This window comes from Coregonus lavaretus (genome assembly GCF_964263955.1).
Source record: "Coregonus lavaretus genome assembly, chromosome: 20".
NCBI lineage: Eukaryota > Metazoa > Chordata > Actinopteri > Salmoniformes > Salmonidae > Coregonus > Coregonus lavaretus.
This window is the reverse complement of record NC_140007.1, coordinates 11,025,113-11,140,066: the sequence shown is the minus strand read 5'-3', so window position 1 is coordinate 11,140,066 and position 114,954 is coordinate 11,025,113. Positions and strand designations below refer to the sequence as shown.

The window sequence follows — 114,954 nt, the reverse complement described above, 5'->3', positions numbered from 1 at the left end:
TAGCCTATCAGAAGCTTCTAAAGCCATGACATCATTTTCTGATATTTTCCAAGCTGTTTAAAGGCACAGTCAACTTAGTGTATGTAAACTTCTGATCCACTGGAATTGTGATACAGTGAATTAAGTGAAATAATCTGTCTGTAAACAATTGTTGGAAAAATTACTTGTGTCATGCACAAAGTAGATGTCCTAACCAACTTGCCTAAACTATAGTTTGTTAACAAGAAATTTGTGGAGTGGTTGAAAAACGAGTTTTAATGACTCCAACCTAAGTGTATTTAAACGTCCAACTTCAACTGTATGTGCAGGCGTGTGGCTGTGCATGCATGCCTACGTGTGTGTGCATATGTGCATGTGTTAGCAACTCTCAGATATCTTACCCGCTTAACACTCCCAGAACCAGGTTGAGAACAAAGAAGGAGCCGAAGATGACCAGACTGACGAAGTAGACCCAGGGCAGCTCAGAACCCATGGCATCATTCATCTGAAACAACAACAACATTGACAGTCACAGTTTAGAGGACAATCCATAAGTCCCTGTATATCAATCATCATTTAGCCCCTATTAGAAGTACAGATTACAGTCTGCCATAGAAAACGAACGTATCTATTAGGTTTGTCGATGGAAACGATTCTACCGGTAACTACAGTTGAACCCTGGCATCTCTCTTTGAAGTGACTCTCTCTCTCCAAGACTAGTGAGGGTGCAGGCTTTTGATGCAGAACACACATATTATATTATGGCATAAACATGATAAAATACTGTGGTGTTTTATCAGGGCGGATTGAAGAGAGAAATTAAATCAAACAATGGAAGGAGATTTCCGTGAATTAACAACTTTCAAAGCAGATTGTGTCATTTTACCCCATCACACATCTATGGCATCTAGCTCCTGAGAATGTCCAGATATTTCTGGCATAGCTGCAGTCTGCCCTGAGAAAACTAATCTACCAAAGAAGGCAGCGTATGTCCAAAGTAGAACATTCAGAGTCATTCTACTTGCTGCTGTGTGAATTTGTTGTCAAACGGTATGTCAAGTATTATCTGTTCTGATGGGGTCCACATGACAAACTGGTTTTGGTGCAGTACATCCACAACTAAACTTGTAAGTAGTACCACCTTGGCCCATTGGACTGCATCTCAAATCGCCCCCTCCTATCTCACAACGACATCTTCTCTTCTCTCCTGTAGGGATTGGACAAGTGAGTTGGTCACTGGACACTTTATTTCCAGCAGCTCTGTCGTCTACAATGCCGTCTGAACTGGCTGCCAGCCATGGCTCCTCTGGGCACACCACCAGACCTTTGTGAACCACCTCAAACCCCTGAGCCTGCACAAACCCGGTGCCATGGATCTCATTCTCCTTTCCATGTTTGGTGGCCATGTTTCCCAGGAAGGAGGGATACAAGTGTTCGTGGATGAATTTTGCGGAATTGGTGGTGATGCGCACAGCATTGTTGTGCTCGAGACCACCTAAAGCGAGACCGATTCAAGACCAAGACCGGAGGGGGGTGAGACCGAGTCAAGACCGAGACCAGGAGAGGGACAAGGGTTCCGAGACAGAGTCAAGACCGAGACCAGAAAAATGCAATTCAATACCATGATTGTAATTTTGTCAAATCACCACCATAATAAGATTTCAAAATGTCCAGTATTTCTGTGTTCATATTTCAGAATATATGGATTCTTTAGACATTCAGAATAGTGAAAATGCTGAGGAAAAATAGAGCCACTCTCCAAATTATTACTAACCCAAACACAGTGTGGAACAATGGGCCTTCTACACCTTCAGAGAATATTATAATAATATTATTATTATTATAATTATAATTATAATTATATTATTATTTTCAATGATGTTCTGATTTAATCTCTTCAGTTTTTGTTAGAAGGGAAAGGGTTAACACTGAAGAGATTTTTAAAAAATCCTATCAGAATTCTTCATTGCTGGTCTCTGGGGAGATAAATCTAGCTAGCTAAGTCAGCCATTGGCTAGGCCATCAGAAGCTAGATAAAGGCATCTGCCATTCAACTGTATTAGGGAACATTTTGGAGTGACAGTGGAATTAACCAATCACATTTTGACTTAATGAGTGGGACCGTTTTTACAAAAACGTCTGGAAACTTATGCCTTCTTGAAGGCCAACAGGTCATTGTGCAATAGCGAGCAGTAGTTTTCCCACAGTCTAGCTAGCTAGCTTTTGTTGTCGGCTAGTTTGCAGCGGCTTCAGCAGGTGTTATCAAAGAGGATGTTGTTGCTAATTTGTTAGCTTCTCCCTTTTCAAGAATAACTTTCAACAAGAATGTAAGTTTCAAATTATCATCATCTGGTGAGTGGAACTGTGTTTTTTTATTGCAGCGCGCTTGCTGTTGTTAGCCATCTCTTTGAAAATAGCTAGTGTGTGAAACATTGTTGCATTTAAAGTGGAACTGACAGCATTTAAGCAACATGAACTCTTATAAAAAAATATGTTCATATACACCCCCAGGATGAATTCAACACTTACAAAAAAAAATCTGACAAGCGACCACTTAGATATATTTATTTTCACGTTTTCATAAATTCTTAGGATGTTTGCGAATTACATATACTAAGGCAGTTTTGAAAATTCTAAAGCAATTTAGAGTAGAGCGGCCGTGCATTTGGACAATTAATAGACACTGCAGTAAATAAAACCGAATAAAAACATCTGTCTTGTCCAGGACCGGAGTCTACACATACTGGTGAGTTATAGCCAATCAGAGCAACACGGGCCTGCCATCATTCACTTTGAACTGGATTGTGTGTTTACAGGCAGGTGCAACAGCACGACTTTAGATCATTAGAACGCATTCGCCAAAAGCCACAAAATACACCTGAATGGATTTCTGCAGATATGTAAACACCACGGGAGTCCTCTTACATTTGGGAACTTTACAGTCCTATTGATAAAACAACCATGAAAAGGTAGGCTCTCTCTCCCTCAGTTATGCACATGAACAACAACAAGATCAACAACTAATGTTAGCCAGAGCGAGATGAGCTAAAATCGAACACAGGAACATTAGATAAACCCTCTCCAACTCTCCCTATCCCAGTCTGCTGTCCCCACTTGTTTCAAGCTGTCCACCATCGTTCCTATACCCAAGAAAGCAAAGGTAACTGAACTAAATTACTATCACCCCGTAGCACTCACTTCTGTCCTCATGAAGTGCTTTGAGAGGCTAGTTAAGGATCATATCACCTCTACCTTACCTGACACCCTAGACCCACTCCAATTTGCATAATGCCCCAATAGATCCACAGACAATGCAATCGCCATCGCACTGCACACTGCCCTATCCCATCTGGACAAGAGGAATACCTATGTAAGAATGCTGTTCATTGACTATAGCGCAGCCTTCAACACCATGGTACCCTCCAAGTTCATCATTAAGCTCGGAGCCCTGGGTCTGAACCCCGCCCTGTGCAACTGGGTCCTGGACTTCCTGACAGGCCGCCCCCAGGTGGTGAAGGTAGGAAACAACACCTCACTTAGCTGATCCTCAACACAGGGACCCCACAAGGGTGCGTGCTCAGCCCCCTCCTGTACTCCCTGTTCACCCATGACTACGTGGCCAAGCACACCTCCAACTCAAATCATCAAGTTTGCAGACGACACAACAGTAGTAGGCCTGATTTCCAACAATGACGAGACAGCCAACCGGGAGGAGGTGAGGGCCCTGGCGGAGTGGTGCCAGGAAAATAACCTCTCCCTCAATGTCAACAAAATGAAGGAGCTGATCATGGACTTCAGGAAACAGCAGAGGGAGCACGGCCCTATCCACATCGACGGGACCGCAGTGGAGAAGGTGAAAAGCTTCAAGTTCCTCGGAGTACACATCACTGACAATCTGAAATGGTCCACCCACACAGACATTGTGGTGAAGAAGGCGCAACAGCACCTCTTCAACCTCAGGAGGCTGAAGACATTTGCGGATGGTCCCACAAGACTTCCCGTAGGTGTAGTTCAGATGCATTTGGGAAGTAAACAAGTGAAAAGTGTGTCCTGCATCCCAATTTACAGGAACAAGGGGGAAATAGATAGTGGTAGCTAACTAGCTAGTGTCGTATTAATCTCACCTTCCACATATCGCGGTGGCGTGGCTACAGGATTTCCCCTAAACCGCGATGCAGGTGAAACCAGCAGTCAGTACTTCTCCCTCCATGCTAGATACCACCCATGCTTGGTGGGGTTGGCTCCTCAGTCTGGCTCGGCTCGACATTGGCTTTGAGTAAGATCCACTTATCTTCGTCTCCGACGGACTTCGCCAGAACGGTCCCAACTTTATCGGCCTTTACATACTGGTAGGCTTCTGAGCTTTTAAGATTTTCCATAGCCTGACCATCAACCGCAAGAGAATCAATGATATATGTGCATATTTTGGCTCACTTTATGGACGGCCACAGAGGGTTTCATATCAGTATCCCAGCCAGTGGTGAGACCCGCTGGGTCGGGTACTGTTTTTCCGTCTCCTCTCATAAATAGATTTTGGGAATACTCCCACCTTATACTTTGGGGATCCATCCCAGTCTTAGCTTGCAAACTTGTATTAGTAGTATTATTGCAGTTGTTGATTTCGTTAACAAAATGAATGCAGAAATATGCTATTGACTGGGTTTCTAGTGGCGCACATATGAATTATGATAAAGCATGAGTGCGGGGGAAGTTGTATCCATAGTTTCCGTATTTCGCTTGCTTCCGTGATTTAAAAACCTTTGAAAAGGAGGTGGATAACTGCCAATCTCATCTCCCCATTCCTCCTCTGTGTTCAGTTCTCACTCAATCCCTTTCATGTCTGTCGAGTGGCTGCATCTCTCCTCCACTCCCAATGTCACCTTCACCCCATTCATGGCTTCATTAGCATGACATCGCCATGGTAACTGATACATGAACGAGAAGAAGAGAGGACAGTACCGATAGAGAGGGAGGGAGAGTCATTCGGCAGAGAGAGAAAAGGAGGGAGTGATGGAGTAGAGACGCAGGGGTGAGGGACAAGTTAAGAAGAGAGGGAGAAAAGCAGAGAAAGAGAAAGGGAGGGAGAGATTGGACAGAGAGGTAGGGTTCAGACACAGGTTAAGGAGAGAGGGAGAGATAGGTGGGAGTTCGTAGAGGGGAGGGGGAGTATGTTTGTGTACATTATTTCTGACATTTTATAAAGGTTCTACAAATGAGATTTTAGTGGAGCTCATCCAGTGTTAGCGATGAAGCTAAGCTAACCCTGTTGAAACCTCTGTGTTACTGTGAGTAGAGATAGCTTGCTAGTTGCTAGCTGGGTGTCGTTCATAAAGCAGCCTCACCCAGTACAGAACATCAGTCCAGCCCTCCATGGTGATACACTGGAAAACAGTGAGCATGGCAAACAGGAAGTTGTCAAAGTTGGTGATGCCACCATTGGGGCCGTGCCATCCCTCTCTACACACAGTCCCATTCATCATGCACTGGTGCCCATGGCCTGACACCGCACACGGAACAGGCTCCTCCTCTGCCAGAATACCTTCAGTGCATATAGAGAGATGGAGAGAAAGGGAGGAAAGTAGTTAGAAACACGAACAATGTAAGTTACTAAACATGTACAACAGTAATGCACAGCATGTAATGCCGGACAATAACTTAGTAAACAATGATGCATGGCATCAGATGCATGATATCAGAGTGCGTTTGTCATATGAGAATATCAAATACATCCAGTGAAAAGGGCACTCGGACGTCCAGAAAAGTGTGGCTTTATGCAGTTTTGCTTACATAATCTTGTTTCCAGATACACATTCTGTATGTATAGTGTACATGTTTACACATAATGATCATAGCACACTAGCTCATCCGAGTCTCTCTATCGCTCACACACACACACACACACACTCACACACACACACACACACACACACACACACACACACACACACACACGCACCTCCGCCATCACACACCACAGTCCCTAACTCCCTGCTGATGTTGCATGTAAATTCCATTCATAATCACACATACATTCACCGCCTGCAGTTCCACTCATCCAACTCAACTGACATGGCTTACATCTCCCTACATCAATAATCTCTTCCTATAGCATGATAATGAGATGTGGCCTGAGCCCTAGCTAAGTGCTTTTCTTGAGGGCAAACATCAGCATAGAGGACCGGATTACAGCAAGCAGAGATCTGGGTCTACTCTGCGCTGACCTGGCTGCCATGCATTGCACTGCTGCTTCTCAAGGACCACAGGGATGCAAACAAACAAGCCAACAAAGAGAGAGAGCTCCCCACTGTAAGACCACCTTATTGTAGATGAAAAATACAGGAGTAATGGTACAACGTCATCTAGCTTTCATGTTTCATACAGATCGCTCTGATTGACTGTAAGTGATATTTATTGTATATTCATTGATATTCAGGGGTAAGTACTAGAATAAGTACTAGTCAGCAGAGATCGTTTAAATATTGAAACAAAGCTGATTCCAATTTGTGAGTGACTGGAGTCTTAGGGTTTGTACAGACAGATAATTCACATCCGTCAAAAACGGATTGAGCCTAGTGTTTTTTAATGGGGGTCATACATGGACGTACTACAGAGACACACAGCAGCAGGCGATCTAAGCCTGTCTTTTTATGCGGAACTGACATTTTACATTTTAGTCATTTAGCAGATGCTCTTATCCAGAGCGATTTACAGTTAGTGAGTGCATACATTTTCATACTTTTTTCATACTGGCCCCCCGTGGGGATCGAACCCACAACCCTGGCGTTGCAAACGCCATGCTCTACCAACTGAGCTACAGAGGGCCATGCATCAAAAGCTGGAAAAAGTTTAACTTCAAGTAACGGACCGAGACGCAGACGCAGGCCCTTACCGGTGCCCACCAGGTAGCAGGTGGCGTGCATCTTGCCGATGAAGAGTTCGAGGCCGATGATGGCGTAGATGATGATGACGAAGAGGACGAGCAGAGCGATGTGGAGCAGAGGAACCATGGCTTTAATGATGGAGTTCAACACTACCTGTAAACCTAGAGAAATGGAGAGAGAATGGTCAGACAGACACACACACACAGGATGGAAGCAGGGACAGTGTAAAGCTATGAGGACATCCATTTAATATATCCATTGAGTATATTATGAGGAATCCATTCAGTATTTGTATATGTTATGTCCATACCTAGATTTCAGCCTGTATAGACTTCTATATGGGTATCAATAAAACTTGAGCTTGAACTAGAACCAGAAACATTATGAGAGATTACTACATACTGATGAATCTCTAGAGTCTATATTTATTGAATGTTCTGGTGCCATGGCGACTCACTGGGTACTCCTGAGACAAGGCGGAGGGGGCGGAGCACCCGGAACGCTCGGAGGGCCTTGACGTCGAAGCCTCCTGGTTTACCCCCCTGGCCCCCGACATCGCCCTCTTTGGTTATCACCTCCAGAACTACACTGAACAACCTGTGGAGTGAGGGAGAGAGGGAGGAAGAGGGAGAGAGAGGGAGGAAAGAGGGAGGGGGAGAGAGAGATCACTGAGATCACACACAGAGATACAGATGACATCATTTAAAAATACAGCCCTGAGTCATAAGGCTTTCTGAGGTCTCTGGTGACAGAGCTCTGATTTATCTTAGTGGTCTTTTCTGGGCCATACTGTAGCGCGCGTGTGTGTGTGTGTGTGTGTGTGTGTGTAAATTTTGTTTGAATTGAATAAAAACACATGTAAAAACAACATGGCGCCTACCGCTATGAAATGTCTGTTTTGGGTTTCCCCTGATTAACACACTGCACTGTATGAGTGTCTGTCTGTCGCCCAGTTTGTGTGGCAAACAAACTCCTCAATATAAATATTTATTTCTGTCAATATTGAGTATATCAAAATATCGCTCCCAAGTGGCGCAGCGGTCTAAGGCACTGCATCTCAGTGCTTGAGGCGTCACTACAGACCCCCTGGTTCGATTCCAGGCTGTATCACAACCGGCCGTGATTGGGAGTCCCATAGGGCGGCGCACAATTGGCCCAGCGTCGTCCAGGTTTGGCCGGTGTAGGCCGTCATTGTAAATAAGAATTTGTTCTTAACTGACTTGCCTAGTTAAATAAAGGTATAATAATATCATAAAAATTCTATGAGCTAGCATTACAGAAAGGCACCAAAATGAGAAGAATACCCCCCCAGTCCAGAGGTGACATAGGACACAGCATTATGGCTAAGAGTAGTAGACTACACTAAGTGTTTTTTATTTATTTCCTTTACAGATACTGTATCTTAATTTGAGCCAGTTTCACATAGCAGGAAAATAATCCTGCAGCAACAGGAAATGCGAATTGTTATGTGGATTATAATAAATTGACATTTTTCTTTAGGGCAAATCAAGTCTGACATTTTAAAGTGGAAATTACTCACTTTAGAAGCCTTTTTAAACCTTCAATACACAAAGAATGATCAGATTAAGACACGGCATCTGTAAGTCTTTTTTATAAGAAGTGGGTTCAATAACCTTATTGTGGCCTTTTTGCAACCCTTAAGGATTTTCTTTTTCTCTTGAGGGCACATTCAGCAGTCCAGACTGGGCTGTAATGATGTACCTTGGGCATCAGGAGGAACTGACATACTTATCCATATGTGTGCCGTGTGTGTGTGTGTGTATGACTCTGTCTTGGGAGAGCCATTCATTAAACAGTAGTGGTACTCACCCTACTATGACAATGACAAAATCCAGCATATTCCATCCGTTCCTTACGTAGGAGTTCTGGTGCATGACTAAACCATACGCTATGATCTTCAGAAAGGTCTCTATTGTAAAGATGATCAGGAAGGCATATTCTACTGTTTCCTGTGGGGAGGGAGGGAGGGAGGGAGGGAAAGAGAGGGGGAGGAGAAAGAGAGACACAGTGAGAGAGGGAGGGCCATTAAACATCAAGGATGTGAATAATAAATACAACAACAAACACTCTTCAAGAAGAAGAAGTCTGATTGGTTCATTGTGCAGTACGCAGGCAGTAATGGTTGAGCCAACAGGTTTTAACTGTACTGGGGCGATCATCACTCATCATTCACCTGGCCCAGAGCAGGGATTTGAGAAATGATGAGGATTCAGTTACAGTGGCAGAGGTTAGAATATGCCAGAAACAACAGACAGAGATGTGGGGAAAAGAAAGAAAGAAAGAAAACAGGTTGCTAATCCAGTTAGACAGATAAAAGGTATGTGAAAACAACATTAATGTAATTCATTGGATGATTGATGATCATGATCTCTATTTTCCCATCATGCCTGGCGGTGCAGAGCCACACAGACAGATGATTAGAGGGTGACAGGACGTGAGGTCTGGATTAGTGCGACGGGAGGAATAGCCAGAACAAAGCAGTCTGATTTGTGTAATCCTGAGGAGAGGAGAGCCTCTGAACTATTCCATTCCTCTACTTGGTCTTTCATGCTGGTCACACCTGAGAAAACTTGTTTTGGGTTGACTAATTGGCATCCACTTTTTAAAAACCAATCTGCCGTGGTCTGGGAAAGCATTCAATCTCACTTCTAGACAAGCCTGTGGTCAGAATACACCTCTGTATACAAAGAATTGTGGGCACAAAACACACATATCTCAAATCCAAAAGACATCACAAGACACCAGATCCCTACGATGCTGTGACTTGTCAACACTATCAGCACAGCCTACAAGCAAAGCAACACTTTTCCCCACCACCAACACATATCTCAGTGAATTCATCTAAGGAGCACAAAGTCAACATCAGAAAACTGTCATCTCCTGTTCGTTGCGTAATGCAAATGTTACCAGGGTAACAGCATGAGTTTTACTTTTAATACCGGTCAGAGAGCATATCCCTGTATCTGGCAGAGATTCCCACATCATTCAAGGCCTCTGCTTTGTGATTCAGCAGCAGGCTTTAAAGAGCCATTAAGCCAACCAGTCAGGCTTCATTATAAAGCAGCCTTTTCACACAGGGATTAGCTAATATAGAGTAATACAGAGATAGAACAACTTGACCTGTGAGGATGATAGGGGGACAACGATGTGGGAACTTTCTAAAGAACCTTGGCGTGACCCTGAACAACACTATGTCATTCTCTGCAATGCAGTGACTCACTCCTGCAGGTTCATGCTCTACAACATCTGTAGAGTAAGACCCTTACTCACACAGGAAGCGGCGCAGGTCCTAATCCAGGCTCTTGTCATCTCCCGTCTAGACTACTGCAACTCTCTGTTGGCTGGGCTCCCTGCTTGTGCCATCAAACCCCTCCAATTCATCCAGAACGTCGCAGCCCGCCTGGTGTTCTACCTTCCCAAGTTCTCCCATGTCACCCCGCTCCTCCGCACACTCCACTGGCTTCCAGTCAAAGTTTGCATCCACTACAAGACCCTGGTGCTTGCCTATGGAGCAGCAAGGGGAACTGCCCCTCCTTACCTTCAGGTTATGCTCAAACCCTACACCCCAACACAAGCGCTTCATTCTGCCACCTCTGGTCTCTTGGCCCATCCAACCCCTACAGGGGGTCAGCTCTCGCTCATCCCAGTCCAAGCTCTTCTCTGTCCAGGCACCCCTATGGTGGAACCAGCTTCCCCCTGAAGCTAGGACAGCAGAGTCCCTGCCCATCTTTCGAAAATGTCTAAAACCCTACCTCTTCAAAGAGTACCTAAAATGAATCCACCCCCACCCCACACACACACACACACAACGGTTTGGACACACCTACTCCTTCCAGGGTTTTTCTTCATTTTTACTATTTTCTACATTGTAGAATAATAGTGAAGACATCAACACTTTGAAATAACACATATGGAATCATGTAGTAACCAAAAAAGTGTTAAAGAATGTCACGGATCCCCCCGGTACTGCTGCTCATTCCATTCACCAGCTCCGGAGGTCTACGTCACCGGTCTTCTAGGCGTCACTGATCTGGTTCATTACCACCAAACCCGGACTGTCTTGTCTCATTACGCACACCTGGTTCCCATTCTCCCTGATTAGTATGTGTATATATGTGCCCTCTGTTCCCCATTGTCCCATGTCCGTTGGTCTCGTGAGTACCATGTATTGTGCTCTTGTTATTACGGGTCTCGTCATGTGTATTGTTTAGAGGTTTACACTTCGCTCTTTTGTTTGGGTTACATCCCTGTGGTATATATAGACGTGTTTGTTTTAGGCTTCGTCCCCGTCGTTTTCCATGACATACCTAATGTTGGGTAGAGTAATAAAAAAATATATTACGTATTCCTGCGCCTGTCTTCTATCAGTATACAACGTGACAAACAAATCAAAATATATTTTATATTCTTAAAAGTAGCCACCCTTTGCCTTGATGACAGCTTTGCACACTCTTGGCATTCTCTCAACCAGCTTTATGAGGAATGCTTTTCCAACAGTCTTGAAGGAGTTCCCACATATGCTGAGCACTTGTTGGCTGCTTTTCCTTCACTCTGCGGTCCAACTCATCCCAAACCATCTCAATTGGGTTGAGGTTGGGTGATTGTGGAGGCCAGGTCATCTGATGCAGCACTCCATCACTCTCCTTCTTGGTCAAATAGCACTTACAAAGCCTGGAGGTGTGTTGGGTCATTGTCCTGTTGAAAAACAAATGATGGTCCCACTAAGCGCAAACCAGATGGGATGGCATATCGCTGCAGAATGCTGTTGTAGCCATTCTGATTAAGTGTGCCTTGAATTCTAAATAAATCACTGACAGTGTCACCAGCAACTCACCCCCCACCATCACACCTCCTCCTCCAGGCTTAACGGTGGGAACCACACATGCGGAGATCATCCGTTCACCTACTCTGCGTCTCACAAAGACACAGCGGTTGGAACCAAAAATCTCAAATTTGGACTCATCAGACCAAAGGACAGATTTCCACCGCTCGTGTTTCTTGGCCCAAGCAAGTCTCTTCTTCTTATTGGTGTCCTTTAGTAGTGGTTTCTTTGCAGCAATTCGACCATAAAGGCATGATTCACACAGTCTACCGTGAACAGTTGATGTTGAAATGTGTCTGTGACTTGAACTCTGTGAAGCATTTATTTGGGCTGAAATTTCTGAGCAGAGGTAACTCTGGGTCTTCCTTTCCTGTGGCGGTCCTCATGAGAGCCAGTTTCATCATAACGCTTGATGGTTTTTGCGACTGCACTTGAAGAAACTTTCAAAGTTCTTGAAATGTTCCGTATTGACTGACATTCATGTCTTAAAGTAATGATGGACTGTCGTTTCTGTTTGCTTATTTGAGCTGTTCTTGCCATAATATGGACTTGGTCTTTTACCAAATAGGGCTATCTTTTGTATACCACCCCTACCTTGTCACAACACAACTGATTGGCTCAAACGCATTAAGAAGGAAAGAAATTCCACAAATTAACTTTTAAGAAGGCACACCTGTTAATTGAAATGCATTCCAGGTGACTACCTCATGAAGCTGGTTGAGAGAATGCCAAGAGTGTTTAAAGCTGTCATCAAGGCAAAGGGTGGCTACTTTTGAAGAATCTCAAATATAAAATATATTTTGATTTGTTTAACAATGTTTTTGTTACTACATGATTCCATATGTGTTATTTCATAGTTTTGATGTCTTCGCTATTATTCTACAATGTAAACATTAAAAAAAAAATAAAGAACAACCCTTGAATGAGTAGGTGTGTCCAAACTTTTGTGTATATATTTGTTTTATCCTACTGGCACTGACTTTGCTGATAACTACTTTACTGAGGGGAAATGTACTTGCTACGATTGTGATAATGTGGTTGACTCACCCAGTTATGAATGCACAAATTGTAAGTCACTCTGGATAAGAGCGTCTGCTACATTACTAAAATGTAAAATGTTTTCTTCAGATAGAGGAATTACAAAAGAGATGCAGAAAATAGGAGAATACACAAACAGCTAGATGGGTGGACTGTTGAAGAGGCGAGAAAATGAAGTAGTGCTTAAAAATAAACCTCAGCCGCCACACATCCAGCACAACCATCACAACAGACACAGTCTCCAGTAGCCTGCCGATGGCCCAGCATCTCCAAGTGATGACGCTAGCTGCTTCATACTGATAAGAGCCATGAACACACATTTTAACTGCTTGAATGTGTGTCTCCTTCCTCACTCCTCTCCCCTTTGTTTGCTTTGGTCTGAAATGGCCCCTTTTTCTGTTCTGTCAACAGCTGACAAAGCAGACCTGCCCAATCCCTCTTTACGGTAATAATCATGTCTGAATGGAAGCACTTAGCAGAGCTCTGACGCTGTGGCAGCCACGGAGGCCACGTCCGCCCTGCTGCTACCTTTGTGACCTTAAGTCACTGTGTGTGTGTGTGTGTGTGTGTGTGTGTGTGTGTGTGTGTGTGTGTGTGTGTGTGTGTGTGTGTGTGTGTGTGTGTGTGTGTGTGTGTGTGTGTGTGTGTGTGTGTGTGTGTGTGTGTGTGTGTGTGTGTGTGTGTGTGCAGAAGCTGGGCCTGAAGAGGAGAGATTGCAGCCAAGTGACAATAGAGACAGAAGGTGTGTGAAAAATGTATGCACTCACTAACGGTAAGTCGCTCTGGATAAGAGCGTCTGCTAAATGACTCAAATGTACAAATGTGTGTAATCAGTGGAGGAAGGAGGGGAGCAGCATCTCGCCATTGTGAACATCAGCTAATAGAACGGCAGGGAGGGAGTGGAACAGCTAAGAATATGGAACATCCACTATTAGTGACTAATGGAACAGCTGAAGATGGGAACACAAACACAACAACCAGAATTGGACCTGAAGGTGATAGAGCTGAATCAAACAGAACAGCTCCAGTGTGATGATGAGGGGGTGCCAAGAGGTTGAACTCCTCTTCCATTGGTGGTGGATAAGGTGTTTCCCCTATACAATGTAAAGCACTTTGAGCACTTGGAAAAGTGCTAGCTATGTATTTACTGTAAATCCAATCCATCATCATCACGATCATCAATGGGTAGAGTGGAACAGTATCCTAAAATAGGTCAGAAACAGGACGCTAGCAGCCACTGTGACTTGCCAGATCACGGGATGAGAGAGAGGCATGAACCAAACCACTGCCAAAGGAACGCTTCAATGACTTTTGACTTACGGACTGGTAGACCATAAGTATTAAATCACCATATTTGGGTCCAACCCCAAACTGAAGTTGTTTATTCAGCCCAGTAATCAAAGTCTCTCTGGTGCTTTTGAATAGTCTGAGACTGGCCCTCATCAGTCTTAATACTCAGTGGGCTACGTCTTACTCATTAAAGAATACATTACACTCATTGTGGGTTGGTATTATAGGTTCTCATAGGGAAGAATCTACACTGTGTACACAACATTATGAACACCATTACATAGATTGACCAGGTGAATGCAGGTGAAAGTTATGATACCTGTTAAATCAACTTCAATGAGTGTAGGTGAAGGGGAGGAGACAGGTTAAAGAAGGATTTCTAAGCCTTGAGACAATTAAGACATGGATTGCGTATGTGTGCCATTCAGAGGGTGAATGGGCAAGACAAAATATTTAAGTGCCTTTGAACGGGGTATGGTAGTAGGTGCTAGGCGCAGCGGTTTGTAGCAATAACTGCAGCACTGCTGGGTTTTTCACGCTCAACAGCTTCCTGTGTGTATCAAGAATGGTCCACCACCCAAAGGACATCCAGCCAACTTGACTGTGGGAAGCATTGGAGTCAACATGGGCCAGCATCCCTGAGGAATGCTTTCGACACCTTGTAGAGTCCATGCCTCGACAAATTGAGGCTGTTCTGAGGGCAGAATTGTGGGGGTGCAACTCAATATTAATGTTTTGTACACTCAGTGTTCATTTTGTCTCAATGTAAACATAATTTTATTAAGTACATACAGTAGGTGTGAGCGAACATGTAAACATGCAGCACACAAATAATTATTTATTTTGTTAATGAAACCTGTAGTTTGAGTTAAATTGAGTTAGATTGAGTTAGACTAAATAGTGCCTGTAGTCTTTATCTGACAGGTGGCGTCCTGAGTGTTGTACCCATGGGACATGGAGGAACACAGAGCTGAGTCTCTCAGTGAACTCTCTCTGAACCCAAACTGCTCTGCTGCATCCAAATAAACCAGTCTAAATTAAACTGAGCACTCAAATAAAACATCCAGTCCTTGTTATACAACATTTGAATGATTGATGCTGGAACCAATTTATTTTCTAAAAGAATACCGCGCAACAAACGAATGAAAAGGGACTGTTAATATACTTTCAATGGAGGATAACGGAGCCATTGGATAAGTGTGTGTGTGTGTCTCTGTACACGCATCCACCAGGTCAGTGTTCTTTATCTCTTTAGTCTTGTTGGCTATCAGTGTAGAGTGTTTTTTGATATGGTAGGAGAGGGAGCTCTCCTAGCATACAGTCCATAGTCCAGTGACCAATACAGGACAATGCCGCTCTCCATCAATAAATGGCTTCCATAAGTGTCATTTTTCAAGGGCAAGTGAGAGACTGAGGGAGAGTAAGAAAGTATGTGTGTAAGTGTGAGAAAGAGACATAGAAAGAGAGAAGACAGACCGATAGTGAGAGAAAACGAGAGTGAATACGAGACAGAGGAGAGAGAGAGAAAGACTGGAGGAGGGAAAGAGAAAGACTGGAGGAGGGAGAGAGAAAGACTGGAGGAGGGGGGGCATCAGTGTGAGACAGTGTGCTCCTCTTTTCACTGTAATCCTGTCTGTCACCCACCCACCCCCAGGCCTGAGCTGCTCAGATCACTCATCATGGTCCAGCCATGTACTCAGAATAATCTACCATCCCATCAAATAAATCAATCACTCAACATGGCAAAATGGTGTTGACAGATTTAAGCACCCAGACTGACGCCTGTCTGTCTCTGCAGATGGAAAGAGGTGGAGCCTCCTACTGGGTGATCCTGGAAAGATATTGGGGTTGGGCTCAGTTGAGTTTTCAATTAAATCAATCCAGGAAGTGAATTGTTTGAAAATAAAACTGAATTGACCCCAATTCGGACAGGTAGTCAAAGTATCTGAGGTATCGTCTGTTGAACTTTGGGTGTATGGGCTGGAGGCAGGCAGGGAGAGAGAGAGAGCGAGAGAGCGAGAGCGAGAGAGCGAGAGAGAGAGAGCGAGAGAGATAGACAGAGAGCGAGAGAGAGAGAGAGAGAGAGAGAGAGAGAGAGAGAGAGAGAGAGAGAGAGAGAGAGAGAGAGAGAGAGAGAGAGAGAGAGAGAGAGAGAGAGAGAGAGAGAGAGAGAGAGAGAGAGAATGGGAAAGATCACACTCACACTGTATATGAATATGGGACACCAACTACATAGGTGGGCCAATCAAATTGATTCATGTTAACTGGACATAGAGAGATACTGTGTTCAGTATAATCAGCAGTGTGGGTTGTGCAGCCTACAGGGTACCTATCACTGGGGGGGACAGGTCACTGTGTTTTATACTCAGTCTGACTCTCTCTCTCTCTCTCTCTCTCTCTCTCTCTCTCTCTCTCTCTCTCTCTCTCTCTCTCTCTCTCTCTCTCTCTCTCTCTCTCTCTCTCTGTTTCTGTGTGTTTGGGATCGATCATTTTGCAGGGTTGGGTGGACAGCGTCACGCATTACCTGCTAGATGGATCAGCTGGGAGCAGTGGTAGGCATACCAGAGAGGGTTCGTGCCATGCCATCTGAGCATCTGACGCTGATCAGAGTGGACAGACCCAATGCCATTTGGATGAGCACAAACCACAACAACCTCTACCTTGGATCACATGGTACCTCCCGAATTGTCAGTGTCACATAACGTGACGTTAACAGCGGAGACACTAACTATTAGATCAAGTAGCCAATAGGCTTATGGTGATGGCATCTCATTTATGAGTCATTGTGGACGTTTGCTTTGAGGATGATGAATGATGAGATAAAGAGAGAGAGACTGTGTGTGTGTGTGTGTGTGTGTGTGTGTGTGTGTGTGTGTGTGTGTGTGTGTGTGTGTGTGTGTGTGTGTGTGTGTGTGTGTGTGTGTGTGTGTGTGTATGCTACTGTAAGTAACCCTGAGGCCCTGATGTAGTCCAGTAGCAGGCTGTGGGGGTAATCAGGCCTTATTAGCTCTGCACTGATTGATCTGATGAGATTAATAAGAGCCAGAATGGGGGACAGTGTGCTGCAGACTACAGCAGAACACAGTAGGAAGAGAGCGACTGCTGAACAGAGGAGCCCCACATCTCCACCATTAGCAACACTCCAATAGCCATTTACCTCCTACTTGCTATAAAAACAGCAATCCAAATCTCAATACAGGCAGATATGACAGTAAACAACAGTTACAAACTCCCTAATGGAATGTTCTATGTAAGCTCAGACAATAAGCAAAGGACCTCTTCTGAAAATAAGTTTCAGGCTTTCCGTCACCTCACCTCCCACGCAGACCTATTGTTATTTGTCAACAAAGACAACAGGCGTTAGATACAAATCTGACTCTGCTCTCCTCCCCCTCATTGGCTAAGCACTCTGCACAGTAAAAATCTTAACCTATTCTCTGCCAGCTACAAAACTGTTCTGCCCTATGGAGAGACAGTGTGAGAGAGAGAGAGAGAGAGAGAGAGAGAGAGAGAGAGAGAGAGAGAGAGAGAGAGAGAGAGAGAGAGAGAGAGAGAGAGAGAGAGAGAGAGAGAGAGAGAGAGAGAGAGAGAGAGAGCACATGTCAGCACCCACAGCTAGTGAAATCACTGCAACCCTAAAAAAAGAGTTGCAGTCAGTTTAAGAATGGGTGGCTAGGAATAAACTTGTCCTGAACATACAGTACCTAAAACCAAAAGCATTGTATTTGGTACAAATCACTCCCTAGGTACTGGACTTCAGCTGAATCTGGAAATGAATAATGTGGCTGTTGAGCAAATAGAAGAGACTACCCTTACAAAACAACACATGTAAAATAGCTGAGCTTAAATTTCACGTGAAACCATATTATTACATTTAGAGTTTGCATGTTAACACCTCCTTTTCAGGTGAGGAGAATTGTGTCATTTCACATGTAAAAAACCTCAACATGTAAAAATCTCACTTTCACATGTGGATTTGCAAGGTCACATGAAAATCAATCAAATGTGAAAAAAATTATAATTTGCAGGTTCACATGTAAGAAAACTCCACATTTCCTCCAATGTTTGTAAACAAAGTAAATGTATAGCCTAAAAACATGGTTACAACTATTATTTTGATATTATAGTCTATGGATTTGAGAGTGCTTGCATTTCTCCAGCCCCATCCCTCAGCTTTTACCGAAGCTTTGGCAGGGGGAACACTTTGTTCATGTTTCAATTAAGGATTGCCCCTTTAAACACCTTTAATAGAGTCCCTGGATGGGAGACCAGATGTAGCTGGAAGTGATGAAAACTATAATGTGAAAAAAAAAATGCTATTTTTTCATGAGGGAAAAACACGTGAAAAATGAACATGTGAAACTTCACACCTGTGTCCGAAAACCATGTGTCTGACTCGTGAACATTTCACTTGATATATATATTTTTTTGTAAGGGTAAACTTCTTGGTGTTCTATTTGATTGAAAACTGTCAGGGTCAAAGCATATTGATTATATTATTGTGAAGATGGGGAGAGGTTTGCCTGTGATAAAGAGATGCTCTGCTTTATTAACATCACATGCAACCAAACAAGTCCTGCAAGCTCTGGTTTTGTCGCATCTTGACTATTGTCCAGTTGTATGGTCAGGTCTTTCAAAAAATGACCTAGAAAAGCTACACCTGGCCCAGAACAGAATAGCACGTATGGCCCTCAAATGTACACGGAGGGCCAATGTCAATACCATATATGTCAGTCTCTCCTGGTCCAGAGTGGAGGAGAGATTGACTGCATCACTGCTGGTCTTTGTAAGAAGTACTGACGTTCTGAAGGTACCGAATTGTCTGTTCAGCCAGTTAACGAACAGCCCAAAAACTCAGGGGTCTCGGGGGTCTCTTCACAGTCCCCAAGTCCAGAACAGAGGCTGGGAGACGCACAGTACTGTATAGAGCAATGTTTAGTACTGTGCGTCTCCCAGCCTCTGTTCTGGACTTGGGGACTGTGAAGAGACCCCCGAGACCCCTGAGTTTTTGGGCTGTTCGTTAACTGGCTGAACAGACAATTCGGTACCTTCAGAACGTCAGTACTTCTTACAAAGACCAGCAGTGATGCAGTCAATCTCTCCTCCTCTTCTACCTCAGGTAACTCAGGCAAGCAATAAAATCAGTTTGAAAAAAACCGGATAAAACAAAACCCCAAGGAACAACGCGGACTTTGAAGAGACACATACACACACACGCCCACACATTATTCTTAGTATTATTCATTTATTTATTTTTATTTATTTTCTCTTTCTTCTTCTTCTTATAGTTTAAATAGTCGTAGTGGCCTTTGTTTATATTTATGTTGCTGTTCCTGGCCATTAGTATTCTGTATTTTGTCATGTTCTATGTTTTGTGTGGACCCCAGGAAAAATAGCTGCTGCTTCTTCAACAGCTAATAAAAAATAAAAAAATAATAATGTAATATATACTATATATATATATATATATATATATATATATATATATATATATATATATATATATATATATAGACAGTGTATTCTGAAAGTATTCAGACCCCAATACTTTTTCCACATTTTGTTACATTACAGCTTTACTCTAAAATTTAAAAAATTAATTTTGTGAAAACAAGTTTAGAAATTTTAGGAAATGTAGTAAAAATAAAAAACTGAAATACCTTATTTACATAAGTATTTAGACCCTTTGCTATGAGACTCGAAATTGAGCTCAGCTCATCCTGTTTCCATTGATCATCCTTGAGGTGGGCTCCAATCAAGTTGTAGAAACATCTGTGGTAAATTAAAATGATTGGACATGATTTGGAAAGGCACACACCTGTCAGTATAAAAATAAAAAAATGTATGCACTCACTAACTGTAAGTCGCTCTGGATAAGAGCTTCTGCTAAAATGACCAAAAAAATATATAAGGTCCCACAGTTGATAGTGCATGTCAGACCAAAAACCAAACCATGAGGACGAAGGAATTGTCCATAGAGCTCCGAGACAGGATTGTGTCGAGGCACAGATCTGGGGAAGGGTACCAAAAAATGTCTGCAGCATTGAAGGTCCCCAAGAATACAGTGGCCTCCATTCTTAAATGGAAGAAGTTTGGAACCACCAAGACTCTTCCTAGAGCTGGCCGCCTGGTCAAACTGAGCAATCGGGGGAGAAGGGCCTTGGTCAGGGAGGTGACCAAGAACCCGATGGTCACTCTGACAGAGCTCCAGAGTTCCTTTGTGGAGATGGGAGAACCTTCCAGAAGGACAATCATCTCTGCAGCACTCCACCAATCAGGCCTTTATGGTAGAGTGGCCAGACGGAAGCCACTCCTTAGTAAAAGGCACATGACAGCCCACTTGGAGTTTGCCAAAAGGCACCTAAAGACTCTCAGACCAACAAGATTCTCTGGTCTGATGAAACCAAGATTGAACTATTTGGCCTGAATGCAAAGCATCACATCAGGAGGAAACCTGGCACCATCCCTACGGTGAAGCATGGTGGTGGCAGTATCATGCTGTGGGGATGTTTTTCAGCAGCAGGCACTGGGAGACTAGTCAGGTTTGAGGGAAAGATGAACGGAGCAAAGTACAGAGAGATGCTTGATGAAAACCTGCTCCAGAGCGTTCAGGACCTGAGACTGGGGCGAAGGTTCCCCTTCCAACAGGACAACTACCCTAAGCACATAGCCAAGACAATGCAGGATTGGCTTCGGGACAAGTCTCTGAATGTTCTTGAGTGGCCCAGCCAGAGCCCGGACTTGAACCCGATCTAACATCTCTGGAGAGACCTGAAAATAGCTGTGCAGCGACGCTCCCCATCCAACCTGACAGCTTGAGAGGATCTACAGAGAAGAATGGGAGAAACTCCCCAAATACAGGTATGTGAAGCTTGTAGCGTCATACCCAAGAAGACTCAAGGCTGTAATTGCTGCCAAAGGTGCTTCAACAAAGTACTGAGTAAAGGGTCTGAAAACATATGTAAATGTACTGTTTCAGTTTTCTATTCTTAATACATTTGCAAAAAGTTCTAAAAACCTGTTTTACTTTGTCATTATGGGGTATTGTGTGTAGATTGATGAGGGGGGAAAAAAAACGATTTAATCCATTTTAGAATAAGGCTGTAACGTAACAAAATGTGGAAAAAGTCAAGGGGTCTGAATACTTTCCGAATGCACTGTATATATATCTGGGTGATTGGGGTTGTATTAATTAACAAGGCTATTCGATCTAGTCATCCAAATGGATCAAGACTAATGCAATCATTTGTTCACTTTGATTCATTTCATTTATTAAAGTGCATAGGATGGTAGCTAACTATATAGCCACTCCTATCTGTCATATATTTTTATCTGAGCCTAGAGGAAAGTCTTTGTCCTCAGGCCTGGATGGAAGCCAAAGTAATTCCGCTACCCAAGAGTGGTAAAGCGGCCTTTACTGGTTCTAACAGCAAACCTATAAGCTTGCCGCCAGCTCTTAGCAAACTGTTGGAAAAAATGGTGTTTGACCAAATACAATGCTATTTCTCTGTAAACAAATTAACAACAGACCTTCAGCATGCTTATAAAGAAGGGCAGTCAACATCTACTGCACTGACACAAATGACTGATGATTGGTTGAAAGAAATTGATAATAAGAAGATTGTGGGAGCTGTACTGTTAGATTTCAGTGCAGCCTTAGATATTATTGACCATAACCTGTTGAAAAAACGTATGTGTTATGGCTTTTCAACCTCTGCCATATTGTGGATTCAGAGCTATCTATCTAATAGAACTCAAGGGTTTTCTATAATGGAAGCTTCTATAATGTCAAACATGTAAAGTGTGGTGTACCGCAGGGCAGCTCTCTATGCCCTCTACTCTTTTCTATTTTTACCAATGACCTGCCACTGGCATTAAACAAAGCATGTGTGTCCATGTATGCTGATGATTCAACATCTCTAAAACTAAGAGCATTGTATTTGGTACAAATCATTCCCTAAGTTCTAGACCTCAGCTGAATCTGGTAATGAATGGTGTGGCTGTTGAACAAGTTGAGGAGACTAAATTACTAGATTCAATGGTTGTAAAGATGGGGAGAGGTCTGTCCGTAATAAAGAGATGTTCTGCTTTTTTGACACCACGCTCCAAAAACCAAGTTTTGCAGGCTCTAGTTTTGTCTTATCTTGATTATTGTCCAGTCAAGTGCTGCAAGGAAAGATCTAGTTAAGCTGCAGCTGGCCCAGAACAGAGCGGCACGTCTTGCTCTTCATTGTAATCAGAGGGCTAATATACAGTACCAGTCAAAAGTTTGGACACACCTACTCATTCAAGGGTTTTTCTTTATTTTTACTATTTTCTACATTGTATTGAATCCCAAGAGTGTGCAAAGCTGTCATCAAGGCAAAGGGTGGCTACTTTGAAGAATCTCAAATATAAAATATATTTTGATTTGTTTAACACTTTTTTGGTTACTATGTGATTCCATATGTGTTATTTCATAGTTTTGATGTCTTCACTATTATTATACAATGTAGAAAATAGTACAAATAAAGAAAAACCCTTGAGTAGGTGTGTCCAAACTTTTGACTGGTACTGTAAATACTATGCATGCCAACCTCTCTTGGCTAAGAGTTGAGGAGAGACTGACTGCGTCACTTCCTCTTTTTATAAGAAACATTAATGTGTTGAAAATCCCAAATTGTTTGCATAGTCAACTTACACACAGCTCTGACACACTCACTTACCCCACCAGACATGCCACCATGGGTCTTTTCACAATCCCCAAATCCAGAACAAATTCAAGAAAGCGTACAGTATTATATAGTGCCATTATTGCATGGAACTCCGTTCCATCTCATATTGCTCAAATAAACAGCTAACCTGGTTTCAAAAAACAGATAAAGCAACACCTTACGGCACAATGCCTCTCCCCTATTTAACCTAGATAGTTTATGTGTATGTATTGATATGTAGGCTACGTGTGGCATTTTTTTTTAAGTACGTAGTTCTGTCCTTGAGCTGTTCTTGTCTATTAATGTTCTGTTTTATGTAATGTTTCATGTTTTGTGTGGACCCCAGGAAGAGTAGCTGCTGCTTTTGCAACAGCTAACAGGGATCCTAATAATATACCAAATAAAATACCAAAATACCAAATAGTGAAAGGAGAAATCAGATATACACTAGACATTTAATAAACTAAATATAAAATATGAAACTTACAGTTATTGTGAACACTGTGGTCCTTCATAGTGAGTAACATGCTTGGTTATATCATCATGAGTACTAATAATAGATTATATCATATAATGAAAGAGATGGTGGTAATGTCACATGTCTAATAATACATGGCTCGGTTATGTCATATCTAATTGGCTTAGCATAATGAGGAAGACTTGCTGTGTCACACCCTGGCTCTGGGGACTCTATATGTTGAGCCAGGGTGTGTAGATTCTATGTGTTTATGTTCTGTGTGGGAGTTCTAGTTGTGGTATTTCTATGTTGGCCAGAGTGGCTCCCAATCAGAGGCAACGAGTGTCAGCTGTTGCTGGTTGTCTCTGATTGGGAGCCATATTTAAACAGTCTGTTTCCCTTAGTGTTTGTGGGATCTTGTTTCCGTTTGGTTTGTTTCTGTGTTAACTGTAGGACTGCACGTTTCGTTTATTGTTTTGTTGTTATATTATCACTTAAGATAATAAAGTTAAGTATGTTCGCAACCAACGCTGCACATTGGTCTACTCTCTACGACGATCGTGACAGAAGATCCCACCATACCAGGACCAAGCAGCGTGTCCAGGAGCAGGCAGCCTGGACGTGGGAGCAAATATTGGACGGGCAGGGGTCCTGGACCTGGGAGGAAATCCAGGCCGGGATGGATCGCCGTCCATGGAGTGAGACGGTAGAGGCGCGACGGAGAGAGGAGCAACGGCGTCAACAGTGTCGTCGTCGGATGGACGAGAGGCAACCCCAAAAAAAAATTAGGGGGGGGCATACGGCATGGGCGACGGGGCAGCAGGAGGCAGCTACAGGGCGTAGTAGGAGGTTAGGTGAGGAGGCCACCAGGTTAAGGGGGCTATTGGCGCAGAGGGAGCAGGAGTTAGTGGTGCAGAGGGTGGAGCTATTGGAGGCGATAAGGGAGAAGGTGAGAATTGAGGCACGGCGAGAGGAACTCGGTAGGCAGCTGAGGGAGCGGAGGGTTATGACGAAACCCAGTCCCGCTCCTCACACCAAGCAAGTGGTGTGCGTCACCAGTCCGGTCCGGCCCGTTCCTGCTCCCCGCACTAAGTGGATGGTGCGCGTCGCCAGCCCGGCCCGGCCTGTTCCTGCCACTCGCACCAAGCCTACGGTGCGCGTCGCCAGCCCGGTAAGGCCCGTTCCTGCTCCACGCACCAAGCCAGGGGTGCGCATCGTCAGTCCGGTCCGGCCCGTTCCTGCTCCACGCATCAAGCCAGGGGTGTGCGTCGTCAGTCCGGTCCGGCCCGTTCCTGCTCCACGCACCAAGCCAGGGGTGCGCATCGTCAGCCCGGTCCGGCCCGTTGCTGCTCCACGCACCAAGCCAAGGGTGCGCATCGTCAGTCCGGTCCGGCCCGTTCCTGCTCCACGCACCAAGCCAGGGGTGTGTGTCGTCAGTCCGGTCCGGCCCGTTCCTGCTCCACGCACCAAGCCAGGGGTGTGCGTCGTCAGTCCGGCACAACCCGTGCCTGGGTCACCGGTGCCTGGTCAGGTACCGGTCAGCTGCTCCACAACGGAGCTTAAGCAATCCGCTCCTTCGATGTCCGGTCCAGCTCCAGCCAGCGGGGCCAGACCGGACCAGGGGCGCTACGGGGGGATTATTGGAGGGTGGTGGTCTAGCCCGGAGCCGGAACCGCCTCCGAGGAGGAATGCCCACCCAGCCCTCCCCTGGTTTGTTTATGTTCAGGCGCGGTCGCAGTCCGCGCCTTTGGGGGGGGGGTACTGTCACACCCTGGCTCTGGGGACTCTATATGTTGAGCCAGGGTGTGTAAATTCTATGTGTTTATGTTCTGTGTGGGAGTTCTAGTTGTGGTATTTCTATGTTGGCCAGAGTGGCTCCCAATCAGAGGCAACGAGTGTCAGCTGTTGCTGGTTGTCTCTGATTGGGAGCCATATTTAATCAGTCTGTTTCCCTTAGTGTTTGTGGGATCTTGTTTCCGTTTGGTTTGTTTCTGTGTTAACCGTAGGACTGCACGTTTCGTTTATTGTTTTGTTGTTATATTATCACTTAAGATAATAAAGTTAAGTATGTTCGCAACCAACGCTGCGCATTGGTCTACTCTCTACGACGATCGTGACATGCTGATTGGTCAGTCAGGGAGGTTAGAGAACAGGAAGAGACAGGAGTGGGTCAGAGTTATGGTGATGTGAAGTACAGTCACTGAGGGTTAACCAAGGCAGAGGCTCTGGCACCTGTGTGTGTGCAGTCACGTGTGAGTGAGTGCGTAAGTGAGTGAGAGAGAGAGAGTGAGAGAGAGAGAGAGATCCATAAGAATTTGCTGGTCCTTTATCAATATAAAAGCACTTGTGTTTGATAGTGCACAAGCTTTACTCCACAAACTCTTCCCACCCATCATCATCATACCCTCACAGGTTTTACAATTAAGCCCATATGATTCCCTCTTGTTTCTATTTTAAGTGCTGAATTTATAATCCTGCACAATGTCAACAGAGTACATGGATAAAATTAACTATAAACATATTTGATGTTGGCCTATCACCAGCAGCCACTTATAGCCACAGTTTTAGAGTGTATGTGTACTCTAACATGTTCACACATCCAGTATGCATTGAGAAACAGATTAACATATATTGGTATACAAACATGCATTCACACACACACAACACATATTTGCATCAATGCAGCCAGGTTATGTTGTGGAGTGGACAGAGTGGGCAGGCAGGCAGGCAGGCAGGCAGGCAGGCAGGCGGGCAGGCAGGCGGGCAGCAAATAGAGCAGCTGTAGCTCATCTATATTCCTGGTTGAAGAGAGTCTCAGAGGCAAACACTTCCTCCCAGACACCCTCAAGTCTCCATGGACACAGTTGTCACGGTAGCGGAGAGCTTTATGTAAAATGGGTGAAGGAAGGAGCCACAGATGAATATACACACAGTACACACTCGCTTACAATAACACACACACTCACACATATTACACACACAGACACAGAACCACTCACATGTATAAGAGGAATAAGCACAGAGGACACAAGACAAGACTAAACATTTGCCTGACCTCCAGGTCCAGTATATACCCCTATGATATTGAGCATTTCATTATAGGGGTAGCAGATATCAAACCCTCTACACAACGCCATTGATTTTGATCCTTTAACCACAGTATCAAAACACTGTATTAACTTCACACTGGCGTAAATACTGACGTTACGGGGATGACAGGTTAGAAAACCCATGTGAGAGGGGTGCCAGCCAGGTCCCCAAAAATGCCCTCTGTCTTGCTGTTGCAGTTTATGGCCCCACTAACACTAACGCTCTGTTGGTTGGGCATCTGTGTACCAACAGGGCGTGCCAACAGGACAGGCTGGGTAACCGGGTCATGGTATCTGCCTCCTAGTGGGCCTCCCAGGACGGGGGGTAAAGCCCCACTCTATTCAAGGTCACATTCTTTTGTTCTACTCCTAGACTTAAGGGCACCTAATGTCACAACATTAAATCAGTTTGGCTGGTCACTGGGTGCGGCTGGCGATGGGATCAGTAACACAGTGGATTGAGGAGCTGGTTTTGGACCGATGGAGAGGAGCATGTGACTGTGACTCTGTGTGTGGCCTTATGTGTCCCTCTGAGGGCCGTCCTCCTCCTCATAGAAAAAAAAAAGAGACGTAAATCTCATTGTGACTTCTCTGGTTTAATAAAGTAGTGCCTTGCTCACCACCACTGTGAGATTTGTAAAAACACCAAAGAAAAACAAAACGCTCCCACCACTTGACTCTCGACGTCAAAAACGTAATCAAGACTGAGTTTCTTTGGATGCTTAGCCATGTGTAACAACTGCCACCACAGTCTTCTGTTTCCTCAGTCTAACAACTGGTCTAGCATAATGAGGGGGGACATCTTCACCCTCCCAATCCCCATGTCAATCCAATTACAACCTAATCAATGCTCCCACATTCCCTCCATCCCTCCATCTCTCTTTAAATCCCCCTAACCTATCATAATGGGTCGAGAGCAGTGACTTAGTGATTGAGTGAGGGAATAGCTGAGAGAGGAAACAAGAGGATGACTCTCTGACAACAGTGAGGGATTGACGACAGAGACAGATGAATGAGATAGGAGTGGGGATGGACCATGGTGAAAGGCATCAATCAGGCTGCAGGCACTTTCCAGCTGCACAGGCCTGGCTGCAGTAATCCGCCCTCACTGGGCCTTATAAGGCAGGATTAAAACAGACAAGCTTCCTCACAGCCAGCAGCATACTGTTTACAATCCTTCCTCTTTATTCTCATCCATATCATCATCATCATGTTCATCATCCAACATCTCTGTTGTCGTCATCATTATCATCAGAGCTATATACTGTATTTGGAGAGTTAGGCCGACTTTTAGAATTTTTAATATTGTTCTAATTCTAGACATTCAGTTACATAGCATGTAATGTTAATGGAGAGCTAACATGGCTGCCATAGTTGTAGTGTCATGTAAATGCATCATAATGCTCATTCTAGGCATTCAGTTTTATAGTATTTGTAAAAGATATTCTCCATGTAATGTTAATGGGGAGCTAACATGGCTCTAAATACATGGCTCTGATCATCATCATTCCTATCATTATCCAATCTCCATCTCACAGAGAGATGACTGAAGCAGGGCCACTACATTCACATCCACCAGAGCATGACTAATCTCAGATGGACAACGCCATGGGGGCAGCTTGACCACATCTGATGGATCTGACAAGTATAGCTAAAAAACCCTCAGGATAGAATACGCACACGTGCACACACAGACACAAATGCACATACATACACACGCACGCACACACACACACACACACACACACACCACTTCAGGGCCTGGACATACAGTGACTGCAACAGATCTTCTGTTGACATTTCAAAACACCAAATAAGTTACATGAGGATAACACGCGTGAAGCCAACCGCTGTTGACATTTCACAAGACCTAAAAGCACTCGTGGCGAAAAGCTTTTGACACCTCACCCAGACCAAAGACACACTCTGTACCAAGGCGAGGCAAAATACTGTTGACATTTCATGAAACCTCCACACACACACACACACACACGCACACGCTGCATGCGTGATTACAGTTTGAGGGTAATGATTACAGTATGAGGTTAATGATTACAGTATAAGGGTAATGACTACAGTACGAGTGTAATGAATACCGTGTGAGGGTAATGATTACAGTATGAGGGTTATGATTACAGTATGAGGGTTATGATTACAGTATGAGGGTAATGATTACAGTATGAGGGTAACGATTACAGTATGAGGGTAATGATTACATTATGAGGGTTATGATTACAGTATGATGGTTATGATTACATTATGGGGGGAAATGATTACATTTTGAGGGACATGATTACAGTATTACATTTACATTTACCTCATTTAGCAGACGCTCAGTATGAGGGTTATGATTACAGTATGAGGGTAATGATTGCAGTATGAGGGTTATGATTACAGTTTGAGGGTAATGATTACAGTATGAGGGTAATGCTGTGGAAAACAGGAGGAGAGTGGAGCAGTAAGTGCTAGGCATTAAGTTAGTTTTTCACACATATGTTCCTCCTCTCTCCTCTCCATCTCTTCCAGATATACACAATGATGTTTGTTGGCCATGTAAATACTTAGAGCATCAAAAGCCACACTGGAAAAAGGAGAACATTTTCACACCATTAAGTTTAAATGAATGATTTGCAAACAAGTTGTGCATGCAAACATTTGCTTCTGTCCTCTATAGCCCTGGGGGAGAGAGAGGCTGTCTATGGGTTGTATTGTGCAGTAATGTACTGTGCTGTGTTGTGTTGAGTTGTGCTGTACTGTCCTACTGTGTTGTGCTGTGCTGTACAGTGTGTTTAATTCATTTTGTTGTTGCCAGCCATATCTCTGGCTGATGGCTCTGACTGACAATGAGCTCTGATCTAGCTGCTGTAAGACATCTACCCACTCACCATGCCCACACACTCTGCTCTGTGGTAGACATTTAGGTTATCTTGTGGAGTGGACAGTGGTTTCCTCTGGAGTGAGGGTAAATTCATAGCATTCTGAAAAAATTATTAATACAGAGTCCAAAAATGTCAAGACAAATTGTGTGCGAGTGTGTGCATGCTTGCATGTGTAACAGAGTTAAGAACGTAGCGTAAGCTCACTCCACAGCTTGCTTGAAGCTATCGAATTAGATCTTTTCTGATAGTTTAAACGGTTGGTACGTTATCATGGAGGGTGGTCACTTGTGTTTGCGAGCAGAGGATCACTGGTTCGAGCCCAGTTTGGGGACATGGACAGTGGAGGAAGCTATACTGATAGCAGCAAACTGACGTCCGTTTCACGTGTCTGCAGACATGTGTGTGTCTGCAAGGTGCACGTGTACTACGCGTGTCTGTCTAATTTGACAGCCCAGTATCCAGACTCACTATGTTGGTCTTGGAGTGGCCGGCTCCCCCCGAGGACAACAGAGCACTTCCTGGTTGTAATGAGGCGAGAGCTGAAATGGGGCTGTAATAATGCTGCCGGGCCTCGGCTAGCCCGTCTGGGGTCATACCCTGTTACACCGCTCTGGGAGCCCGATTCGATCAATGGACATCTGCTCTCAGCCCCGGTTGAGACATACTGTGCTGTTATAGTGAACAACCATGAACATCAAGTTACATCAAGTATATGTGGTCTCAAATGGGGATAAGGCCTTCCATACTAACACCCTGTGTGCTTAAACCTACAGAGTTTCATTATAACCATACACTCTGTATGTACTTTTTTTGTAACTGTTGCACTGTTGAGAGGATTGTACTGTGTAAACTACGCTTTACCTTATGCAAATGACCAATACAATTTGATTTGAATAACACAACCCAACAGTGGAAAGTGGGAACCCTAACAAAATAATTTATTTTATAGATTAAAATCTATAGATAGATAGATTTGAATAGATTAATAAAAGTACAGTTTGTACACAAGCTGGACACTGTATCTTAGCCAAAATAAAAACAATTCAAATTAGATAGATTTTACAACACAGTACTAAATTGTTTAGTAGGTAGTCAATTTATCAGACTTATGAGACTGGGAGAGAGGGAGAGTCTTACAGCGGCTGAAATAAAGAAATGCTCTTAACACATTTACCAAAGGTCTGCCTCTATTTCTCTCTCTCACAAACACATATGCGCACGCCCACGCACACACACACGCACACACACACACAAACATACACACGTGACCAGTGTGCTGCTTAGCCTGACTAATTTCCCCTCCTCTTTGATGCAACATTCCATCCCTAACAGAAAGAATAACACAAACACACACACACACACACACACACACACACACACACACACACAAAATGCTGTTTGGTAAGAATGTCATGTACAATGCCTTCAGAAAGTATTCAGACCCCTTGACTTTTTCCACATTTTGTTACGTTACAGTCTTTTTCTAAAATTGATTAAATAGTTTTTTCCCCCTCATCAATCTACACACAATACCCCATAATGACAAAGCAAAAACAGTGTTTTTGAAATTTTAGCTAATTTATATAAAGGAAGAAAAAATACGGAAATATCACATTTACATAAGTATTCAGACCCTTTACCCAGTACTTTGTTGAAGCACCTTTGGCAGCGGTTACAGAATCGATTCGTCTTGGGTATGACGCTACAAGCTTGGCACACATGTATTTGGGGAGTTTCTCCCATTCTTCTCTGCAGATCCTCTCAAGCTCTGTCAAGTTGGATGGGGAGCGTTGCTGCACAGCTATTTTCAGGTCTCTCCAGAGATGTTCGATCGTGTTCAAGTCCAGGCTCTGGCTGGGCCACTCAAGGACATTCAGAGACTTGTCCCGAAGTCCCTCCTGCGTTGTCTTGGATGTGTGCTTAGGGTCGTTGTCCTGTTGGAAGGTGAACCTTTGCCCCAGTCTGAGGATCTAAGTGCTCTGGAGCAGTTTTCCATCAAGGAGCTCTCTGTACTTTGCTCCGTTCATCTTTCCCTCTATCCTGACTAGTCTCCCAGTCCCTGCCGCTGAAAAACATCCCCACAGCATGATGCTGCCAACACCATGCTTCACCGTAGGGATGGTGCCAAGTATTTTTTTATTTTTTCCCGTTTTTCTCCACAATTTCAATCTTGTCTCATCTCTGCAACTCCCCAACGGGCTCGGTTGAGTCATGCGTCTTAACACCCGCCCGCTTAACCTGGAAGCTAGCCGCACCAATGTGTCGGAGGAAAACACTGTTCACCTGACGACCGAGGTCAGCCTGCAGGCGCCATGCCCGCCACAAGGAGTCGCTAGAGCGCGATGAGCCAGGTAAAGCCCCCCAGCCAAACCCTCCCCTAACCCGGACGACGCTGGGCCAATTGTGCGCCGCCCTATGGGACAATTCCTTCAACCTCATGGCTTGGTTTTTGCTCTGACATGCACTGTCAACTGTGGGACCTTATATAGACAGGTGTGTGCCTTTCCAAATCATGTCCAATCAATTAAATGTACCACAGGTGGACTCCAATCAAGTTGTAGAAACATCTCAAAGATGATCAATGGAAACAGGATGCACCTGAGCTCAATTTCGAGTCTCATAGCAAAGGGGCTGAATACCTATGTAAATAAGTTATTTCTGTTTCTTATTTGTAATACATTTGCAAAAATGTCTAAAAACCTGTTTTTGCTTTGTCATTATTGTCACGGAATCAGCCGAGGCTGCTCCTCCTCCTTGCTCGGGCAGGCTTCGGCGTTTGTCGTCCCCGGAGTACTAGCTGCCACCGATCTATGTTTCTGTGTTTGCCTTGTTTTGTCTTGATTGTGTACACCTGTTTCCTATTATGTTGTATTGTATTCCCTATATAACCCTCTGTCGTTCATTGTGTGTTGTGTGTGATTGTTCTCGTCATTTTCGGCAGTTGCTATTGTGCGGGTATTCTCCTCCCTGTTTGGAGGTTGTTTTGTACTCTGGTTACTTTGTTAGTAAAGTACGTTTCCAGTAGCTCGGTGTCCTGCGTTTGACTTCGCCTACCGCATTCACGTCGCACTTTGACAATTATGGGGTATTGTGTGTAGATTGCTGATAAAATGTTTGTATTTAATCCATTTTACAATAAGGCTGTAATGTAACAAAATGTGGAAAAAGTAAGGGGTCTGAATACTTTCCAAAGGCACTGTATAACACACACATATTATACAGTGGGATCTGAAATGATTGACACCCTTGATAAAGATGAACAATAATGACTGTATAAAATAAATAATTCAAATATTGAGCTACATTGTATGCTCAAGAAAATGGGGAAATTATATTATTTTATACTAATACAATTGCTCAGAAAAATAGATTTTGTTTAACAAAATAAGGTGGTCAAATGTTTAGTATTTGGTCCCATATTCCTGGCACGCAATGACTACATCAAGCTTGTACCCCCAAGAGATGTTCACCTCTCACCATTACCAATAACAGGGGAGGTTAGCATGTCTTAGGGGTATGATCTTTGACCCTCTGTAACTTTCTCACACACGTGGTCAAAGGTCATAAGTATAAGTACCCACCAGATCATAGCCAAGCTCAATATGATCCTTATCGTCATCCCAGCCACAGCAGGGGTCAGTCAGACAGAGTCACATGATCCACTGTTAAACCCTCCTTCTTTTCATAGTCCCACCTCCCACTCATGGCCTAGACCCTGACCACTCACCCTCTCCGTCTCTGTCTGCACAACCTCCACTCATCTACTGGGCACTAATCCACAGCACAGCTTAATCCTCCAAACCTGGCCACATACACACTCATAGGGACACAGAGAGATGTGCGCACACACCCACAAACTCACACACACACACACACACACACACTCTTTCTCTCTCTCAATATAGGATATTCCTACAGATACTGACATGCACACCAGATAAAGAGCCACACTGGCGTGAGTAGCCATGCTCAATGACACATGAGGGTCTCAAGCCGCTAAGTGGCCATCACACAGTACAACACGCAATCAATCAATCAAATGTATTTATAAAGCCCTTTTTACATCAGCAGTTGTCACTAAGTGCTTTACAGAAACTGAGCCCAAAACCCCAGAGAGCAAGCAATGCAGATGTAGAAGCACGTGGCTAGGAAAAACTCCCTAGAAAGTCTGGAATCTAGGAAGAAACCTAGAGAGGAACAAGGCTCTGAGGGGTGTCCAGTCCTCTTCTGGCTGTGCCGAGTGGAGATTATAATAGTACATGGCCTTATACTCTTAAGACACACATGTAATCATCCTTAAGACACACGCACTCATTCATGCTCAAGATCTGCACTTATACTGGTCCACCCTTACAGTGTTCAAATTAGGATTACACCCTAAGAGAGAGTGCATTCAAGGTTTTGATAGATTAGGAATTTTTGGTTTCATTCATGCTAGCTAGCATATTAAGCACACACCAGGCTTGAGGTCAATTCCATTTACATTCCAGATAATTCAGGAAGTACACTGAAATTCCAATTGCAATTCTCTTCAATGCTTTTCAATTGGGAAAATGTGGAATTGGAATTTGGTTTATTTTCTGTGTGTGTGTGTGTGTGCCTGTTTGTTGTTAGTGCACAGACACTGGAAAGTATTTAACTCATGCCAACTCACCCAACAGATGTTGAAATCTAAAACCACATTTCCCAGAAAGCCAACTATCTGCTTTAACAAAGACAGGAAGTTCACATGACCCAATCACCTGAATCTCTACAGTTTCACAGTAGAAATCCTCAGATGTTGATAGGTCAAATCCCTCAAATAATACAAACTACTGTCCTAAAGGAAAATTCTTTAGTGACTCAGTTCACTCTAGCGTTCACTTCAACAATAACCATGATGGAGGAATCTGCATCCTTGGCCTGTTGGCAACAAAAGCAGGAAACAGCATTATAGGAAACAGCGGCGTTCTATAATGTCTTCCACTGTTGCCACAATACTGCCTACTGCTCCTATACAAGTTATATACATAAAATAAGAAGGGTGGGAGAAGCTAAAATATGCTATAAATTACTCTCTCAAAATGTGTTCACAACAGCGTTATACCTCCAGCAATTTACAACAAATAAATTATATGATCTCCTTCCTGCTATTTTAAAATGTATTTATTCTGACGAGGGCTTTGAGAATAGAGAAAACCTCCATAAAATAAAGCTTGGACATGAGATGATGCTGACCAGAGATCTGTTTTTTAATACTTATTTCTCTAAGAAGATCTCAGGGCAATTTCAGTCACAGCACGACAAGTTCACAGGCATGCGTCTTCCAGTACAATCTAAAGAGGACTAACATCTTTTCACTTTTTTAACAGTTAGCAGCCTGACGATCAAATGGATTTGTAGTTTATTTCTAGAGACTGGCATGCCATTGGATCTGCATGCACAGAGATGGAATAGAACTGAGATAGATGGTCAATCTAACACACAAAGATGAAGCGAAACTCATCGGAAACTCTGAATATCTATAGCCACCTCTCATGTCATCCTTCCCTGTGCCACTCTCTGTAAATCGTGAGATGCAAGGTATACAGCTCTGTGTGTCAAAATGGAATTAAATATCTTTGCCAACCACCTGTTACATATTGTAGCGAATTCGGGTGGTAGCCTCGACCAGGACTCAAACCATTACGCCAAGAAGTCCAAACCTCTTGATGAGGTCGTCAAGAGGCTACCACCTTTCTTCGGGAGAGCGTGTCCCCACTTGGTATAGACCAAGTCCCTCATGTGTACACGCCCCACGGCCCCCAATCCCACTTTTGACACCAGTGTAGCAAATTTGGGGGGTAGCCCCGACCGGGACTCAAACCCGGGTCCAGCGACTATCAAGCCAACACCTTAACCGTTATGTCAAGAGGTCAAAACCTCTTGATGAGGCAGCTACAATATAATTCACAATCATCTGTTTGCTGATCACCGTTACTGATTGCAAATTGACATATATCTGGTCCTAGAACTATACTTGCTGATTGACATATAACTGGTCATAGAACTATAATTGTAACTATAACTATAACTGCTCATTGTGAATGATTATATTTCATCATTTTCATTGCCTTATTGATGTTATGCTGCAGCTGCACTGCACATATAGTCTGTGTATGATTATATCAGCACCATAAAGAAACTAACATGGTATAACAAATGATCAGGGCATTCTCCTCTCCAAGCCTTCACTACTGTGTGTGGAACAGACTGGGCATGACACACAGGACAGATGACCTCCAGAACAGACTAGCGTAGCATACTGTTTGCGTCAACAAACGAAACATGATACATCACCAAATAATGACGGGAAACCCCTGAGGCCATGCAGGGAACAACCAATCCCAAGCCAGGCCCAGCAGACAGGTTAAAGACCAATATGTGTAGCCATAGTGATGTCAACATGAACAGTGTGTGTTCCCCAGTGTGTGTGTGTTCTTCAGACTACCTATGGTGAGCCACATCCACCAGCGGCAACACACAAAGCACAGTAAATTGCAGTCTACAACTGCAACAGTGTAGTGCCAATCCTGAATGTACCCTGATTCCCCAGAAGTACCCTGATGAAGGTGTAACATCGTCCATCCATGCCATGGTCAACTCAGTATTCAATAGCAGAAAAGATTCTCCTAGATAAACTATAGACAACTTTCACTTCCTGAAGCCCAACTATACTGTAGAATAGAATGCTCACCAGGTCGTGGTTGGTGGAGTTGGAGTCGTCCTCTGGGAAGGGGATGTAAACAGCTAAGGCCACACAGTTGGCAAAAATAGAGAGCAGTATAAAGATATCAAAGGGTCTGAGGCACACAGTTAAGGGACAATGATCAAAGCACACAGTCAATACATGAGCGTCAACAGAGAGAGCACATTGCAGTCATGTAAAGGTAGATGCTTAAGTAAAAAGAACAATGCTTAAAGCAAACATTTTCAAATACAGCGACATCATCAGTTTGATAGATGACGGAGAGCTTACTCCTTATCATAGGATTGTCTTAATGTGCCATCTTTAGAAACACACTGTCTGTGATGTCTGCATTCAGCACTACACTCAAATGAACTCTCTAGACTGTCTCCAACCGAGGTCTGGTCTGGGAGTGTTTTCAGCTTAGAAGAGAAAAGACTCAGACAAAGGCAAGGCTACATGATCACTATAGAGACTGCAGAATAAATGATTTTGTTGCTGCTTGTTTGTTTAGTGCTTGGGAGGGATGCTAACTATCAGAGAATGACACTTGCCATCATGGCTACCATGGACTGCTTTCGCCTGTAAACGAATAGACCAAAAGCCACAGGTGTTTTCCATGGTCCCATGTGGAGAGACAGAGAGTCCCTGTATATCTCCATTGAGAGCCCCAGAAAGGATACTTCCACTCCACCAGGCTGATGCAGGCTCTGCGGATGGGGTTGTTGAGGGTGAGGCAGAACAGGGCCCTGGGCGGCCTGCTGTTGGTGGAGCCGCCCTGCTTCTTGCTCTTGGCATACTGCTGCCTCTTCCTCTGTGACAGTGAGCCCACCGGGGCAGGCGTGGCCCCAGGGACAGAGGGGCAGGTGCTCATGCTCTGGGGGGCGTTGCCCTGGGCGTTACGAGCAGCATGGATCGCGCCCTGCCAGGAGATTGTGCCAGTTCGGGGGCAGGATTCGGGCTGCGGGTGGGAGGGGTTTTCTGACCTGAGGGCCGGCGTGTCACCAGAGGGATGGGCTCTGGTGCTGCTGGCATACTGTGCCCCTGAGGAAAGACAGAAAGGGGGGGGGGGGGGGGATAGAGAGGGGAAGTGAGAGAGAAAGGCATGAAATACAAACTGTATTTGAAACTCAGTGAAGGTGCCCTCACCAGTCTCTGTGACTGTGCAGTGACTTTCAGAGCCCCAAACCTGCAGAACATTCCTCTAGCCATGTATTCAACCAACAAGTCGCCATGCGACACTTCAATATTGAAATAAACCTTTTAACGCTGCATGTATTTCATGCAGATCACAGGGAGACACTACAAGTGAAGCCAATTGGCTTTATTTAGTATGTATGCCTAGTTAGTGGTGCATCTTTTCTTTTCATATTCTAAAATATGTTTTTTTTTGTCTCAGAAAACCACTACATTTCATTTATATTGGCAAACATGAATGTTGCAGTGAGCTGATTAGAATGGCAAGCTGTAATCAAAGCAATGACATCCTTGGACAGGATAGTGATGTTGTTAGTGTTTGATGAGGGGGCTAAGCTTACCAGGGAGCATTCCCTTGACAACTAATGAAAACACAGAGGACACAAGGGAAGGCTGCTCATTGTAAGAGCCTAGTCAACCATATGGATGCTACATAAAAGGGAAAAGGGAAATGTTTTATAATTAAAATAATTATTTATTTCTGGTGATGACCTAATGTAATACTGTGAAATGGATTACATAATCCACTGTTACAACAAATTAAGTAATTAATCCAACATCTGTTGCAGGCACAACTGTTGATGCAAAACTGAGTCAGACAAATACAATTTAATTATTTGAATCTAAATAATTTCACTGCTTCCTCTCACCTAGACTAGACTTAATATGATCATAGTCCAAACTTCCATCAAATCAATCCACAAATAAACCTACCTTTTCTCCAGGACTACCTTTCAGCTGATTATTCTAATCTAGTACCGAGACATCAGTGATATCCACTGCTTATTAAAAAAAATGAAAATAAAATAATAATAATAATAATAATAATAATAATAATAATAATAATAATAATAAAAGATGCTCGCAGCACAAAACAAATAGAAAGCATTGGGCTCCGGGTCACAAGAGTGACAAATACGATAAGACTCACACAATACTATATATACAAGAGCGCACGAGCGTCCTCCCGACAGCACAGCGCTCTAGTGACAACTGAGTCAAAGCATCGGATTTACCTTCGGGCTGTTCCTCTGCTTCTTGCATCCTCCTATCCACATTGAAACTCCGTTTTAATTCCAACACAGTCAAAAAATATCGAAAAGTGTAACAATAAACGATAAAGCAAAGTATTCAACTACATTTAATAAAGTCTACAGAACCCCAGAGAGTAGCCTATACCACAAACAGCTTTGCATTGCAACATCCGGGTGTTGTGCATGATGGATCGTAGATGGGTAAAATACAGACGCCTACATTATATCCTGGATCAGTGGTCCATAGGCAAAAAGTCCCTTCGAAGTTTTTGGTTAGATTACTGAAGCAACAGGAAAACAGCTGTGACCATCCTCTCAAGAAGGACGCGAAGATATGATTTTGGACCCTGTGTCCAAGGTGCGCAACGTGTCAATGTTCACTCTCTTACTGGCATCCCATGCTAATCCGTTTAGAGATAGCAATATAATGTAGTAGTCTACCAGAAATGGTTGTTGTAAATAAATCAGCTTCTGAGTTGGGCCAATGCCAGTCAATTCAATGACATAGTCATCATTGACCGACCCGCCTTTCCTTTCCAACTAGGGCGACTGTCTCGAGACGCGCAAAACAATAAGGCAATGGATGGCCATATAGCCTAATAACCATCTTCAATTAACCATAATAAATCAAACGAATAAGTAAAACGAATAAATCATGGGCCTAATATTACTATGACATTGATGAAATAACTATGATAAACATGTGTAGGTTTAAGGTTAATCAATGTGTTGCTCAATAACTTTCCAGGGCAATCACAGAGACAAATATGCCTGTGGCATCGTAAATTAAGTACCCCCGCGGACGGACGCATGGACGCACCAAACTGACACGATAATAAAATATGCACGATTTTGTATTAATAAGAGTCACTAACTGAGGTTGGGACGATAGATAAAATAAAATAAAATAAAATGTTATTTGTCACATACACGTGTTTAGCAGATGTTATTGCGGGTTTACGAAATGCTTGTGCTTCTAGCTCCGACAGTGCAGTAATATCTAACAAGTAATATCTAACAATTTCACAAGATGTGTTTATGAGCTTGGTAGGGTACAAATATCTTATTATAACCCAAAAACGAATGACCTATTGCTCCTGTTTTGGCTATAATTGGCAACTCTTAAGTTGTAAATTATTCGTTTTTTATCTCACATAATTGAAATCCCTGCATGGATATTTCAGATATGAAGTACTGTATGCACACCTTGCAGATTTCACATTTAATAGGTTATTATTCATCATTCTGTCACTCTCATTATATCACTTGGTTTTTAAAAGGCTATACTTTTTATTCTAAAAAGCCAAACAATTATTAGCCAATTATTAGCCAAACATAGGCCAACATCTGGCACATAGGCTATCATGTAATGCACGCTCATGGTGAAGACATTATGCATATAAATTGTAGACCTATAAATTAAATCAACAGCAGTAGCGTGTATACATGGATGCCAAGGGAAGCCAGGCTTCCCCAAAAAATTGACCAAGAAAAAAACATAAAATAATATATATTTCGTCTCTCTGTGTTTCATAATTGTCCTTCAATTCGCTGAATGTATCTCGCCGGAGAAAGCATCCGAGCGAGCGAAACAGCGCCCCTCTGTCTTTGTATGTGTAGGCCATCTATCTGATGCTGTCTGGTCCAAAAGAGTATGACATTGTGGCCGCCCGTAACATTGAATGCAAAGGAAGGCAGGAGCATTTGGCTTCCCTTGATAAAAAAAGTATAAAATAATAGTCAATCAGCGTTGAGCTAAACTGAGCGAGCTCAACTGTGAATGGTCCTGGTGCACCAAAAAAAAGTGTCAAGGGAAGCCAGTTTGGATTTGGCTTCACTCCTATCAACTTGCATCCAGAGCATCATTGACAGAAACAACTTGAATTGTTGCATCTCGTGGTATTGTTGTCCTCCGGTGGCTAGCTAGCTAACTAAAATGAGCCCTTTCCTAAATTAGCCATGGATGGAGATAGGAATTTGGAGTTGTGGTTTTACTTAATTCTCCATACTGGCCAATGATTATAACTGCGATTCTGATCCAACCATTAATTCATACATTGTGCCCCTGGCCTGAGAGGATGGAAGTTTAATATGTAGCTAGATGTAGAAGTCTAATGTTAACTAGCTAATGTTGCCCATGAAAGGAAGTTAGGCTAGCGAGCAAGCATTTTAGCCAGGTAGCATAGGACAACAAAAAATAAATGAGTGTACTGTGTGACAGAGTGATATACCGTTTTGTCAACATGAAAGAGAGGAGAATGGTATTGGCATTTCTCTACAAGTAGGGTAAGTCAACATGTTTTTTCTACTTGCACAAACAAAGTCACATTGTATTTAGCTTATGTTGATTGGACTAAATTGTTTTTGGTATCTTTTAGTTGTCACTGTATTAGACTAAGCATAGGTGATTTGATGATGAAATGGTTCTGGAATAGTGGAGGCAGCTCCTGTTTTCTTTGCGACTTGCGGTAAACTCTCCATGGTTCTAAATCAATAGTATTTTAGTGGTCCGAAAATGTCGGAAACATTAATTTGCTTGACCATTCTGTAGGTCATGTAACTGTTAGTTACATGCAATATGCTTTGTGGACTTCACCAGACAGAAGTTGCTCTCCGGTTTTGTGATGAAACAAAGGTGTGGTTGAATTTATTCTGCCACTGTTTCTTACTGTCTCGGCTTTAGGCCTATATATCATGGCCGCAAGGCATATGAACTAACAGGATTTATAGAGCAAACAACGCAATTATCACAACACATGGGTTGTAATATGGCTTTTTTTTCTGGCTTCCCCAGTGATTTTACCCACGCACCGCTACTGGTCTACAGAATAAAACGTATAGCCTATAAAATAATGTAGCTCATGTGTTATTATACCAACATTAAACATATATTGTCCATCAGTTGTTTTTTCAAATGTTGCCATTGATTAGGCTATTAGCATGAGGTCGTTAGGCAACATCAATTGTGTAACACTATCCCCATGATTTACCCATGAACACCATATCATCTCCCTCTTCTTTGGGGCTACATGACGCAGTTTAGTGCCCACATTCTGTAACGAATCGAAAGGAAATGAACCCTCTGTGTGTTGGAAGGTTACCGGTTATTGGATTAGCCTAGGTCTACCTGTCTGCAGCAAGAAAACGGTTTCACAGCGATAACCCTGAATAATAATCCCTTGTCCCTCAGTGAACTGAAGCAAAGGATGTTGTTGGCCTAACTGGCCTAAGGCTACTTCAGCAAATAACTAATGAATTTCAATCTCCATTTTTATATTTCGGCCTATAGCATAGGCCTACGGGTTTAAGACTGAGTTGGAGGCCCGTCACTCACTTATCACTAATAACGGTAGGTTTATTTACAGAACAGGTATGCCTATCTCTTTTACTATGCCAAACCTCGCATTGAGGTGCTTATAAAACATATGTATTCCTCTATGCTAAAAGATGCTTTAAATTTGAGGGTCACCTGTAGCTCCAAATTGTCTATTATAAAGGTGTTGCCACACGGATTATGGGTGTCATCGAAATATATTGCAGCAGTGCCTCCTTGTGGAAAAAATATTATATTTTGCCCAGTCCGAAATAAATTATTAGTCTCACACTTTTCCTGAGTCTGAAAGAAATGGATGAATTGGTGGGTGTGGTCATTATTTTCCTCTGACAGCAGGCTATGTTTATTTTTATTTTAGTTTATTTTATGTGCTTTTAGAGATCTAGGCTATCATAATCCAGGGCTATGGGTTTTACGTTTTTTCATCATCAAGTGATATAGCCTACATGGATAGACAGGCCCGTAGCAAAATAGTCACCTTTCAAATTCATGATAGCCTACATGTGAGAGAGAAATCATTTTTGGGCGCATTCGAAATGCGAGTCAATACTGACTGGACTGATCTACAAATCACCTTGCGTCATTAATAAATACTCAATATTATTTGTAGATCAATCAGTCAGTCACAATTTACACATGATACGTTACGGTTTTTACTTCTGATGCTCTCGAACACGGCCAATGACTACAACTCATTGCCGAACAAAAAGTGGGGCGGAACTATAAGGCATTGTGACCATGTCTTCCGAGGACAGTGGAAATGGAGTGTTCATAGACATTCTTCCGTGTGGTAAACATTGTATTCAAGATGGAGACCGCCAGTAAAATGAGCCTAGCAGCTCTACAACAACAAGATCCGTATATCAACAAACTTCTCGATGTTACCGGACAGGTAGCACTGTACACATTTAATTCCAAAGCAAATGAATGGGTAAGTTCGCCAAAGGAGTCGCTAGTTTATTCTGTTAACTAAAGGTAGCTAGCTAGCTAACTATCTACTTTGTCCAAGATGTACTCTTAAGGAGCCTACCGTTACTCCTAAGGTTCAAGGACCGTATGTTATTTTCAGAGGTAGACTGGCTCTGGCAGCCAAAATAGCCAAATACTCTATCTAAACGTGAATCGAATCGCAATTGCGATACGGTTGTAGAAACATAAAGCCTTTTGCTTTCATATCACATCAAAATACAGTCACAAATGCTAAATATACATTTACTGTACACAGTTTTTTGCCGGCTTTATCACAATTGCAGCTGACAGTATTTTTCAGTGACCACCTTTCTGGCGGCCTTCTTCCATTACACATAGGTATTTGGAGCATGTTAGACAGCTAATTAGTACTCTATTATGTCTGTAAACACGCGCTGTAACATGGAGATATGGCCGTGTGGGAACCCTAAGCCTATAAATGTGTGTATCAATTTAACCTTTTGTTTTTTTACAATTATTTATCGCAGATATGAAAGATAAGGTCCCCATGCTTCCAAAATCGTACCGCTAGCGATGCGTGTTAATCTTCAGACTGACTGTCATAGCTATTAACAATCCCCCCCCTACAGAACAAGACACTTTCGTCCAATGAAAAAAATAGTTATAAATTGCTGAGGTGTACTCACTTTTGAGGACACAAGCTCAAGTACATAGTACAAATATTAGGAAAAATCATAGCTATGATTTTTTTCTCCCTGTTCAAAAGTGTGGCAATAGGGCTTGGAATGACTGAAATGCTTTCTAGATATAGTAACAATCACATTATAAATGACTTACTATAAGAGCTCTCATAACTGTCAAATACATATCACACTTAATGACAGTACAATATTGGCACTATTTCTTATAACTGTCAACAGAGAATTTTCTCCTAAACGTCCACTGAGCGGCACAGAGACGCCATTCAAATGTGCGCAGACTCGTTACAACTTCAGCTTTAAGCACATAGTGATTTTGTCCTGTCTATGACCAAGAGAAAGTGCTGTTCTTTAAATTCTATGAAATTATTCTGTATTTGTTCATGCTGAGAGCTCTAAATCCGGCTCAGAATATCAGTGAGATGAAACCACAATGGCTGGACTTACTAGACTGTCACCGTTCATTTGCGGTCTCCCAAGCTGGGCTCACTCGCTAAGAGGAAGAGATAATCGATTCTTTGTCTGGATAGGCCAGAAAATGACACATCACTCCCTATTCAAATGTGGGGTCTGAAACCTGACACTTCAAGTCAGCTCTGCTTGGAGAGTGGAAACTGAGAGCAGACAGATGGGTCTGTTTGGCATTCACAGAGTGCCTTGTACACAAATGTCAGTCGGAGCCAGTTCAGAACTGCTCAAAGTTCTCCATATGGTTATTTAGAGAGTTTTGCCAGGTTTTAGAACGGCCGCCATGTTAGCGGCTGTTCTAAGTTAGCCAACAGGTTTTAAGTTGCTAACTAGCTAGTTTGCTAGATAACTATTGTCTAGTTCGCTAACATTAGCTACGTTTGCTTGCTAACTACAGTGGGGAGAACAAGTATTTGATACACTGCCGATTTTGCAGGTTTTCCTACTTACAAAGCATGTAGAGGTCTGTAATTTTTATCATAGGTACACTTCAACTGTGAGAGACGGAATCTAAAGTCCAGAAAATCACATTGTATGATTTTTAAGTAATTAATTTGCATTTTATTGCATGACATAAGTATTTGATACATCAGAAAAGCAGAACTTAATATTTGGGACAGAAACCTTTGTTTGCAATTACAGAGATCATACGTTTCCTGTCTTGACCAGGTTTGCACACACTGCAGCAGGGATTTTGGCCCACTCCTCCATACAGACCTTCTCCAGATCCTTCAGGTTTCGGGGCTGTCGCTGGGCAATACGGACTTTCAGCTCCCTCCAAAGATTTTCTATTGGGTTCAGGTCTGGAGACTGGCTAGGCCACTCCAGGACCTTGAGATGCTTCTTACGGAGCCACTCCTTAGTTGCCCTGGCTGTGTGTTTCGGGTCGTTGTCATGCTGGAAGACCCAGCCACGACCCATCTTCAATGCTCTTACTGAGGGAAGGAGGTTGTTGGCCAAGATCTCGCAATACATGGCCCCTTCCATCCTCCCCTCAATATGGTGCAGTCGTCCTGTCCCCTTTGCAGAAAAGCATCCCCAAAGAATGATGTTTCCACCTCCATGCTTCACGATTGGGATGGTGTTCTTGTGGTTGTACTCATCCTTCTTCTTCGTCCAAACACGGCGAGTGGAGTTTAGACCAAAAAGCTCTATTTTTGTCTCATCAGACCACATGACCTTCTCCCATTCCTCCTCTGGATCATCCAGATGGTCATTGGCAAACTTCAGACGGGCCTGGACATGCGCTGGCTTGAGCAGGGGGACCTTGCGTGCGCTGCAAGATTTTAATCCATGACGGCGTAGTGTGTTACTAATGGTTTTCTTTGAGACTGTGGTCCCAGCTCTCTTCAGGTCATTGACCAGGTCCTGCCGTGTAGTTCTGGGCTGATCCCTCACCTTCCTCATGATCATTGATGCCCCACGAGGTGAGATCTTGCATGGAGCCCCAGACCGAGGGTGATTGACCGTCATCTTGAACTTCTTCCATTTTCTAATAATTGCGCCAACAGTTGTTGCCTTCTCACCAAGCTGCTTGCCTATTGTCCTGTAGCTCATCCCAGCCTTGTGCAGGTCTACAATTTTATCCCTGATGTCCTTACACAGCTCTCTGGTCTTGGCCATTGTGGAGAGGTTGGAGTCTGTTTGATTGAGTGTGTGGACAGGTGTCTTTTATACAGGTAATGAGTTCAAACAGGTGCAGTTAATACAGGTAATGAGTGGAGAACAGGAGGGCTTCTTAAAGGAAAACTAACAGGTCTGTGAGAGCCGGAATTCTTACTGGTTGGTAGGTGATCAAATACTTATGTCATGCAATAAAATGCAAATTAATTACTTAAAAATCATACAATGTGATTTTCTGGATTTTTGTTTTAGATTCCGGCTCTCACAGTTGAAGTGTACCTATGATAAAAATTACAGACCTCTACATGCTTTGTAAGTAGGAAAACCTGCAAAGTCGGCAGTGTATCAAATACTTGTTCTCCCCACTGTATGTTGTGCAAAGTACCAACGCTGTAAGCTAGCTGCTAGCTAGCCATCAGGGCCCCATTCAGCAGGACACAGCGGTGTACAATGTTTGATTTAATGGAAACTGTGCTGTTCTGAATGATCAGTTCGCGCAGCTGCAGTTTTTTGTGTGGTTTCACACAAAACATTTCACAGCCATATTGATCAGGCCACACCCACCTAACGGGATCAAAGCATACCTTATGCTGCGTTCACGTCATGTCAGAAACTCAGAAATGTTTGACTTGCTTACTTGTTGTAGAAAGATGACACCTGAGTTTCCCACTTGGGAAGTATCAGAATCAACCAATGGGAAGCTCTACGCAAGTAACTTACATTAATTTTAACTCAGAGTTTCCAACAAGACGTGAACGCAGCATTAATCTCAGTTAACCCAGAACTAAAGTATTACGTAATTGGTCAGTATGGGTCCATACTTGTTAAGAGAAGAGACAGAATGAGGATCGGAACCGGAACTAATAGACCCTCTCTCTTTGCAAGTCTATCGGCCAAATGTCCAATCCCCTTCCGAAATTTGAAAGATGCTAACACCTGGGAAATCATGATTTGTCGAAAGCACTGGAACAAATGCTGCTTGTTATCTCACGCATCCCGTTGTATCATGACAGATCTACGGTACCATTTGTGTTTAAGTAGTCTGTCCACGAGAGATTAACCATACCTTAAAGACGGTTGAAGAACCGTTTGGGGGAACTTGTCATTCAGTACAACCGTAACGCAACGTAGTAAAACATTTAATGAACGCACCCCAGACCAAATATCAGACTTTTTGCATGCAGTGGTTATTCTTCTTGTACTTGATGATTGATTAATGTTCAGCAAGTTCAAGTTGTAATTTTTCTGCGCAATTTCCATTTCAGGAAAAGACCGAAATCGAGGGCACCTTATTTGTTTATGCCAGGTAATTTATTTGTATCAGTTATGTGGTGACCCTTTTTGAAGGGGGCACTGTTGTTGCAAAGATGCTTAACTAACCCCTTTTTTTTATCTGTGGATGTTGTCTCACCACATGTCCTCTCTCCTTAATACATGTGCCTTTATATTGTCCATATGTCTATGCCTCCCTAAGTGATCTCTTCCCCTCTCTCCTCAACTCCACCCCTCCCTGTTACTCTCTATAACTGAATCACTCTTTGCTTTTCTCTTTCTTTTTTTGAGACATGAAAACATGTAGCCTAATAGTCTGTCTCCACTGTGCTCAATAACCTGTCCACAGGTCTGCTTCCCCTCATCATGGCTTCACAATCATGAATCGGCTAAGCACAGAGAATCTTGTGGAGCCCATCAACAAAGACCTTGAGTTTCAGCTCCAAGACCCCTTCTTGCTGTACAGAAACGCTAACTGTGAGTAGGATATTCCATAATAGTCCACTTGACAGTCTGAGATGTCACCCCCATTGTCTGCTTTGCAATGACCTACAGATACAGCTATTGTTTGTCATTGTTACTGTCCATACCATGTAGCCTGCACATCTAGAAGATTCAATTATATAGCCTTTAGTCTACATCAGGGGTGTCAAACTCAAGCAGCGCACGGCCATATTGAAAAAACCCAACGAATTTGCGGGCCAGACATAGCCTATTATGTTTGTATTTACAAAAAAACGTCCATACAACTGTGACCCAAACTGGCTATTGTTTTATTAGAAAACATATTATCCTTTATACTGTCCCCTTATAAAGGGTATAGGGTGCTGTATATAGCATTTTAACATATTAAAACAAAAGAACAGATGAATAATTGTTTCCAGCCTTTGCTGCTATGCTCGCAGATGTTCATTATATGCTGCGACCCTAATCAAAAAGTAATTCATAACTCCAAATAACAAAAACGCAGCTAGGTTGTTGTAATGTTTAAATTTTAAAAATGTTTTTCACTGCATGGATCACCAGTGTGGTTGAATGCAGCATTGCTGTATGGTGCTATCAAAATGTCTTGTGGTTGAGTAGCCAGCCTAGACTACTGCTCAAATGTTGCTGTAATAGGCCTACATGTTTCTCCTTTGCACTGTGTTTTGTTGCATGTTTTGTTTTTGGGTTATTAATTGGCAAGCTTTAAAAACCGAAGCCAGACTGCAACATCTTAGTATCCTAGCTAGGACTGTGGCATGTGTCTGTACACTTTCCCTCCGTTGCGCGCTGTAAACGGGACACACGAAAGCAGCGCAATTGACATTGAATTCACTGATGCGAGCGCACCAGGCTGTAAGTAGATGACTCAACTGTTGACATTTATACTTGCTTGTGTGTCCAATTGTCCTTTAGTAGTAATTTATACCCGTGTGTGAATCCTTTATCTTCTAACCTTTTGACAACCAAGATGACATTTTTTGTAGTCTATAGCAATGACCCGTTGGAACTGAAACTTGGCATGGACATTTGGCCTACAACACGTTTAAACTTTCATTCCGGTAGAAGATTTGGCCATTGCCATTAGTGGTGATATGATACAGTACACTGGCTGGCATGTGTGTGGGTTTGGGAGGAGGTGTGTGTGGCAATGCACTGCCGTTTGGCATGCTACACGTTGGCAGTACTTGCTGTGAGTTGGAGTGCAGCGCATCGCGGTCGGTATGGAAGCGGGCCAAAATGAATAGACAACCCAAATCATTGCACGGGCCGGATAGAAATGTGTTACGGGCCTTGTTTGACACGTGGTCTACATGAAAGATTAGAAGAAAGTGTGGGGAGGAAAGGGTCATGTTAACATGTTGTTTAGGTAAACCTAACTTTAGGGCGATTCCACGCCAGTGGGAACAGATTGTTCTGGCAATTCTCACATGGGAACTTCATTGGTAGGAAGGATGTTTAATATGCTTTTTACATTTGTATCACAAACCATTTTCTTGAAAATCATGATGAAATTGGCAATTTTAGGCCCCTTTTAGACCTATACAGTGGGGAGAACAAGTATTTGATACACTGCTGATTTTGCAGGTTTTCCTACTTACTTATCATAGGTACACTTCAACTGTGAGAGACGGAATCTAAAACAAAAATCCAGAAAATCACATTGTATGATTTTTAAGTAATTAATTTGCATTTTATTGCATGACATAAGTATTTGATCACCTACCAACCAGTAAGAATTCCGGCTCTCACAGACCTGTTAGTTTTTCTTTAAGAAGCCCTCCTGTTCTCCACTCATTACCTGTATTAACTGCACCTGTTTGAACTCGTTACCTGTATAAAAGACACCTGTCCACACACTCAATCAAACAGACTCCAACCTCTCCACAATGGCCAAGACCAGAGAGCTGTGTAAGGACATCAGGGATAAAATTGTAGACCTGCACAAGGCTGGGATGGGCTACAGGACAATAGGCAAGCAGCTTGGTGAGAAGGCAACAACTGTTGGCGCAATTATTAGAAAATGGAAGAAGTTCAAGATGACGGTCAATCACCCTCGGTCTGGGGCTCCATGCAAGATCTCACCTCGTGGGGCATCAATGATCATGAGGAAGGTGAGGGATCAGCCCAGAACTACACGGCAGGACCTGGTCAATGACCTGAAGAGAGCTGGGACCACAGTCTCAAAGAAAACCATTAGTAACACACTACGCCGTCATGGATTAAAATCCTGCAGCGCACGCAAGGTTCCCCTGCTCAAGCCAGCGCATGTCCAGGCCCGTCTGTGGTCATGTGGTCTGATGAGACAAAAATAGAGCTTTTTGGTCTAAACTCCACTCGCCGTGTTTGGACGAAGAAGAAGGATGAGTACAACCCCAAGAACACCATCCCAACCGTGAAGCATGGAGGTGGAAACATCATTCTTTGGGGATGCTTTTCTGCAAAGGGGACAGGATGACTGCACCGTATTGAGGGGAGGATGGATGGGGCCATGTATCGCGAGATCTTGGCCAACAACCTCCTTCCCTCAGTAAGAGCATTGAAGATGGGTCGTGGCTGGGTCTTCCAGCATGACAACGACGCGAAACACACAGCCAGGGCAACTAAGGAGTGGCTCCGTAAGAAGCATCTCAAGGTCCTGGAGTGGCCTAGCCTGTCTCCAGACCTGAACACAATAGAAAATCTTTGGAGGGAGCTGGAAGTCTGTATTGCCCAGCGACAGCTCCGAAACCTGAAGGATCTGGAGGAGGTCTGTATGGAGGAGTGGGCCAAAATCCCTGCTGCAGTGTGTGCAAACCTGGTCAAGACCTACAGGAAACGTATGATCTCTGTAATTGCAAACAAAGGTTTCTGTACCAAATATTAAGTTCTGCTTTTCTGATGTATCAAATACTTATGTCATGCAAATGAATTACTTAAAAATCATACAATGTGATTTTCTGAGATTTTTGTTTTAGATTCCGTCTCTCACAGTTGAAGTGTACCTATGATAAAAATTACAGACCTCTACATGCTTTGTAAGTAGGAAAACCTGCAAAATCGGCAGTGTATCAAATACTTGTTCTCCCCACTGTACATGCCACCTGTAAGACCCTATGATCTTTGAACCGTACCGGGTACAAACAACATCTTGGTGTCATTATACTCCTTATAGTGTTCTCTCAAAATTGATGGAGTATGTCTAGATTCTGAAATACACAATTTTCACATTCATTTATTAATCTCAAAACGACCCTTTCTGATTTTGCTTATTTCTAGAGTGGGCTCTCTGGTACTTCTAATGATATCACCCATTTTATACATAGAAATTGACGTTATAGGTCATTAACCAATCACAGCCCTCTTTTAGGATGGCACATTCAGCATGTCACCAGCAGAAGGAGTTCCCTTTGAATCTATTTCTCTCATTCACTTTGTTGGTGGTGCTCATAAAATGTATCATGCCTTCAGAATTAGCAGAGAGCCCACTCTGGAAATGTGATGTACTGTAGAGTATACTGTTCCAAACAAAATCAAAAAGGTTAGTTTTGAGATATGAATCTTAATATTTTCAATGTTGAATAAATGAATGTGAAACATTGTATTTCAGAATCAAGACATACTCCAAATTTTAGAGCACACTACAGTGAGGGAAAAAAGTATTTGAACCCCTGCTTATTTTGTACGTTTTCCCACTGACAAAGAAATTATCAGTTTTAATGGTAGGTTTATTTGAACAGTGAGAGACAGAATAACAAAAAAATCCAGAAAAACACATGTCAAAAATGTTATAAATTGATTTTCATTTTAATGAGGGAAATAAGTATTTGACCCTTCTGCAAAACATGACTTAGTACTTGGTGGCAAAACCCTTGTTGGCAATCACAGAGGTCAGACGTTTCTTGTAGTTGGCCACCAGGTTTGCACACATCTCAGGAGGGATTTTGTCCCACTCCTCTTTGCAGATTTTCTCCAAGTCATTAAGGTTTCGAGGCTGACGTTTGGCAACTCGAACCTTCAGCTCCCTCCACAGATTTTCTATGGGATTAAAGATTATAGACTGATAATTTCTTTGTCAGTGGGCAAACGTACAAAATCAGCAGGGGATCAAATACTTTTTTCCCTCACTGTATAAGAATTATAATGACACCAAGATGGTGTCTGTATCATGTACGGTTCACAGATCATAGGGTCTTACAGGAGACAGTGGGGGGAAAAAAGTATTTAGTCAGCCACCAATTGTGCAAGTTCTCCCACTTAAAAAGATGAGAGAGGCCTGTAATTTTCATCATAGGTACACGTCAACTATGACAGACAAATTGAGAAAGAAAAATCCAGAAAATCACATTGTAGGATTTTTAATGAATTTATTTGCAAATTATGGTGGAAAATAAGTATTTGGTCACCTACAAACAAGCAAGATTTCTGGCTCTCACAGACCTGTAACTTCTTCTTTAAGAGGCTCCTCTGTCCTCCACTCGTTACCTGTATTATTGGCACCTGTTTGAACTTGTTATCAGTATAAAAGACACCTGTCCACAACCTCAAACAGTCACACTCCAAACCCCACTATGGCCAAGACCAAAGAGCTGTCAAAGGACACCAGAAACAAAATTGTAGACCTGCACCAGGCTGGGAAGACTGAATCTGCAATAGGTAAGCAGCTTGGTTTGAAGAAATCAACTGTGGGAGCAATTATTAGGAAATGGAAGACATACAAGACCACTGATAATCTCCCTCGATCTCACCCCGTGGGGTCAAAATGATCACAAGAACGGTGAGCAAAAATCCCAGAACCACACGGGGGGACCTAGTGAATGACCTGCAGAGAGCTAGGACCAAAGTAACAAAGCCTACCATCAGTAACACACTACGCCGCCAGGGACTCAAATCCTGAAGTGCCAGACATGTCCCCCCTGCTTAAGCCAGTACATGTCCAGGCCCGTCTGAAGTTTGCTAGAGTGCATTTGGATAATCCAGAAGAGGATTGGGAGAATGTCATATGGTCAGATGAAACCAAAATAGAACTTTTTGGTAAAAACTCAACTCGTCGTGTTTGGAGGACAAAGAATGCTGAGTTGCATCCAAAGAACACCATAACTACTGTGAATCATGGGGGTGGAAACATCATGCTTTGGGGCTGTTTTTCTGCAAAGGGACCAGGACGACTGATCCGTGTAAAGGAAAGAATGAATGGGGCCATGTATCGTGAGATTTTGAGTGAAAACCTCCTTCCATCAGCAAGGGCATTGAAGATGAAACGTGGCTGGGTCTTTCAGCATGACAATGATCCCAAACACACCGCCCGGGCAACGAAGGAGTGGCTTCGTAAGAAGCATTTCAAGGTCCTGGAGTGGCTTAGCCAGTCTCCAGATCTCAATCCCATAGAAAATCTTTGGAGGGAGTTGAAAGTCCGTTTTGCCCAGCGACAGCCCCAAAACATCACTGCTCTAGAGGAGATCTGCATGGAGGAATGGGCCAAAATACCAGCAACAGTGTGTGAAAACCTTGTGAAGACTTACAGAAAATGTTTGACCTGTGTCATTGCCAACAAAGGGTATATAACAAAGTATTGAGAAACTTTTGTTATTGACCAAATACTTATTTTCCACCATAATCTGCAAATAAATTCATAAAAAATCCTACAATGTATTTTTGGGATTTTTTTCTTTCTCATTTTGTATGTCATAGTTGATGTGTACCTATGATGAAGATTACAGGCCTCTCTCATCTTTTTAAGTGGGAGAACTTGCACAATTGGTGGCTGACTAAATACTTTTTTTCCCCCACTGTAGGTCTAAAAATGGCCACTTTCATCATGATTTTCAAAAAAAACTGTTTGTGATACAAATGTATAAAGCATTTCAAACATTATTTTCAATGAAGTTTCTATGTGAGAATTGCCAGAACAATCTGAGATACCAAAAATATTTTGTCCTATATTTCTATTGAAAGAGCTGCTGGTGTACATCTTTTGTATTACTAGGCTAAATTTAGCATTGAATGTGCTATTTATGTCATGCGCCCCAGATAAATAAGGAAGACCATCAATGTTTTATAAACACATTTGTTTGGAATGAAGTTGCAGAGCTCTGCTTGCACACGGTCATTAAAGATCTGTCAAACTGTGTGGAATTCAAAGGAGAACTTGAAATCTTCCAGACTCTTTGATGACGAAGGTATGACGTCTTCTACTGCAATCCCATCATAAAATCTACTTTTTCGCCTTCCTGTTTAGTCCTATGGAAAATAAAATGACCCTGTCCGTGCATCAGACACACCCATACATACAGGAAAATAACTTTCATTTACACATGCCCCCTCTGACATAATGCCACCACTTCAATCCCCTTCCATGCTGACTCCTGCATAGATATACAGTTGGGAGAACAAGTATTTGATACACTGCCGATTTTGCAGGTTTTCCTACTTACAAAGCATGTAGAGGTCTGTCATTTTTATCATAGGTACACTTCAACTGTGAGAGACGGAATCTAAAACAAAAATCCAGAAAATCACATTGTATGATTTTTAAGTAATTAATTTGCATTTTATTGCATGACATAAGTATTTGATCACCTACCAACCAGTAAGAATTCCGGCTCTCACAGACCTGTTAGTTTTTCTTTAAGAAGCCCTCCTGTTCTCCACTCATTACCTGTATTAACTGCACCTGTTTGAACTCGTTACCTGTATAAAAGACACCTGTCCACACACTCAATCAAACAGACTCCAACCTCTCCACAATGGCCAAGACAAGAGAGCTGTGTAAGGACATCAGGGATAACATTGTAGACCTGCACAAGGCTGGGATGGGCTACAGGACAATAGGCAAGCAGCTTGGTGAGAAGGCAACAACTGTTGGTGCAATTATTAGAAAATGGAAGAAGTTCAAGATGACGGTCAATCACCCTCGGTCTGGGGCTCCATGCAAGATCTCACCTCGTGGGGCATCAATGATCATGAGGAAGGTGAGGGATCAGCCCAGAACTACACGGCAGGACCTGGTCAATGACCTGGAGAGAGCTGGGACCACAGTCTCAAAGAAAACCATTAGTAACACACTACGCCGCCATGGATTAAAATCCTGCAGCGCTCGCAAGGTCCCCCTGCTCAAGCCAGCACATGTCCAGGCCCGTCTGAAGTTTGCCGATGATCCAGAGGAGGAATGGGAGAAGGTCATGTTGTCTGATGAGACAGAAATAGAGCTTTTTGGTCTAAACTCCACTCGCCGTGTTTGGAGGAAGAAGAAGGATGAGTACAACCCCAAGAACACCATCCCAACCGTGAAGCATGGAGGTGGAAACATCATTCTTTGGGGATGCTTTTCTGCAAAGGGGACAGGACGACTGCACCGTATTGAGGGGAGGATGGATGGGGCCATGTATCGCGAGATCTTGGCCAACAACCCCCTTCCCTCAGTAAGAGCATTGAAGATGGGTCGTGGCTGGGTCTTCCAGCATGACAACGACCCGAAACACACAGCCAGGGCAACTAAGGAGTGGCTCCGTAAGAAGCATCTCAAGGTCCTGGAGTGGCCTAGCCAGTCTCCAGACCTGAACACAATAGAAAATCTTTGGAGGGAGCTGAAAGTCCGTATTGCCCAGCGACAGCCCCGAAACCTGAAGGATCTGGAGAAGGTCTGTATGGAGGAGTGGGCCAAAATCCCTGCTGCAGTGTGTGCAAACCTGGTCAAGACCTACAGAAAACGTATTATCTCTGTAATTGCAAAAAAAGGTTTCTGTACCAAATATTAAGTTCTGCTTTTCTGATGTATCAAATACTTATGTCATGCAATAAAATGCAAATTAATTACTTAAAAATCATACAATGTGATTTTCTGGATTTTTGTTTTAGATTCTGTCTCTCACAGTTGAAGTGTACCTATGATAAAAATTACAGACCTCTACATGCTTTGTAAGTAGGAAAACCTGCAAAATCGGCAGTGTATCAAATACTTGTTCTCCCCACTGTACATGCACACAAACTTATCAGATGGACGTTGGCCACATGCTAAACACACTAGCCTTCCAGTTAGACTTGCCTCTGAATACACTCAGCGGTCCACCTCCCAGGGTCCTCTGGAAGATGACCTTCCCCTTGTGCCGGAGGTCACGCTGAGGATGATGGGGCGCATTGAGCAGGAGCATCTCCTCTGAGAGGTCTCCTCCACCTCTATGGTCCGGAGCTGCCTGGAACCACCTCATGGATGGGATGGATACAGTACGTCTGCTCTCATTGGGAGTTCTGTAGTCGTCTGATCCAGTCATCCAGAGGGGCAGCAGTTTTATCTGTCTGGAACCCTGTGACTCCTCCCTAGTAGTCTATTGCCTGCAGGCCCCAAAGTGTTTTTGGGAGGGAGGGAGGGAGGGGTTCTTGGCTATCCTTGTAACTTGTGAAGGGATCGTGACTTATTATTTTGTTTAGCATGATTTCAACAGTTCAGGTTTGTGTCCTACCTTCTCTCTCGTTGCACACATCTGTTAGTGGAGGAGTTGTGTCAGTGCTTCAACAGGTTAGAAAGTGTGGCCTGTTTAGACACACACCTGTTTACACGTCCCAGGGTTCCCCAGGTAGATGGAGAAACACTACCATTGCTACGTTACCAGCCTCTGAGGGGAAACCTGGCAAGAATTTCTTATCACACACACGAGTATGCAACGTGACACTCCTGTCACAAAAGCTTGCCTCATAAAGTTGCAGAACCCTCTATTTCCTACAACCTCCCTCTGCCTAAGAGATGCATCCTAGCTCCAGTGAACCTTCTCCCTGTCTTTTCTCGGTGTTCCTCCTACAGTGGGTATATACAGCATCTGGTTCTACGATAAGAGGGACTGCCAGCGCATCACTCAGCTCATGGTTAAGTGAGTATGGCCCGGTGAAACACACCACCACTAACCCACACATATAAAAAGCATCATCACCCACACACCACTGGGGGGAGCTATTTTGCACTTTACAGATATGAGATTGGATTGTGTATTTGAGTTTTCCACTGTTTGTATCTTTATTGTGTGTGTCTCTGTCCTCCAGGATCGTGAAGCAGGAAGCCATGCAGGCCCACCGGGGCTCCCCAGAGAGGGCCAACGTCCCTGGGAGGACCAATGGCTGCGCAGAACCTCGCCCCATCGACATCCTGGAGCTCCTCAGCAAGGCCAAGGATGAATACCACAGGGTGAGAGACAGGTCAAGTCATCGCCCAGGACTCTGTGGCGACACACCAGTGTTGGAGGTAATGCGTTCCAAAAGTATTGCGTTACATAATCCGATTTACTTTTATGAGTAATGGAGTAAAGTAACGTGTTACTTTTTCAAATTGGGTAGGATTATTACAGTTAATCTGTCAAACAACGCGTGACCAGAACTGGCGGCTCGAGAGCGATTTTTGAATGAAAAGATAGGAAATCTGTACAGATGTTTGGCTTACAGTATATACGGCTAATTAAGCAGCCCATATGATAGCGCATCACTTGTAGACTAGTGCAGGAAAGCAGCGCCACCAATGAAAGGAGAAAGTGATCAAACCTGAGTTAGAAAGTAGCCTATCTTTGGTAGAGCGCGAGGCTCACCTTGCTCCCTCTGACAGTCAAGCAAACAGGGAGATTGAGATTTTTTTCATAAAAGTAACACAAAGTAATTTAACTTCTTACTTTCCACACAAAGTAATATTGTAAAGTAACGCGTTACTTTTGTTAAATGTAACAAGTAATATAGAACTTTTTCAAGTAACTAATCCCAACACTTCCACAAACACACGTGACCACAGTCCAGAAAATAGTATAGTTTGACGGACTTTACCCCTCTCTCTTCTCACACACATCAGGAATTAGAGTGCGATTAAAATTCCTGATTATTGTGTGCACCCAGCTGTAGATGGCGTACCAATGTCCCCCTTCTGTTTCGCTATCTCTCGAAGTCAGTTAAGAACTCACTCACTGGCTGTCTGTTTATTTACTCTTTATTGGTATCACTGTCTTTCCTTAGATCTTAGTCCTGCTGCCCCAAGTGTTTTTCATTGTTTTAAATGCTGAGATTGCTCACAGCCCTCCCAATTTACATTAGTCCAGCGTTTCCCAAACTCGGTCCTCTGGACCCCAAGGGGTGCACGTTTTGGTTTTTGCCCTAGCACTACACAACTGATTCAAATAATCAAAGTTTGATGATTAGTTGATTATTTGAATCAGTTATGTAGTGCTAGGGCAAAAAACAAAACGTGCACCCTTGGGGTCCCGAGGACTGCGTTTGGGAAATCCTGCATTAGACTGAAAGCACTAGTTGGAATGTCAAAATGATACATGTGTCTGTGTGTTAACTAGACTCAGACGGGTGAAACGGAGATGTCCGTTACTGCTGAGCAGGGGGTGAACACAGAGACGCTGAAAACAGCTGGCGGTGCTACAGAGCATGCTCCCAGCGCCCCACAGCCAGAAAGGGTACAGTACCACATTCTGCCTGAAATGACTGCACTTTGTCGGACAACATGCTACCTGTAACAAGTGTTCTCTCGCATGACTGAAATGACTTTTACTTTTCACTCATAATTGAATGGTTCCCTGTATAAGTATGTTTCATATTGACTGTTATAACTGTATTTGCAGAACTCCCACTCTGGCCAGAGGCAGATCACTGTGGAGGAGCTGTTTGGCAGTTCTCTACCCAAGGAGACCGGCCTGCTGCCAGCCATGCCTACCCAGAGTTCCACAGACCCTGCTGCCCCGTGCCCCGCCAACTTTCTCCAGGCCCAGCACTACGCCCCCTCCATACCCTTCCAGCCCTTACTGGCCCCCCGCCTCACAGCAGCCCCAGGGGGCAACAACCGGCACCTGGCCCCTGGTCTGATCCCCCTGATGGAGGCCAGAGGTGGCGCCGGCCCAAGCTACACCCTCCACCCCAGCCCTGTGTTTCCCGGTGGACCTCCAGGGGAACCCCAGCACTCTGTGTCCCCGCTGTTGGTGGCTCCATCTGGGGCTGAGGCTCGCGGTCCCCCCCCTGTCCCTCCATTGGCCTACCTGGGGCAGGATCTCCTGGGCTCACTGAAACCCAGCCCCTCTGACCTCCACAAACCTGCCCTCGCACCCAACTTCCTGCCTAGCCCGCTGGCCACGCCCCAGAGCTTCAGAGAGCAAATCCCCAATCCTGCTGCCATCTGTAGCATTCCCACAGGCCCTGTGCAGGTAGCCAACTGCCTTTGCCCCTGTTTGTGAGATGCAGACTTTGTGTAATCTCTCATTTCTTAAGGGCTCCCTTTCTTGTCTTTCTCAGCCACAGAGTAAAGAAATGGATGTGTTCGCTCAGTCTCAGAAACTGTTGAAAACCATGCCAGTAAGTATAATTTTGCTATCGTGATGTAGATGGCTTTGATTGTACAGGCATTTCTTTACATAGTTGAAATGAAATCTTACCATGTCCTCTTCTTTCCCTCTCTCTTTCTCTCGCCCATCCAAGGCTGTTCCTATGAAGGCAGGGCTTGTGATACCGAGGGCGGGTACTTCACTTACAGGGGCGGAGCACTCCGTGCTGCTCTCACCGAGCGCCTTTCAGCATTCTGTTGCCAAGACAACGGAACTGCAGAGGCAAGCTGCCCCTCCCTCCCCTCCATCTGCAGCCACAGGGGCTGTGGAGCCCCCCCAACCCTCCTGCAATAGGACCCAGCTGCAGGACACACTCATCCACCTCATCAAGGTACAGAGAGAGCTGAAGCCTTTTTCTTGTGTGTGAAGCCTTGTGTTTGATGCCTTTCGTCAGGTTCAGGGTTTTTCTACTGAAGATTTCAACTTGCGGTTGTTGACATTTATGAAATTCTCCTGAACAGCTTATGAATGTGTTATGCATGGGTTATGAATTGTGTTATGAAGTCCTTCTGTACCCAAATCTAATACTTGAGAGAGAGAGATCTGCAATGAACTGAAGCAGTTGAAGTCTGGGAACTTGTTTGCTACTGTTATACAAAATGTCTGGAAGATAAGTCCTCTCTCTCTCCTGTGTTTGTGCCCTGTGCAGAATGACCCAGCGTTTCTCAGTGCCATCCACGAGGCTTACCTCCAGATTCTCTCCAAGGACCTGAGCAACGTCAAGCTATAGCCTCAGTCCAGACCTGGGGCTGGGCCTGGACATGTCAGGACAGGGGCACCAGCCAACCTAAACTACAGGTACTGAACCACTGGGTGGGAGCTGGGACTGCTTCTGCTGCCACATGCTATGTACAGACACTGGCTCTGTTCCTCTGGAGCAGCTATGGGACTGCAGGAGGAGGACTGGAACCCAGGAGGCTCACTCATATGGCTCTGCTACCCTGTGTAGAGGAGAAGATTAAAGGGAGGTGTTACGCTTGACAGTACTGTCAAATCATGGACGCACTCTAGAAGGAAATATTGTTCCTCTCTTCTGTGGATGAGAACTAGACCAAACCCCTAGGGAGGGTAAACCCTAAACCCTCATCTCTGTTGGGGTCAGGGGTTAGGGCTTGCTGTGCAAGCCAAGCTTCATTCAACTCCACTTCCTTGTTCTGCCTCGGTATAGCTGGGATTCTCCACACACATGCCCTCTGTTCTCCCCCCTCTCTCCTCTTTCTTAACCTCTCATGTTCCTTCTTTTTCTCTCTCTTTTTTCTGTCCTTCGCTCACCCCATTCACCACCGCCAGCCTCTGTCACTATGCCTGTTAAGGGACGTGTGCAATAGAATGCAATGCCTTCTGGGAGATTACTTTTTTTTTTTATAGAACCTGGCTTCTCCTGTGGAAGTGATTCTTAAGTGTTTTTTTCCAAGGGTTAAAACAGAGAATTGTTGTATTAATTTAGGCCCTATTCTGTGGGTTTTGCAGTAAAGGCTACTGCAGCACTCAACATGAGCTAACTGCATTCAACAGGGTCATCTTGTTTAACACGCAGTTTGTTTTCACTCCGCAGCCAACAGCTCAAAGGGACTAGCATGTCATGACAGCTCAGTGTGGATGTATTTGATCTTGTAGGTCAGGCAGTTTGAATGTGATTGATCATGTCTCCCCTGTACACATATCTGACCTTGTGCCATACTGCCAATCTGTGTTCACATTCTTTTATTATTTGATCACGCACAGTATGTATTTCAGTTTGGCTGCAATCAATCACACATTTGATTCCGATTGACAGAATTAACGAATGGTGGCGTTAAGCTATAGACATGGGAAGCAATTGAGAACATACTCTAAACAAATAACTGATCAACACATTATGTTGTCTAAGGAATATTTGTTTTTGACCTTGTCTCTTGATTTATTTCAGCCAGTAAGTATATGTAAGTTTCTTTGGGAGGTAAGAAGAGAACCTCTTACTTGATGCACTTTGTTTTCACGTCAACAAATGTCAGTAAAAAGCATTTCATGAGCAATTTGTGACTCCTTTGGTTCCTCAATATGTTTTTTTATATAACATAGTAATACATGTTGATTGATAGGTGTGTTTTCAGACAGGATATCAAAGTGTACTTCCCTGTGTACATATTATTTAGTCACAGGCTCAATACTGGTGGAGAAAAGAGGTGAGGCCCAGAGATAAAAATACTTTTTAAAAACAGTATGATTTTTAAGATTATTACACTGCGTTAAAGTATGCTTCTTATTGATCAGTGCCAGTTTAATGATGAGTTAACTTGTTGTTTGGAGTGTTAAGAGCATCATTCATTTTTAATTAGTTGTATTCTATGTCACTGTGTACTTTTGTTTATTATTACTATTTTGTGATATTAAAGTGAAGTTTTCTCTCAAGCTATTTACATTTCTTGCTGAAAGGAATTACTTTTCTTGGTCGACAAAATATAAATTATTCTCTGTTTTGACCATTGCAGTCATTACATCCAGCAATGTCAAAAACTGTGAGGCAAATGCTGACACCAGTGGTGCATCTCAGTAGTCCAATGTAGTTTCCTCTCCTAGTTTCCTGTCCTTCGTCTGCTCTAATCTGACCAGAGTTTTTCACATCAGTGCAGATGAAGGAAAGGAGACAAAGAAAGTAGTCTGTTTTGGATGCTTGAGATGCAGCACAAGAAATATCATAGATGATTCATATCTGGATAAAGCCACTAGAGGGCAACCGGGTTACGGTTTTTGACAGAAAATTCCATTTCCAATGCAATGACCTGTCCCAGTCGCCAGTGTTCTTTACTGCACTACACACAGTATGCCCCATTAATCCATAGCCTTTGTTTTATACTCTATAGTAGTGGCAATCTTTTATTTTGTATTTTACCCCCCTTTATCTCCCCAATTTCGATATTTTCTCATCGCTGCAACTCCCCATCGGACTCTAGAGGCAAAGGTCGAGTCATGCGTACTCTGAAACATGGCCCACCAAACCGCGCTTCTTAACACCCGCCCGTTTAACCCGGAAGCCAGCCGCACCAATGTGTCGGAGGAAACACCGCTCAACTGACGGCCGAAGTCACCCTGCAGGCGCCCGGCCCGCCACAAGGAGTCGCTAGAGCGCGATGAGCCAAGTAAAGCACCCCCGGCCAAACCCTCTGCTAACCCGGACAGTGCTGGGCCATAGACCGCTGCACCACTCGGGAGGGCCAGTGGCCATCTTTTCAATCAACTCATGGTGCCACTTTTGTGAGTGAGTCAGGTCAACACTGTGGGAACATAGATTATCATTAGCCTAGGTTAGTACAGTGTAATTGTACATTGTAAAGTGGTTATCCCACTGGCTATAGGGTGAACGCACCAATTTGTGAGTCGCTCTGGCTAAGAGCGTCTGCTAAATGACGTTAATGTGCCCTTGAGCAAGGCACTTAACCCTAATTGCTCCTGTAAGTCGCTCTGGTTAAGAGCGTCTGCTAAATGACTAAAATGTAAAAAATGTAAATGTAATTTGTGAACCCTCCCCATCCATCCTCAACAGTTTCAGCAACGCGGTTCTTTAATTCTTTAACTACAATTCCAGTAGTAGGCAATATGTACTGTAGTAGGTTAACTATTGCAGTGGTTCCCAAACTGTGGGTTGTGCCCCCTAAACGTACTCTTGAAAGTTGTAATAGTAGAATGCACAAGGTGCAATTTCGAAATTGGGTAGTGCATCATCAGTTCCTCTAGTCATGTTAGTCATTACATACCTTGTTCCCCAATGCTGGAAGGGGGGCCGAGTGAAAAGGTTTGGGAACCCCTGTACTAATGTACCAATGGAGACCAAATAGCTGTCTTATAGCTAACTACCTACAGTATATGCCATTGCAATCCTGCACTTTTCCCTGGTCTTTGACAGAAGTAGCAAAGATTAGCCTACGAAAGGTCATTATGCCGCTGCCAGCCCTGTTGTGTGGCCCTGCAGTACGAGCGACTGTGTATGACGCCGAGTGAGGACGGGGGCGTGACAGTAAGTCCATTGCACTTGCCCTTGGCAACTCCGCCTCCACCATTTCGCCCATGTGTGACGGTTTGGGACTTAAGCTACTTTGTGCACTGCCACGCAAACGCACTCTGCGATCGTTGAGCCCGTGTGCTGTCTATCTCACCCTTTAGCTCTAGATTAGCCATATTCATAGGTTTACCAACGCCCCCTCACTCTGTCATTCTCTCTGACTCTATCCCCGGCACAGGTTCAAGGCGATCTTTACCCTGACGTTGTTCGTGTTTTTATCCCGGACAGTATTTTACTTAGTTAAAATTTATTTTTGACAGAAGTGCGCACAGATGGAGGACTATCACAAACCCGACCAGCAGACCCTGCAGGCGCTTAGGAACATCGCCAACCGGCTCAGGATCAATTCTATCAAGGCTACAACTGCCGCAGGCAGTGGGTAAGCACCATGCTTTAAAGAATGCTTCAAAATAAAAAGAAATGTGCGATATGAGGTGTCCATGCAGACTATGTGATAGGTTTACATGCGTAATGTCCATGGCTCGGACATTGTGTGCGTGTATTACGCATCGCTCCAGAAAAGGCTACTGTTCTTAATTTTACCCTTACAATGCCATCCATTTGGCATTAATATTTGACATGAATAAAATGTGGGTTTTAAACCATGCTATTACATATAGATGTAGATAAAATATGCAGCAATTTTGTTGTCTTATTATGTTGTAATAGACTACTCGTTGCAGGTGCATTGATACATTATTTTCGATTGTGCAGTAACGTAACGGTATGCCTTTTTATCTTTGAATGCATATTTTTTCTGGTTATGTAAGATGAGAGCGAAAACTCATTCAATCTGATTCAATAATGAATGGGTCGTTACACGTGGTGGCGACGTGGGGTTCGTCCGCTGCAACCAAAGGGACCGCGTTAGTGCCTTCCTCTTCGCAGAGCGAAACGATTGTTGACGGGCTGATTGATGCTTGTCGGGCCGCCGGGACCTGGACAATCACCGACCAATGCCCTCCCTTTCTATAATTATTTATTCAGGCTTGTCCTTGGTATATATTTTTTCGGCACACGATATTGGGGAAAGAGAAATGACAGATAGGAGTAAATGTTGTTAGAACAAATGTAGTTTATATTTTGAGACATTAATTCATTCGATTTTCTTATTTCCTTAGGCCTATTTATTACAGTATAGTAAACAGCTCACATAAAATATGCTATTAGAGCCATAATAACCAGGGACAACAACCCTTTAATAAATGTTTCTACATTTATTTATCTGTTTATTGATGATTTAATTCAATAAATATTTCATTTATTCATTGTCTGTTTTGACCACCTTTCTGTTTCAGGTTGAATTAAAAAATATATATATATATAAACAAATTCTGGTGGGTACCTGGCACCTGTGCTATGGTGAAGTATTACAAATGGGCATGCACTGTTTGGAATCTCAATATGTTATAGATGCTTTCAAAAAAACCTTGTTATATTGATGTCTTTTGCATTTTGCTTCAAGCATGGAGTTTTGGCAATAAACAAAATAAGTGCTTTTGTGGTCTGCTGTAATAAAACTGTCTAAAGTGTTGGGTAACTGTCTAACCCTGACTGAATGTATTGAAGAGGGTCTGCCCTATGTAACAGGCAAATAGAGGATTGATTGTTGGGAATTACAGTGAGGGAAAAACGTTTTTGATCCCCTGCTGATTTTGTACGTTTGCCCACTGACAAAGAAATGATCAGTCTATAATTTTAATGGTAGGTTTACTGAACAGTGAGAGACAGAATAACAACAACAAAATCCAGAAAAACGCATGTCAAAAATGTTATAAATTGATTTGGATTTTAATGAGGGAAATAAGTATTTGACCCCCTCTCAATCAGAAAGATTTCTGGCTCCCAGGTGTCTTTTATACAGGTAACGAGCTGAGATTAGGAGCACACTCTTAAAGGGAGTGCTCCTAATCTCAGCTTGTTACCTGTATAAAAGACACCTGTCCACAGAAGCAATCAATCAATCAGATTCCAAACTCTCCACCATGGCCAAGACCAAAGAGCTCTCCAAGGATGTCAGGGACAAGATTGTAGACCTACACAAGGCTGGAATGGTCTACAAGACCATCGCCAAGCAGCTTGGTGAGAAGGTGACAACAGTTGGTGCGATTATCCGCAAATGGAAGAAACACAAAATAACTGTCAATCTCCCTCGGCCTGGGGCTCCATGCAAGATCCCACCTCGTGTGTTTGCAATGATCCTGAAAACGGTGAGGAATCAGCCCAGAACTACACAGGAGGATCTTGTCAATGATCTCAAGGCAGCTGGAACCATAGTCACCAAGAAAACTATTGGTTACACACTACGCTGTGAAGGACTGAAATCCTGCAGCGCCCGCAAGGTCCCCCTGCTCAAGAAAGCACATATACAGGCCCGTCTGAAGTTTGCCAGTGAACATCTGAATGATTCAGAGGAGAACTGGGTGAAAGTGTTGTGGTCAGATGAGACCAGAATTGAGCTCTTTGGCATCAACTCAACTCGCCGTGTTTGGAGGAGGAGGAATGCTGCCTATGACCCCAAGAACACCATCCCCACCATCAAACATGGAGGTGGAAACATTATGCTTTGGGGGTGTTTTTCTGCTAAGGAGACAGGACAACTTCACCGCATCAAAGGGACGATGGACGGGGCCATGAACCGTCAAATCTTGGGTGAGAACCTCCTTCCCTCAGCCAGGGCATTGCAAATGGGTCGTGGATGGGTATTCCAGCATGACAATGACCCAAAACACACGGCCAAGGCAACAAAGGAGTGGCTCAAGAAGAAGCACATTAAGGTTCTGGAGTGGCCTAGCCAGTCTCCAGACCTTAATCCCATAGAAAATCTGTGGATGGAGCTGAAGGTTCGAGTTGCCAAACGTCAGCCTCGAAACCTTAATGACTTGGAGAAGATCTGCAAAGAGGAGTGGGACAAAATCCCTCCTGAGATGTGTGCAAACCTGGTGGCCAACTACAAGAAACGTTTGACCTCTGTGATTGCCAACAAGTACTAAGTCATGTTTTTTGAGGGGTCAAATACTTATTTCCCTAATTAAAATGCAAATAAATGTATAACATTTTTGACATGCATTTTTCTGGATGTTTTAGTTGTTATTCTGTCTCTCACTGTTCAAATAAACCTACCATTAAAATTATAGACTGATCATGTCTTTGTCAGTGGGCAAATGTACAAAATCAGCAGGGGATCAAATACTTTTTTCCCTCACTGTAGTGTTAATGCTTTATTACAGTTGGTACACAGACTAATGTAGGCTTACCCCAGCACTCAATGAAGAATGAATATCAGAGTTGAAGTCTGGGTGATCAAGTAGAGCTGAAGATGCCTTTGTTTCCTTTGATGCTCCAACAGTGTGTGCGTCTTGTGTGAAGTCTTGGCTCTGACTGTCAATGTGTCTGCATGTGTGTCTACTGGAAATATGGGAGGACCATGTAATAGTCTATACTGATTGTAGGTCATTTAGTGTGTGTGTGACACTTTCCAGCTATACACTTCAGTGTGACCTGAGCACGTGGAGGTGTGTGTTTATTTGTGCATGTGTCAGTCAGAGCCCTGGTCTGACCCCTTGTCCTGTCCTCTCTGGCCTCCAGACACCCCACATCATGCTGCAGTGTGGCAGAGATCATGTCTGTGCTCTTCTTCAACACCATGAAGTACCGCCCTGAGGAACCCCGGAACATCAACAGCGACCGCTTCGTCCTCTCCAAGGTACCACTCTCACCCCGTCTAGACATCCCTAACCACTAAACCTCCCTCCAGGGGAATACAGGCATCCCAGGCTCAGATAGTGGTAAAACGTTTATATGCACAGTGTGAAGGCTTCCAAAGGTGCACTTTCCCTTATTCATTTGAAGTGATTTAACCTTAATGGCTCTGTGCTCAACCTGTTTAAATTCTATGTTATTGAGTTTGTGATAAAGTATGTGTGAGTGTGCCGTCTGCCAAATCCATTCTAAAGCAGTGCCTACATGTTCACCTCTAAGGTAAGGCCTACTGTAGTAGCTAAGCTCCTCCCCTTCCTTAATGACCTCATCAGCCTCATTGGACAGATGTGGGACACGTCTTTCAGTGCCCACCTGGGCATCAGACTCAGTTCAATCAAGTTTGTCAGAGTAGATTGTCAGAGTGGTTAGAGCCCTTAGCCAGCACCAGGGCTCTGTATCAAACTAATTTCATTTCCAAGAAACGACCTGATGAATTGATGGAAAGCTGTATATTCATAGGATTTTAACCAGTCAGATTGCATTGGCCAGTCTGTGCTGGGAAGAGCCAGCCATATGATTAGAGTTTTTAAAGGCCCAATTTGTAGAGTAAGCATGTAACCTGGTGCAGGGACCTGGGACCTTTAGGAGACAGACTGGGAGGCGGGAATGTAATCCTATTGGGACTACTGGAATATCATTCATTTGGAGGTGTGGAAGGAAGAACGTTTGGGATGAGTTTCTCAATCCCAGAAGTGAAAGTGGTCCAGGCACAGAGTGTGATACTGTATGTGAGAGTCTAACATAGGGAATAACAGCTATACAATGTGGTTGCAGTGAATGGTTGAAGTTTGTTTACAATAGCTAGGGTCCATTGTGTATGTTCTGTCTGCATAACTTGTATCTGTGTGACTGTTCTCTCTCTCTCTCTCTCTCTCTCTCTAACTCTGTCGCTCCCTCTCTTTATCTCTCTCTAACTCTGTCTCTCTCTCTCTCTCTCACTCTCTCTCTCTCTCTCTCTCTCTCTTTCTCTCTCTCTCTCTCTCTCTCTCTCTAACTCTCTCTCTCTAACTCTGTCTCTCTCTCTCTCTAACTCTGTCTCTCTCTCTTTCTCTAACTCTGTCCCTGTCTCTCTCTCTCTCTCTCTCTCTCTCTCTCTCTCTCTCTCTCTCTCTCTCTCTCTCTCTCTCTCTGTCCCGCTCTCTCTCTCTCCTCCAGGGTCATGCAGCCCCGGTGCTTTACGCGGTGTGGGCCGAGACAGGCTACCTGAAGGAGAGCGAACTGCTCAACCTCCGTAAGGTCGACTCCATCCTGGAGGGACATCCTGTGCCGGTGAGAACAGGATCAGGAAGTGACCTATCAATCCACATGACACAACCTTGTTTGGCCCACAAATCATCTCTTCACTCCACTAACCCAGCGAGAGTCAGCCTTTCAAAAGCCTGGCTTATCTTTGGCCCTTTCTTCTTCAGACCCGTTCACCCATGACTGTTTGTTACCTGTGGTCTCTTCTGAACTACAACTAACATGGTCAAATGTATCCTCCAAAGCCAAACTTGTCCCTTTTTCAGAGCACTGGTATTCCCTTGTTGAAGAGAGGAAGTCTGAGCACACAACATACACTATATACTGTAGTGTAGAGTGTATGTCACAAAGCTGTGCTTGTGTGACAGAGACAGGCTGTCCAAGGCCCCTTTTGTGTGCACGCAGAGTAACTTCCTAGTAATGCCATGCTCTGTTCACACACACTGATTCCCTCAATGGATTCAGTGTCTCTTCATATAATGCTTACACATTGATTTACCCTGTTGAGCTGTTAATATGACCACTGAATGAATGTGTATATTTAGGAAGTGTGTTTGAGAGGAAGTGTGTGTTTTGTGGACAGTATGTGATTTTGATGGTAATGAGACTGAATGTGGGTGTGTTTTGGCTGAGCAGGTAGTCTTTGTGTGGGATTAGTTGATGTCTGCGCAATTTAACAGTATAATTGATGTAATGTTTGATGACTTTGATGAATGTGTGTTTGTTGGTGTAATGCAGGTTTATTATGTGCTGTGATGTGTTTGTGTAATGTCTAACATTTGTGTGTGTAAACAGAAACAGCAGTTTGTGGATGTGGCCACCGGCTCTCTTGGACAGGGTCTGGGGGCTGCCTGCGGGATGGCCTACACTGGGAAATACTTTGACAAGGCCAGGTGAGACCATACTCCCACATACACACCTCTGTACATAATATGGACTTTCGCATAGAACTCAGTGAGATGCTCGACACCCCTCTAAGGTCATGCTTTAGTTGCGTGGTCATACGTTGTCTGGCTATACAAGAACACACAGAGATAGACCAACACACAAATAATCAGATACATAGCATAGACAAAGGGAAGTAAGCACAAGGAAATATATGCAATTAAATACATCAGATACACCTACTATGAACATATACTGTGATACTCTCCCACACATAGGCATAGAGTGGCCCATTCATAGACAAAGGCATGCATGGACACAATACACACACCTATACTCATGGTGCACACTCTCTGCAAACAATAACTCAACCTGACATCTGACATTTCAGCTCCCCTAAGGAGAGTAGATGCAAGCTGACAGCCATAGCTGGTCTTGTATGTAGGGGCGTGGAGAGAGGCTGGCCGTTTCACTACTGAACATGGTTTGGAAGCCAGCTTCTTTATTGTGCACGACGAGTTCTAGAATGGCCATGTGAACACTGGCAGACAATGGAGCCTGGAATGCTGTCTATGGCAATCTGCATATGACAAAGCAGATTCCCCTTCATATCAGAATACATAGACAAAGCTATAACAGTAGAGGATAGCTGTGCTGTACTTTGGGGTTAGGGATAGACTTTGAAAAACGTTTTAATATTTTTTTGTTTTGTTGCTTTTCTCTGGTTTCATTTTCGGACCGCATAACAAAGCAGTCTGCCGTAGAATGTATACGTGTGATGGGTTGGCTGCGCCTTCTCTGCATTTTGTGTTCAGTCAATTCTTCTGCTCTAATAATCAGGGCTGCGAGAGAGCCACTCTCTTTTGCTCTTCTCACTCCCTTATCTCTCTCACTACTAACCCTTGCTTTGTTTGTTATTTTTCATATTATGTCTATCTCTGATAAGCTACTCAGGAAAGGGCAAAAAATGGTCCATATTAATATATGTAGCCTTAGAAATAAGGTTCATGAAATCAATAACCTTCTAACATCAGATAACATTAATATATTAGCCATTTCTGAGACTCACTTAGATAATTCCTTTGATACAGCAGTAGCAAAACAAGGATATAACATCTACAGAAGAGACGGGAATGCCTATCTAGATAATGTGTGTGAAATGCTTGATAGTGTATGTGATGTAAACAGAGAAGTCTACTTTCTTGGCGACCTGCATATTGTCTGGTTTTCATCAAGCTGTCTGCTCAAGAGGAAGGTTCTCACTGTAACCAGTGCCTGTAATCTGGTTCAGGTTAATGATCAACCTACCAGGGTATTTACAAACACTACAGGAACTATCAACATGAACTATCAACTATATCATGTATTGATCACATTTTTACTAATACTGTAGAACTTTGTTCTAAAGATGTATCCGTACCCATTGGATGCAGTGATCACAATATAGTGGCTATATCCAGGAAAGCCAAGGTTCCAAAAGCTGGGCATAAAATAGTGGATAAGAGATCATAGAGAATATCTTACTGTGACTCTTATGTGGATGATGTAAACAATATTTGTTGTTGTGATTAATAAGGAGCATCTAGACACTGCACTTGATGATGAGAAGGGGCAAAAGGAGTAGCTAGAAAGTCTGGTTGCACATCTGACTGGCTGACTTACTGCAAATTGAGAAATTATGTGACTAAACTAAACAAAAAGAAGAAACTGTATTATGAAGCCAAGATCAATGATTTAAAGAATGATGGAAAAAAAACTTTAAATTAAATGATGGTCTGAAAAACAAATTCAACTCAATTTTTCATCAAATCAGATGGCTTATTCATCACAAAGCCATTTCATGGTGCCAATTATTTGAATGATTACTTAATTGGCAAAGTGGACAAACTTAGGCAGGAAATGTCAACAACAAACAGTGAGCCTTTGTATTCGTGCATTAAAAAAACGAATAATGAAAAAAGCATTGTAATTTTGAATTTTGTAAAGTTAGTGTGGGAGAGGTGGAAACATTATTGTTATCGATCAATAATGACAAACCTCCTGGCATTGACAACTTAAATGGAAAGCTACTGAGGATGGTAGCTGACCATATAGCCACTCCTATATGTCATATCTTTAATCTGAGCCTAGAGGAAAGGGTTTGTTCTCAGGCCTGGAGGGAAGCCAAAGTCATTCCGCTACCCAAGAATGGTAAAGCGGCCTTTACTGTTTCTAACAGCCAACCTATCAGCTTGCTGCCAGCTCTTAGCAAAACTGTTGCTGTAAACAAATTAATAACAGACTTTCAGCATGCTTATAGAGAAGGGCACACAACATGTACTGCACTGACACAAATGACTGATGATCGGTTGAAATAAATGTATAATAAGATTGTGGGAGGTTGTGGGAGCTGTACTGTTAGATTTCAGTAACGCCTTTGATATTATTGACCATAACCTGTTGTTGAAAAAACTCTCCCAAATCTGTTGTTGAAAAACCTCTCCCATATGTGGATTCAGAGCTATCTAGCTAATAGAACACAGAGTTTTCTTTAATGGAAGCTTCTCTGATGTTAAACATGTAATGTGTGGTGTATTGTAGGGCAGCTCTCTTGGCCCTCTACTCTTTTCTATTTTTACCAATGACCTGCCACTGGCATTAAACAAAGCCTGTGTGTCTGTGTATGCTAATGATTCAACCCTATATATAACTGCCTTAATGTTGCAGGACCCCAGGAAGAGTAGCTGCTGCCTTGGCAGCAGCTAATGGGGATCCTTAATAAATACAAATACAAATATATATGCGTCAGCAACCACAGCTATTGAAATCACTACAACCCTAAACAAAGAATTGCAGTCAGTTTTAGAATGGGTGACCAGTAATAAACTGGTCCAGAACATCTCTAAAACTAAGTGCATTGTATTTGGTACAAATCATTCCCTAAGTTCTAGACCTCAGCTGAATCTGGTAATGAATGGTGTGGCTGTTGAGAAAATTGAGGAGACTAAATTACTTGGTGTTACCTTAGATTGTAAACTGTCATGTTCAAAACATATTAATTCAATGGTTGTAAAGATTGGGAGAGATCTGTCCATGATGCTCTGCTTTTTTGACACCACACTCTACAAAGCAAGTCCTGCAGGCTCTAGTTTGATCTTATCTTGATTATTGTCCATTCATCTGGTTAAGTGCTGCAAAGAAGGACCTAGTTAAGCTGCAGCTGGCCCAGAACAGAGCTGCACATTTTGCTCTTCATTGTAATCAGAGGGCTAATATCAATACTATGCATGCCAGTCTCTTGGCTAAGACTTAAGGAAAGACTGACTGCATCGCTTCAATGTGTTGGAAATTGCAAGTTGTCAACTTACACACAGCACTTACCCCACCAGACATGACACCAGGGGTCTTTTCACAGTCCCCAGGTCCACAACAAATTCAAGGAAACATACAGTATTATACAGAGCCATGATTGCATGGAACTCCCTTCTATCTCATATAGTGCAAGTGAACAGCAAACCTGGTTTCAAAAAACAAATAAAGCAACACCTCACGGCACAACGCCTCTCCCCCATGTGACCTACTTGTTGTGTATATGTACTGACATGTATGTGTAACTGATAGATGCAAACACACACACACTACATGGTAATGTACAGTGGGGAAAAAAAGTATTTAGTCAGCCACCAATTGTGCAAGTTCTCCCACTTAAAAAGACGAGAGAGGCCTGTAATTTTCATCATAGGTACACGTCAACTATGACAGACAAAATGAGAAAAATAAATCCAGAAAATCACATTGAAGGATTTTTAATGAATTTATTTGCAAATTATGGTGGAAAATAAGTATTTGGTCAATAACAAAAGTTTCTCAATACTTTGTTATATACCCTTTGTTGGCAATGACACAGGTCAAACGTTTTCTGTAAGTCTTCACAAGGTTTTCACACACTGTTGCTGTTATTTTGGCCCATTCCTCCATGCAGATCTCCTCCAGAGCAGTGATGTTTTGGGGCTGTCGCTGGGCAACACAGACTTTCAACTCCCTCCAAAGATTTTCTATGGGGTTGAGATCTGGAGACTGGCTAGGCCACTCCAGGACCTTGAAATGCTTCTTACGAAGCCACTCCTTCGTTACCCAGGCGGTGTGTTTGGGATCATTGTCATGCTGAAAGACCCAGCCACGTTTCATCTTCAATGCCCTTGTTGATGGAAGGAGGTTTTCACTCAAAATCACACGATACATGGCCCCATTCATTCTTTCCTTTACACGGATCAGTCGTCCTGGTCCCTTTGCAGAAAACAGCCCCAAAGCATGATGTTTCCACCCCCATGCTTCACAGTAGGTATGGTGTTCTTTGGATGCAACTCAGCATTCTTTGTCCTCCAAACACGACGAGTTGAGTTTTTACCAAAAAGTGATATTTTGGTTTCATCTGACCATATGACATTCTCCCAATCCTCTTCTGGATCATCCAAATGCACTCTAGCAAACTTCAGACGGGCCTGGACATGTACTGGCTTAAGCAGGGGGACACGTCTGGCACTGCAGGATTTGAGTCCCTGGCGGCGTAGTGTGTTACTGATGGTAGGCTTTGTTACTTTGGTCCCAGCTCTCTGCAGGTCATTCACTAGGTCCCCCCGTGTGGTTCTGGGATTTTTGCTCAACGTTCTTGTGATCATTTTGACCCCACGGGGTGAGATCTTGCGTGGAGCCCCAGATCGAGGGAGATTATCAGTGGTCTTGTATGTCTTCCATTTCCAAATAATTGCTCCCACAGTTGATTTCTTCAAACCAAGCTGCTTACCTATTGCAGATTCAGTCTTCCCAGCCTGGTGCAGGTCTACAATTTTGTTTCTGGTGTCCTTTGACAGCTCTAAAGTATTTTGTCTGTAATGTCTTTTTCGTTATGTTTCGGGACCCAGTAAGACTAGCTGTCACCATTGGCGTCGGCTAATGGGGATCCTAATAAAATCAACAACAACAAAAAAACGTGCTCTTGGGCCTCCCGAGTGGTGCAGCGGTCTAAGGCACTGAATCACAGTGCTAGACGCGTCACTACAGACCCGGGTTCGATCCTGGATTGTATCACAACCGGCCGTGATCAAGGAGTCCAATAGGGCGGCGCACAATTGGCCCAGCATCGTCCAGGTTAGGGGAGGGTTTGGCTAGTGGGGGCTTTACTTGGCTCATTGCGCTCTAGCGACTCCTTGTGGCGGGCCGGGCGCCTGTAGGCTGACCTCGGTCGTCAGGTGAACAGTGTTTCCTCCTACACATTGGTGCGGCTGACTTCCGGGTTAAACGGGTGGGTGTTAAGAAGCGCGGTTTGGCGGGTCATGTTTTCGGAGGATGCATGACTGGACCTTCGCCCCCCACCCTTTTTATTTTGCTCTCTCCCTCTCCCTCTCTCTCTCTCTCTCTCTCTCTCTCGCTCTCTCTCTCTCTCTCTCTCTCTCTCTCTCTCTCTCTCTCTCTATTTCTTTCTCTATACTGCCCTCTCTCTCTTCCTTGCAATCTCTCTCTTGCCCCCCCCCTCTCTCTAAGGGAAACTACTGAGCTACTGTAGCATCCAGCCTCAACTCTGACTCATCTGTATGTAAGATTGCTTTCACTACACAATCTTTCTCTTATAGTCTGTGACCCCAAAACACACAGCCTTACATGCTTAGGTCAGGGTCACGGATAAAGAGAGTGATCTGTGAATCAAATGACTGAATGTGTCAAATACACTTAGCAGGATGGTGAGAATTAGTGAGTCAAAATGCCACATTACATCTTTAAAACCTCACTTACAGGGGTAATAAAAAACATAGAAATAGTGCACATTGAACAGCTATACCGCTTCTTAGAATCACTTTCAATGCGAAGATGTTTAATTGATTTAGCAAATGGAGTTTGAATATGATTATCCATGCTTAGCTAATCAAAGTCAACGTAAAACAATTTGGTGCAGGTTCACGAGGGGGTGCGTTGAGACAACGTTTCCCTGTCGTTGGTTCTATGTTTGCCAGACCGGCCTGAGGGCTCTCAGTACCGGTTTGGACAGTATGAGCTGTCAGTTTGTGTTCTGTTCTCACCTTGTACTCTCCCTGGGACAAATCTGTGGCATCTCTGTCTGAAGAGATCAGCTTTAGACTAGACTACTTGCCTCAACCAAGGCATTATTCCTCCAAAACAATAGAACAGTCATTTATCCATTCATATTTTGATATCTACTTTTGCCCTTCATTACCATGTAATTAATGAGCTACATAATCACCATTATCATCAACTCATATGTTATAACAACCAGTCAGTCAACACACTGCTATTAGGTCATATACACAATATATACAAAGGTATGTGGACACCCCTTCAAATTAGTGGATTCGGCTATTTCAGCCACACCCGTTGCTGACAGGTGTATAAAATCGAGCACACAGTAATGCAATCTCCATAGACAAACATGGGCAGTAGAATGGCCTTACTGAAGAGCTCAGTGACTTTCAACGTAGCTCTGTCATAGGATGCCACCTTTCCAAGTCAGTTCCTCAAATTTCTGCCATGCTAGAGCTGCCCCGGTCAACTGTAAGTCCTGTTATTGTGAAGTGGAAACGTCTAGGAGCAACAAATGCTCAGCAGCAAAGTGGTTGGCCACACAAGCTCACCGAACGGGACCCTCGAGTGCTGAAGCGCGTAAAAATTGTCTGTCCTCGGTTGCAACACTCACTACCAAGTTCCAACTGCCTCTGGAAGCAACGTCAGCACAAGAACTGTTAGATTGGAGCTTCATGAAATGGGTTTCCATGGTCGAGCAGTCACACACAAGCCTAAGATCACCATGCGCAATTCCAAGCGTCGGCTGGAGTGGTGTAAAGCTCGCCGCCATTGGACTCTGGAACAGTGGAAACATGTTCTCTGGAGTGATGAATCACGCTTCACCATCTGGCAGTCCAACGGATGAATCTGGGTTTGGCGGACACCAGTAGAACGCTACCTGCCCAAATGCGTAGTGCCAACTGTAAAGTTAGGTGGAGGAGGAATAATGGTCTGGGGCTGTTTTTCATGGTTCGGGCTTGGCCCCTTAGTTCCAGTGAAGAGAAATCTTAATGCTACAGCATACAATGACATGCTAGACGATTCTGTGCTTCCAACCTTGTGGCAACAGTTTGGGGAAGGCCCTTTCCTGTTTCAGCATGACAATGCCCCCGTGCACAAAGCGAGGTCCATACAGAAATGGTTTGTCGAGATCGGTGTGGAAGAACTTGACTGGCCTGCACAGAGCCCTGACCTCAACTCCATCGAACACCTTTGGGATGAATTGGAACGCTGACTACGAGCCAGGCCTAATCGCCCAACATCAGTGCCCGACCTCACAAATGCTCTTGTGGCTGAATGGAAGCTAGTCCCCACAGCAATGCTCTAACATCTAGTGGAAAGCCTTCCCAGAAGAGTGGAGGCTGTTATAGCAGCAAAGGGGGGACCAACTCCATATTAATGCCCATGATTTTGGAATGAGATGTTCGACAAGTAGGTGTCCACTTACTTTTGGTCATGTAGTGTACCATCATAGACGTCTTAGATTGTGTTGATTTGATTTAAATTGCATTGGTGTGTTGGTGCAGGGAAGGGCTTTCTGTCTGTCTGTGGGTAGTGAGAGGTGCTGCAGCTCCCCTGAGGCAAGAGTAACTGGGAGTAACAGGGAGGGAGGCTGTTAAGCGGGATCTGGTCCAGGTGTCTGTGGCTCCCTCTCTGGGCTCCGGAATGCTGTCCGGTTCGGAATGCGTGCCATAATGTGTCGTGTCTCAGCCTATCTTCTCGCTTTAATGAGAATGTGTCTATTTGACTGGAAAGCTGTCAGACCCTGTTAACCATGCAGGGTGATAGGAGCTCCGAGAGGGTTTCAACTGTTCCTGTTCGCTCTGTATCGGGGAGGGCGGTTGAGGGGGGCTCATTTCGAAGATGAAGGGAGTGGAAAATTTTAAGCCGAGAGGGGAGGAGATGTTGAGGGAGAGTATTATATTTCTGCTCCTTTGTGTTGCATTTCATCCCTTAAGTCAATCAAGTGGTAGTCAATTGAAAATTGTGGATTAGTCATAACTGTACATGTTTATTAGTGTTTATATTTTACAAAAGTTTGCTACTGTGATCTTGCGTCTAATTCTGTCTGTGTCTGTCCCTCTGTAGCTACAGTGTGTACTGCCTGCTGGGTGATGGGGAGATGTCTGAGGGCTCGGTGTGGGAGGCAATGGCCTTTGCCTCCTACTACCAGCTGGACAACCTGGTTGCCATCCTGGACATCAACCGTCTGGGCCAGAGTGACCCAGCTCCCCTGCAGCACCATGTGGAGAAGTACCAGAAACGCTGCGAAGCCTTCGGGTGAGTACTGGGAGAAAGTCTGTCCTAGAAAATGTGTGGCCTAGAGACCATGAAAGTGGGCCTGAGAATGTAAATTACTCCCACCAATCTTCCCTGGTGTGTGCATGTGTTTGTAGGTGGAATGCTATCATTGTGGATGGGCACAGTGTGGAGGAGCTGACTAAGGTTCTGAGCCAACCCCGTCATCAGCCCACCGCCATCATAGCCAAAACCATCAAGGGCAAGGGAATCCCAGGTACACACTCCCCTACAGTAATACACCTCAACAGATACCCAATCCCATGCACCCCTATAGGTACTAGTACAGACGGGTTCACCCAGAGACTAACCAAACCCTAATACTATACCAGGGGGATGAGATGGAAACCCTGCTAGCAGCACCGCCTTTTCCTGCAATATACTAACACCGCTTGATTTGGATACTGAAAGACTCCCCTCTACCCATTCACATTCAAATATATCTGGGGTGCTCGGCTGCTGCTTTATCATCAATACCTACTACCAAACCCCACTAATCCTAAAATCCAAAAGGTATAATCTGTGCCTGTCCCTTAAAATACATAAAGTTATGTCTGATAGACCCGAATCAGCCCTGCCTGTCTTCTATAAGGGGCACCTAAACCAGTGGTAATCCAGGCAGTGCTTTAGAGCATTAGCTGCAGCAGTCTATTAATCCCTCAGAATGTGTAGGATATACTCAGATCACTGGCCTTTGTCTGGCTGTTGTCATAAGAATATGGCTTTTGATGTGGAGCCCTGACCTATAGAATTGTCTTTGATGGCCACTCATGTGTAAGGCTTTGTGATGAGAGAGGGGGGCGTTGAGGAATGTGTAATTTACGACAATTTGATGCTGATATCATGTCAAACGGATATATAAAATAAGCAGATTGTCCACCAATCAATGCACTGCTTATCAAATCAAATCACATTTTATTTGCCACATGCGCCGAATACAACAGGTGTAGACATTACAGTGAAATGCTTACTTACAAGCCCTTAACCAAAAATGCAGTGTTTAAGAAAAAAAAAGAATGTTAAATAAAAAATGGATATGTAAAAAATTAAAAATAATTAAAGCAGCAGTAAAATAAAATAACAGTAGGGAGGCTATGTACAGGGGGTACCGGTACAGAGTCAATGTGCGGGGGCACCGGCTAGTTGAGGTAATTGATGTAATATGTACATGTGGGTAGAGTCATTGTGACTATGCATAAATAATAATCAGAGTAGCAGAAGCTAAAAGAGGGGGTTGGGGTGGGGTGGGGTGGGGGGGCAATGCAAATAGTCTGGGTAGCCATGATTAGCTGTTCAGGAGTCTTATGGCTTGGCGGTAGAAGCCTTTTGGACCTAGACTTGGCGCTCCGGTACCACTTGCCGTGCGGTAGCAGAGAGAACAGTCTATGACTAGGGTGGCTGGAGTCTTTGATAATTTTTAGGGCCTTCCTCTGATACCGCCTGGTATAGAGGTCCTGGATGGCAGGAAGCTTGGCCCCAGTGATGTACTGGGCCGTACGCACTACCCTCTGTAGTGCCTTGCGGTCGGAGGCAGAGCAATTTCCATACCAGGCTGTGATGCAACCAGTCAGGATGCTCTCGATGGTGCAGCTGTAGAACTTTTTGAGGATCTGAGGACCCATGCCAAATCTTTTCAGTATCCTGAGGGGGAATAGGCTTTGTCGTGCCCTCTTCACGACTGTCTTGGTGTGTTTGGACCATGATAGTTTGGTGATGTGGACACCAAGGAACTTGAAGCTCTCAACCTGCTCCAGTACAGCCTGTCGATGAGAATGGGGGCGTGCTCAGTCCTCTTTTATTTCCAGTAGTCCACAATCATCTCCTTTGTCTTGATCACGTTGAGGGAGAGGTTGTTATCCTGGCACCACACGGCCAGGTCTCTGACCTCCTCCCTATAGGCTGTCTCATCGTTGTCGGTGATCAGGCCTACCACTGTTGTGTTGTCGGCAAACTTAATGATGGTGTTGGAGTCATGCCTGGCCATGCAGTCATGGGTGAACAGGGAGTACAGGAGGGGACTGAGCATGCACCCCTGAGGGGCCCCCGTGTTGAGGATCAGCGTGGCAGATGTGTTGTTACCTACCCTTACCATCTGGGGGCGGCCCGTTAGGAAGTCCAGGATCAAGTTGCAGAAGGAGGTGTTTAGTCCCAGGGTCCTTAGCTTAGTGATGAACTTTGAGGGCACTATGTTATATACATACTAAAGCCGTATTTGCTGGGTGTGAGGTAGTGTGATGTCTGTCTGTCTGTGTGTGTGTATTTCATCATGTTCTCTGTGTGTGTCATAGCTGCGGAGGACAAGATGGGCTGGCATGGGAAGCCCGTGCCCAAGGAGATGGCTGAGGGGGTGATGAAGGACATCCAGGCGCGCATCATGAACAGCAACAAGCGGCTGTACCCCGCCACGCCCACTGAGGACGCCCCACCCGTCAGCCTGCGCAACGTCCGCATGCCCAGCGCACCCAGCTACAAACTCGGAGAGAAGGTGTGTGCGTACGTGCGTGTAGTTGAGAGAGAGAGAGAGCAAGAGCGTTAGATAGAGAGAGATGCTTTAAGTCCTGGAACAAGGCACAGGCACTATCTTGACTTACATGATGGTGATGGACTGCTACATTGACCTGTGTTTTTAATGAACTAACCCATTGGTTGTGTTTGGCTCCAGATTGCCACGCGGAAGGCCTATGGCATGGCTCTGGCTAAGCTAGGCCGCTACAACAAGCATGTGGTGGCTCTGGATGGAGACACCAAGAACTCCACCTTCTCTGAGCTCTTTAAGAACGAGCACCCCGAACGCTACGTCGAGTGCTACATTGCCGAGCAGAACATGGTAAGCTTAGCTGACACCCAATGCCACATATCTGACCTGAGTCTAGGGCTAGTAGGCTGAACTGAAGTGTACTGCTCACAAAATCTTCTTTTTTTTTTTTACGAATAATGATACGCTGTTATTGATAGCACTATGTGACATCAACCCAAAATGACCATCAAAGTTCCATCCAGACCATTCGAACTGTAGGCCTGCATGTCTTTGTATTTGAACGGCTGTAGAATGACACACAACTCAGCTTTATCCATCACTATAGTCTAAAACCGGCCTCTTCTGCTTCTTCCCACCCTCATATCTGAATGATTCGCCTCTGACACACAGAGTGCCACACCCCCACTTCTAGGGCCTGAATCCTTCTACCCTTCCTGCCTGATTGGCTAAGAGACTTAGACTCATTCGTAATGTCTCGGCTAGATTCCAGTGGCAGTTCCTTCAGAGGCATCATTAGCAGGTTTAATGGAGATGTATTGTGGCCTGTGACTAGTTGTGACTCCCACACACACAATAGAGAAGTAAAATATAGGTCAGATGTTATTTAGATGAATTAATGATTTACGCTCGTCATGCTGTCACATCAAATATGAATATTATTAAGGGATTGGAACATTGTAATGCTCTGTTGGCTTTCTAAGTATCTAAGTAACGATGCTCTATGCTAGCTAACGACACACTTTGCTTTGCTGTACCTAATGTACATGGCATTGTTTAAACCACCAATGTACTGTATTTTCGTGAGTAAAAGCTCTCACTGACAATGTCTCACACAGGCCCCATCCCCTTAGCAAGGCCTCATGGGGAATGGGATTTCTCAGGGCTAACAGGAAATGAAATGGGACAAATATAAAATCTCCGCCATATGAATTGAAAGATGATGGCTCCCTCCTTATGAGTCTAAGGAATGACGTGAGGCACTTTGGGCAGAATGTGAGAACACAAGTTGCTCAGGCTTCTATGTGGTCTTTTAATCATGAACACCGCTTTCCTCCCTCTCCTCGTCTGTCAGGTGAGCATTGCAGTGGGCTGTGCCACGCGGGACCGTAACGTGGTGTTCGCCAGCACCTTCGCCACCTTCTTCACACGTGCCTACGACCAGCTTCGCATGGCCGCCATCTCCGAGAGCAACATCAACCTGTGTGGCTCCCACTGCGGTGTGTCAATCGGTCAGTCCGCCCACTGACCTTTGACCCCCCCCCCTAGTGACTTGTCTGTGTAATGACCCCTGTGACTTCCTCACTGTGACCCTGACGTAGCTCTCAGCACTTGTTCCTCTGGGACCGATTCAGCCCACTGCAGAAGACTTGGCTTACTGTCACACAGTACTAACACAGTGCTTCCCCTAACACTGTTTAGGCGGATAGGGCATTTGGCTTCAGTTGGTTTCGATTGAACGTTTTGGTAACACTCCTGCAGTGGGTTGAATCGTTCCCTTGTAATTGACCTCGTGTCGTATAATCCTGTATTATTTCCTGAATCCTGAACTTTGATTTTGTTTCTTCACACTTCCTTCCATCTACCACTGTATCAGTGTGGCTCCGGCCAGCACTCGTTCCCTCCCTCCCTCTCTCTCTCTCTGTGTCATGGAAGTGGTGGTGGCGGGGCGGCCAGGTTTCCTTTTGGTTCGTCAGGTACATTGCATGCCCACGCCGACTCGCCCCACTGAACGCATGCCAGTCCTGTAGCTTTCACTTTCAGCCAGCCCAAACACCCCAAGTGCTGTCCTATCTGACGTGCGTGTATGTGTTCTAGGAGAGGATGGTCCTTCTCAGATGGGCCTTGAAGACATTGCCATGTTCAGAGCCATTCCCACGGCAACCATTTTCTACCCTAGCGACGGTGTGTCCGCTGAAAAAGCTGTGGAGCTGGCCGCCAACACAAAGGTACTCCGCACCCCCTCTGTCACATCTGCCTCTTGCTTTGCGCTCACTCTGCAATATCTTGGGTTCCCACAGCTGCTGAGTATGGCTCTGTTTAGTAAACCTGTCTGACAAATGACAAGGTAATGAAAGTCCAGAGGCTGATTGACATGTTCCATCTGTGTTTCAGGGTGTGTGTTTCATCAGAACCAGTCGCCCAGAGAACGCTGTTCTTTACAACAGCAACGAGGACTTCCATGTGGGACAGGCAAAGGTATGGAGACCAATGATAGCTGAGATCTACTATACACACTGTCTAATTAAAGGGCCAATGCAGCTGTTTTTATCTCAATATCAAATCATTTCTGGGTAACAGTTTAGTAACTTACTGTGATTTTTTTCAATTAAAATTGTCAAAATGGAACAGAAATAGCTTCTTAGAAAACTGCAATATATCAAGTAAGAATTTTGCTAGGACTGTCTAAGAGAGGGGCCTAATTGGAGGAGTCTATTGGGAGGGATGTGTAACCTGAAAACTAGCTGTTATTGGCAGAGAGGAGGGCAAACTCGCTTTGCTATTGGTCTATTAACTTACAGTATACAAAAAGCTCCACCCAGCCAAACAAGCTGACATTTCAGGCCTTTTCAAACAGTTCTTACACGAAAAGTGCATTATCAGAATTTTCACAATTTCATAGTATTATTCCAACCTCATAGTGTGGAAATATATACATTTTAATGTACTGCACTGCTCCTTTAAAGACTTACAACTGTCTTAAAGTACTTACATGCTTGCTAAATTATTTTCATTTGAATATGCCTAGAAAATAGAAACCTCAATCCCCTGTCCACCAGGTTGTGTACAAGACCAACGATGATCATGTGACAGTGATTGGAGCGGGCGTGACCCTTCATGAGGCACTGGCAGCTGCTGAAATGCTAAAGAAAGGTACAGAACCATAATTTCGGAAAGTTACATAGATCCGTCACTGTAACTCAGTCTATATTATACATTCGCTGTCAGCAAATGTGCTCTTTACCCAGGCACTGATGGCATCAACGTCTTCTGAGTGACACATGCACGCACACACACACATGCACACACAAACATGCGCACACACACACACAAACATGCACACAAGCACACACATACTGACACTTTGTTGTGAGACTTGTCCCACTAAGGCATTGGACTGTTCAGCATGATCTGGAGCAGGGCAACTGGTGGCAGCCCCCATTTTGAAGGCCCCATGTAGCTCAGTTGGTAGAGCATGGTGCTTGCAATGCCATGGTTGTGGGTTCGATTCCCACGGGGGGCCTGTATGAAAATGTATGCACTCACTAACTGTAAGTCGCTCTGGATAAGAGCGTCTGCTAAATGACTAAAATGTAAATGTAAAATTATATACAGTGCATTCGGAAAGTATTCAGACCAACTTCACTTTTTTCACATTTTGTTACATTACAGCCTTATTCTAAAATGTATTAAATCGTTTTTTCCCCTCATCAATCTGCACACAATACCCCATAATGACAAAGGAAAAACAGGTTGTAAAACATTTTAGCAAAATAAAACCCCGGAAATATCACATTTACATAAGTATTCAGACCCTTTACTCAGTACTTTGTTGAAGCACCTTTGGCATCGATTACAACCTCGAGTCTTCTTGGGTATGACGCTACAAGCTTGGCACACCTGTATTTGGGGAGTTTCTCCCATTCTTCTCTGCAGATCCTCTCAAGCTCTGTCAGGTTGGATGGGGAGCGTTGCTGAACAGCTATTTTCAGGTCTCTCCAGAGATGTTAGATTGGGTTCAAGTCCGGGCTCTGGCTGGGCCACTCAAGGACATTCAGAGACTTGTCCCGAAGCCACTCCTGCGTTGTCTTGGCTGTGTGCTTAGGGTCGTTGTCCTGTTGGAAGGTGAACCTTCGCCCCAGTCTGAGGTCCTGAGCTCTCTGGAGCAGGTTTTCATCAAGGATCTCTCTGTACTTTGCTCCGTTCATCTTTCCCTCATACCTGACTTGTCTCCCAGTTCCTGCCGCTGAAAAACATCCCCACAGCATGATCCTGCCACCACCATGCCTCACCGTAGGGATGGTGCCAGGTTTCCTCCAGATGTGACGCTTGGCATTCAGGCAAAATAGTTCAATCTTGGTTTCATCAGACCAGATAATCTTGTTTCTCATGGTCTGTGTCCTATAAGTGCCTTGTGGCAAACTCCAAGACTGTCATGTGCCTTTAACTGAGGAGCGGCTTTAATCTGGCCACTCTACCATAAAGGCCTGATTGGTGGAGTGCTACAGAGATGGTTGTTCTTCTGGAAGGTTCTCTGGTTGTTGGTCACCTCCCTGACCAAGGCCCTTCTCCCCTGATTGCTCAGTTTGGCCGAGCGGCCAGCTCTAGGAAGAGTCTTGGTGGTTCCAAACTTCTTCCATTTAAGAATGATGGAGAACACTGTGTTCTTGGGGACCTTCAATGCTGCAGACATTTTTTGGTGCCCTTCCCCAGATCTGTGCCTCGACACAATCCTGTCGGAGCTCTATGGACAATTCCTTAAACCTCATGGCTTGGTTTTTGCTCTGACATGCACTGTCAACTGTGGGACCTTATATAGACAGGTGTGTGCCTTTCCAAATCATGTCCAATTAATTGAATTTACCACAGGTGTACTCCAATCAAGTTGTAGAAACATCTCAAGGATGATCAATGGAAACAGGATGCACCTGAGCTCAATTTCGAGTCTCATAGCAATGGGTCTGAATACTTATGTAAATAAGGTATTTCTGTTTTTTATTTTTTAATACATTTGCAAAAATGTCTAAACCTGTTTTCGCTTTGTCATTACGGGGAATTGTGTGTAGATTGATGAGGGAAAAATTAACTGAATCAATTTTAGAATAAGGCTGTGGAAAAAGTGATGGTCTGAATACTTTCCGAATGCACTGTGTGTGTGTGTGTATATATATATATATATATATATATATATATATATATATATATACACATACACATATATATATATATATATATATATATATATATATATACATATACACACACAGTACCAGTCAAAAGTTTGGACACACCTACTCATTCAAGGGTTTTTCTTTATTTTTACTATTTTCTACATTGTAGAATAATAATGAAGACATTAAAACTATGAAATACCACATATGGAATCATGTAGTAAACAAAAAAGAGTTACACAAATCAAAAGATATGTTATATTTGAGATTCTTCAAATAGCCACCCTTTGCCTTGATGACAGCTTTGCACACTCTTGGCATTCTTCACCTGGAATGCTTTTCCAACTGTCTTGAAGGAGTTCCCACATATGCTGAGCACTTGTTGGCTGCTTTTCCTTCACTCTGCCGTCCGACTCATCCCAAACCATCTCAATTGGGTTGAGGTCTTGGGATTGTGGAGGCCAGGTCATCTGATGCAGTACTCCATCACTCTCCTTCATGGTCAAATAGCCCTTAAACAGCCTGGAGGTGTGTTGGGTCATTGTCCTGTTGAAAAACTAATTATAATCCCACTAAGCCCAAACCAGATGGGATGGCGTATTGCTGCAGAATGCTGTGGTAGCCATGCTGGTTAAGTGTGCCTTGAATTCTAAATAAATCACAGACAGTGTCACCAGCAAAGCACCCCCATAACATAAAATCTCCTCCTCCATGATTTACGGTGGGAAGTACACATGCGGAGATCATCCGTTCACCCACACTGCGTCTCACAAAGACACGGCGGTTGGAACCAAAAATCTCCAATTTGGACTCCAGACCAAAGGACACATTTCCACCGGTCTAATGTCCATTGCTTGTTTCTTGGCCCAATCAGGTCAATCAGGTCTCTTCTTCTTATTGGTGTCCTTTGGTAGTGGTTTCTTTGCAGCAATTCGACTATGAAGGCCTGATTCACACAGTCCCCTTTGAACAGTTGATGTTGAAATGTGTCTGTGACTTGAACTCTGTGAAGCATTTATTTGGCCTGCAATTTCTGAGGCTGGTAACTCTAATGAACTTATCCTATGCAGCAGATGTAACTCTGGGTCTTCCATTCCTGTGGTGGTCCTCATGAGAGCCAGTTTCATCATAGCGCTTGATGGTTTTTGCGACTGCACTTGAAGAAACTTTCGAAGTTCTTGACATTTTCCGTATTGACTGACATTCATGTCTTAAAGTAATGATGGACTGTCGTTTTTCTTTGCTTATTTGAGCTGTTCTTGCCATAATATGGACTTGGTCTTTTACCAAATAGGGCTATCTTCTGTATACCACCAGCCCCCCCACCCTTTAAATAAGCATTTACACCCAAACAACAGAGTCAGCGCTCCTGCCATCTGTCTCCAGCATTGACAAAAGTCTAGATTTCATTCTACTCTTTATCTGGTATTGGTTAGGAGGAATTCTTCTTTTACATTGACTGAGTGCTGTGTGTCCTTTTCTGTAGCTCGTTATATTATCTTGTGTTTCTCTCTCAGAGAGGATCAACATTCGAGTGATTGACCCTTTCACCATCAAGCCTCTGGACTCCAAGTCCATCATCGAGCACGCCAAGGCCACCAGGGGACGCATCATCACAGTAGAGGACCACTACTATGAGGGTGGGTACTCTGCACACACAGGCTGCCTTCTGAACTCAGGTTATCTTATTCCAGTGGAATATGTGGTAGAGTGCCTCTGAGGTATGTAGTAATATATATATCATTATGCAGTTGCCAGGCATTCCAATGATTTGTGGTTAATGCTCTCTGATATGAAAAAGAAAATGTATGCACTCACTAACTGTAAGTCGCTCTGGATAAGAGCGTCTGCTAAATGACTAAAATGTAAATGTAAAATGATATGGAGAAGTGTCATGGCTGCAGTATTTGAGCATGTGAAGAAGGAGGAGGAGAAGAGACTAGCATCCCTCAGTGTTTTTCCACTTCAGCTCTGCTCTGGCCTTTGGGCTTTCACTGACCTAGAAAACAGGAAGGGGGAAAAACACAAGTCCAAAAGTGTGTGTGTGTGGTTTTATTTTGGCGCAGTTGCCTTATTTGTCCTTTGGGATTTATACAGTCCGTTGATGGAACTTAACAAAGAAATGAATAAGCACAGCCATGCCACAGTCAGCATCTTAACATTAACTAACCCCCAACCGAGAAAAACCATGCCGTGACAACCCCCAATCCCCACCCCCATCTATACATGAGCATGAATAGTGCGTTATGACAGGTGAGCATGCAAGGACACGGTGGGGGATGGGGGTGGGGGTCCACTCAAAGCCACAGGGGGTGGGAAGACCGTGTGTGAGGGAGAGGAAAGGGAGGCTGTGGTAGGGGCATTAGAGGGGCTGTATGGAGAGACCCAGGCCTCAAGGACCCTAATAGTGCAGATGGCTAATACAGTAGAGTGGTGGAACGCCCTCTCTCGCCCCCGGCTCCCCTTCGCCACCCCGGGCCTGATTGTCAGTCAATGAGTGGGTGGTGGCATGCCTGTCGGGGAGGCTCAGGTCCCAGTGGTGCTCAGTGGGCCATGGAGGTGTCAGTGATACAGGGTCAGTGGATTGGAAGACAAAGTCGATGTATCAATCGGACTGACTGGCCAGCTACTGTACATGCTGTACAACACAGCGGGGCTTCACTGGACAAAGACAGACCGCTCAGCAAGACGGACACAAATGAGTTAGAGAAGGATGTTAGATATGTAGTCTTAGCACTTAACACATTTGTCCTATGAAGACCCAGAATATAGCGCTCCCTAGTCTTACACTTTGTTACAAATGTTGATGTCAAAAGGGCTATAATATAAATGTAATTGACTGACATGTGGTTGTAATTCTTTAGGTGGCCTGGGAGAGGCCGTGTGTTCTGCTGTGGTGAATGAGATCGGCTTCAATGTGCACCGTTTGGCCGTGGCCTACGTTCCCCGCAGTGGCAAACCCACCGAGCTCCTCAAGATCTTCGGCATCGACCGTGACGCCATCGCGCAGGCCGTCCGTAAGATGCTCAGCAGCTCCGCAAATGCCAAATAGACCACTACCGGCATCACAGCATTGTCATGGAAACGTCAACAGGGAAGCACATCTGGCACACCCGCTCTCCCTCTCCGAGAATAAGAAGTATGAATCAAAGAATAAAAATTTAAAAAGTGAATATGGGATTGTCAATGTGTTTTTGACCCTTGACCCCTTGTAAGTTCAGTACCCCACTCCCCAACACTCCACCCCATCCCAGAGAAAGTCACGAGTACTGCTGTAGTCTAAGTAAGCGGTGAACGTTTCTTTTAGTAATTTTTGTCTGATTATTTTCACATGCGACACACCCCACGCGAGTGAGTGGACATGGGTCTGGTGTAGAGCACTGTTTTTAGCCCCTCCTCCTGACTGGGACTTCACACCAATAAAGGAATGGTTTCTTCACATCCCTTGTGTCTAAAGGTTTTTTCATGTCTTGTTCTTTCAGGATTTCATGTCCATAATCAAATACCATCATGCACATTCATTCACACACACACCTACAGAGCATAGCCTACATGGCAACACACATTGACTTGAGCCACACCTGATTGATTCTGGTGCAGTGTGTCTACAAAGAGTCTGGACCATGGGCCCTGTCTACATGCTGCATTGAGAGCTGAACATACAAGCACATACCCACCATGTGCTGTGCATATTTCATGTGTGTTAATAATTAAAAAGCCTATTGAAAGATTCAAGAGCACTGCAGCATGTGTGTGTGCAATGAAACTGCAGACAGAGATGCTCTTTAAACATCGGGGTCATCCAACAAGATGAGAGAGGGTAGACAAATGATGCACAGAAACCCACCACAGAAATATGATACAAACTGCATACATGGCTGCTTTCACTCTAACCTGAAGACATCTGAGCTGGAGAATATAGGCTAAAGCATTTTGAGACACTGAAGCAGGCTAATCTGTCCCTTGGTGAGAGACAGTGTAGATTTACTAGAAGTCATAGTCCATGGTACTCACTGTACTCAAGCCTAGCATGGGTTTCCCCATAGGTTAGTACATGTGATACTGTAACTCAGTGGTTCCCAAAGTCTTTTTTTTTTACTCTTGGAAGTTGTAATAGTAGAATCCTCTTGTCATGTCAGTCATTGCATACCTTAGAGAGCTATTTATAACTGGTCAGAAATGTCCAGATCAACTATTCCATGTCAGCTAAAGTTTTTTAGCTAGGTTTTTTAGTCTATAGATTTTGTTGTAATGTTTGAGTCACTCAAATATCACGAATACACATTAGACATGGCAAAATGTATTGGATTGAAAGAAGATTTGCTTTAGAATTGCTAAATGTTCTCTGCACCTCATGACAAAATGTGTAGAATTGCAGGAAATAAGCTTTAAAACCTGCAAAATATTCTCTGTCAACAAGAGCGCGTGAACAGTTTGTGTCATGAACAGTGCTTGTGCCAATAGAAATAGAGGTGGCGCGCGCAGGATGTTCCCCAATGCTGGAAGGGGGGCCTGAGTGAAAAAGCTTTGGAACCCCTGCTGTAACTGGCCTTGGACTCCAGGCTGAGGGGACCCTTCCTGTGAGTTGCAGCAGCTGTGATAGTGGCAATCTGGTGGGTGTCACCCCACCAGCTGACACCCACCCCCAATCTTCCAGCCTGCCATCTAATTGCCCCTCAGTGCTACTCCTACCCCAAATATGCCTCTGACCCCCCCCCCCCCCCCGTTCATGTATATCCACACCCTTGAGTGAACAGCCAGTCCGCTAGCTCTGTCAAGGAACACCAGAGCACTCTACCATGGTCTCCATCCCTACTGTAACTGTTCCCCAGACAGGTCTGCCCACATCTTCCACCCCTAGTAACCCTCAAACAAACACACAAAACCAGTCTACTGCACACAAATGTCCACCACAGACCGCCTAAAACACATAGACATTTCCGTCTTTTGAGTAATGTCAAATAAATACTTTCTTCTTTTTTGAAGGGGTGTCATGAAATCGAATACAGGAAGAGGAACAATTGTATAGTTCATGTTGTCACTCCCCCTCATATCTGCCATTTCCAGTTCCAGCTCCTGCCCTTCACGCCTTCTGTTTCTGCCACATTTCCCTCTACTCCTGCCATCCTCTTCACACCATCAACTATAGACATTGCAGATGTCATCAGAGTATTGTTTACACAAATAGACAAATAGAGTTACAGTGCCTTCAGAAAATATTTACACCCCTTCACCTTTTCCACATTTGTTGTGTTGCAGCCTGAATTTAAAATTGAGATTTGGTGTCACTGGCCTACACACAATACCCCACAATGTCAAAGTGGAATAATGTTTAAAAATGTATACAAAATGAAAAGCTGAAATGTCTTGAGTCAATAAGTAGTCAACCCTTTTTATGGCAAGCCTAAATAAGTTCAGGTGTTAAAATTTGACATTGAATATCCCTTTGAGCATGGTGAAGTTATTAATTACACTTTGGATGGTGTATCAATACACCCAGTCACTACAAAGATACAGGCATCCTTCATAGCTCAGTTGCCAGATAGGTGAAATCCCTGAGCAGTTTCCTTCCTTCAGGCCAATGGTGACTTTAAAACAGTTTCTGATTTTAATGGCTGTGATAGGAGAAACTGAGGATGGATCAACAACATTGTAGTTACTCCACAATACTAACCTAAATGACAGTGAAAAGAAGGAAGCCTGTACAGAATATAAATATTCCAAAACATGCATCCTGTTTGCAATAAGGCACTAAAGAAAAACTGCAAAAAATGTGGCAAAGAAATTAATTTTATGTCCTGAATACAAAGCATTATGTTTGGAGCATATCCAACACATTACTGAGTACCACTCTTCATATTTTCACGCATGGTGGCTGCATCATGTTATGGGTATGCCTGTCATTGACAAGGACTAGGGAGTTTTTTTTGGATAAAAATTAACGGAATAGAGCTAAGCACAGGCAAAATCCTAGAGTAAACTCTGGTTGTCTGCTTTCCAACAGACACTGGGAAACAAATTCACCTTTCAGCAGGACAATAGCCTAAAACACAAGGCCAAATATACACTTACCAAGATTACATAGAATTTTCCTGAGAGTTTTGACTTAAAATCAGCTTGAAAATCTATGGCAAGACTTGAAAATGGCTGTCTTCGAATGATCAACAACCAACTTGACAGAGCTTGAACAATTGTACAAAGAATAATGTGCAAATATTGTCCAATCTAGATGTGCAAATCTCTTACAGATTTACCCAGAAGACTCACAGCTGTAATCACTGCCAAAGGTGATTCTAACATATATTGACTCAGGGGTGTAAATATTTACATAAATTAGATATTTCTGTATTTCATTTTCAATAAATTTGCCAACATTTCTAAAAACATGTTTTCACTTTGTCATTATGGGGTAATGTGTGTAGATGGCTGAAAAAACAAATATTTAATACATTTTGAATTCAGGCTGTGACAACTAAATGTGAAATAAGTCAAGGGGTATGAATACTTTCTTAAGGGACTGTAGATAAAGCCAGAAGAATAATATACTTGTTGAACATAGCTATAGCCATCAGTCTTGTGTGTTTTCATGTTCATCACTCACTTACTGTTAAGTTTGTCAAGGTCCCGACATTAGCGTTAGCTATCCTGCTACAGTGCATTTTGCTGTTGGGATGCGCACGCATCACTCGAATGTGACGTTTGATGGCAAACAGAAAATGTATCTATACACACATTTATTCACACATTAACGTCAACACTGAAGATTGTGTGTTCTTCCTTCAGTATCACCTCTCCACTTCCTGCCAACCCAGATGTTCTGGTCCATCATCTCCATCCTCCTCTAGTTCCTGTACTCGTCTCCGATGAGTCTCATGAGGTCACGCAACAGCTGCACCACACCGTCGATGGTGCGCAGGTCTTGCGCCATGACTTCCAATTCTGGGCTGCAGCTGCGCAGGCTGTCCTCGATGTGTTCTTCCCCGGCAACACCGAGACAACAGCCCACGATGATTCCACCCACAGCAGGCCGGTCCAGGACGTAGCGGGTAGCCACGTTGGCGATGGAGCAGCCATGACCCCTGGCAACCGTGTCCAAGGCAACCAGCAGCTCCTGGAACAGCCCCCATCCACGTTCTTGTACTTACTGAGGGAGGCGGTGTTGAGCTCCGCCCTGCTTGTAGGCTCCGCCTTCCCTAGATAGCGCTCTGAGAGTAGACCACCGGCTGAGAGATAGAGGGTGGACAGAGAGATGGAGGTTTAAAAAGATGGGGGGGGGGGGGACACAGAAAGAGAGAAATGGTAAAGATGAGGAAAGAGGAACAGCAAGAAATACATAGAATGGGAAGGGATAGGGTGAAGAAGGGGGCAGAGAAACAGCGCAGATGCATCGTCAGTTTGGTCTCCATCTTAGAACACCATTTTTTTTATCACTACACCCCACATGGCAAGAGAGTCAATATGGAAAGTATTTCTCAAATCGCTAACACTAAAAAACTGACAATAACCGGTCACTGAAGTTGCAACAGTAACTGTGACCTAGCCTGGTCTATAGGTCAGAAGGGTTGGCTAAACCCCATACAGACCTGGACCAGGCTAACTGGGTCCTAACCCAACCCTTCACCACTGACATAAATGCTTGTGCTTCTTCATCCTCTTAAATGACTCAACCCAGATGATCTAGAGCAGTCAAGTAGTCAAGTCATGGGGGAGTGGCTGTGATGACCTAATCCCCCATGACCTCTGACCGTAGGTCAGGAGCTGGATGCCGTGAGACAGGCAGAACGCCTCCATCTTAGCAGCAGGCTGCTGGTCGATCAGGGAGTACTGCACCTGGAAGGCAACATTTCTGAACATTAATACTGGATGTTGATGTAGACCAGTGGTCACCAACCTTTTCTGAGTCAAGATCACTTTTGCAGTCAAAAAGCAAGCCGAGATCTATCGCTATTTATTTTATTTTTTTTAACATGACTTAAAAAATGTTACATTAACCTAATAAAAACAGTTATGTAGGAATGAGGTTTGTGCAGTAGGCCTAATACATTATCACAGCATATTGGCTATATGCCTGGCCTGCCAGTATTGTTCTTCTCAGACCATATTACATTTAATTCTCAAGCTTTGATAACAAAATAGATCAGTTAGTGTAGCACTTCCAAGTTACAGCTGAGCATAAATTGAAATAATTTGCAAATAATTAGCTTTTTTATTTTACTGGACTGATGGTACCTGCATCTGATGGTCATGGTGCTTTCATGACAACTAGGAACTCGGAAAAAACGATGTCAAATCATGACGTCAGTGAATTCAGGTCGGAAAGTTGGAGCTCTAGAAAGATGCCAGAGTTTCCGAGTTGGATGACTATTTATCCCAGTCGGATCTCTTTTTTTCCGAGTTCCCAGTTGTATTGAACATGGCATTAGTCTCAGAGGAGGGAGAGAGCAGCAGAGGGTCCGCCTCTCACGGTCCCTGCTCTCTCCTTCTTTTCCTCGGGTGAGACTGACAAGAGAGAGGGGACACAGTCTTCCACCTGATAGTGAAACTCGAGTCAAACAGCATCTGCCTCAGACACAAATTCATGTTGTTCCAATGACCAGAGAAAGTGAAATACTGCTAATAATAATAAAAACGCAGGGCTATCGATACACTTGGCTACTCATTCATTGCAGCTGCAGCGCGAGCGGAAGTATAGAGAAGCGCATTTTATGTTTTGTAATAGTGTTGAATAAATAGAGATCTCCCGGTCTGCTGGGTAGGCGGATTTTGTCTTTTCAGACAAATGAAATGGTTAAAAATGGGAGCACTTTGCAGGGCTTCTGAATCAAGTACACCTACGGCCAACAGCACAACACGATAAAAAAGGATCGGAAGCCTTTGTTGCACAATTGGCCATGTGCAAAAAGTGAGTAAAAAACACCCTAAATATGTTTAGAACTACAAATGAACTTTCTTCTGTTGATTCTTGTTTTTTTTTTATGTCACAATTCCAACACTCCTCATTTATCCGGGCTTGGGACCGGCAAAAGTGACCCAAAAGAGACACCGGCGGAGTTACCCATGCACAAAGCGAGGTCCATACAGAAATGGTTTGTCGAGATCGGTGTGGAAGAACTTGACTGGCCTGCACAGAGCCCTGACCTCAACCCCATCGAACACCTTCGGGATGAATTGGAACGCCAACTGCAAGCCAGGCCTAATCGCCCAACATCAGTGCCCGACCTCACTAATGCTCTTGTGGTTGAATGGAAGCAAGTCCCCGCAGCAATGTTCCAACATCTAGTGGAAAGCCTTCCCAGAAGAGTGGAGGCTGTTATAGCAGTAAAGGGGGGACCAACTCCATATTAATGCCCATGATTTTGAAATTAGATGTTTGACGAGCAGGTGTCCACATACCTTTGGTCATAAATCTGCAATAAAAAGTATAAAATGTAGCTCTGGTAATATGGGTCATATTTGAACGGTTTGGGCTAGAGCAGGGGTCTCCAACCTTTTCTTTCATAAGAGCTACTTAATACAAAATAATAATAATTGCGAGCTACTCATATATAGCCAGCATATTTTGTTATTGTGAAGGTCTAATTTGATGAATAGAAACAAGCACTGCATACATAATGTATTCTGTTTTTGAGTTCTTAAAACCACACACTTTGACCAAAAATCATTCTACTGTAGCCTACCTTGAGAATCTTGTGTTTGCATTTTACCAAATCTGCAACCTGCAGTTGCAGGACTAAGCTATTATAAATTATTTTTCCAATTACTTTTTAAATTGTCATTCTCTTTAATAGTGGCCTTTTAAGGTGAGGCACCACACGCTAATAGGGTCATTTTTTTATGTCAATCATATCACAATCAACTTTTACCAGTTGAATGTAGACAGAAATAAAATCCTTGTTATACTTTATTGTATTAACATTTTCCAGAAATGGTCAGCCCCTCCTCTTCAGTGCTCCACTCGCTGCGCACGGTTGATCTGTATCCTCCGCCCGTGACCAAGGGCAGGTCGGCCAGCGGCTGTTGGCTACCCCCTTGGAGCGGCAGGCACATCAATACACTAGAGCTCCGAGCTGTACTGCTGGCCCTGCGGTCTTTCCTTCCAAATCTGAAAGGAAGACATGTCCTGGTGAGAACAGACAACACCACAGTGGTGGCTTACATCAACCATCAGGGTGGACTGAGGTCCCACCGCCTCCATCTTATGGCACGGGAGCTCCTTCTCTGGGCTCAGGGACGTCTAGCGTCTCTACGCGCAGCCTACGTACCTGACATCCTGAATGTGGCAGCGGATATGCTGGATGGCGGAGCATCGAGCTGCTGGTGGCCCCATACTGGCCCAGACGACCCTGGTTCAGACTTCTCCTGTCCCTGTTGTCTGGGACACCTTGGCAACTGCCCCTGAGACCCGACCTGCTGTCTCAGGCCGGGGGAACACTGTGGCATCCGAGACCGCACCGCCTCAGTCTGTGGGCTTGGCCGCTGAGCGGCACCAATGGTCCATGTTAGGACTACAGGAGGGTGTAAGGAACACTATGCAGAGCGCAAGGGCACCGGCTACAACCACGGCATATCAGTTGCGCTGGCGGTTGTTCTGCTCTTGGTGCACTGGTATTGAGGTTGTGCCCGAATCATGCGGGGTGCAGTATGTCCTCCAATACCTGCAGTCTCGCTTGGATGTGGGCTTGGCAGCCTCTACACTGAGAGGGTATTTGGCCGCTATATCTACCTGCCATGTGGGGTGGATGGACAGGCCAGTGGGGCACCATCCCTTGGTCTCCAGGTTTATGAAGGGAGTTTATCGCATGCGTCCAGCTAGGACCTGCTCAATGGCGAGGACAGATGGACCCCGGTGGGAGGAGTATATCTCTCCACCCCAACCCTTCATTCCTCCCGAAGGTTCTGTCAGACAGGCATGTGAACATCCCTTTTATCCTGTCTGCTTACGACCCCCTGGCAGCGGCGGGGGAGTCTGGGCCTCCCTCCGGCATGCTGTGCCCTGTGCGGGCACTGGCTGCCTATGTGGAGTGGACACGGTCAGTGAGAACAACAGACCAGCTCTTTGTCTGCTATGGTTAGAGAGTCCTGGGGGCTGGGCTATCAAAGCAGAGGCTCTCTCACTGGATCGTGGACACGATTATGACAGCATACCGCCTGGCTGGCAGGCCAGTTCTGGGATCTGTGGTGGCACATTCAACACGAGGTGTGACTGCATCCTGGGCTCTACTGAGAGGAGTGCCCCTCGCTGATATCTGTGCTGCGGCCAGCTGGGCTTCCTCTTGCACCTTTGCTTGGTACTATCGGGTAAATTTGGCACCTCCCTCTGCGGTTGGTTCAGCGGTCCTGGGCGTCACCTCCCCTTCCGGGGACTGTGCCTGGACCCCCCTTCCACATTGACGGCCCCTGCGTCTCTGTTCCACGCTGGGACTTGGCCGCTGGCTGGCCAGGTCCCTCTAGCACCGACTAAATCTGGTAAGGGTATACCAATATATTGGAGTGATCCAATATAGTGAAACATAACGAAGGTTACGTATGTAACCACGGTTATGTGAGCTATATGGATCACTCCAATCCTCTACGGTGCTAGAGGCGCCTCAAAAATGATGTAGAGAACGTGTGTCGCGGTCATGGGGTCTATATATAGGGGCGGACCCCAACCGTGACACAGGTGTACATGGGAGTAAATCTGTAAATCCTCACCTCGGATGTATCCCTCCGCCACAGAGTGATACCAATATATTGGAGTGATCCATATAGCTCACATAACCGTGGTTACATACGTAACCTTCATTCTTACAGGCAAAGTGAAATGACAAAATGTGCTTGTGGTGCCCGCAGGTCAAATGATATGTAACAACACCATGAAACAAAATACAAATGTAACAAGAGCACAACAAAATAGATACAAACAATTATTTTGCAGGTGCCTTTTCATTTTAAACACGAGTGGTGGAACTAGTGCTTTCTAACGGCACTGAAACAAACAGGGGCGCGGGAGCGAAGCAACACTTTAGAGTGGGCAAAACCATTCATCTTGAGGCGACTGGGGAGGGGCTGCAAAATGCAATCTGTTAATTATTATATATACTTAACAAAAATATAAACACAACATGCAACAATTTCAAAGATTTTACTGAGTTACAGTTCATAGAAAGAAATCAGTCAATTGAAGTAAATTCATTAGGCCCTAATCTATGAATTTCATAGCCCACCCACTTGGGAGCCAGGTCCAGCCAATCATAATGATTTTTTTCCTACAAAAGGGCTTTATTACAGACAGAAATACTCCTCAGCACCCCTGTTCCCCCTCCTCAGACGATCCCGCAGGTGAAGAAGCTGGATGTGGAGGTCCTGGGCTGGCGTGGTTACACGTGGTCTGCGGGTGTGAGGCCGGTTGGACGTACTGCCAAATTCTCTAAAAAGATGTTGGAGCCGGCTTATGGTAGAGAAATTAACATTCAATTATCTGGCAACATTTCTGGTGGACATTCCTGCAGTCAGTGGGCCAATTGCACGCTCCCTCAAAACTTGAGACATCTGTGGCATTGTGTTGTGTGACAAACCTGCACATTTTAGAGTGGCCTTTTATTGTCCCCAGCACAAGGTGCACCTGTGTAATGATCTTGCTGTTTAATTAGCTTCTTAGCAAAGGAGAAATGCTCACTAACAGAGATGTAAACAAATTTGTGTACAAAATTTGAGAGAAATAAGCTTTTCTGAGATATTTTATTTCAGCACATGAAAAATGGGACCAACACTTTACATGTGTTTATATTTTTGTTCAGTATATACAATATATAATATATAAAATGGACATATCTATTTTAATACGGACTAGCTCAAATCATTACTAATCCTTGAAAATGACAAATTACCCAATGGACCATGATACTTTTCTGGTAGAAAAGTGGGGGTGCAAAAACTAAATTTGCTCCATTGCTCAGGCACCTATGAGTATGCAGCTTTCAGATTTTACTGGATGGTGGGGAACTTGCAGCATGATATTGCCCACACTAGTCTCTATTTAAGACTCACCTTGCGGTCCATCGGTCCAGGTCCAGGCACCCATTTAGTCAAACCCTGCAGGGGTTACACCGCTTGGTTTCGATTTCACCTAGAAAACAGAATGCTACAATTAGAATCTGTGCCATCTGTGACTAGACACTTTGAAATGTATTCACTAAATTCATACCCTCCGGTATTCACTACATTTACTTGTGGTCTGGTTGTGTACAACACTATGTAGAATAACATCCTCAGTCCACATAATTCCCTCTAAGATCTCAGATACTTTTCAGTCCGACCTTAGGGACCATCGAAATCTCTCCGTTTCCCATGTGAGAGCAGAGCAGATGTGCCCAGTTATAGAGTGTGATGATGAAGGGTATTCCCCAGAGAGAGGTTTTGTTGGGAAGCGTTCTCAGAGGACATTATTCTAGATGATTGACTCAGGGGTCTATGCCATTAGGCTGTCAAAACTGTGAGAGATGCAGCCTGCCTGGGCAATGAAAAAAAATATATAATATTGAAACCAATGGTAGTGGTGAATCTGTGTGTGTCAGAGTTTATCTGTCCATGTATGTATAACTAAGGCTCCATGTGTAAGGGCTTATTCATGTGTGTCTATGAGTGAGAGAGAATATACAGATTTTCCATTCGCCATCTCTCCCCTGACTTGAGTGCGGCCCCACCACCCAATACCAACTGTGCTACATTAGCTCCCTCCTGTGCCTATTCAGGGGTGCTGCTCCACTTACACACAGATCTAAGATCAATGTTCATAAGATTATTTATTTTTTTACTTCACATTCACTTTCAATCCAATAGGTTCATAATCTGGAGTTTATGTGGTGTAGGCTTATAATAACAATGATTCTAACTCATACCTGGCTGTTGAAGTGTTTAAAAATCTCCTCTGCTGGTCCATAGATATCTGCCATGTCAAATGTTGTCAGGCCGGCATCAACATAGGCTTGCATCACCTGCACTGAAATAGGAAAAGGGGTTTGATAAGAACTACTACAACAATACAAGTAGTGAGTAAAATAATGCAAATAAATAGGCAGCATCATAAAAAAATATATATATATATATATGTTGTCAGGCGGCATAATTATACAACGGGTGGTTCGAGCCCTGAATGCTGATTGGCTGAAAGCCGTGGTATATCAGATCGTATACCATGGGTAAAATGACAATTTACTGGTCTAATTATGTTGGTAACCAGTTTATAATAGCAATAAGGCACCTCAGGGGTTTGCGTTGTGCCCTTAGACATGGTATATTGGCCATATACCACACCTCCTCGGGTCTTATTGCTTAATTACATAGTACCCATTTTCCCCCTTCATACTGTATGGAGAACAGGCCAACAGATGGTGTGGGACACTCACTCATGTAAGACCAGGGGCGGTGTGTTCAATAGGGCGATATGGGCGACGCACTGCCAAACGGGAAAAGGAAGGGATTTTTTTTCTAATCAATTATATCACGGCAACAGTAGTTATCAGTGTTGTAATCTAGACGTCTGATCTGCCACAGTGCCACTAAATGTCCAATCAGGCTAAAGTCGTGCTTCAAATGCCCCCCCCCCCCTTTTGGGGCGATTTCAGTCAGGTTGAAAATCGCCCAGAAGTCTGTCATAGACTCCCATGTAAAATCTATTTTTTTCAAATATCAGAGCTTTCAATACAATCTCTATGGGTTTCTGAGGGCTTGCACTTACGCGCTTTCGTCATATGTAACATAACCATGAACGTAACTAAGAAAAGAGCGGGTAGCCTCATCAATCAATTCACGTACTACTATCAAGATGGCTATAGCGTTCAGTGCAACTCGATTGTCTCTTTGAAATAAGTTACTTTTTGTCGGCGAACAAATGAAGATAAATTGGCAACGAAACAATTAGGACCTCCCAGACCAAATTTAATAATTCAACAGGTTTCTACTAAAGGGGGGAAGTCCTACACCCGAGGATTTTCCAAAAATTGGTACGAACGAAAAACCTGGCTAGCAGGCTGCGATGTAGCTAATGCAGTCTTCTGCTACCCCCTGCTTACTCTTTCACCCTGAAGGCGGCACGGCAGACAGCACCGCTTGGACAGCGACTGGTGTGTAACGGACATGCACCATCTTTCAGGAAAGATTAAGAAACATGAGCTGTCAAAGACCCACATGGATAGCTGTTCCCACTCAACTGGATGAGGGATACAGGCTAGCTGTCCGCCGCCACAACGATGAGGTTAGTGTTGATAATCACAAGTTTACTGGAGAACTGAAACTGACAAGGCTGACAAGATAGGACCCTTTTGTCCATTGTTATTGGATAGGAACAGAACTTATAACCAGCTCCTGACCTAAATAGATCTTAGCACAACATTTTACTCAACATATCATATTCCATATTCACTATAACAAATATATTTACTACGACATTAGCAAGAACCGCCACATCCTCAGCCGGCTAATCCAGTGTGTGAAGTTTTGCGGAGTGTTTGAGTTAGCTTTGCGAGGCAAAGATGAAACTGAGGGCTCCACCAACCCTGGTAAGCCAACACTTTTGAGATCAGTCAATAAATGCTTCTGGTATTGACTTATATGCTGCCCCTGTCTTCATGTTGTTGCTGGACATATCTTTTTTAAAATGTGTGTAGGTCACCTAAATCATCAGAAAAATTGCCCCCCCTGAGAATTTTTTCAGGAGCCGCCACTGTGTAAGACAGACACGTTTGATCTGAACATTTTGGAGTGACCTATCACTTTAAGTTTACCTGCTTTGGGCTGATCAACCGGACCATGACCACCAGACACCTGCCGTTCAGGATGCGGCAGATCTCCAAGCCCCCTGCCAGCCTAACCTTGGGCACTTGAGCCATCCTAAGAGACCATGCGGGACAGTCACCACACTGCATTCCATACTCAGTTAAACCACTTTCTTGTTCAAATGCATTTCAACATTTCGGTGTGTGCCTATCTGTTGAACTGACATCATAACCAATAAAGAAAGTAGCTAGCTGGTTCATTTGATCTCTTTACATTCATCGTACGGTTGTTAATACGTCCAGCAGCTCAGCTGTTTTAACTCAAACGAAAAAATACAAAAGGGGTATGCAACATTTTGGACTCTGCGGGTTATGTACCTTTCTTTGCGATGTAATTTATGTGTAGTCCGTGTGCTAAATCTTTGTTACCACTAACTGTAATAAACAAAACATTACAAAACATTTTGGGCAGTTTACGCAAGGCTGATGGTTCTGTTCTCAATCAATGGTTGACTTTAACAGAGATCTGTATATAATGGCGAGATGCCCATGTCTCTGCCCTAACAATGGGAGTCGTTGTCCCAAAGGCGCGAAGGCAGGCGACAAGGACCACGTTTACACGCGCACAGTATTCCGAATAGTAGCTCATATCCCGCTTAAACTCATTCGGGATAAACTGTTTACATGTACATTTGATATCCCGCTCACGAGTATCCCTGTAACCATGAATAAACAGAATATTTCTAATCTAAATTCATATGGGTTAAATGGAATAGTAACTGAAATCTGGACACTGACTGTAGGCCTATAACCTCTCACATATAGCCTAAAATAATATTAACTCCTGCAGAATTATGCATTTCTTGCAGTAGGCCTAAAATTTTACAACACATGTTAACTTTTTATCGGGAACTGGAGTGGAGAAATATGATTTCTTTATTTCAGTATCTCTTGAAAAAATGCAAGTACAGGTGTAACTTATCTTTGACACTGTTGTGCAAGTACAGTATTTCAACCACATAAAATATGCACCAAAGTCAAACTAAAGTCTTATCAGAAACGTGTTTCTCAGCTTTTAATTTCCTTACAACCGGTCAACCTGATGACATTTTGCATGGGAACAATCTTTCCACTGTTTTGGAGTTATTGCGTTTTCTCCCGGGTCCCTAAACAAAACAGACAACTTTACCGGTGTTAACTAGATTACTAATGCATTCATTCTATCGATGTAAAACATTATTCTGGTGAGCACTACTTTACTTAGTCTTCTAGGCAACAAGTTATGACAGAAGAGAAGCTGCATGTATCTAACTATCGATTACAAACAAATGGCCAACCAAATGTCAGAAATTATAAGCAGAAATATATCTATATAAATTAGGAGTGAAAGTAGCCTAAACCAGACCAGTAGGCTACGGTGTATCAGCAAAATAAATTATGGAATTATTATGGTGGATCGAACTGCCCAGGTATAGCCTACCTTTTTAAGTGATTTGTTTGACAATCAGATGAAAACTTCTAGGCAACAAGTTATGACAGAAGAGAAGCTGCATGTATCTAACTATCGATTACAAACAAATGGCCAACCAAATGTCAGAAATTATAAGCAGAAATATATCTATATAAATTAGGAGTGAAAGTAGCCTAAACCAGACCAGTAGGCTACGGTGTATCAGCAAAATAAATTATGGAATTATTATGGTGGATCGAACTGCCCAGGTATAGCCTACCTTTTTAAGTGATTTGTTTGACAATCAGATGAAAACATCATCACACAACACACATAATATGCAAAACTGAGCCCGTATAACCGTGAAAAACAACAATAAACGGGCGGGCATTTTACCCAAGTTTCTCATAACGTGGATACAAGCTTTTTCTGCTTATTGTAAACGGGATATTACATTTACATTTACATTTACGTTATTTAGCAGACGCTCTTATCCAGAGCGACTTACAAATTGGTGCATTCACCTTATGATAGCTAGTGGGACAACCACTTAACAAATGTTATTTTATTTTTCATATTTTTTTTGTCAATATTTTAGTAATACATTTTTTTCCCTCTCTTTTGTCTTTTATATATACATTTTTTTCCCTATTTTTTTTATTTGTTATTTTTAGAGTATATTTTTTAATTTTAATTTGTTTATATATATATATATATATATATATATATATATATATATATAAAATTGTGGGGGTGGGGGGGTAGAAGGATTACTTTTATACTATCCCAGGTATTCCTTAAAGAGGTAGGGTTTCAAGTGTCTCCGGAAGGTGGTCAGTGACTCCGCTGTCCTGGAGGGAGCTTGTTCCACCATTGGATATGATGTTTATATGTGTCAACTCAAAAACATAATACTTGAGTATCCCGAATAATAACGGGATACTGGTGGGCATGTAAACGTGTTCAAGTTTAGGTCCAAAATAAGCCAATATAAACGCAATGTGCTTATTTTGGACAGATTTTGTCGAGTGAAACCTCTCGCCTCGCCTCTTCCTCTCTGGCTTTATCCCAGGAACGTTCAGAGCGCGCGAGTGACTGCCCTCTGGAGGTTGATAGCAACCTGCTGTCAATAATAGTGTACTCTACTATGCTGTACAGTCGTGGTCAAAAGTTTTGAGAATGACACAAGTATTGGTCTTCACAAAGTTTGCTGCTTCAGTGTTTTTAGATATTTTTGTCAAGATGTTACTATGGTATACTGAAGTATAATTACAAGCATTCCATAAGTGTCAAAGGCTTTTATTGACAATTACATTAAATTTATGCAAAGAGTCAATATTTGCAGTGTTGAGCCTTCTTTTTCAAGACCTCTGCAATCCGCCCTGGCATGCTGTCAATTAACATCTGGGCCACATCCTGACTGATGGCAGCCCGTTCTTGCATAATCAATGCTTGGAGTTTGTCAGAATTTGTGGGTTTTTGTTTGTCCACCCGCCTCTTGAGGATTGACCACAAGTTCTCAATGGGATTAAGGTCTGGGGAGTTTCCTGACCATGGACCCAAAATGTCGATGTTTTGTTCACTGAGCCACTTAGTTATCACTTTTGCCTTATGGCAAGGTGCTCCATCATGCTGGAAAAGGCATTGTTCGTCACCAAACTGTTCATGGATGGTTGGGAGAAGTTGCTCTCGGAGGATGTGTTGGTACCATTCTTTATTCATGGCTGTGTACTTAGGCAAAATTGTGAGTGAGCCCACTCCCTTGGCTGAGAAGCAACCCCACACATGAATGGTCTCAGGATGCTTTACTGTTGGCATGACACAGGACTGATGGTAGCGCTCACCTTGTCTTCTACGGACAAGGTGTTTTCCGGATGCCCCAAACAATCGGAAAGGGGATTCATCAGAGAAAATGACTTTACCCCAGTCCTCAGCAGTTCAATCCCTGTACCTTTTGCAGAATATCAGTCTGTCCCTGCCTGATGTTTTTCCTGGAGAGAAGTGGCTTCCTCGCTGCCCTTCTTGACACCAGGCCATCCTCCAAAAGTCTTCGCCTCACTGTGTGTGCAGATGCACTCACACCTGCCTGCTGCCATTCCTGAGCAAGCTCTGCACTGGTGGTGCCCCGATCCCGCAGCTGAATCAACTTTAGGAGACGGTCCTGGCGCTTGCTGGACTTTCTTGGGCGCCCTGAAGCCTTCTTCACAACAGTTGAACCAGTTGATTTAGGTGCAATCTTACTAGCAGCAATATCCTTGCCTGTGAATACCTTTTTGTGCAAAGCAATGATGACGACACGTGTTTCCTTGCAGGTAACCATGGTTAACAGAGGAAGAACAATGATTTCAAGCACCACCCTCCTTTTAAAGCTTCCAGTCTGTTATTCTAACTCAATCAGCATGACAGAGTGATCTCCAGCCTTGTCCTCGTCAACACTCTCACCTGTGTTAACGAGAGAATCACTGACATGATGTCAGCTGGTCCTTTTGTGGCAGGGCTGAAATGCAATGGAAATGTTTTTTTGGGATTAAGTTCATTTTCATGGCAAAGAGGGACTTTGCAATTAATTGCAATTCATCTGATCACTCTTCATAACATTCTGGAGTATATGCAAATTGCCATCATAAAAACTGAGGCAGCAGACTTTGTGAAAATTAATATTTGTGTCATTCTCAAAACTTTTGACCACAACTGTACACAACCTTTAGATGTGCATTATTCAGTAGGCATTTGTACATAATTCTTATGCAGACAAAACAAAAATGAGAACCTGAAACTAAAAAAAAAATACAGAAAAATTGAATGTCTTTATTTTCCATACAATTCAGCCCAACTAAAGATAGTTGTTTGTGAGAGAAAAGGCAATTGGACACAGTACTATATGGAGGTTCAGAAAGCATTACCAGTAGTTAATTAAATATCGAGGGGGTTGCATTTGTTTAACACAATCCCCCCCAAAATAAGACCAACATTTTAAAAATCCAAATCCATCAAATTACATGATTGGAGTAAATTGCATACATTCAAGGCATTGTTAGTTTCAAGCGAGTAGAATAAATACATGGAGAACTTACAGTTGTGTGGATATTCTGATAAATTGTAGTCTTAGAAAATGAGAAAATGATTTATTCACAAAATTAATAAGAATAAAGAATGTAATAGTGACCTTTCCAGACAATCTCGGGGGGGGGGGGACTGCTGGACTAATACATAGGCTAGGGCAAGGAAAACACTAACTGCTTGACCCAGTTGCATACATTATATAGGCATCTTACTCTGTCATTATGCATCATTAGTTAACAAAAACTGCCCCCACAGGTTGTCTGTACTGTACATTCAAATTCTGTACTGCACATTCAAATTCAATTCTTAGGGAATTGTTTTATTTAAATAAGTACACTTACAACTGACATAGAAATGATCACTCATTCCTTGCAGATACAAATTAACATATTTGTGCAGCTTCAAAAGAAAAGCAGTTTATCAATCTACTATTCCAACACTACTTGCTATGCAATTAGTCCCCAAGTAAGAGTTCACAGTGAAAAGCAACTGAAACCTCAAAGTTGTAGAAATATGAAGAGGTAGAGAAAAGTGCATCTTTCTATTTGTGAAATATGTCAACAAAATGTAGAAGACCTGTTTACAGTAATATATGCAAACAATGTCCATTGATTGAAAGTTGTGTTTGACCAAACAAATCAGAAAAACCACACCATTCAATTACCTCAATTGTCACTGTATAACACAGGTTCCCTGTATGCTACATGATCCTTAAAGCGGCAATCGGCAGTAGAAACAATAAGAAAGTATTCTAGAGAAAAGTAACCACTCTCAAATTCATAGACAGCGCTAAGGATGCAAGGACTGACCATCCATTATATAAAAATTAAAGTTTTAGAGTAAAACAAGCTTATATGTTGGGTTCTGATGGGGTACGGCAGTTGAACTAAGCTCATGAGGCATTTATACGTTATATTCTTCATGAATCAATGGGTACATATAATTTATGTATAAGTCCAAAAATGGCTGTAGCAACTGCTGATTGCCCCTTTAAAGAAGATGCCAAATAAGAAGTAGTAACTACAGTAGGTAATGAAAAAAAATGCTTATGTAGAAAATTACATTTCTGATATCTGTTTGCAGATTCAAACTCCAAACACAAAAAGTAAAGAAACATTTCCAGGATACACTCAAAGATAATTGGCCATTATTACAAGGTGTACCAAACATGTTCTTTCCTAATTTTTTCCATGATAACTACAATTTATGAACTTCATAATTACAAAAATAACATTATTATTAGAGGTATTATTTCTGTTGTGTTACATTTCTTGACATGACATCACTCAGCCCTCAAAGCTCAAACCTTGGTGTGCAGGTTTTTGTCCCGGCTCATTGTTCAATCATATAAACTTGGATGACAATTGAGTAACAGATTAGGGTAAGAGACCCTGCACACACAGGACTGATAATGAGATATATAGTATGACAGTAGCAGGCACTGTGTTCAGCATGTCTATTGTTTAGTGGAGCCATTGGAATTGGACCTCCCATCTTTCCCCCTCAGGGACTCCCTGTAGAGCAGCAGCCTCTCGGTGGTGTGAGGGGGCAGCCGGCTCCTCTTGGCCCTGACGATGCAGGACGCCATGGGGAAGAGTCGGTCAAAGCCGCCTGAGGTGGCAGGCACAGCCAGCAGCTTCCTGGCTGCCCTCTGGAGCTGGGGAAACCGTGAGGCGTCTCTCCAGAAAACCTGGGTGGAGCCGTCCCCATCCATCACAGGCTCTGACAAGTACTGGTCTAGCTCAGACAGCTTCATGCTCTTGGCCGCAGGCTGGAGGAAACTGAAGATGGACTTGCGCTTGAGGTTGCTGCTGCCACTGTTAGAGCTGGAGGCCTCAGAGTCCTCCTGGCTCTCTTCACTCTCCTCCTGCTTCACCGGTTTCCAGGAATCCATGTCGCTGACCGACGACTTGACCAGCGTTCGGACCTGTAACTTGGAGGGGGCGGCCAGGGAGGCAGCGTCCCCCTCCTGCTTGGCGTCATCGAAGGGCTGGAGCTTAATGCGGGGGTCCAGCACCGTGACCAGGATCAGGTCCCTCTGCAGGATGAGGGGCTGGAAGTGTGTGTGCAGGCCGGAGCGGAGCCCCTTGGAGAAGTGGCTGTAGTTGGTGGAGCGGGTCTCCAGGGTCTTGTCCAGGCCGATCAGGGAGGGGATGATGAGAGAGAAGGTGACGGCATCGCTCTGCAGCACCTGGATGGCCTCCTCGAAGGGCTCGAGCAGGCCGATGATGTCCACCACCTGCTCCCGCTTGGCCCTCACCATGGGCGGGGAGCTGGACGAGTCCTTCGCCTCAATGCGGGCCTGGGCAAGCAGGGTCATGACTGAGCCCCACACCGCCTCCTGCACCATCCGCCGCATCGACACAAAGGTGGAATTCCAGCGGCAGCTGCCAGGTGAGGGGGCCAGTGACAGGCCACACTCCTTCAGCAGCACCTCGTTCCAGTAGGCGCTGCGGCGGAAGAAGGCCACCACGTTGTGCACCTGGGACAGCAGGTTCTCCACCACGCGAGAGTTCTTCAGAGCCTCTTTGATCACCAGCTGCAGCATGTTGGCGACACAGCCCACGCGCGTGCCAAACTGGATCTCTGAGAAGTCCTCTGTGGGCATCTGGTCACCCAGGAAGGCTAGCATCTCCTCCTCGTCCGGGTCGCCCCTCTGAGATGAGCACATGATCCTATAGTCGCAGAAGAGGTCGTAGGCAGCGATGGTGTGCTTGGCCTCGTTGGTGATGATGTAACCCAGGTTGTTGGGGAACAGGCCGTAGCTCAGCAGCACGGCTTCCAGCTCCCGGGCCATGGCCACGTTCATGTTCTTGTGGCCGATGTGGCGGAAGGCCACGGTGGGCCGGTGGATGTGCCAGTCGTCATCCAGGAAGTGCAGCTGCACGGCGACAATAGGGTCGGCGTAGGGGCTGGCCCAGAGGTCCAGGGTGGCGTGGACAACGGCATCGCCCGCGCTGGCAGCCAAGCAGGTCTTCAGGTCGCGGATCAGATGGGGCTTGATTGCCTTCTCCACGTCGTCGTACAGCCGGAGGCCCACGGCACGCTGGGACAGCCTCTGATACTGGGGGCCGATCACAGACATGAAGCTCCTGAAGCCTGAGCCCTCCACGAAGCTGAGGGGCAGCATGTCCTCCGCTATCATCCGCAGTACGGCCTCTGTGATGCTCTTCTGGCGGGACTGGTGGAGCGTGGGGACGCCGCCGGAGCTAGAGCAGGGGTTGTTGGAGTCCCTCTTGGCTAAGACAGGCGGGAACACCACCGTCTTTGACCTGACTGGGTGAGAGTCCTTTTTTGGCCTAATTTTTAGCATGGGGGCTATAGCCTCTCTATATTGCCTCATCTACAAAGAACAAAGAGAATGGGTGAAAAGGGTTGAACGTTTCAAGATTATTGTGTGAAAAAATGCTCAACAGGCTCAATTTGGTTAGTGATAGTAATACTTTATGCCTGATAGGAGGATAACAGAACACATTACACATCCCTTCTGATAGGTCTCCCACAGACATAGGTGAGTATGTGCAAATATAGAAAGAGTCAAGGATATGGCATTCTTACCACCTCTGGAGGTTCAGGCTCCGAGTCCAAAACAACGTCACAACGAAAATCTACCTGTAAGCAAAGATAACATTACATTTGACATTTTTGTCATTTAGCAGACGCTGTTATCCAGAGCGACTTACAGTAGTGAGTGCATACATTTTCGTACTTGTCCCCCGGGGGAATTGAACCCACAAACCTGTCGTTGCAAGCGCCATGCTCTACCAACTATTTACCAACCTAAGTTGGAAAACAACCACAATTTCCCTTGTTTACACTAACAGCATAACAGGGTGCCTGTTTGTATTTGAGGAATACAAAGACCTGACCTCACCCTGTACCAGAGTAGTGGGTGGTGGGTTAGGTGAAACATTGTGCTTGTTAGTATGTGAAGAATACAAAGGACTGACCTCGCCCTGCTCCAGAGTAGTGGGTAGTAGTGGGCTCCCGTCATCATCCATAACATATGCTCCCATCTCTGCTTTACGTTTGATGGTTGAGTTCCAGTGGTTTTTCACAGCATTGTCCGTCCTGTCAAGAGGTAGAAAAGCTGTGTGTCATCCCTGGAGTGCAAAACTACACTATGACCTTCTATTCAAATTGACCAGTAAATTGGAGATGTCATTGTTAAATTAATCAAATCATACAAATCCTGTTAGGTCGCATTCAGATCCTATGTTTCATAGCATTTGGCAGGGTTCGACATTAATTATGATTAACGATGTCACCCGGGCCAGTACAAACATGTCTGGGCCAGTAGATCTCTACAGTCACTGGCTCAATCAGGCCAAAAACTTTTCTGCGTATTTTGGCATTTCAGTTCGAGATTTCCGTGCGCTGCTGTGGTCTTCCATTAAAACTAGTGGTGCCGCATCGCATTCAGCACCGCACGGTTGGAAATATGCGTAAAAGTTGTGCTATTGGAGCAATATGATTAGCCGTTCATTCGAGCACCACCAAGAGTCACAACTACTTCTTGAAATCAAAGCACAGCATAACTAGTTAAATATTACTAGACTTAGCTAAAATTATTAACTATATGTTGGTAGATTTTGGTTATATTAAATATTATAATAATAAGAGTGACTTGCATTCAGAAACAACTTGCGGGTTTTCACATTTCTAGCGAAGTGAGTTGATGTGTTCAAAAGCTAGCTGTGCAGAGCAAAATACAGTTCTTAAAGGGGCAACGGCATCTTAAACCTAGTATCCTTACTTGAAACAATAACAAAGCGGTCACCCCACATCTAATTTGGTAAAAAGCTCAGGGATGGGCCTTCAGAAATGTAACCACTCAAGACAGAGCTATGGATGCAAGGACTGACCATCCATGATATCAAAATTATAGTTTTAACCATGTTTTGAGGCTATACAGTGTTTGTTTACACTTACCTTGTTTATAAATATTGGGAGTAAAACAAGCTTATATTTTGGGTTTTGATGGGTTACGACAGTTGCACTAAGCTCATGAGGCATTTATAAGATACAGTATATTCTTCAAGAATCAATTGGTATACATCAAAAAATGGAGGTAGCAACTAAGGACTAGCTTTAAAAAGATAATGACATACTTCGTAATAGAAACATGAAAAATGAATTCTACAATGCAATTTGAAAGTTAGCTGCCATGTCTGTTTGCGAAATTACAACAACAAAGACCTTACCTCAAACAACGAACACCATCTTTTTCCCTGTCGGACATCATTGCACAAGTGATCGAACAGCAGAGTATGTGCAACTTTTTAACCTTGATGCTGGAGATCCTCTCCTCCGTTTAATAAACAAAACAATAACAAATGCGCCTGGGGGCGGCCAGTGGCGCCTTTTACCCTAATGCAGATCTCAGCTTTAAAGAATAAAGTAATGATTTGCATTAACAATTTATATTACGCAGATTTTAATACTTACCATACTCAAATGTTGCCTATTCGTAGTTGAATAACAGAGAGACAGCACACTAACCTATGGGCCCTGCATGACCCTAATGTATTTAATCTACCACAGGTCCAGGTCAGTAGTTAACATGGAACCCTGCTGTGGTCAGTTACCTTCCAGGTAGAAGCTTGGCGATCTCCGCCCAGCGGTTCCCGAGGACACAGTGGGCTTTGTAGATGATCAGGTCCTCCTCTGGGGTCCATGAGGACTTCTTCACGTCCGGGTTGAGGTGGTTGTGCCAGCGCTCCCTGCACTGCTTCCCCTGGCGACCCTTCAATTGCCTGGCCACCATTGCCCACTGCTTGGTCCCATATTTACTCACCAGCTCAATGACCTACAGAGAGGAACAAGGATAAAATGTGTATAGTATCTATAAGCTGGAAGTAAAGGCCTAAGCATTGTTGTTCACTAGTTTACTCCAATTAGGGAAGGGGTGGTGGGGTTGGAAAGTAATAAAGGGAAATATTATTTTTTTAAGGATATGTACAGTGGGGGAAAAAAGTATTTAGTCAGCCACCAATTGTGCAAGTTCTCCCACTTAAAAAGATGAGAGAGGCCTGTCATTTTCATCATAGGTACACGTCAACTATGACAGACAAATTGAGAATTTTTTTTCCAGAAAATCACATTGTAGGATTTTTAATGAATTTATTTACAAATTATGGTGGAAAATAAGTATTTGGTCAATAACAAAAGTTTCTCAATACTTTGTTATATACCCTTTGTTGGCAATGACACAGGTCAAACGTTTTCTGTAAGTCTTCACAAGGTTTTCACACACTGTTGCTGGTATTTTGGCCCATTCCTCCATGCAGATCTCCTCTAGAGCAGTGATGTTTTGGGGCTGTCGCTGGGCAACACGGACTTTCAACTCCCTCCAAAGATTTTCTATGGGGTTGAGATCTGGAGACTGGCTAGGCCACTCCAGGACCTTGAAATGCTTCTTACGAAGCCACTCCTTTGTTGCCCGGGCGGTGTGTTTGGGATCATTGTCATGCTGAAAGACCCAGCCACGTTTCATCTTCAATGCCCTTGCTGATGGAAGGTTTTCACTCAAAATCTCACGATACATGGCCCCATTCATTCTTTCCTTTACACGGATCAGTCGTCCTGGTCCCTTTGCAGAAAAACAGCCCCAAAGCATGATGTTTCCACCCCCATGCTTCACAGTAGGTATGGTGTTCTTTGGATGCAACTCAGCATTCTTTGTCCTCCAAACACGACAAGTTGAGTTTTTACCAAAAAGTTATATTTTGGTTTCATCTGACCATATGACATTCTCCCAATCCTCTTCTGGATCATCCAAATGCACTCTAGCAAACTTCAGACGGGCCTGGACATGTACTGGCTTAAGCAGGGGGACACGTCTGGCACTGCAGGATTTAAGTCCCCGGCGGCGTAGTGTGTTACTGATGGTAGGCTTTGTTACTTTGGTCCCAGCTCTCTGCAGGTCATTCACTAGGTCCCCCCGTGTGGTTCTGGGATTTTTGCTCACCGTTCTTGTGATCAGTTTGACCCCACGGGGTGTGATCTTGCGTGGAGCCCCAGATCGAGGGAGATTATCAGTGGTCTTGTATGTCTTCCATTTCATAATAATTGCTCCCACAGTTGATTTATTCAAACCAAGCTGCTTACCTATTGCAGATTCAGTCTTCCCAGCCTGGTGCAGGTCTACAATTTTGTTTCTGGTTCCTTTGACAGCTCTTTGGTCTTGGCCATAGTGGAGTTTGGAGTGTGACTGTTTGAGGTTGTGGACAGGTGTCTTTTATACTGATAACAAGTTCAAACTGGTGCCATTAATACAGGTAACGAGTGGAGGACAGGGGAGCCTCTTAAAGAAGAAGTTACAGGTCTGTCAGAGCCAGAAATCTTGCTTGTTTGCAGGTGACCAAATACTTATTTTCCACCATAATTTGCAAATAAATTCATAAAAAATCCTACGATGTGATTTTCTGGATAATTTTTTCTCAATTTGTCTGTCATAGTTGACGTGTACCTATGATGAAAATTACAGGCCTCTCTCATCTTTTTAAGTGGGAGAACTTGCATAATTGTTGGCTGACTAAATACTTTTTTCCCCCACTGTATATATATATTTGCGGGGGGGGGGGGGGGGGGGGGGGAACATGGGGATTGGAAGTGATGCAGACAATTACATTGATGGAAGTTACAATCTATCTGCAATATTAAAGCTGATATACCCCCTAAAGAAAAAAGGGATGGATAACTAATCTATATATGTCTGTATAATGGCATTTGTTTTTCATTGCTCACCTTGTCATCCTCCTCCTTGGTCCAAGTCCCCTTGATTAAATCTGGATCTAGAGCCTTCATATAGCGGTGCATACATTGATACTCTGTTCGTCCCTATAAGAAATCTACTTTAGTATCAATCCTAATAGAAAAAAATAGGACTAGAATTATCTTCTACAATTCAGCCATATAGCCTGTGCTATATCTATCCCCAATACCCACTGGTAGGAAGCTGGCGATAGCTGTCCAGTCACTATTTCCAAAGTTGTTCACCAGGATCTTTAGATTCTCATCCTGCCAGTACAAGAGAAAAACAACTTAGAGAACATACCACTACACCTGCTAAGTACTTAGAGCAGCAATTATTCTATTTTTCCTTCATAGCACTTTTAGGTCAGGGCTGCGAGCCTCTGGTTAGTGTTCAGTTTACAGAGGACAGTATACAAGTAAAAGAGGCCATTTTAGAGTTATGGCACAAGGCCCAGAGTTCAGTCCAGATCAATCACTCACCTCCTCATGTGTCCACTTCACTTTAACTTTATAACTCTCCCGCTGTTCCGCCACATCAGAGTCTGTGTCAACACACAGCATTTCATCTCCATCTTCACTCTGCATGCTGCAAATAAACAGGTAGAAACTGATGAGACGGGGTGCGTTCCTCTGCCCAGGCGTTGCTGACGCATGCCAGATTTTACAATGCCTGGATAGGTAAGTATTTTAATTATCAGCTAACTACATCGTATGTTATAGCAATCTAGTGCCCGATGGCAGCCGATAACGTGGCACGCAACCATTGGTTGATGCATTAGAATGTCTGAGCAGGGGAACGCAGCCAAGAAGAGACCAGAGGCAGGCATACAACCCTTGCACACCTGGATTTTATGGAATTTGATGTTTGAGTGAGACATGGATGTGCCCCTCAATTACAAAGTTCCTACACAGCTGCCATCACTTAGTCTACTCATACCAGCTACTTTATTGACCTGAACCTATTACATGTGAGCACTGTACACTTGAACTGTTAGAGAAGTCTTTACTTTTTATGACAGTATCCTCTCTACCACAAGGTTGATAAATCCGTTTGGCCATTCAGAACGCTAATCCTATTACCTGTCTCTTACACATTGTGATGTCCAATAGGGTGCTGTACCCAATGAAGGTTGGTACAGCGCCGAAATTCAGCCTGAGCCTGTCAACAAAACCAGCCTTCCACTTGTGGTATCTCTCATAATCGTTCGGGACAAAATTAACAACACATATGGTTGTAACGCCTGGTGTTCCCCTAACAAAAGCAGGCCGGCTGATTCTGACATAGTTGTAATACTTCTTACAATACTCCAAGTCCTTCGGCCAAAAGTAAAAAGTAACCCGGTCCCTATCCTTAAAAGTGCACTCTTTAACAATACAAGGCCTAGTCATTTCTACCATTTTAAAAGCTATTTCGACTAAAAAAAATCGAACAAACTACACTACTACAGCCCTAGTACCCCATGCGCGTCTGTGGGTTGCAACAAAAGGTGGCAACATGAAATACAAAATTCCAATGCATGTGCTTCAAATTGCGCAACCTTGTAACAAGTTGGTGTTCACATACAATGAATGTAACGAATTCCTGAGGCCCACCCCAACAGTCTTGGAAATAATGTAGTTAGCTAGCTAATCAACAAACTACTTGCTACTGCTGCGAACGATAAAGCCAACCTTTAATTTAGGCAAATCAATTTAGTAATATCTTCACCAATCAATACCATAATATACACCATGGTACTTAAAAGTTGATAGCTAAAGCTATAATTAGCAAATTGTTGCACTCTTACATGACAGAAAAACGTATTATTGACTGCAACTGGTGGTGAAGATGCCGGTAACGTTAACTAACGTGTCCAGCTAGCTAGCAAACAACTACTAGCCGACTACTGGCCACGATAACAACAACGGCTTCTAAACCGGCAATGGACTGTTACTGAACAGTTAGCTAGCGAGCTAGTTTCCGGCTCACAACCAAAATGCACACGAAGTCCAGTGAAAGTAAAACGACACAATGTACCAAGGCATTTTCGCTTTCTGGGATGCAGCCACAGTTCCAGGTTCTCGTGGAATAAGTTGATGCGCGTGGCTCCTTTTCACTACTGAATAAGATGAACTACTGAATAAGATGAACCGTATGGCCCATTGGCTTACCCGCGCGGCCAACCGGACATTTCCCCTCAGCTTCTTGGAGTGTCCAGCAAACCTCCCAAACCCAACTGTCGCGGCCTTGCCTCACAGTCCCGTACGTTCAACCGACACGGAACTCTAACCGTAACAAAAAAACTCTTAAATTACAATACTTTGCAAGTAAAGTAGCTAGACTATAGAAAACGAATCCACCAGACTCATGCGTTTCAGTTTCTATCTCGCGCCTAGCGCATTTTAGTTGCAGATTTTTCCCGGGAACCGGTAAGGAAGAAGGGTATGTTCAAGACCATCAACGCTCTCCGGAAACAACGCATTTGTTGGACTCGGAGATTTTGTCATAACGTTACATAATACCGAAAAGCAAGAGCGCAACTTTTTCCCCAACCTAAAGCTAATTTCCTGCATTTCTACGCAGTTTTAACATGACCCAGGCCCTTCTAACTAGTTATTTTTAGAACAGCAAAAATGGCCCCAGACACTCATCAAGCTAGGTAAGAGATCATTATTAAACATGCTTAAAGGGATAGTTCACCCAAGTTACAAAATGGCATATTGGTTTCCTTACCCTGTAAGCAGTCTATGGACAATGTATGACATCAATCCATGCTTTAGTTTAGATTCCCTGGCAC

The 114,954-nt window shown here is 43.9% G+C and overlaps 3 protein-coding genes and 1 pseudogene across 4 annotated transcripts; 2 read left to right on the top strand and 2 right to left on the bottom strand.

Moving 5' to 3' along the window:
* Nucleotides 1-42,222: 42,222 nt before the first annotated feature.
* LOC311147674 (mRNA-decapping enzyme 1A-like) lies at nucleotides 42,223-60,615 on the top strand. Its single transcript, XM_084184428.1, has 10 exons — nucleotides 42,223-42,351; nucleotides 46,405-46,445; nucleotides 46,761-46,888; nucleotides 55,671-55,737; nucleotides 55,907-56,048; nucleotides 57,190-57,306; nucleotides 57,472-58,047; nucleotides 58,136-58,195; nucleotides 58,319-58,555; nucleotides 58,874-60,615. The coding sequence occupies exons 1-10, from the start codon at nucleotides 42,229-42,231 to the stop codon at nucleotides 58,952-58,954; spliced, it is 1,572 nt and encodes a 523-aa protein (XP_084040554.1). The 5' UTR covers nucleotides 42,223-42,228; the 3' UTR covers nucleotides 58,955-60,615.
* A 1,702-nt stretch (nucleotides 60,616-62,317) lies between these two features.
* Nucleotides 62,318-87,603, top strand: LOC311147523 (transketolase-like). The gene is made up of 14 exons (XM_084184275.1): nucleotides 62,318-62,642; nucleotides 65,852-65,969; nucleotides 67,181-67,294; nucleotides 68,063-68,160; nucleotides 76,295-76,486; nucleotides 76,603-76,721; nucleotides 78,793-78,989; nucleotides 79,167-79,331; nucleotides 80,335-80,491; nucleotides 81,078-81,208; nucleotides 81,375-81,458; nucleotides 82,040-82,133; nucleotides 85,669-85,791; nucleotides 87,016-87,603. Exons 1-14 carry the CDS (start codon nucleotides 62,536-62,538, stop codon nucleotides 87,201-87,203), a joined length of 1,887 nt encoding a protein of 628 aa, XP_084040401.1. The 5' UTR covers nucleotides 62,318-62,535; the 3' UTR covers nucleotides 87,204-87,603.
* A 3,389-nt stretch (nucleotides 87,604-90,992) lies between these two features.
* Nucleotides 90,993-100,020, bottom strand: LOC311147611 (annotated as a pseudogene). The gene is made up of 7 exons: nucleotides 99,916-100,020; nucleotides 98,032-98,132; nucleotides 97,181-97,259; nucleotides 94,414-94,627; nucleotides 92,616-92,650; nucleotides 91,897-91,981; nucleotides 90,993-91,374 (listed from the first exon to the last, which is right to left on the bottom strand). The product of its transcript is annotated as an uncharacterized misc_RNA (transcript).
* A 4,124-nt stretch (nucleotides 100,021-104,144) lies between these two features.
* mybl2a (v-myb avian myeloblastosis viral oncogene homolog-like 2a) lies at nucleotides 104,145-114,569 on the bottom strand. The gene is made up of 8 exons (XM_084185152.1): nucleotides 114,329-114,569; nucleotides 112,658-112,763; nucleotides 112,370-112,441; nucleotides 112,169-112,261; nucleotides 110,008-110,228; nucleotides 108,370-108,490; nucleotides 107,978-108,031; nucleotides 104,145-107,762 (listed from the first exon to the last, which is right to left on the bottom strand). Exons 1-8 carry the CDS (start codon nucleotides 114,346-114,348, stop codon nucleotides 105,876-105,878), a joined length of 2,574 nt encoding a protein of 857 aa, XP_084041278.1. The 5' UTR covers nucleotides 114,349-114,569; the 3' UTR covers nucleotides 104,145-105,875.
* Nucleotides 114,570-114,954: the final 385 nt, after the last annotated feature.

Excerpts from the sequence above, each read along its gene's own strand:
- LOC311147674 (XM_084184428.1), top strand. The coding sequence starts at position 42,229 with ATGGAGACCGCCAGTAAAATGAGCCTAGCAGCTCTACAACAACAAGAT. Across the intron at positions 42,352-46,404 it reads ATTCCAAAGCAAATGAATGG|GAAAAGACCGAAATCGAGGG; the intron begins GTAAGTTCGCCA and ends TTTCCATTTCAG. Across the intron at positions 56,049-57,189 it reads CCAAGGATGAATACCACAGG|ACTCAGACGGGTGAAACGGA; the intron begins GTGAGAGACAGG and ends TGTGTTAACTAG.
- LOC311147523 (XM_084184275.1), top strand. The coding sequence starts at position 62,536 with ATGGAGGACTATCACAAACCCGACCAGCAGACCCTGCAGGCGCTTAGG. Across the intron at positions 79,332-80,334 it reads ACATTGCCGAGCAGAACATG|GTGAGCATTGCAGTGGGCTG; the intron begins GTAAGCTTAGCT and ends CTCGTCTGTCAG. Across the intron at positions 82,134-85,668 it reads TGCTGAAATGCTAAAGAAAG|AGAGGATCAACATTCGAGTG; the intron begins GTACAGAACCAT and ends TTTCTCTCTCAG.
- mybl2a (XM_084185152.1), bottom strand. The coding sequence starts at position 114,348 with ATGTCCGGTTGGCCGCGCGG. Across the intron at positions 112,262-112,369 it reads CTATCGCCAGCTTCCTACCA|GGACGAACAGAGTATCAATG; the intron begins GTGGGTATTGGG and ends GATTTCTTATAG. Across the intron at positions 108,032-108,369 it reads CTACTCTGGAGCAGGGCGAG|GTAGATTTTCGTTGTGACGT; the intron begins GTCAGTCCTTTG and ends CTTTGCTTACAG.